The following is a 121,807-nucleotide window of genomic DNA, read 5'->3' as shown; positions in this document are numbered from 1 at the left end:
CTAAACTACAAATCCCAGGAGTCCAGAGGATGTTGCCATAGGCGTTAGCATAGAATATAGCACTCTAATATATCAATATTATATATATGGATGTTGCCATGGCAGGTAGTGTGGAATATAGCACTCTAATTGCTATTGCTACATATATATATATATATGTGTGTGTGTGTGTGTGTGTGTACACATAATTAATATAAGTATATGTTGCCGTGACAGTTAATGTGGAATATAGCACTTTTGTTTATATATATATATATATATATATATATATATATATATGCTCATGTTTGTGTCTGTGTGTGTGTGTGTGTGTATATGTACACATAACTGATATACATATATGTATATGTGGATGTTGCCATGGCAGTTAATGGAATAAACACTCTTCATATATATATATATATATATATATATATGTGCGTGCGTGCGTGCGTGCATGTGTGTGTGTATGTATGTATATGTGTGTGGGTGTATGGTTGTTGCCACATGTGTGTGTGTGCGCACTATTCGTCAGCTGTTGGGGGGAAACTGTCAATACCAGGGATCACAAATTTGGCAAAAAACGAGACATGTCCAAAGATGGAGGCAGGTTCTTTAATGGCTGAACCAGTCGACAGAGTCATTGAAGACCGACACAGATATGGAACGCAGTTCATCACTGCATTATATGATCTTGAACAGATGTCGGTTTAGATACCTCTTACACCCTCCTTTTATTGCAACCAGAACACTGTTAAAAGAGATGGTTGTTGGTGCTGCACAGGAGCCCTTTCACAAGAAATAAATGCCTACCATCTCCAATTTGGGGGATAGAAATGAGGGGAGGTCTAGTTCTCTGGAACCCTGTGCCTCATTCCCAAGCTGTGCCACATATGAGATTTCTACAACCTTGTTTCCCGTTCTGGAGGCAGGCGAGGTTGGCCTAAACCCTATTGCTAACTCTGTCCAATTAAATTGATTTATATTAATTGTCAATTCGCCAACAGTCCCTTGAATGAGTCTGTTTTGTCCAAGAAAGATTCAGACTGTTACCTGCTTTGCCACTTTCTATGACCAGTGAGCTTGCAGTAAAATATCACTCCAATTTGAGTTCCTTCGTCTCTATAAACTTTTAAGTGCTGGTCAGGCAAATCCATATTTTGGCCAAGAGATACCAGGCAGACAGGATTCTTATTTTTAGCCGTTAGAAGACGCGGAGAGATTTTCTCATGGCAGGTAGGCAGGAGTAGGAAAAGACAAGCAGCACTTCCCAAAATCCACCTTTGCAACCACCCAAACGAAGGCACACTCGATGCATCTATGTTACAATCTCTATGTAAATACTATTTCTATGTGCATATTTTAAAACTTAACCTGTATCGCCCCCTTGGTTTCCATCCATTCACTGCTGGAATGAGCAACAATAAATGTCTTGGGAAGCAAACCAAGGGTTTCAAAGAGCAAAACAAGGATGTAGTGCAATTATTTTTTTGAGTCTATACCTTGAGTTTCTGGCATCTTTGGTTGAAGTCCTGTACCATTCAGGAGGAAAGCAAACTCCCAGCGTTCAAAATGAAGCTACACAATGCAACACTTCTTGGATGTCCTGAGCGGCAGCACCTGGAAAAGTGACTTCTGAGATGGGGTGGGGGACTACATTCCCCAAAACAATCCCATTGGGGATTGTGGGAGCTGTAGTTCAAATGCTATTGCTACAAGACAGAGGAGTCTGAGTTATGGAGGGTGCTTTGTACGGTGCATACAGAATGCAACAACAACACACATACAGTGCACAGACCCAGACTATAGGCTAAGAGAGTAGGATAACCTTCCCTGTCTGCTGCACTTGCCCCCACTTCAACCGCTCCATGCCCAGGACCAGAAATGCCAGGCTGAGCACCGTGTTGGGTTTAAAACACCACAAAGAAAAGCCAAGGGTCAATAACACCCAGCCCAACCTTTGGCAGAGAGTTTCGTTTTGAGCTCGGGAAGTGTTTCTTTTTGTTTCTATTTATTTTGCAAAAAGAAGAAGAGGAGGAGGAGGAAAAGTATATTTCTGAGTAAAGAAAATTCTGGCACCCAGGGATGGGATAGCTGATGCCAGTCAGTTGTGAAAGATTCAGAAGCCAAATTGCATCAGACTTGCAGAGCTGCTGGGAGTGGGGTCTATCTCCAGGTTCCTCCTCTTGTCCATCTCCAATGTCCCAACTGTTCATCCACTCCATGCCAGCTTTCGCACCTGTGACCAACGATACTTCAGCCAACAAAGACAGACAAGAGCGAGGGGTGATTTTCTGACTTGCAACAGTGAGGACCCATATCATCCTCGCTTGTACCTTTGGTGTTTCTAAAAGGACAAGTGCCGTGAGGTCAGATGTTGAGAGCTGCAACGGTCTTCACCAGCGTCACCTGCGACTCAGGCTCCGGCTCGTTCTTGTTGTTGTCCTTGCCAGCCAGGACTTTTTGCCGGTGCCGGTCTTCCTGCCGCCGTTTCTTCTCCAGCCGCTGCTGCTCCTTCTTTTGCTTGCTGGACATCTGCTGAAGTTGGAAAGGAGGGGAGAGAAGGCAGGAAACCATGAATTTGGAAAAGTGGCTAGGAACATCCCAAGTACTGCATATACTCATGTAGAAGTCTAGAAATCTAGGTCAAAAAATTGATCCAAAAAATCTGAGTCGACTTATCCACGAGTCAAAGGAAGTACTGTACTTTAATTCTTATTTAAAAGAATGAACCATCCCCTGATGAAAAGCAAGAGTATAATCTGTCCTGAAAGCACTGAAACCCTCTAGTCTCTCATCCATCCAGCCTTAAGAGTGAGCACAAAAAGTTATGTCTGCTGGGATTTTGTAAGTTTTTTGACACTGCTTTGCTTCATCCTTTCCTATATGCCCCTAAGTTTTACCCTCGACTTATCCATAGGACATAGCAAAATCCATCAGTCTGGCCCCAAAACTTGCCCTCGATTTATACACGAGGCCGACTTATAGTCGTGTGTATAAGGTATCTCCGCAAACTACAAATCCCAGCCTTCTACATGGGATATACCCAAGAAGCAACAAAGAGCTAACAAAGAGAGAGGAATATTCACAAATTTGGGGTTTGCTAGACAATATCCAGACAGATTCCTCGGTGGAGGTCCACTCTCAAGGCCTAATATTCCAAATCGCTTTGCCTCCCCTTCCCTTTTACAAACCTTCTGGGCCTGCTGTTTTTTGCTGCCTTGGTTTCCTTCTACAGGGCTCCTTTGAGACTTGTTGTTTTCTACCTCCTGGCTCCCAAATATTCTGGCTCCGCTGCCGTTCTCTTCCCAAGCGGCTGGCCTGGGATGCTGTTTCTGCCTGTTTGCCTGGGTCGCTTGAACCTCCTCAGCATCTATAACAACAACAACAACAAACTTGTATTTATATCCTGCTGACTCCAATTAGCACCGAGGCGGCTTACAGTAAAACAGTCAAAACACAGTAAAATAACAATATGCAAGTCCCAAGTTCTTACCCCCCACTTTAAAATAACAATTAAATCAGTTATGTTAAAAATTCATACTAAAAAGATGAATTAAAACAAATAAACTGGAGGATCTAAGAGAAAGGAGAGCCACGTCTCAGAAACAAAACACTTTCCCTCCCCAGACTGTTACTGCCTGGAGAGAGACCCAGCGTTTCCCCGCTGCCCCCAATTGTTTTTATTTATTGCTATTTTGAACCACAAAACAAAACAAAAAAACCCAGAACCACATCGGTGAAAATGTAAACAGATGCGGCAGCTAACAAGGCCAATGCGATTTTAGGCTGCATCAATAGAAGTACAGTGTCTAGATCAAGAGAAGTAATAGTGCCACTCCATTCTGCTTTGGTCAGGCCCAGTTCTGGGCAAAACAATTCAAAAAGGACATTGAGAAACTGGAGCCATGGGTCCAAAGGAGGGCACCTAAAATGGTGAAGGGTCTGGAAACCATGGAGCCCTATGAGGAATGACTTAGGGAGCTGGGGATGTTTAGCCTGCAGAAGAGAAGGTTAAGAGGTGATATGAGAGCCCTGTTTAAATACTTGAAGGGAGTCATATTGAGGAGGGATCTAGCTTGTTTTCGGCTGCTCCAGAGAACAGGACCCAATGGAGCAATGGATGCAAACTGCAGGAAAAGAGATTCCACCTCAACCTTAGGAGGAACTTTTGTAAGAGCTGTTCGACAGTGGAACAAACTCCCTCGGAGCGTAGTGGAATCTCCTTCTTTCGGGGTCTTTAAACAGAGTCTGGATGGCCATCTGTCAGGGTGCTCTGATTTAGAGTTCCTGCATGGCAGAATGGGGTTGGACTGGATGGCCCTTGCGGTCTCTTCCAACTCCATGATTCTAAATATGTTTGTTGCATAAATCAGATACCAAAGGGATTATACTATACCAAGACTGGATACCGTTGCCCAGATGCAGACAGACCTTTGAAAAGATTTTGGTGAAAATATACCTCCCAGAATTAAGGTTCTGGGAGGGACTGTCCCAGACAAAAGTGAAAAAGGAAACTTTCTCAAGCTCTGTCTAAAGCAGGGATGAGGACGGCAAGTTAAGAATGTTCTGGTACTTACGCAGCCTTTGCACCTCGTTCACCTGAGAAACTGCAAATATCGCAGAGTCAATGTTATAGTCCTCCGTTTCAAGGATCTGGACAATTAAGTCAGAATCCTGCAAACAAAAATGAGACATTGTTGGACCTATTTTGAAGCATTCTCCTTTGACATGCAATGGCCAAAATTCTTCACAGGATATACCCTTAGATATCTCAATGGGAATGTAGGCCATTGATGCTTGTCCCCAAAGTTTAAGCCAAGCCAATGACGCCAAGGCACACCTGAAGCAAGTTTTCCTAGCAGTGCATCCTGCTGTTTTTTAGTGAGACTTGAGTAAACATACTCAAGGATGCAACCTTATGAACACTATACTATGGAAGGTTCTCAAATGTTAGATGGATGAAAAAAGTTCAGCAGCTATAAGGATCCAAATATACCTTAATGCTGATTCTGCTGCAATAATCATTCCTGGGAAATCTCCACAGGTAGCTCATTCATGGATAAACTGCCATTTTGGATCCCAGCCATGGAACTAGAATCCATGAGATCTAGACTGTGAACATGAGCATTTGAGATCCGGTCACGGCCGGAGAATTTAGAAGAGCTAACCAAAGGTCTGGGCCTTTGCCTGACAGTGAGAAAGAAAGCATAAAAGCTAACCATGCAGCCGGTTGCATTCCGGACTTTCTGGACCGCGTCTTCGATTTCATCTTGCATGTCCTCTTCGGGTTTTGCCTCCTTTCCCTTCAGCTGGATTTTCTCTTTTTTACTGGATTCCTTTCTGCTGAGCATCTGGAAGAATGAAGAAGGAAGAGGGGGACAAACAGAAGATGCGACTCTGATCAGAATCCCATTTTCCAATTACTTCTGTCTTCACAATGCTAAAGAAAGGAATGGAGGGGTATGCCAGCATTCGGCTAGGCATTGCTCAAGGTTCTCCTTTCATCCTACTCCCAACTCCATTCATGCAGTAGTAAAAAAAGCATGTTTCAAAGCAGAAAACAGTTAAGGAGAAAAGCTCCACAGGCTCTAAGACAGTCAACTGTTTATTCTTTTTAAAATAGCCCTATGCATTTCAGCCTGTACAAGATAAAGCCTTCTTCAGGGGATAAAAACAAACCAAAATACAAATATATTAAAATTATTATTATTTTCTTATATCCTGCCTTTCACTCAAGGAGGAGATATTAAAAGGCCAATACAAACTAAATTATCTATATATCCCATAAAACATTACAGGAATACAGTACAGTCGGCCCTTCTTATACACTGATTTTTATACACTGATTGAAGCTTCCATGGTTTGAAAATGTTCCAAAAAAGTATAAATTTCAAATATCAAACCTTGATTTTCCATTTTTTTTTATAAGGGACACCATTTTGCAATGTCATTATATTTAATGGGACTTGAGCATTCAAGGGTTTTGTTATCCAAGGGGCTCTTGGAACCAAACCCCAGCGTATATCAATGGTCCACTGTATTTTTCACATCTATCTGTGTGTTTTGATCATTGTAAACATATTTTCAAGCATTCTTTCCATCCCTACACAGAACCAACCTCTGTCTGTAGCCTGGCAGGAGCCTCCGCGTTGTCGTTTATCTTCCGGACGCTGTCGTAGTGCTCTCCGTACCGATATGCGATGTGCAGCTCTCTGGCGTTGCCTTTATCTGTCCCGCGAATCTGAGAAAGACGGCATGATGAACATCGCGGCGTTCAGAGCTATTCAAACAGCCTGCCTCAGAGAAGGATGGACTCTCCTTCGCGGGAGGTCTTTTAGGCAAGAGTTTGGATGGCCATCTCTCAGAAGCAGTGGCCATCATTGTTCCTCCAAACTGTATTAATTCTGTGAGACGCTGCATGAGTGGGATTACAATCAGGATGCTCTCAAGAGTATATTCAGTTGAGCACAGTTTGATCTTGATACCACTTCTCTGGAGGATTCACAAGATATATAATTTTTTTCTACAGCTTTGTGGAGAGGTCTATGAAACCTCAATAATTTTATGAGGGATTTCATCCCTTTGCCAGTTCTCTCACTTCATAGCAAGGATGTCTTTGCCTAAAATGGGAGGGAAACTATCTGGAGAGGATGGCTAGTTGCAAGAGGAACACCAGCACCAAGTCAGCCTAAATTCAGATGTCCTCAGGCTTCGGTTTGAGGAAGACACAAGTTTTTGAGCTGGGAAAATCCGCACTCTGGATCCTGTGGCCCTGAATCCTCCCTCATGTTACAGACTCATAGAATCATAGAGTTGGAAGAGACTGCAAGGGCCATCCAGTCCAACCCCTCGCCATGCAGGAACTCTCAATCAAAGCATCCACATTGACAGATGGCCATCCAGCCTCTGTTTAAAGACCTCCAAGGAGAGAGTTTCCACTACACTCCAAGGGAGTTTGTTCCACTGTCGAACAGCCCTCACTGTTAGGAAGTTCTTCCTAATGTTGAGGTGGAATCTCTTTTCGTGAGTGGAATCCTTCTTTGGGGGTATTTAAACAGAGTCTCCTTCTTTGGAGGTATTTAAACAGAAGCTGGATGGCCATCTGTCAGGGGTGCTTTGATTGTGTGTTCCTGCATGGCAAGGGGTTGGACTGGATGGCCCTTGGGGGTTCCTTCTAACTCTAGGATTCTATGTCTTCCTGCATGGCAGAATGGGGTTGGACTGGATAGCCCTTGGGGTCTCTCCTAATTCTCTTATTCTATGACAGGCTGCCCAAGACATTGCAGCCCTGTTCGTTTAACAAGGTCTGCCCAAGGTTGGCAAAGACATGTGGATACCAGAGCTTGGGAAAGTTACATGACTGGATGACAACTCCCAGGACTCCAGATTCTGGGAACAAAGGTGTTAGAAAGTCAATTTCCTCTTCCTGCAAGGGACAACGCAGCAAACGGACAACTCTGCGTCTCTTGGGGCTTGGAGCCTTACCTGCCACAGAGGGGCATTGAGCTGATGGATGACGACGTTCACTTGATTGTTCCTCGCAAAGGCCACAATAGCGTCGTTGCCGGCGAACGTCCCTGGCTGGGCCAAGTTGGCAACTAGAAGAAGGAGAGATAAAATGTATGCGAGGGAATGAAAACGTTGTACCTGGAATGATGCGCTACAGGCAAAACAGCAGAGACCAGCAGGAGAGGTGACAAGAGAGACCGAAGAAGCCCTACCTTTCGCTCTATCTAATACATTTCTTCCATGTTAACTCAATCATTATATTAATATTCTTACTGGATTCCTAGAAAGATGTGGATATCCCTGAAATGCAATAACAAAGATGTGTGTGTGTGTGTGTTAGCGCCTCTCAATGCTCTTTATGTTACTGGAAGTGTGCATGATTTAAAAAGAGGTTTATTTGGGAAGACAACGCTTTTGCAGTTGCAACAAAATCTCCCTGTGTGCAGGATTAGTGTGATGGGCTCACTATTATGTTAAGTTACAGCCATTTATTTATGCTCAGGAGCACAGGAGCAGGAAGTACAGAGGTCTGGAGACCGTAAAGCTCTGGGAGGAGAGACTGAGGGAGCTGGGGATGTTTTAGCCTGGAGAAGAGAAGGCTAAGAGGTGATATGATGGCTTTGTTTAAGTCTAGTGTCTAGATCAAGGGAAGTCATAGTGCCACTGTATTCTGCTTTGGTCAGGCCCCACCTGGAAAACTGTGCCCAGTTCTGGGCATCACAATTCAAAAAGGATGTTGAGAAACTGGAGCCATGTGTCCAAAGGAGGGAGACTAAAATGGTGAAGAGTCTGGAAACCATGAATCCCTATGAGGAGTGACTGAGGGAGCTGGGGGTGTTTAGCCTGGAGAAGAGAAGGTTAAGAGGTGATATGAGAGCCCTGTTTAAATACTTGGATGCCATATTGAGGAGGGAGCAAGCTTGTTTTCTGCTGCTCCAGAGAATAGGACCCAATGGAGCAATGGATGCAAGTTATAGGAAAAGAGATTCCATGGCGCGTTATAGACGGGCCTTTAATACGCCCCTGTCACGTGCTAGGGGTTGGCCGAGGACCTAGCATCCATACCGGCCTCACCCCTAGCACGTGACGAGGGCGTAAAGATGGCGGTGCCCTATACACATGGGCGCCGCCATCTTTACATGTCGGACGCATAGCGTCCGCACGTCATGCGGTGCTTATGACATCGCAAGTGCGCCATTGGCGCCTCACAGCGTCATAACTGCGCCGCAGGAAGAAGCTCCATTTTGGAGCTTCTTTTTTGCTCTGCGCGGGAGTCATGCGGTTTGGCTGCTGCGGCTCCCTCGCGGAGCAAACAGCAGCGCCGGCAGACCGCCACAGTGGCGGTCTGTAGCGCACCCATCTCAACATTCGGAGGAACGTCCTGAGAGTAAGGGCTGCTTGACAGTGGGTGATGCTGCCTTGGAAAATGGCGGAGTCTCCTTCCTTGGAGGCCTTTAAGCAGAGGCCGGATGGCCACCTGCCAATGGGGATGCTTTGATTGAGAGTTCCTGCACGGCAGAACGGACCAGGACTTGGGGGCCCTGGGGCTCCTGCCATGGCGGACCCACCGTGCTTCTCGAAGGGGACGTCGTCCTCCACGAAAGGCTCGAAGTCCTCCCGCCGCCTGATCATGTAGTCCACCGTTTCCTGGCGGTATTTGAGGTGGTTCCGGGAGTGGCCCTCCAGCTGGTCCCCAAGGGCCCGGAAGAGGCAGTTCCTGAGGGAGGGAAGGAAGGAAGGCAAGGCGGCAGATGAGCGTCACATGCAGCAACCCTGAAATCCTACTAACCATCCTATTCACTTTGCCGCTGTTGTTCTTCTGTGCCTTTGGGTCGCTTCTGGCGTACGGTGGCCCTAAGGCAAAGCTATGCTGGGGTTCCATTTGTCTCCAGCAACATTTTCACAGTCTGTTCAACCCATAAAAGCATCGCCTTTATTTTGGACTTTTGGAATCCCAGAAGCCCCGTTGTCTTAAGGCTGCATCCGCACTGCAGGAATAACCCAGTCTGGCGCTGCTTTAACTGCCATGGCTCAATGCTATGGGGATTCTGGGAATTGAAGTTTTGTAAGACGCAGCCGGAGAAGGCTAAATATCTCACAAAACTACAAATCCCAGAATTCCATGGAGGTTAAAGCAGCGCCAAAGTGGATTATTTCTGCAGTGCAGCAGACACAGCCTTGGAGACAGAGTTATGGGCGGGGCTTATCCAGAGGACCGCCTTTGGGGGCGTGTCTTGGGACGTCTCAGAGAACGTTGGGATGAGAGTGGGTGGGCGGAGCTTACACTGAGAGAATCTTTTGTAGGCGTGGCTTGGGCATCGGGGCGGAGCCTAGAACGCTAATAAGTGTGAGTGGGCGGGGCTTACACGGAGAGCAGCCTCTGTGGGCGTGGTTTGGGCATCGGGGCGGGGCATATAACGTTGGGATGAGAGTGGGCGGGTGGGGCTTACTCAGAGAGCAGTTGTTGTGGGCGTGGCTTGGGCATCGGGGCGTGACCAACTAAGTGGGCGTGGCTCTACTCACCCATCGCCCGGCACTTCCCGGAGCCGAAGCCCCAGCGCTTGGAGCTGCCCAGCTAAGCCGCCCTCCTCGCCCTCGGGCCGGTTTCGCTTCTCCTTGGCCAGGGCCCTCCGCGCCGCCCGCTCGTCCCGCTTCCGTTCGGCCTCCGCCTTCCCCGGCCGGGCTTTAACCGCCTGCTTCCGAGACATCGCTCCGCTCTAGTTACGGCGCTCGCTTCTGCGCCTGCGCACTTGTGCTTCCTACTTCCGGTCTCCTGACACCGCCTCCGTTGCGTCACGTGACACCAGCAACCCGGAAGCACGGGAACCATAGAGACACCGCCTCCGAAGCTTATGGAGAGCGCGGTCCTAGAGCGGCCCATTGCTCGGGGGTTCTGGGAGCTCTCTTTACAATGGCTTTTATTCCATTGATCCCATCCTCGCCCTGGACTCCGGACTCTATTTATGGCCTTGTTTTCTGATTATTAGGGCCTTATTAGAGTCAAGTGCATAGAATTTGCCCAATTGGCTCTTCTCCAGTCGCTTCAAGTCACACACAAAAGGAATCTTAATCACCCCATATATATATATATATATATATACACACACACACACACGATATATATATATAGGGAGTATAGCTAACTTGAATTTATATATATACATATATATGTATGTATAATTTTCTTTCTACCTATCTATAATGCTAATTATAGCCCCTTCCTGGTTTATATATATATATATATATATATGGGAATAATTAACATTTTGCATATATATATATATATATATATATATAATGTTTTTCTTTCTTTCTACCTATCTATAATGTTACTTAGAGCCCCTTCCTGGCGCTCATATATATGGGTATAATTAACATTTTGAATTATATATATGTGTGTGTGTATACACATACATATACATATAATTATCTAGCTTAACCACAGCCCCTTCCTGGTTCACTTCCTTTGAACCTCCTTCCACTTCTTCACACTTTTGCCTGGCTTCCTCCAAATGAAACCAAAAGACAGGATTCTCTGGCTTTTCACAGAGGAAAACATGGCTCAGCAACATCAAGAGGGAGGTCAAGGCGGCAAACGTTATTAATGCGGAAGGAAAACCGACAAGTTCGGAGCGGCTGCAGCAGTTGGCTTTTGCCTGAGCTGACTGGGAAAAAGGCAAGACTCCGCTCCTCCTCCGTCTTCCCAGAGTTCCCTAGCACTGAGCTGGGGCAGTTAAAGCGGTCTCAAACTGGGTTATTTCTGCAGTGCGTTTGGGACCTAAATTCGCAGCCATTCTTGCGAGCGAAGAACAAAAGAGGAAAGTGGGGAGAGAAAAGAAACGGAGGAAGTGTTGCCCACCTCAGTCCATGCAGAAATGATAGTAGTAATAACGACAATAATACTAATAACATTGATTCATTTATTATCTACTGCCTCTTTCTTCCAACATGGGATCCATGGCATTTTGCATTGGAGTCTCATCTGCCAGTGACGTTTTGCAAAGGCCCAAAGCATCCATGGTTAAAACTCCTAGGACAGGATATCCACCCATCCTTCCATTTATAACCCAGCTCTCTCAGACTAAGACTCCAGGCAGAAAATTACCATTGTTAAAAGCATGCAAAATTAAGATTCAAAATGGCATTAAGCAAAAGGAATCAGCCTGTTTAAAATCTTATTTTAAAGCCAAGATTAAAAACAATACAAGCCCCTTTCTTGTCCTTCCTCATCTTCGTCATGATCAGATAGAAGTTGCTGAGGCTTATGGCAACCCTATGGCTGGGCTTTCTTGGCCAGGTCAGTTCACATTTGCTTTTGCCTTCCTCCAAGGCAAATTTCTTTGGAGCTGGGACTAGCATCTTCTGAGGCTGAGAGAGTGTGGCTTTCCCAAAGTCACCCAATGGGTTTCCATGGCCAAGCGGGGATTCAAACCCTGGCTTCCAATGTCGTCATCGCAGTTGTTGTAGTGTCAAAGCACTACGTTGGTTCACAGAGTATGTTACAGCAATCCAGATGGGACGAATCAAGGCATGGGGAAATCTGGATCCAACCCTGGATTCCCACGGTCTTAGTCCGACGGTCAGACCACTGAAAATGTTGAATCTGAGAAGCGATGGCCCTCCACAACAGCAATGGTCAAGGTATTGACCGTCTCTGCCCTCCTGGATCCTCACGAGTTTTAGGCCACGGGTCCGGCGTGGCTTTCTATCTTTCTGGAAAGGTCCAAGCGGCAGCATTGCCACTTTGGGTTCCAGCAGAGCACCCCAGCCATGGCCAGGCCCCAAATGACCGCAATGCTGAGGGCCCACTTCAGCAGCCCTGCATACACAAAGGGAAGAGCGAGGACCACGAGAAGCACTAAGAGGAGGAGAAGGAAAAGGAGCCTCTTGGCGGCCTCTCTGTTGCCAGCGTCCTCTTCTTGGTCGATGGATTCTGGCCGGCGTCGAGAGTCTGGAAAGCGGGGTCCCTCTCCCCTTGGGTTCAGGTTGGCTGAGGTTCCCTGACAAAGCATCTCCTTGGTGCTCAGGCTGCAGATCAGGCCTCCAAAGACGGTGGTGGCTTTCCGGCAGACGGGGCAAATGATCTCCCAAGCGTCCTCTCGGTTCTGCAGGAGGAGCTTCAGGCAGACGGCGCAGAAGACATGCTGGCAAGCCAGGACTTTGGGCGGCCGGCAAAAACTGTACTGGTCAAAGCAGATGGGACAATCTGTGTCCGCGGCCAAACACTGGACACCCTCTTTCTCGGCAGAAGCATCTGAGTTTTTGAGGGAAACCGAAAATGTTGGCGTGGAGAAGGTGGGAGATTCAATCGCTGATAGAGATGGGAGATCTGAGCCCTGCCCTTCCATACATGTGGCACACCAAAATCTCCCTACCTCATCCGCTGTATTTTCGATTTGCTCTTTTGGGGCCTTTTCCATTGTCTCTTTTACAAGCTCACACGCATCCATTTCCTTCTTTCTTGGTGATTTCCAGAAGCACCTTCCCTTTCCAGAAAGCTTGCAAAGGAGAAGAAGAAGGAGACCCGGTCACAATCACTATATCTAGATCCACAGTAGCAGCGGCAGAGACCTTATCAGGGTCGTTTGTGATTATCACTGGGTTGACTTTGAGCCACTTCAGCCTCAAGAAGGACGTTAATGAGTAACTCTGGAGCCACGTGGGTCTCGACTTCTCTCCAGGAACTCTGAACTTGACTTTGCCCACTGATCCAACCGTGCCAGAGGCCTGCCAGCCATCAACGGCGCTTTTGTCAGGGGTGATTTCCACGTCGGAGGGGAAACAGATCGACCACTACTCTATATTTTAAAGGAATTCTCCAGATAGGTTCCAGATAGCTAGTACAGCTTGCCATTCCTTTCATTAAAGTGGTATGTACATCTGGAATGGACTCACTGCTCCACCAACGTGGGGAGAGACCAGCTGCTGAGACACACAAAGTCTGTACTATCACAGTAAAAAGTTATTCTCTGGGACTGAAACTCCCAGCATCCCCCAATGAGCCTGGCCAGTAACTTTCTTAGGGCCTTTAGATCTGTGCTGCTCAGCTCCTTGAACTGGGACCAGTCCATAACCTGCTGGCTGCCAGTCCACAGAGAGAAGGAAGGAGGGAAGGAAGGAAGGAAGGAAGGAAGGAAGGAAGGAAGAGTTGTAGCTAATGGGTACATCTATTCTGTTTAGAATTCCCAGCCAGGGAGTTCTAGTGCCTCCCTAAACTGCAAATCCCAGGGTCCTATAGGATATAGCCATGACATCTGAAGTGGAACCAAAGTGCTACAGTTGTATAGTGTGAAAGGAAATTTTCACTTTCTAGAAACTCGGGCCTGACAAATTCAGCATGAAATCTTCACTTCCAAGATGAAAAAAGGAGGCTTCTAACTGCTATACAAAGGAAGTGTTTCTCAGCACAAAGACTTCTGTTAATGGAAGACTGATTTGCTGCATGACCTCCTCAGTCGGATTCTTAAGATCCGTCTTGCCACTTAGAGGTCTCTGTCAGGATTACATGACAGTGACTGAAACAACAAGGACCTTTTGAAATGTCAACTGTTTTGTCTCTCCATCCTTCCTTCCAGGAAATGGGGCCAGAGGATTCCCTCCAACATTTCGGAGATCCCTTCCTATCTTTTTTCCTCCTACAGAATTAACTGAGTGCAAAGTAGTTTTGCAGTTTTAACTTAATTTGCAGCAGCGGAAGCAAGCTAAGGACAAAGGGGAGGACGAGAAACCGGGACATTTTAAAAGCAGCTGAAAAAGTGGGACGACAGAGGATTAATTGGGACTGTCCCTGCCCAATCCTCCCATGGCCTTTTATTATAGACTGCTTACTACCTTGTCATTTATTAAAGTCATATGCTGATGATGTCTATATTTGGAATTTATGTGGCTGGCACATTTTGACTTATATTTCTGGGATACCATGATGTGAACCGTGAAGAAAAAGGAGACAGCCTCCAAGGAGGCTCAAGACACAGTCTGACATCCTACATCACAGTTTACGTTTTGAATCTGTAGCTACAGTGAAGAAACATGGCAAAACCCTGACAGTGAATTGTGAAGGTATGCATCTGGGCACAAGCAAGGATGTGCATTGCACACTCCTGTTGCACATCAGGTGGTCCTGTTGTACTCTGTTATTTCCAGACATGCATGATGGCAGGACAGAAAGAAAGTCTTCCTGCGAAGATATTAAAAACTGAGTGGGCTCAGAGAGGGAAATATGGTCTTTCAGACAGTCTGGACCTAAGCCATGTAGGGCTTTAAAGGTCAGAAACCAGCACAGCGCTAAGATTTAAGAAATGTGTTGCCTCAGAGCCCATGCTCAAATCAAGGTTGTTGTGAGCGGTACAAGAACCCGAGTTCACAAGTCTTTCTGCGCAACCTGTATTCCTGGGTTTTGCTCCCAGCCTTCTTAAGAGATGCTCAAGTAGGTTCTCCAGTAACCTAATTCCAGGGAAAAGCTCTTTACTTGTTACTATTGTTAGACTTCCAAGAGCCAGAAATCCACACTGATTGCCTGGCAATCTATCGGAGATCCAGATCCCCCTTCTGCCCAGCCTGAGCATAACTTGTGCAATCTGGGCATCTGAGACGTCCTCGTCACTCTCTTTGGGCATTGTGCCAGGTTGTCAACATGGTGTCTTGGAAATGCTTCCAGCCATTGCTGACTAAAGGGATACGGTTACAGCCGAAAATGGCATCATCGGCCATGTGTGGCCCAACTTGGGAATGTTGAGTCATGTTCCATTTCTTCACAGAAGCAGTTCAACGGGATTTTGGAAAGAGGAACAGAGCAGCTTTGCAAGTGATAAACACCAGAGAGGAATACCACAACACTTTTCAATTCAGTGTGATATTGAAAGCCTTTAAGTCAGTGTTCCCTAGATCCCAAACCTGTTCTTCCCTGTTCCTCTGGATTCAAATAGGCTGACAACGCCATTACATAGAACCAACCACATGAAAACGAAGAGATTTGGAGCACCTTCCCATCTGCGTCAATGGGAGGCAGTTTCCGCAAGAGAGCTTGGCTTGCTGAGAATTAAGGGCATCTCCTGGCTTAATGGTAAGGGACACCTGGATAGAGAAAAGCCGCCTCTAAAGCTGGCAGCGGAGCAATTTAATTCATAAGCCGAGATGAGCGTAAGCGACCTGGGAGCACCTGGCCACAAGACGCTGGAATCCCATGACACATTTCAGGGCATTAGGGGCCCGTTTCTGGCACTTCTGATGCCTCGGGTCTTTCATATTTGTCCCTTCATCTCTGGTGCTCAATTTGATCTGTGATGACTATTTTCCAAATCATGACTTCCAACATCCTTTTCGTAACAAATCCCCGGCCAAACTGTCTCCCATCACTTAACTAACTGATTTGATGTTTGTAACCAGACTCCTGCTGTTGTTTGGATTCAGCTCTAATGAAGCCCAGAGCCGTTAACTAATCCTATTAGTCTGTTATCTCAGATTAATTTGAGCAGTACGCCCACTTTAAAATAACAAGGCACTAAGTTCTGAAGTTTGGGGGAAATGTTTTCCCCTCCAAATTTTTGGGATAAACTGTATTAAGGAATGGAAAATTACACATTATTACTCAACACTCAGTAGAATAAAAATCGTAAGCATACCACACCAGGCAATTCTTAAGACCTTTATTAAGAGATGCTTGCAGTTTGACTTGAAAAAATCAGGTGTATATTTCATACAAATTAAAAATGAGGTTCTTAAAAATCCCAACTTGACCAGATATGAAACAATTTAAAAACCTTTAAAGGTGTATTGAGAAAAAACAGGCCTTTAAAAAACATGTTTGTCGCTCCCAAAAGGAGCAGACTACTTTAGGTAAAAATAATAAAAATCCCATGCTGCATAGATAATGCAGAGAGTTCGAGTTATCTGGTCAACAGCAAAAAGCAAGCACTTAAGGTCTTCAGTTCCAATTCTTCCGTTCATTTCTTATTGCTGGAATTTCATATTCTCTTTATTTCAGATGCTCTCTTCTTTGATGACTAAACTGGAAAGAGAAAAAGTCAGAATGTTGCATTATCTTACCCAAACCCTATCAGAGTAAACGGCAGGATGGCCACCGATTTGTACATCCCATGTGAGACAATGACATAATTTTAAAACAGCTGACTAGTGCCTGGCCAAAGCGCATGACCTCAAAGACTCAGGATTTACAATCTCAACCAATAAAACCTGTTACTGCTTCTAGGGAAGCCTCACCTGCCTTGGCTTCTCAGCATCATTTAACCATATTGACTCAAAGCAAATCCTGTTGAAGCTTTTGCAAGCATGCACACTTGTACCTGGAGCCTTAAGAGAAAAGATGCACTCCACCAGACCAACATTTAAGTGAACGTTTGTGCACCGGGGCACCTTAAAAGCCTTCTTGAAAAGAATGCAACAACAAAGCCTTTAACTAGTGTCTCCTTTTCATGAAGATTACCCTACAGGTCTCTTGCTCCAGCTGAAAATTGAAATTCCATTGCTGCCATACAATGTCCTTTCCTAGTAGGTGTTTTTGTGGGTCTTTATTCTTAATGGCAATGTTCTACCTCTTGAGGTGAAAACTAGTGGGAAGAGAACTTAACCCTAAACTTATGGCCTGAGTCTGAGTATAGACAGGATCAAGTTTCCCTACTCTTCACAGAACTGAAATTTACCCTCCAGTCAGGTCAGATTTGAAGAAGGACCTTTGTTCACACTGAATAGCCTGAATTGCACAGATGCAGCATGACTTAATAAATTAAAGTACTCCTCAAAGATGCTTATGTACCCAACCTCTGCTTATGTTTTTACATTTTTCTGGAGGCATCAACTTTTCTGACCACCAAAGGTTCATCTGACACACTTCAAGCCCTTGGGCTAATGGCACATTAAGTATCCCTACGGACAGTCTTGTTTAACCGCCAACGCCTGCCCTGCCAGAGTCCCCGAGGGAAGCCATGAGGACACTCACCCGGATGATGGTAGAGATGGTAAGCCGGCATTTACTCAGCCCCGCCCTGCTCGGCCTCGGGAGCGGACGTGTTCTCAGCTGGTGTTTCGGCTGCCTTTGTCTCTTTGCCATCTTGTGGTTTAGGGTTCTCTGGGCGTCTGCGTCGGTAATTGAAGTTGCGACGGTACCGACGTTGAGGTGGCTGCTGACCCTGGGCCTCATCCCCCTGGTTCTCTTTGTCTTCTTCGTTGCCCTCCTCCCTGGGCTGTCGTTGGCGAGGAGGACCCCTGAAAGGCCCAACAAGGCTTTAAGCACCTCAGCCCAGCGTCGGAAGCACATCAAACAATACAGTGCTCAACCCGCTCTCGGTGGGAGCTCACCTGCGATAGCGTGGTCTGTAACCCCGGTACATGTTCTGCCTGACAGGTCTGCCTTGTTCTCCTGCACCCTGGTTGTCAGCACCCTGGAAGATGGCAAGAGGAGTGAGGAGCTGGCGACAGAGAGCGGCAGACAAAAATCCCACTTGTGTGAGGAGAACACACTCATTCACTTTCTATAAAGTTTGCCTGAGCCAGAATGTCAGTTTAAGGGAAGGAAACTGTGCATTGTCTGACACAATTGGAAGGAAGGCTGGGCTGGGTTTTGATTATTCCCAAGTAGCTTTCCAGAAATGCAGTAAGCATTTCACATAGATTTGCACACCTAAGGCATCAGACTACAACCAGGACTATTGTTGTTTGGATGTATCCAATTCTGGAAACAAGCTCCATGTCATTCAAGCTGGCTCTGTACTTAGCTGACTAAGCATTATGGGAACAGCATGCATATGACAAATATCCATGGCCAAAAATATACTTTCCCACAACCCCCTCCTTGCCCTGCAACGGTAAGCAGTCTTAGCAAACATTACCTCCACTATCTCTCCTTGGACAGGAGCATTGGAATACTGTGGCCGCCGGCCATAGGGCCGACGCATGTAGTAGGGTGGGTACCGCCTCCTGCGGTAGGGGCGGCGCTGTTGGGACTGGCCTTCCGGCAAGCTCTCCGACCCCTCGTTCTTCTCCCCACTCTCACTGTTTTGGTAATTCTGCTGGTAGTTGCGTGGAGGACCTCTACGCCGTGGATATCGTCTGTACTGGTTACGGTCTGCTGCATATTTGCTGCCTTGCACTGGAACACCACCAGGACCTGTAACGTTGGCTGCCTCTGCTCCCTGTAAAGAGCCGGAAGGAAAGAATGCAAAGAGGAGTGAGCCAAGCCAGGACAAGAACGTGGAAGAGTCAATCCTGCTTCGCTGCAGGCATTTACCAGATCCAACTACCCAGAAACCAAGTTCCCAAGAACAAAACAAGCCCTCCCCTGTTAATCCCAGCTTCGCCGCTCACCTTTTCTCCTTCAACCACGTCAAACTCCACAGTCTCTCCATCTCCTACACTGCGGAGGTATTTCCTGGGGTTATTCTTCTTTATAGCAGTCTAAGGAGAAACAGTTCAGATTTAGACTCAGTTGGCTGTGCTTTAACAAGTATGAATGGCTTCCTAGATGGGCCCATAAATGAAACATGTTTGAGAAGACGGTGGATGGAGCAGAATCTATTTGATGGGCTGGAATGTAAACACAGAAGGCATTGTCTATGGGGCAGCTTCCCTCCAAGCAAGGTGAGCCAGGCATGTAAGTGTGGGAGGTCTTCTAGCGCTCTGCAGCACATCCATTCTGGCCTCATTCGTGCCAGGAATGTACAGGGACCGTTAGATGGATAACATGGCTTCCTGGCTCCCCTTCCAGCCCTAATGCTCTATTTCCATATTAACCAGGAGAGAGAAATCAGAGCCATTCCTTTGCTTTCTCCCAGAAGCCCATACCATCCAGGGAAATCATTTGGGGGCTCACATGAGTGTCAGAAGTTAGTCTCCAACTGGCCCTGCAGAACAAAACTCAGTCTCTTGCAATGGCAGGGGCTTGGCTTCTCAGTGGCTCATGTGACCGGACTCAATTAAACTGACCTTCATGGTTTGCTTACCAAACATTTTTGGTGTCAATAGTAACAGCTGCACTTGGAGCACAGTTAAGAGTGCTGACAGCATTTTCCTGGTACCCAGCCTCTGAACAAGCCAGCACTGCTAGCCCCATTCGTGAAGGTACCAACAGGCACAAGCCTAATGCCCCAGCGCTCCAGAGAGAAACACATGCTGCCCCACACCTACCTCGGCCTCCCAGAAAGACAGCTGTCAGTCAACTTAGGAAAAGGAGGTTTGAGCAACACAAAGGAGCAGATAAAAACCTATCAAGACTTTCAAAACCCAACAAGCATGCATGGGAACTGCTAAAAACATTTAGAACCGTAGCTCTCTTGCTAGGTAAACTTTGGGCTGAATGTAACTACACATTCAGCCTTTTCCTTGATTTTTGCAATAAGCTGCATGGATGAGCAAGGAACTGTACCTTCTATGCCTTCACAATGATTTGTCTGCTTGCTTCAAATCTAAAAACCCTTTCCTAGTCACAAACACTAGAGTTGGGATTGGGCTGGAATCGTCAGGAGTCTATTAAAAATTCTTGGTGACAGCAATAGTTGTCACTTATAATTTAGCTGGTCATTTAGGCTGGGCTGCAGCAGAGCATTAGATGTTTAACTAATGCAGTCTAGGAATATAGAAGAGAACCATATTTAAGAAAAAGGGGCATGAAGTGGCAAGAAGCCATATCTTGGAAATGATATCCTTCCATACCTTTCAGCCACAGAACAAACTGCCCCATTTCATCAGAATCTAGCACATCTAGTAGCATAAACAAGCAATCTCACCTGGTGGACAAACACATCTTCCTTGGTGTCATTCCTGCAAAACAAGGCGTTTTCAGTTGAGAAAACCTGACACAAAGAATGAGCATTCTCCTGGAAGGAGTGGTACTACATTTTGGGTAGAGGACCGCCTGTGGCATTGGGGTACTGCCAAGGTAAGAACACATATCACTCCCATTACTTTCTTGTGCTAAAAATACAGGCAGCATTAACTTGGACGTTTCATGTTTCTTTTTGCCAACTCTGGCTACAATTGTCAAGCGGGATTAAGCTGAGAGCGAGCCAAAGTGCCCTTTTAAACACGCAACAGCTCTTTCCTGCAGAAAAAAGCATTAATATTTGATACACATAAATGCTCACAGAAACACACCAATTGAAGAGTATTCCAAGATGTACTGTATCACATTTCTCAGCAGATTCTAGAGTCGACTAAAATCAGATCCTCATTTAACTAAGAATTAAACATAAGAGAATCTGGGTCTATTGGGACTCAAAGCACCAAATTTATTCACCAGGGTTTCCTATATTGCGTTTGTTGTACAGCTCAAACAAAACCTGTGGGACCACCGCCTTCCAGAGGGAGGTTTTCCTACACTTGCTGCAAGGAGGGGGAAATATCTTTCGGCCCAAAGGCTAAATTCCAGATAGGTTTCTAGGGACCACATTCCTCTGGTGGGTGGGACTAAAAGCTGTGAAAAGGCATGGGGCAAGCATTCCAGCATATTTTAGATTCCAGCTCTTGCTACCCATCCTTAAGCTTTCTAAGTGTTTCAGCCTTTCAAACAGGGGGAGGGGGGTATGGTTCAGATTCAAAACTTGGAAACCACCAAACAGTGGGGTCATAGGGGGAAAAGGATGTAACCATTTGAGGAACCTCAGGGGACCAGATTCAGCCCCACAAGGGCTGAACTTACCCATTCCTGGTGCACAGCCATATATAATGGGCAAAGTTAACTACTACTGCCAAAAGCAAGATCCAAGTGTTGAAAACCTGCTGTTTTGAAAGACCAAGGTCTTTTGCAAAGAAAGCTGCATTTGATCAGGTGTTCCAGTTATCTAAAGAAGCCATCAATGTGAATGCAAGGAACTAGCTCATTCCTACTAGCATTGTGCATGAATCTACCCCTCTTAACATATTGTCCAAGTTGGCACCCTTAAGTCACAGACACACGATCAATGAGCCCACCCTTAGCACCCAACCATGCTCTTTGTAGTCATACCCATCAAGACCTTTCTTCAGTGTTTGGCCGGAGATCAACAAGCTCCATCTGTACACAGATTCAGATAGACTGGGTGCAGAAAGAGGAATATGTAGCACTCCCTTTCGATGCCCCCCTGAATTTGCATTTAACAGCAGCCATGGGGAAGGAAAAGGCAAGCGGAAAAGCACAAGTGATCCCAATTCCTGCATGCTAAAACCGTACAAAGACAGCTCAACCCCACCCTCAGATCAGCTCATGTGTGTCTGGCAGTTCAGAAGGAAATCTGCACATATCCCAGCAGAAAGTGCATGAGTGGAAGAGAGAGGAGCAACTGAGGCTCCAGTTAGTGGTTGTTTCACAGCATGTCTCTGAGAGATTAAAGAAAACCAAGTCCCTGGGGCCTTTCTCTGGGTTAGTCCTAATGACCTATAATCTAATTAACATCATACACTTGGCACTGCCTTTTAAAAACTTAACCCTATCACTCTGGGCTGTTTCTCTCTCTCTCTAGTTGAGGCTGTTTTGTTTTTAGTTAAAGCTGCTTCATTGTAATTTAATGCAGAAAGATATGTATTTGTAAATACGTAATAATTGTTTATGACCAAAGAAAGGTTGGTAAACTTTTTCTTTAAACAAAAACAAAAAAGATCAGTCTCTTTGCCTAATGTCCAACAACTACCAAAAGCTTATGTTAAACAAAGGATACCCATTATCAATAGGGAAGAAACCCCTCAGTTTGCTTCAATTCCCTTCACACTCTCCTTTCCAATCCCCTTCTTCATGGTTGATTTGAGCCACACTCAGTTTAGCCCTAAATCTCTTTGCAAAAACGATGCTTTCAGGACCGCATTCTCTCTTATTCTGTACTTCTACACTAACTGCCCCTTTACCCTTTATCTGAGGGAAGTGAAGCAATTGTCCAGGGAACTGGTGTCTCCACTAGAGGAATCAGAATTGCAAAAATAGTAAAGTATGCCCAAAACGGCATCTGTAAATAAAAACTGATGCGACTACAATCAAATCCTAGCTCAGCGATTCCCAGTGCTCCAGGTGTTTTGGACTTTTAGACTCCCAGAAGCCCCAGACAATTTGGTTGACAGTCAGGAATTCTGGGAAGCTAAGTCCAAAACAATCTGGAGGGCCAAAGTTTGGGAACCACTTCTGCCCTAGATCAACTCAATGAGACTTATGTGAAAAGATTAGGTGGAATGGGATGGGCAGCCCACAGTATATCTATAGAGACTGGGCAACACTGGGCAGATGGCAGCAGTGGTGTACTTTGCTTCAGTTAAAAGGACCAAAGAAAGGCACCAGGGCTCCCTGGCTCTCCTCACCTGTTGATGAAGCCATAGCCATTCCTTACGTTGAACCATTTCACTGTCCCCAAAACCTTCGTTGCTGCAGGAGAGAAAAGAGATGCAAGTTAAGACATGATAGGGAAGAGAGGAGCTCCAGCCATACGATGTTGTACTTTGCGTTCTTGAAACCAATTTCTATGCGCAAAACCCTTGCTCCACAGAGGCCTGCTGCTTTGGCCAGGAGCTCAAACTGGTTGCCTTGAGCAGCTCTCAGCCTCTGAAAGACAGACACATAATGCTCTTCCAACCCACTGCGTTGTTCTCAGCATTTGGGAGACAAGGCTGGAGGAACTCCCTGTCCACTTGGAATATTTCAAGTCTTCAAAGCGCAGCAGCCATATAGGCCCGCAGGAATTGACTTCTGGATACAGCTGCATGGGATCTGGTTGCATTATTTAAGGTTGTGCTAATAAAATATTAAGTGTGTATTAAAATATAATGTCGCTGGCCTACATGCTTCAATCCAACCGGGGGGGGGGGGGATAACCAGGAGTAAAAGAAGAGAGGATGCTGAGGAGATGGAGAATATTCTTTCCAAGGTTTTTGCAGCCTGATCCTATACTTGTTTCATTGGGAGAAAAGCCTAGTAAATATAGGGCTCCCCCCAAAATGGACCTACGGCTACAGTTTTAGGAGTTTAATTTTTCTCAAGGCTGCAAAGTGCCCAGTTTGGATCATAACCATCTTCAGTGGTGCGTTTGCATCCTAAAGAGATGAAGAGCAAATAACTAAGCATAGAATTATTATGTGCCTATACATCCAGGTTTCCCAAAGGCCAGGAAAATAGGCTCATCACAGAACACAGCCTGGGCTCATGTCATTTGATGCCTGCAAAAGCCAGGGACAGAAGCTCACAGCGGCTTTGGCTATTTGCAGTTTTGATCAATATGTCCTCTCTAGGAATCTCTAGGTGCTCCAGTGCAACTCTGCCAGAGGCTGACCATAGAGTTGTGCTGGAGAACATAGACGTTCTTAGAGAAGACACTCCTCTAGGCATCTCCAGCATGACTCTATGATCCACTCCTGGCAGATGCTGACCACAGAGTTGCCCTGGAGGACCTGGAGATTCCTAGAGAGGTCTTCTCTCAGGTAAAAAGGATAGTGTTTATTTACTTAACCCCAGCAAATGCGCAGGGACCATCCAAAATCCACCACAGTGATACCTTTCTGGACGACGAGGTGGGTTTCGGGGGATGCGTACGTTTCTATAGGCCACCGATGGATATGTTAAATGTACTGTGTAATCTGAATGTGCAGCACATGTAGATTTTTGTTTCTGTCTTGTTTATAATAATAATGATGATGAACTTATTATTATTATTTCCCTGGAAAATGTAGCTCAGCCCAAGTGTAACTTCAGCAGTGCCTTCCAGTGACTCCCAAAACTCTGGCCTTCAGCTCCCAAAATCCCAGACTATTGGCTAAGATGGCTGAGGCTTCTGGGAGCTGAAGTCCAAAACAGCCGGAGGGACGGAGTTTGGGAATCGTTCTGGCAAACCCCCAAAAGAGGCAGGTGGTGCGTGTGGGTACAAGACATACAACATATATATAGAGAGAGAGGGAGGGAGAGGGGAGTCATTGGCTTTCTAGTATATATATATATATATATATCAAGGCTACTGTCTCTCTAGGTTACATATGTATATATAGCGAAGGGGGAGAGATTACTGGCTTTCTGGCATTTAGAGAGAGGCTATTGGCTTTTTGGCTTATATATATATATGTACATACATACATACACACACTGTGAAGCTACTGGCTTCCTGGCATTTATATATACAGTATATATATTGAGATTATTGGCTTTTTGACATATATGTATATATTTATATATAGAGAGGGGGGGCTATTGGCTTTGTGGCATATATACATATATATGCATGTGTTTGTGCTAGTGTGTGTGTGTATACATATATATAAATTGCCTTCTTTATATATATTATGAGGCTATTGGCTTTCTCATATACTGTAAATACATATACATATCTATTGAGATTATTAGCTTTCTGACATACATATATCTAGAGAGGGGGGGCTATTGGCTTTGTGGCATATACAGTATATATGTGTGTGTGTTAGTGTATATATAGATTATTGGCTTCCTTGCTTATATAATACGAAGCTATTGGCTTTCTGGCTTACACACACACATATATACATATACATACTTATACATATATATATGAGGAGTCTTGGCCTCGAGGGCCCCGCCGCGCACGCGCAGACGGACACACAAAGGCAGGGCGCGCGCGCACGCCGGGCATCTTGCTCCGCCCCCTTGGCCACGCCCCTCCTCCCTCCCTGGCCCCACGTTCTCTCCAGCTCCCTCGTGCCTTTCCTTCGCGCAGGCGCGTTGCCTCCAACGGCGGAGGGAGGGAGAGGGAGGCAGTTTGGGGAGGGTGGGGGTAGAACACATCCGTCCAATGAGAAGGTTTCGAACGCAGCCCTTCAGCCAATGAGAGAGCGAGAGGGGGGAGAAGCAGAGAAACGTGAGTGAAAGGGTGGGGAGGGGAGTAAAAAGAGAGAAAGGAGTGGAGTGCGCGCACGCGCAGTGAGGAGGGGCGCCAGGAAAGCGCGTCAGTTAGTGGCGCGCTGGCCCCGCCCACCTGTGGTGGGCGTGGCTATCCCGCCACTGCCTCGCTTCCCTGGCGCCCCTCCTCACTGCGCGTGCGCGCCCTTTCTCTCCCTCACACATTCACAGAGCTGCTCTCTCGCGCACGCGCAGTGGGCACCTCACCGATGACCTTCTTGTCCCCGCCGGCGGGGGGCGCTGCCGCCGAGCCGTTGTTGTTGGTTCCGTTGCCGTTCCCGCCGCCTCCTCCTCCGTTGTTGCTGCCGCCGTTGCTGGGCTTGGCGTCCGGGACGACGACGGCGGAGGCGGCGGGGGCTTGGGCCGCTGCTGATGTCGCCGCCGGGGCCGCTGTGGCCTGCCCTGCCGCCGGCGCTGCCTGTGTTAAAGTGGCGGCGGAGGGGGGCGCCTGTGTCTCGGCCTCGCTGCTCATGGCGTCCTCGGCGGCGGTGGTGACTGGCTCTGGCGCCGCCTCCCGCTCGGTGTAGATGGTGACTCGGGGGCCGGCCGTTGGCGGGGGGCTGCTCCCTTGCTCCGGGCTCCGCTTGGGCTCCGCTCTCCGCTCCCGATACCGATCGAACTGGCCCACAATGGCGGCGCGCGCTCGGTAGCCACCCCGCAGGCGCCGCCCACCCGCACGCCCCCATTGGCCCGCAGGGGACGTCCGTCAGAAGCCGCGCGTTCCCATTGGTCCCCGAGCTCCGCCTCCCGCCTCGCTTTAAACGCCCGTCAAAATCCTCGCCCGCCCATTGGCTAGCCCTCGCCCCGCCCACTTTGTAGCCATCAGTTTCGTAGCTCCCTCCTCCCCAGGCTCGCTTGCGCCGCGCTGGGCTGTGATTGGACGAGAGTCCTGCTGCTTAGCTCCGCCCCGGAAGTTCCCTTTCCGCTCAGCCATGTGGCTGCTCTGGGCCAAGATCTTGGGAATGGTGCTTTTTTGGGACTACAAGCCCCAGAATCCCCAGCTGCTGAGGGATCCTGGACGCTGCAGTCCCCAAAAGGTAACTTTCCAGCAAAACCTGCCCATCAGTTTGAATTTTGTTCCCATTCAGGCTGCATCCGCATTGCAGAAATAATCCAGTTTGACACCGCTTTAACTGCCATGGCTCAATGCTAGGGAACCCTGGGAATTGTAGTCCGCTGGGCTCCAGAGCTCTCTCTGGCAAAGCTCTCAAAACTAGTTCCCTTGATTCCATAGCATTGAGCCAGGGCGCTTAAAGCGGTCTCAGTGTGGGTTATTTCTCCAGTGTGGATGCATTCTTAGCCTTGGATGGTGTCTGTCCCTTTGACTTTGGCTCCTAGGTAAGTAAATGTGGCTCTACTCTGAATGTTAATCCACACTGGAGAAATAACGCAGTTTGAGACTGCTTTAACTGCCTTGGCTCAATGCTTGGGGATCCTGGGAATTGTAGTTGTGGCATCAGAGCTCTGACAGAGGCTAAATGAGTCAAACTACAGTTCCCAGCATTCCCTAGCATTGAGCCGTGGCCACGAAAGCAGTCTCAAACTGCATTAATTAACGCAGCCTAGCTCTCCCAGGAAATCGCAGTTTTTGTTTAATCTTACTCACTTAAGGTGCGGCCGCACTGTAAGAGATAACACTCCCCTTTTAGTACCAGGAAATCCAGCAGAAAACATTATTACTTCAATAAAGCTTAATCCTAAGCGTTGAGAGCAGCCTTACGGTGCGTCCGCACTGTAGAAACAGTGCAGTTCAGCCCCATTTTAAGCGCTGTCGCTCCATCCTGTGGAGCCCTGCGATTTGTAAAGGAGAGCATCATGCAAACAATGGTGACAACAGAGGGCATTTGCCAAGTTATTGACAAATTACCAGCAAACCAGCAGAGTCCGATCAAGAAGCCTTAAGGAGGAAATCAAGGAAACATACCCAGGGGTGGTTTTCCGTGTGTTTTTCGGACTATGTGGCCATGTTCTAGAAGGGTTTATTCCTGACGTTTCACCAGCATCTCTGGCTGGCATCTTCAGAGACATGGAAAGCGCTTCGTGTGTGTGTGTATCCAACTCTCTTCCATGCCAGCACTCTCTGAAGATGCCAACCACAGATGCAGACGAAATGTCAGGAATAAACTCTTCTAGAACGTGGCCACAGAGCCTGAAAAACCCTTCGGCTTCACATACGCAAGGGCCACATAGCAAAGTACAGTATTTTGCCCCAATCCGCAAAACAGGGATGCTTTTATCGGGCCGAGCAAAATGCACAAAATACACGTTGCAAGCTTTCCAAGCCCCACCAGCTTCTTAATCTGGCAAAGGGGTTAAAAATTATACAGGAGTAAGAAAGAAATCTCGTGGCATTAGTCCCTCCCCGAACTACAAATCGCAAGGCTCCATGGGATGCAAGATTGATATCAAAAGGCTATAGCCGCACCATGTGTCTCTGTTCCTGAAAGGCCATGGATACTCTTGCCATGTCTTTGAGAATAGTGAATATTGGCCAGAGAGGAGGGGGAATGTATTAGTCGCCCCTCCGTTTTCACAGGTGATCCATTCCAGACCCCACCCCCGCAAAAACGGAAATCCGCCAATATTCAAGCTCTATTGGCCTGAATAGTGGTGCGTCCCTGTGGGCACAAGCCCCATTTTAAGTCCCTCCATTTGCCCCTCGCAAGTAAGCGAGGGATGCGGATTCAAAGTCTGCGCAAACAGAGGGACAACTGTATTGTGAGGCATTGGAAGACTCGAGTGCGTTTGTAGTTCATGCAAGACCTGACCTATAGGAGCAATGAACCAAGTTACTATGCCCAGGGTCAAAGGGGTCGATGGATGAGCTTGCTCTACTAGGCATGATGCCACATGGGCTCCAGGAACCACTGAATCGGGCACAAAACTGCAGCTCTGTCAGCAGCAGCTTGGGCAAACTCAAAGAGGCAAGTGGCATGTTAATGCCAGGTAAGGATCAGCCCCAGGTCAGGATGTTTATGAAGCCTGTTGAGGACTTGACTGCCTCTCACTACCCAGAGTCTGGCTAACTCTGTTGGCAAAATGCTGGGCACACAGGCTAGCGGAAATTATCCATGCACATTGTTTTTGCAGACGCAGCCCCAAGACGGCAATCCCACGTCCATTTCTAGGCCCCCAAATTCAAAAAGGACGTGGACAAGCTGGTGCGTGTCCAGAGGAGGGCAACTAAAATGGTGAAGGGTCTACAAATCGTGCCTTATGAGGAGAGGCTTAGAGAGCTGGGTGTGTTTAGCCTGGAGAAGAGAAGGTTAAGAGGTGATATGAAAGCCCTGTTTAAATACTTGAAGGGATGCCATATTGAGGAGGGAGCAAGCTTGTTTTCTGCTGCTCTAAAGTATAGGACCAGAAGCAATGGATTCAAACTACAGGAAAAGAGATTCCACCTCAACATTAGGAAGAACTACTTGATATTAAGATCTATTGAACAAGGGAAGATGCATTTGTCGGAGGGTGGTGGAGTTTCCTTCTTTGGGGGTCTTTAAACAGAGGCTCAATGGCCATCTGTTGGGGATGCTTTGACTGTGAATTCCTGCATGGCAAAAGGGGGTTGGAATGGGTGGCCCTTGGGATCTCTTCCAACTCTATGATTCTATGACTGCACTGTGTCCCTTGGGATGGGTGACTCAAGAGGGGAGACTTTCCCTCTTTGCCAATGGCAGGGTTCAAATGGATACTTCTCTATTCCTAGGCTTAGTTCCACTATTTTCCCCACAAGTGTCTACTCAAAAGTCAGTAATGAACACAATGAAAGACGAACAGAAAAACCAAAAAGGTACTTGGGGAAATATGGAGGACCAACTAGCTGCTGGTTGCACATAGGAAAAAGTGCTGACCCTAATTCTTTGAAACAAGTTCTCTAGATTCTGCACTTTTCTAACTTTGCAGTTGATTGCGTCAGAAGTAGCTGACAATACAATATGTTTTATTTTGGGGGGGGTGGGGTTGTGAAACCTTTCAGATGTTTTGCGGATTGAAAGGCAAGGCACATACACAGTAAGTCAATAAAAATATTTGTGCTATCCACACACAGAGAAAATTAATGACCGTATTCGAACACCAAAATCCTGGCCACCATAGGATCTCTGCATCCCTCCTCATTCTGTAGCAACTCCAAAGGGAAGAAAAGACAATTACACAAATCCCTTTATTTACAAGGAATCACAAGTTGGAATGTGGGATGGACAAGGCACCAGAGGAAGGAGGAGGTGCAGAAAAATCGGGAAGTGAGATGGTCCAAGATGAAGGAAGACTAACCTGAAATCAGGAGGAGGCAAAAGTCACTCATTTCATCATATCATAGACACACACTGAATTCCCCTTCACAGATGGTTTCTCTTTCTGGGGAATTTCTCCAGAGATGCAATAGCAGCCAGAGAATAGGATATTTTTAACCACCCCAAATGTAATCCGCTGAATATTGTAGTGAGCGACCCTGTCTGGAAGAGCCAGTGCTTCCTGCAACTTAAGACGAGGGTGAGAAGCATGCACTCCCTGGCCATAAAGCTATAAAGGACATGGTGGTCCTACTCCAGACCACTGGAAACCTCTCTTCAGCACTCCTGGCTTTCACATCCTATCAGACTTAGCCCACAAGGATGATTTCGAAGCCGCACGGGTTAGAAACTTGCTTACTTTTAATTCTGTGTAGTAAATGAAAGCTACGATTCATAAGACGCTGGTGTTCTACGTGGAGTGAGAAACTCAGGTCTGGCTAAAGAGTCAATCTTCCCTCTTTAATCTTCCCTCAAAACCAAATTACATACCCCTTCTGCCTATCTCTTTACCTCAGACACAAAGGTGGGCACTTACCTGAGGGTCTCTTCCACTACATCTCACCACACTGAGCAATCACCACAGGCAGTTTGGGTTTGTTATTTGGACCAGTGGGCACATTCTGAGGACGAAAAAACCCACAATTGCCAAGTGAGATCAACATCATACTTCCATGAAACGAATAAGTAAAACCCTGGTTCAGCACCACCAGAGTCAAAAATCCCAGAATGCCATAGGATGGAGCTACGGCACTTAAAAGTGGTGTCAAACTGCATTATTTCCACAGTGTAGATGCACCCTAGGTGACCTTGGGAAAGGCATACTTCCTTAGCCTTTAATGAAGGGAATGGCAAACCTCAATAAATCTGGCCAAGACAACCCCAGATAGCTCTGACCATAAGTCAGAGTCGACTTGAAGGCACACCACAACAGCCATTGGTGCTTGGACTTATTTGAACATTTGCTGCACAAACAGACACAGATTCAACTAAATACTTACTTCAATTTTTCTCATGACAAGCAATCCGTCAATTATTTTGCCTGCCAGGTTAGAAAAGAAAAGAAAAGGCGAAGGATCCTTTTAGCATGTCAAGAATTGCCAAATCATAAGCAAAAACAAAGCCCTGCTGAAGGCTTATTTTGGGGGGGGAGAAATAATTTATAAAGGAAGATGTGCCCTCCTTTTAGAAGGAAAGGAATATAGGAAAGCAGGAATGAGGAGGCTTGAAGACTGAAATGTCAAGTTTCAGGAGATACTGCCCAGAACTGGACACTGTATTATTACAGGCGTGGCCTGACCAAAGCAGAACGGAGTGGCACTATGACTTTACATTACATTACTTTATATTTACTCTGGACGTAGGTGGATTTCCTGCATAGAACAGGGCTTGGACTCAATGGCCTCTGGGGTCCCTTTCAACACAATGATTCCATGACTGCAGCTACTCACCAAAGACAACGTGTTTCCCATCCAGCCAGTCGCACTTGGAGCATGTGATGAAGAACTGGCACCCGTTTGTGCTGGGTCCACTGTTTGCCTAGTAAAAAGGTCACACAGGGGAGATCAGGGAAGGAAAGGACTTCTCACCTTGAAGGCATTCCCACACTCAAGGACAAGGGACAAAAAATTACCCAAACTGGTCCTCCAGATGTTTTGGACTTCAAAGCCCCAGCCAGCGGTCAGGAATTCTGGCAGTCCCAAACATCTGGAGGGCGAAAGCTAGAGAACAAGTGCCCAAGTGTACCCTAGTTGCCAAACAACAAAGAAGTCCACCCTAAAAGTGTAATAAATGTGTCATGGGGTGTGTGTGTGTGTGTCCCACTCTGTATGTAACACCATGTATATTTGTCAATCAGGACAATAAATACCAAAATAAATTCGTTTCCGCAAATAGTCTTTGTTAAGTCCTGCAGGAAATGAATCTGAATTTGCCTTTACTTCACTTTGAAATGGCTACAGATTTTCTAAATCCTTAAGAAAGCCATTAAGTGAGTGAAAAAAACTCAATCGTTCTGGACATCAGCTCCCTGAAGCCCCAAGTTTGTACTCCAAGATGATGATGATGATGACCATGCCCCCCACATGGATTGAGGCCAGGAACAACAGATCGAAATACAGCAAAAGATAAGACACATAACACAGTTAAAAGCCCAAACACCAATTAAAAACACACTGTCGGTTAAAAGAGCATAAGATCAGTTCAAAAAGCATACATACTAAAACCCATCAATTCATAATTGAATTTTAATTCAATTGACGGAAAGGGATGCAATGCCTCCCTGTGATAAAGGCCTTGTGGAAGGGGGGAGTTTGCAGTTCTCCCCAACCGCAGGCCATCTGCATCCCAGTCCCAAGAGTAATCAAATTCCTTCCCCTCCATAGAAGCTTATGTTCAGAATAATTGCTTCTGAGCCTAGCTGACGAGGCAGCCTTGCCGCACGGGTTTTACCAAGCTAATGCCAAGGATTAAGGCCCTGCTCCCCAACTGGTAGGCTTCAGGGACTCCCTCATCACCTCTGAGCTGCCCTTTGCAAGGGAAGCCCTCTTTCAGCCCAAAAAGAGGAGAAGAGGCCTTCATGCTCTGATCCTCATAGAAATCCTCCTTTCACAGAAAGAACACTCCACTGCACCACCTTTATCCCTTTCTTCTAATAATCTTGGGAGGAGAGTGCTTTCCTTCAGGCTTCAGCTGAGACCATGGGAATGGACCAAGGCATGTCCAAACTGGGGACATATTATTATAGTTTTCCCAATCCCTAACTACTTCTTGGGGAACCCTAGAAGTAAGAAATTCCGGTGTAAACACTGGCAGGAAGAGCTTGAATCTCAAACAGGCTAGTCTTTTGGACCTCACTCACCCCTGAGACCCTCCCAGAAATCTCATTCAGCTTTTGGTCTGAAAGAAGTTGCCCACCTTTGCTCTGAAAAAGCCCAGCCCTTTCTGCCCAGTTACTAACCATAGAGAGCAAGCCAGGCGCTGAGTGTTTCAACTTGAAGTTTTCATCTGCAAATGGGCCCCGGTATATGCTGGCCACTCCAGTGCCGTCTCCCTGTTTAAGGAAGGAGAAAAGGCAGCATTAGGTTTTGTCCATTCCTTCCTAGTGTCCAAATTTGGCAAGGACAGTCTCAATTAATCCTCTCCCTCCCCACTTTCCCAGCTGCTTTTAAAGTGTCCTGGTTTCTCCCGCATTCTCCCAATTTGCCTCTTCTCCCCAGCACACTTCGATCGTGGCAAAGTGAATTCAAAGTGAAAAAGGAGTTTGCACTCAGTGGACTCAGCATCCATAAATTACAGGAAGCACACATTTCTGCCTTCTGGAGAGCTAACACCCCAAAATGTGGGATTTTGTGACTGCATTCAGATTTATATAAAAGGGGAAAAATTCCAATCCTCAGATGAGAACATTCTTTATAATAAGTGACACCCTTTATAATAATAAGGGAAGCCTGGCAACCCTTGAGCCATGGAAAGTGGGATCAAGCTGCTAAAATTATGTATCGCAGATACACTTCAAGAGACAGAGACAGAGGAGAGAAAGAGACAGGGAAACCTTTCTACTCTGTCCCTCTGAAGTTACTAATTCAGGACTGAGGGGAGAAAATCTACTAAGTTGCTCCAACCAAAAGCGTGAATAGCTGCCCTCCAATATTTCACAGAAGAAAACTAGGACATATTCAGTCCAGCAATGCCAGAGTGTGGTCAACGTTGCAAAGGCTACGGATGAGGCTATGGTAGGAAAGGCTGCAGCCGTTTGCTTTTGCCTGAGCCAATTGAGATACCGCTCTTCATTCTCTCTTTTGCATTCTGAACTCAGTTTGCAGCAAGAGAAGTCAGCTGAGGAGAAAGGGGGGAAAGTGGGAGGAGAAGAGAGAAACCGGGACAGTTTAGAAGCAGATGAAAATGTGGGATGACAAACAGGATTAACTAGACTCTTCCCTGCCAAAATCGGGACATTGGGAGACTATTCAGTCATGCACCAATGCTAAAGCCAAGTCCTGGAGGCCGCAGCACAGACCCAGACAGTGGAGAGCTCTGCTTAGAAAGTAAATGCATAGGCTTAGCTTTCAACATCTCCCGTGTAGGCTCAGTTTGTAAGTCTTTTTGTGTACCCACAGGAGCCCAATGACACCCTCTCCCCCTGAGCAACTTTCCCACCGCCGAGGGGAGCTGAAATCACAGCCGCCTCTTAATCCCCGGCCTGCCCTCCTCTCCCGATAGGAATATCTCCATTCTCAGGGGGGGCTTGGCTGACCTAGTTTCCTTTCTACTCCTCACTGGGGGCTCAGGCAGACTGGCAGTGCTGCTTTTTTCAATGAGACCGCTTAATCTAATTGGCCGTCACCACTGCCGCCACCGCCGCAGCAGCTGGGGAAAGCCAGTCAGGGATATAAAAGTAGGGCAGGCGCATAAGGGAACCCAGCTCAATGAGCCAGAGGAAGGCTCTGAGTGGGAATGACGCCAGGTAGGAAAAGGAGGGAGGCAACCATGGCCGTTCAGCAACAAGGCAAGGGGTGTCAGACCTGTTCCAACCACATCTTTTGCTCGTAATCGTCACTGCAAAGGTGTAGCCATAGGTATAAAATGAGGACGCTTCTCCCCAAATAAAAATTCTGACCCACTCCCCTTCCTTCCTTCTTCCAGCATCTGAGTGTGCCACCATCTTGCCAGAGAAACTATAGCACACTAGCAGATGGGGCTGCGGAGAAAGGGGCTTCATTCCTCCTTTGTTGTCTCTTGCTGTCCTGGCAAAGCAGACTTGCGACATCACTGCTGATGTTTAAAAGGAGAAGTCTGAAAAGCCTTCACTCTTCCGGGATGGAGGGTTAACAAAAATATTTTCCAGGGAAGCTTGTGGTTTCTACCTTCCAACCCATCCCACCAGGCCCAGTAGAAAATTTTCCTGGGGAAAAAATCACCATGTTTAACTTGGGAAGTGCCCCACATTTGGGTGGCTGTGCTTCTGGCAATTCTTTCCATTTGTCCACAGCAAATAATGAGGGCCAATAGGACCGGCAAGCCCTCTATGAGGGCTACCTGTGCTGCGTGCCTTCAAATACCCCGCAGAATCCTTTACATGCGAAAGAGGACAGGACCATGTGGAAAGCATTCCCAGGAAGTCTGGAAAGAAGTGGCTCTTTCCAGCGCTCCATCTAGCCAAGCTCCCAAGCTGTAAGCTCCGATGTGAAAAAAGCAAATAACACATTTTTTGCAATTCTGGGACAACTGAAAGGCTGGTGCAAGATGGAACAGCTTTATCAGCCTTGAGAGATCGGTGCCATGCATGCTGTGTCACCCAATACACTTTGCTTGTGGAATCTTGTGCAATGTGCTTCAAAACTGATTTGAGCCACGCCGCGGAAGTCAAACAAACCTTTCACAACTCAGTTTGCAGCCACAGAAGCAAGCTGAGGACAATGGAAAGAAATGGGGAAGAGAGAGAAACTAGGACATTTTCAATGGAGCTAAACAAGTGGGATGGCAGAGCATTAATTGGGACCGTTGGAAGGTATTATGCCAGAGCTTGGCAGTATATGGCTCATGGATCACATGTGGCCTCACCGTTATTTTTCTGGGGTCCCAGGTGGGGGAAATGGGGTGGGGGTTGGTTTAAAATGGGATCAATCATGATCTCTGAAGTCTCTAAGAGTGCTACTTCTTCTCCAAAGCAAGACATTAGCCCTTCTTTCAGTGAAAAAGCACTGTTCCTATGGTTTCTTCAACTCCAAAAGTGAATTTCTGGCCACTTTGGGTTTTGAAAACACACACACACACACACACACACACACACACACACACACACACCATACAAAACATCCACCCCATTTTAGGTAGCCAGCCCAAAGCTGGGGGTCAAAATTGGCCACTAGGCCAATTTGTTCATTTCTTCCATCTCCAGCGTCGAAACTGTGAATGATTTTACCACTCCCACCAAAAAAGGATGACCAACACCTCACCCACACAGGAAGTATTGGCCAATTTGGAAGACATACCAGTTTTACAAAATTACAAAATAGCCTTTAAAGGGAAGGATATCCCCCCTCTACCTCAGGGAAATGGCTACTGAGGCTTCTCAGTGGCAACTGAATACTGACAACTGAGGAGAAACCAAAGAAAAGGAGAAGGAACGGCATAAAGTGACTGTAAATCCTGCCCAGCTGCACTTCACAATGCAATATTTTGTTGTTGTTCCCTCTGGTAATAAATAAATGGCAGTTGCAGGGACTGTCTCTTGGTTTGTTGGATGCAGGCTGGGGAGGGCTGAGGGCACTGCAGAATGCTAATTCATTTTACATCCAAGACATATTTTTCTACACTGAGCCTTGCATATTGATGCACCAGTTTAAGTGTGTCCTCCAAAGAAGTCTAGATTGTTTTTCTGTCTTATGGGGAGGCAGCACAAAGCTATCTACAGGATCCAATACAGACCTACTAGCTTACAGAGATGAGATAGCATCTCATAGTGAGCCAAGTGCCATTTCCTGTACTCTGACAGATGCTAAAAAGGGTTGGAAGCTGAAAAGAATTGCAAGTAAATTCCAGAAAAGAACACCGCAGCTTCAGTTCCCAAAATATAACAAAACATAATGCAGAGGGGGGAAACGAGGGTACCTACGTTTACAAAATCACCTCCTTGGATCATGAAATCTTTTATAACCCTTAAAAAGAAGGAAAAAGAAAAAGACATTGTGAGATAAGCACACAGAACAATTACTATCTAACACGCTGTAGGTTAATTAGCTGACTTCCATTCAAAGGTATTGTAACTAGCCACACTACCTCTGTTGGCTACCTATGGCTAACTGGGTCCTTAATATGCATGAAAGCTCCAGGTTGGTTCTTCTGTCCTTAGATAGCCATATAAACTGTTTCTGCCGTTCCTCTACAAGCAAAGTCTAATTTCCCCACAATAACAATGGGTTACTCAACAAGAACCCCAACAGAATGTCTTGGCAAATCTTAAAGACTATCAGGCATAAGGTTTCACAGACTCCAGCCCATAATTTCCAAACACTATGCCAGACACTAGTCCAAATTCAGTAGCTTTTCTGGGCTATGCTTTAAACCTGGGAGGAGACAGGGCGTCTCCACGGGTTTTGCTTCAAGGACCCAACCAGCAACGTACCTGTGAAACGTGCTTCCTTTGTAACCAATTGGAACACCGTCTTTCCTATAAGACAAGGAAACAGACACTCCAAAATGGGCAGGAGTCTTGGATGAGAGGAACAGTCATCTTTATGGGCCTCAAAGCATTCAGGTTTTGAACTGGCAACCCAATATAACTATGTCTCAATGGTTGGCTTAGGACAAAAAAAGGTGACTAAGGGTATTGTGTTTCTAGGTCAGGTGCTGCTTCCTGTCAGCAACAGAAATTGCCAGGTTGGTTAGATTAGTTGATAAACATGGATGGAGGGATATGTACAAATACCAGTGACACTGAGATCAAGAAAACTTGGTAGGTATCCAGGACCTGAATTAATGAGATCCATACATAAAGGATGAACCTTCTGCAAAGCTAGGTCACTTCTTGGTGGCAATACAGCCCTATCTCAGTTAACAAGGCCTCTGATAGTGAAGCTCCTTGGTACAAAGTCTTTTTATGTCCCCTTTTCTTTGCTTATACAGGAATTGCCTGCTCTGGTTTTCCAGTTCACATATTCATATAATTAATACTACCTTGAATCCCATCTTGGGAAAAAGGCGGGATATAAATTCAGTAATAAATAAATTTGGTGCAGAAGGGTTTTTGCTGACAAATGTTGACCTGCTCTTCTACTTTGTAACGTAGGAACCCATCCCTATTTGTCCCATGTTATTTCTTCCTCTGGTACCGAGTATTTCTGTCAAAGAAATAATGGTCAGGAATACATCTGAGATATAGCTGTATCGATGTTTGGTTGCCAAAGGCACGGACCATGATTTAGTTTTCCAGGTGGCTCGCCCCATCAACAGCGAACAATGTTGCAATAAAAGAAAAGGGAAATACAACTTCCAAGCTATACATATTAGTCCTTCAGAACCCAACCTGGGCTTCTGGTTTTCTGGCTGGTTAGGATTTATTTTTCAGAGCGAGAGATGAACAGAACCAACGTACCTGAACTCTCCTGTGCAAAACTGCCTGGAAAAAGGGAAAGGAAAAGGAACACAAGTGCAGTTAGGCAAAGGCAACTCTTAAAAGCAAACAAATGACACCTGCTCTCCTGTGTGTCCCAATAGCACAGGAATAAAACTAGACCCTCAAGACACCAGATCTCATCCTGTTAGTTCTTGGATGGGAGACCGCCAACAAATAGTAAGTGCTGTGGGCTCTATTTCAGAGAAAGGGACCGGCAAAACCACCTCCGAGGATCCCTTGCAAGTGAAAAACCCAATGAAATTTATGGGGCTGCCATAAGTCAATAGCCAACCTAAAGGAACATACACACAGAGCAATGTTGTTGTTGTTGTTGTATGTCTTGCAAGTTGTTTCTGAATTATGGTGACCCTTGGAGGCCTAAATACCCTCACAGACACCAGATTCTGACCTGGGAAGCTAAGCAGGGCCAGCCCTGGTCAGTCCTTGGATGGGAGGCTGCAAAGGAAGACCAGGCAATATTTCAGAGGAAGGGACTGGCAAGATCCACCTCTGAGGACCCCTTGCCTAACTATACAACATGAAATTCATGGCATCACCATAAGTATCTTCAAGGCACCAGGTCCAGTCTGATCTTGGAAGCTAAGCAAAGCCAGCCCTGGTCAGTAATTGGATGGGAGACCACAAAGGAAGACCAAGTGATCATTCAGAGAAAAGGCCTGGCAAGAACCACCTCTGAGGAACCCCTGCGAAATCCATGGGGTCACTATATGCAGACGGGCGACTGGAATCCCCTCAAGGCACCAGATCTCTCTCTGATCTTGGAAGCTAAGCAGGGCCAGCTGTGGTCAGTCCTTGGATGGGAGCCCACTGCAATATTTCAGAGGAAGGGACTAGCAGAAACCAGCTCTGAGTCTTCCTCGCCTAAGAAAACAACGTGGAATCCATGGAGTCTCCATAAGTCATCAGGTGACTTGAAGGCACAGATATACCTGGGAGCTAAGCAGGGCCAGCCCTGGCCAGCCCTTGGATGGGAGACCGCAGAGGACGACCAGGCACTAAGCCCAGAGGAGAGGACTCTGAGGGTTCCTGGCCTAAGAAAAGCCTCTCAATTCAGAGGGACTTGAAGAGACAGAAAGGGAAAGATAGAGGCGACGCTCTAGCCGCAGAACTCTATTCCCTCCAATAGAGACAATGGAGCGCGCCCAAACCGGAAGTGCTGAGGAGGCGAAGCGGAAGTGACGCCGAGGCCTCACCTGAAGTTCTCCGCCGTCTTGGGCACGACGTCGGCGAAGAGCTCCACCTTCATGCGGCCGACTTCCTGCGGGAGAAGCGGGAGCGTCAGCGGCCTCCCTTTCCCCTTCCTTCCCGCTTCCCTCCCGGCTCGAGGCCTACCTGGCCGCCGATGGTCACGTCGAAGAAGACCACCGGGTTGTTAGGGTTGGAAGCCAGCACCGCCATGGCGACCACCTTTCAGCCGGAAGCGGAAGCCCCTAGGCGCACCAATCACCGCAGGCCAGGGAATGCTGGCCTTGCGTCACTTCCTGTCTCGGCCACAGAGAACTCTGGGAGTTGTAGTCCAAAACAAAAACGCTCAGTGTAGCCCTTTCCTAAGTAATGAAACACCGGTTCTTGGTCCCAAACGGGAATGGGGTGTTTTTTTTTGCCATGCTCTCTTCAGGGAACAAAAGTTTTTCCTCAGATATGGAAAATTAAAACGGCTTTTGAAAGGAAATTGGCCGTTGCAATGGATAAGAGCCAATTTCCTTTCAAAAAGTTACTTTTGATTTTTGTGTCCTGAGATAAAATGAAAATAAAACATATTTTAAAAAGGAACTTTTGCTGGGATTCATAGTTATGTGACTCTCCCCAGAGCTCAGAAGTTACTTTTTTTTTACAACCACTGCTTAGAAAATGTTTTAAAATGTTCTCTTGAGGAAAAATGTTTTCCTCAGGTATGCAAATAAAAGTATATTTTCTAAAAGGAAATTGGCTGGAATCCATTATGTGTCTCTCTCCAGCGCTTAGAAGTTACTTTTGCTTTCTTTATCCTGAGGTAAAATGAAAATAATATATATATATATATATATATAGAGAGAGAGAGAGAGAGAGAGAGATTAAAAGGGATTTTGCTGGAATACATTGCATCTCCCTCTCCAGAGCTTAGAAATTACTTTTGCTTTTTTGTCCTGAGGTAAAATGAAAATAAAATTCATTTCTCAAAAGGAAATTGGCTGAAATATATGGTTAGGTCTCTGTGCAGAGCTTAGAAGTTACTTTTGCTTTTTGTCCTGAGGTAAAATGATTTATATATATATATATATATATATATATATATATAATTTTTATTGGAAAAAAGATGTACACAATAGATGGTATAATATATGAAACGTACATTAAAAAACGTCTTTCCCCGTCCCCCTTTTTTCCTGTTCCACTTATCTGTTATCATATTTTCCAATAATACCTAATCATTAAACCAGCTCTTCTTGGTTTCTTCCTCTCTTTCTACCTTTTTCCTTTCTCTTATCTCACTATCCTTTATGCTACTTTATTCTTTCAAAGATTGTCTAATAATCTTAAATGTTTTCTATCCCTATCTCTCCTTCTATTAAAACACATTCCAATGATATATATCACGTATCTTTTTACTTTCTTGTCGTTGGAACCATCCATTATCTTAACAACTGGTGAAGGCCCTTATTTCCTTACAGTCTTAATATTTAAATAACTATAATAACTATCTTTATTTAACCATCCTCTATATTTTTAAAAGGAAAATTTGCTGGGACACATGGTTAGGTCCTTGTGTCCAGAGCTCAGAAGTTACTTTTGCTTTCTTTATCCTGAGGCGACATGAAAATAAAATACATATTTTAAAAAGGAACTTTTGCTGGGATTCATAGTTATGTGACTCTCCCCAGAGCTTAGAAGTTACTTTTTTTTTTTACAACCACTGCTTAGAAAATGTTTTTAATTGTTTTCTTGAGGAATTTTTTTCCCCTCGGATATGAAAATAAAGTATATTTTCTAGAGTTTAGAAGTTTTGTTTTTTTAAACAGACATTGTGCTGGAAATGTTTTAAAATCTTCTCAGATGTGAAAATTAATTATAATTTCTAACAGGGAATTTGCCGGAATACATTGTATGTCCCTCTCCGGAGCTTAGAAGTTACTTTTGTTTTTTGTCCTGAGGTAAAATTAAAATAAAATGTGTTTTCTAAAAGGAAATTTTGCTGGGATAGATGGTTAGGTCCCTCTCCAGAGCTCAGAAGTTACTTTTTTAAGAACCACTGCTTAGAAAATGTTTTAAAATGTTCCCTTGAGGAAAAATGTTTTCCTCAGGTATGAAAATAAAAGTATATTTTCCAAAAGCAAATTGGCTGGAATCCATTGTCTGTCCCTCTCCAGCGTTTGAAAGTTACTTTTTTCAACAACCGCTGCTCAGGAAACGTTTTAAAAACGTTTCGATAAGAAAATTAATGCAACTCTGGAGGGACCCACAATGTATTCCTTTTAGAGAATACATTTTATTTTCTAAAAGGAATACATTTTGGGTCCCTCCAGAGTTGCTTTGCAAGCTTCTCCTTTGACAGACACTGCTTAGGGAATGTTTTAAAATGTCCTTTTGAGGAAAGATGACTTCCCCCCCTCAGATATGAAAGCATTTTCTAAAATGGAATTTGTGTCCCTCCAAGGGCTTGGAAGGAGGAAAACACAAATGGCGCTTGGACCTTCACAAAGTCAATAGCCACTGCAGTGTATTTCTGTGTATCTTTATTAATCCCAATACAAGTTAAAAAGACTAACCGCTACAACTACGTATGTCCAAAAACAATACTCTTTTCAGTAAGGCATTTGGAAGATACTGGTGTGTTTTCTCATTGCAGAGTCTGAGAAACAGGGCTAACAGGACCTTGGAGCAATGGCTTTGCTCTTCGCTTTCGCCTCCTTACAAGTGACCAGAGGAGAAGATCTCTCTCAGTTGATCCTTGGGATCAACCGGATCCGCTGCGGAGGAGGCCATGTTCAAGTAGCTGATCTCTGAAGATGGGAAAAGCATGGAGGAGAGCTGGGCCTTTCCTGCGCTGTCCCCTTGGATGGCTTTCAGGGGGCTGCGAGACTCCGAAAGGTCTGCCAGCGAAAAGCTGGAAGAGAAACGGTAAACTCTCTGTTTTTACGGTGATCTTGGCTGCATCTGCACTGCAGAAATAACCCAGTTTGACACCCCTTTAATGACCATGACTCCCTGCTATGGAATCCGGGTATTTGCAAAGCGGAGATGTCTAGGGTGAGACACTGCAGAAATGACACATTTTGACACCACTTTAACTGCTGTGGAATTCAAGTACACTTGTCCCTCCGTATTCGCTAGGGTTAGGGGAACAAGACCTCCGTGAATCTGGAGAAACCGCAAATAACAAAAGCACTGTTTTTACTTGAAGGACACCTCTCTAGGAATCTCTAGGTCCTCCAGTGCAACTCTGTGGTCAATGTCCAACATACACTGACCCTAGAATGGCACTGGAGTAGCTACAAATGGCCTTTCAGTGCAACTTTTAGTTAAAGTTGACCATAGAGTTGCACTGGAGGACCTCGATATTCCTAGAGAGAACATATTAATCAAATCCGTGAATAATCAAATCTGCAAATATCAAAGCCGCAAATATGGAGGGATGACTGTATTTGCAGTTTGTTGTGGCACCAGAGCTCCCTGACAAGAGGCGGCTAAACATTTCACAAAACGACAGCTCCAGAATTCCAAAGCATTGAGCCATAGCAGTTAAAGTGGTGTCGAAAGGCATTATTTCTGCAGTGCAGATTTGGGTCCTTGTCTCACACTAAACATCTCTGCTTTGCTTGGCCACCCTACGCTGGAATCAGACTACAATGCAGTTGCACTTTGTTCCTTGCAGTAAGACTTTGAAGCTGAAATCTACCAGTGTATGTTGCCTTCCCCTTTTGCCTTTGGCTCACCTGCACCCACCTGTTTCTCCCCCAAGAACTTATTCCAATGTCATTGCAAAAGAGTTGCCTCCAGTAAATGCGGCCAGAAAAGGGTGAAAGGAAAGCTGTCTCCTACGCTTGCTCTTTGGTAACCAGGATAACAAGTAAACCCAAAAAGGTAGGTAAACTCATAAAGTTAACCCATAAAGGGAGGCTTGAAGGGAGAAGCTGTCTCCTATGGTTGAACTCCAGTTACCAGATCATTGGTGGTTCATAGTGCCTTTGAATATGGATGCTACGTTTACCCTCAGAAGACCTGTGGAACCCCATTTTAAAGCTATGTTTAAGCCTGGAACTGTTATTGTCTGGTTACAGGGAAGGGAGTGTGTTGTTTCTGCATGCAGATCCTGGCTCCCTCACAACACTCCTCAGCACATACACAGAGCACATTGATATAGTACCTTGCGTTGGAAAGGGGTAAAATCTTGTTTTGCAGCTGGCACTCGGCGAAGCCAATGCTTTTCATCTCCTGGAAGAAGAAAAGACTGTTTTTTAAAAAGGGAAGTCATGATCTCAACTCAAACTCATTGGAGGACCACTCTTAAGCTTTGAGCAATGCACTTGGCGGTGTATGCAAATAAAGGAGAGTTGCCAGGGGCTGCAATTCTCCAGATAATAAATACATTAATGTGTTGCCCCCCCCCCCCCTCTGGTGGTAGCAGCCCTATTCTATCTCTCATGGTGGCTAGATCAAAAGATGAAGAAAGTCTCTATTTCCAAGCTCTGGTGGCAACATCTTGGATCCCATGTCCGTGGGCCAGTGATGCGGGTTTTAACCCAGGTTTCATACGAACCAAACTCTCTTTCTAAATAGCCTCAGCACCTTGGAAAGCGCCATCAAAGACTGCCAAAGCCTGGAATGGTTTTGCCACACCACTGACATGAGACTCAACCACCAGCGCAAGGTTCTGTAACCTAAGCAATGATTGTCAAGCCTGTGTTTCTCCGCCTTCAATATGCGCTGATGTTCAACCCTGATCTGTTACCAGTGATGAGCCTCCCCAGTATCTGCGATTTCAGGTGCCCTATTTCATCTCCCAATGCTGCACATTGTTAGATTGGTGTACTTCTCCGTAGAACTCCCTGCCACATTGTTAGCCATTTGGAAGGAAAAGTGGGCTGCAAGTAGTGAAAATGGCTGAAGACACAAACAAACCCCAGAGCCCAGAAGGGCTACAAAGACATCTACTGGACCCTAGAGGACCTCATCCCTCACAGCAAGTGATAGTGGGCACCTAGGGATAGTATGGGTAGGGACCTGGCCTCCCTGTTCTGCCCCAGATAAAACCAAAGGGCTTTCTCACTTCCAAGTCCTGCCTGTGGATCTTCCTCAAGGCCCGCTTCAGATCTCCAACTTGAGTAGCCAGCTGGAGGCGCCGTTCGTGATGCTGCTTGTTTTCTTCATCCAAAAACTGCACTCTGGGAAATTCCACAATGGAGAAAAAAGGGTCAGTGCCCTCATTTGCCCCACTCAACAGGGAGTGTTGCAGTGGAAGAAGGGTCAGCCGAAGAAGAACACTCAACCCTGGATCCAGCTGGGGAGACCCAATGCAAGCACAAGGTTCAACTGTGGAACTCACTGACCCAAGGTATTAGCCTACTTCGAGCACTTTAAAAGGGAGGACTGTTGAAGGCTACTAGTCAGGAAGGCTGGGTGCCTATTCTCCAACATTTTACAGATCAAAACAGGTACATGTGGCTGAGCCACAACGTCAGAGTGCACAACTGTCCTGATTTGGCCGGGATAGTCCCAGTTAAACATCTTTCATGCCACTTTTTCAGCTGCTCTTTAAATGCCCCAGTTTCTCCCTCTCCCTACCACATACCTCTCTGTCCTCAGCAAGTAGGCCTTGTTTTTACATTACCTGCTCTGGATTGTGCCGAGAAGCTCTTTGTTGCTCCGCTCGGCCTCTTGCAGGTCGTGGAGCTGCTCCCGAAGTTTGCTTCTCTCCTGCACCAATTCTCCATTCACGGTGGACATCTGTTGGATCAGCGCACAGTTGTTTGCAGGGCAGAAATAACTCCATGGACTAAATGTCTTCATTCTTTCTAACATTCTTCCTAATTCAACATCCCCTTTCTGCTGCGTAAACTCCAAAAACTATGGCGGAAACACCCTGCGCAGGGAGCAGGAATGGGACTGCCATTCCCATTCAGCCCTCGTCAGCATGGCCAGTGGTGGGGGATGCTGGGAGCTGTAGTCCAATGCCATCTGAAAGGGTTACATGTTTTCCTTGAGAACAGACAACAGACACTAAAAATTCCTGTGCCATTTCGTTTTGCACACTATGATGCAACAAAGGAGAAAGAGCATGCTCTGGATGGGAATATGAAAGAAGCTGCCTTGGATCTCATCCTGGGAGAAATTCACTAAATATATTTCCTCCATTGAGAGGAAGTCAGAGGACACTCCTCTATACAGAAAGTAAAAACTATCTGATTTTATTTTACTTTCATTCAGCCTTTCACTCCCAGAGTTCTGGCTCTGTGTGTTTGGGTAGATTTTGAATATGCAAACTCTCCATTGGAGTCAGGGTGTTTTTGGGCTCATTCTCACGTACCAGTTTAACCTGATACCCGATTCGAGTTCGCTGCTGTTGTTATTCGATTCCAAAAGGTCCCTCGTTCCCACTATAAAGCAGATCATTTAATTATGCCAGTGGAATCTCTTGTGCTTTTTCCCCCCACGATTGGTGTCCCCATTAGTTTGCGCCACTTCAAAATAGATGTCAATCATTTGTCAATTTGGAGGACATGGAAAGAAGGAAGGAAGGAACCCTGGAGGATGAAGAAAGAAGGGACCGTGGAGGAGAAGGAAAGAAGGAAGCGACCATGGAGGACAAGGAAGGGACCCTGGAGGATAAGGAAGGAAGGAATGGATCGTGGAGGAGAAGGAAAGAGGGAAGCAACCATGGAGGATGAGGAAGGAAGGCAGGAACTGTGTAGGAGAATGAAAGAAGGAAGCGACCATGGAGGACAAGGAAGGGACCCTGGAGGATGAGAAAGAAAGGAAGGGACCGTGGAGGAGAAGGAATCATAGAATCATAGAGTTGGAAGAGACCCCAAGTGCCATCCAGTCCAACCCCATTCTGCCATGCAGGAACTCTCAATCAAAGCATCCCTGACAGATGGCCATCCAGCCTCTGTTTAAAGACCTCCAAGGAAGGAGACTCCACTACACTCCGAGGGAGTTTGTTCCTATGTCAAACAGCCCTTACTGTCAGGATGTTCCTCCTAATGTTGAGGTGGAATATCTTTTCCTGGAGCTTGCATCCATTGTTCTGGGTCCTAGTCTCTGGAGCAGCAGAAAACAAGCTTGTTCCCTCCTCAATATGACATCCCTTCAAATATTTAAACAGGGCTATCATATCAACCTTCTCTTCTATAGGCTAAACATCCCCAACTCCCTCAATTGCTCCTCATAGGCCAGGGTTTCCAGACCCTTCACCATTTTAGTCGCCCTCCTTTGGACCCATGGCTCCAGTTTCTCAATGTCCTTTTTGAATTGTTTTGCCCAGAACTGGACACTATTCCAGATGGGGCCTGACCAAAGCAGAATAGCATGGCACTATTACTTCCCTTGATCTAGACACTAGACTTCTATTGATGCAGCCTAAAATTGCATCGGCCTTGTTAGCTGCCGCATCACACTGTTGACTCATGTTCAACTTGTGATCTATTTGGACTCCTAGATCCCTCTCACATGTATAAATCTCATTCAGCCAGATGTCACACATCGTATATCTGTTCATTTTATTTTTCCGCCCTACATTTCTCCGTGTTGAATTTCATTTTGTTAGCTTTGGCCCAGCTTTTGAGTTTATTCAAGTCATTTTGAATTTTGATCCTGTCCTCTGGGGTATTAGCCATTCCTCTTAATTTGGTGGCATCTGAAAATTTGATAAATATGCCCCCAATTCTGTCATCCAAGTCATTGATAAAGATGTTAAATAGCACTGGGCCTAGGACAGAGCGACCATGGAAGACAAGAAAGGGACCCTGGAAGATGAGGAAGGAAGGAAGGAACCGTAGAGGAGAAGGAAAGAAGGGAGCGGCCATGAAGGACAAGCAAGCAACCCTGGAGGATGAGGAAGGAAGGAAGGAAGGCACCGTGGAGGAGATGGAAAGAAAGAAGCGACCATGGAGGACAAGGAAGGGACCCTGGAGGATGAAGAAGGAAGGCAGGAACCATGGAGGAGAAGGAAGTGACCGTGGAGGATAAGAAAGGGAGCCTGGTGGATGAGGAAAGAAGGAAGGGACCGTGGAGGAGAAGGAAGCGACCATGAAGGACAAGGAAGGGACCCTGGAGGATGAGGAAGGAAGGAAGGAAGGAAGGAAGGAAGGAAGGAAGGAACCGTGGAGGAGAAGGAAAGAAGGGAATGACCATGAAGGACAAGCAAGCGACCCTGGAGGATGAGGAAGGAAGGAAGGGACCGTGGAGGAGATGGAAAGGAGGAAGTGACCATGGAGGAGAATGAAGGGACCCTGGTGGATGAGGAAAAAAGGAAGCAACCATGGAGTACAAGGAAGGGACCCTTGAAGATGAGGAAGGAAGGTAGCAACCATGGAGGAGAAGGAAAGAAGGAAGCTACCATGCAGGACAAGGAAGGGACCCTGGAGGATGAGGAAGGCACTGTGGAGGAGATGGAAAGAAAGAAGCAACCATGGAGAACAAAGAAGGGACCCTGGAGGATGAGGAAAGAAGGGAGGGACCATGGAGGAGAAGGAAAGAAAGAAGCGACCATGGAGGACAAGTAAGGGACCCTGGAGGAAGGAAGGCAGGAACCATGGAGGAGAAGGAAGTGACCGTAGAGGATAAGAAAGGGAGCCTGGCGGATGAGGAAAGAAGGAAGGAACCATTGAGGAGAAGGAAAGAAGGAAGCAACCGTGGTGGACAAGAAAAGGACCCTGGAGGATGAAGAAGGAAGGAAGGAAACGTGGAGGAGAAGGAAAAAAGGAAGCGACCATGGAGGACAAGTAAGGGACCCTGGAGGATGAGGGAGGGAGGAAGGGACCGTGGAAAGAAGGAAAGAAGGAAGCGACCATGGAGGACAAGGAAGGGACCCTGGAGGATGCGGAAAGAAGGAAGGAAGGGACAGGACCCTGGAGGATGAGGACCCTGTGGGACATGCTTTCTTCACCCCAACTGTGGGCTCTCACCTTCTCCATTTGGCGCTTCGATAAGCGAAGCTTGTTCTCAAGATGCCTGATGCTGACATCGCGCTGTTTCAGTTCCGAAATGAAGATCTCCTTTGCCCGCCGGAGCTTTGCCTTGTGCTGGAGTCTCTGCTCATGGTGCTTTCTGAGAAAGAGAGGGGGGCAAGCCAAGGGCACCTTCAGAAACAGCGCTGCCTGCGAAGCTTGTACAAAACAGATCTTCTAAGCTGTGGCACATCACTGCCAGGGGTCTCTGCCTCTCCTCCATTACCACCATTAATGGTCTACTCACCATCCCCATCCTCATTCCCACCACCTGTTCCATCCATTCAAGGACCATCTATGGATTTTTGTCACGGTAGTACTTCTGAGGCAAAAATCCTGCTGGTCTTCAGGGACCCATGTGACACAGACATAGAAGTGATACTGTCTGTTTGTTAGGAGGCTGGTCCCATTCTTGGAGGGGACGAATGCTGAAAACTTCACTGGGCTGAGGAAATACAAGAAGTGGATGCTATTGCTAAAACTTGCCACTATCCTAATTGTGACCTTAACCCTTATGACATACTACCGCTGTCTTGATTTGTCAGGGACAGTCCTAGTTAATCCTCTGAAGTTCCATTTTTCCAGAGGGTGTGCCTCACTGGCCTCAGAAAATACTACCCCACAATTCCCGTAATGCAAAGGATTTTAAAAAGGAAAAAAAGCAAAAACAATCCGGTTGCCTGAGGAATAATCAATATTGTGCCTGCCTTCACCTGACTGCTATGTCCACCCGCTTGAGGATGTGCACAAGCTCCTTGAAGAGGGCCTCCTTCTCCTGTTGCAAGGTGATGATCTGCTCCAAGAGCTTCTGGCTGTGTGTTTGGCAGTGGAGATGCTAGAAGAGAGATTTGGGCTCTGGGTCAGTTTTCCAGCCGATTAGAAGCCCAACACAGAATAAATTTTGCCAAAGTGAGAAGGCAGTACGGATATTTCAACACTACAGGCCAGTTGTGGATTTTAGCCTTTCTTGGTTCAGGAAAAAGAATGACACTGGAAAATAAGGTTATCCAAAGATTTTTCTGTACTTATATCATTCTCTCTCTCTGTCTTGTTTCTTCATCTCAGGGCTCAGAAAAGCATCCCCTTCAACTGTCCTGATCTGGCAAAGACAGTCTTAATTAATCCTCTACTTTTTCCAGCTTCTTTTAAAACGTCTCTTCTCTTTCTTCCTGTCATCTTCCCTCTCGCTCCTCAACTTATGCAAACTTGAGTTCAAAATACTGAACTCATTTACACTCCATTAACTCAGAGAGGGCGAAAGGAGAAGAGAAGAGGAGGCAGATTCTTGCCCTTCTTGCTGCAGCCTATCCTTGCTTTTGTGTTCTCCCTTATTAATAGCATTGGACATCGGGAACACAGTCCCCTGTTGCTGGGCCACATATGTCCTGGTTTTCATCTGTGGAAGGTATGGAAAAGGTGATGGGGAGACTACAACTTCCAGAATCTCCCAACCATGCTGATTGGGGACCTAGGAAGGTTGTAGTTCCAAACATCAGCTTTCCCAAGCGGTGACTATATTTCGAAGGCATTGTGGCTTTGCTCACCTCATTCAAGAGGGTCTTCTTTTCTTCTTCCAAGACCCGCAACCGGTCTTCCTGCTGCTGCCCTTGAGCTTGCAGCTCCACACATGTCTTCACCAACTGCACCTCTTTCTCCTGCTGGAGCCTGAGCTGCTGGTGGAGTTCTTCCGATCGCTGATCCAGGAGTTTTCTGGTGGACAACATCTCATCCGTAAGAAGAAAAACAACTTGGGGAAGAGTTAAGAAGGTGCCAGCACCCACATTCCTGTGCTTGGAAAGGTACGCTTAAAAAGCAATCCACTCTCATTGCTTGTTAAGGCCTTTTAAAAGCAATGTCCCTCCTTGCTGTTATTCCTTGCAACCCATTGCCTTTATCAATCCTTTACTACAGGTTTTGGTTTAATTTTAACCATACATTAGAATACTGTTTCAAATGGTGTACTCTATTCTTTTTTGTTTTTCAAATACAGTATGTTTTTGTATTTGTGTTTTCAAATGGTTGTAACTGTGGCTTTTTAACATAACTGACATTTAATTGTTTTTTAGCTTTGGTATTATACTTTAAAAAAACCTTAACTGTTATTTTAAGCCTGTGACTGGGTGATACCTTTTCTGCTGCTCCTCTTCAAGGTGCCGCTGAGCCTTCGTTTCCTTTTCTCGGAGCTCTTTCACCTCCTCTTCCAGTTGTTTCCTCTCCAAGATGTGGGTCTCACTGAGTTGCATCTGGTGGTGAGATTCCTTCAGCTTTTGCTGCAGCTCTGCAATCTGGGAAAGCGAACAATATATTACATTAGAGAGACACTAACCAAGGCTAGTGAGAGGTAATCAGAGCTTTAAACATTCATGAAACTGTCTGAAAGTCCTAGGTTTTGTTCCTGTACAAACCAATTTTATTTTGGAGATCCACATAACATTTTCTTCATCCCAACGTATTTCCTGGGAACTCCTGGCATTGCCAAGGACTTTTCATTCCAACTTATCTGGTCAGTTTAAATCAACCCACTGTTTTTCAAATGGAAATGATGGCTACTGCCAGTAAACACAGCTTTGTTTCCAGGAGACAGATTCAACAGGGAACAAGCAAGGGAAAGAGGACCATTTACACCAAAACAAAATGATGCTAATGTTTATGTAGTCTGATATTGCTAAAGCGCTTAGTCCTTTGACTATATCTCCAAGAATTATAATAAAAAGCATTGGTTTTCTTCTAAAATTCTTTGGTGCACTCACTCCATTAGCCAACGTATGTTTGCAATGTAATCCTTTGTGCCTCTTCCCTTCCTGAACCCCGCTTGGACATCTGGCATGGAAGTTTAGCATTGACAGCAAAGGACTGTACTGGGCAAGGACCCGAAGGTGGCCACTGACCTTTTCCTCGGCTTCGGCCAGCCTGGCTTTCTCCTGGGCGAGCTTCTCCTGGAGGCCGCTCTGGTCTTGTATCTCTTGGGACTGCCTGAGCAGCTCTAGCTCCAGTTCCAGCTCCTCCGTCTTCTGATCACTGAGCTCGGATTGCGAGGTAAGAGACGAACAGGCCTCAGAGGTATCCAAGAGCTTCTGCTCCACCTGTCTCAACTCGTCTACAGTCTGAGAAGAAAAAGAAGAAGGGGCCATTTTTAACAGAGCTTTGAAGGAGTGAGTTATAAGTAACATCCTCCTCCTCATAATGTAACATCTTCCTCCTCATCATGATGTTACTGTTACTATCTGCTTTCAGGCTGCTTCCAACTTATGGCGACTCTAAGGTGAACCTATCAAGGGGTTTTCTTTGCAGAGTTTGCTCGGGGGGGGGGGGTTGCCTTTCTTTTTGCCTTCCTCTGAGGGTGAGAGAGTGTGACTTCGTCACCCAGCATGGTGTACAGGCTTGAGTGTTGGACTATGTCTCTGGAGACCAGGGTTTGCGACATCATAGCCCCCTTACATTTGAACCGGGATAGGGACAACTGTGGACTGCCACTCCCATCAGCCCTAGCCAATGGTGAGGAATCCTTGGAGCTGTGACCCCACCACCATCACAAACATCATCCCAGTTCCTTGGTTCCCCAAACTTTAGTAATCAAGACTTACCTGCTCCTGGCAGCCAGGTAACAAAGATAAGTCAAGCAAGCGGATTCTGTTGCTTAACGCCAGGATTTCTTGGTCCAGCTGAATGTTACGCACCCTCACCCTCTGTAGCTCCGAGATTTCTAAAGGTGATAAAGGACCATAACCAAAGCATCCAGGGAGTCTCTGCTCTTGGAAGGGTACATACATCTTGTGATATTCCCTCCCTGGAGGACTGGTTCCCACAACTGATTCACTACTGCAAGGGAAAGACCCCAAATGTGCTATTTTGCTACTGATTATGGTACACAAAATGCACACCTTCATGTTTTGGGGTTTTACTTTCATCCTGTGTTGTAACCCTGGCAATGAGCCTAAATACCCCAAAGATGCCAGACCCTGTCTGATCTTGGAAGCTAAGCAAGCTCAGCTCTGATTAGTACTTGGATGGGAGACTGACCATGAATAACTGAACAGACTCACAAAGGTAGCAAATCTGGTTCCTTCTTTGCATACCTTCCAAATGTACCAAGCTGCTAAAGGAATGAGCAGGTATGCAACTTACCACTGTTTTCCACTTCATCTGCCTGTTCTTCCATATTTTCAGCCATGGATGACGCTGACTGGAAAAAAGATCAAGACAATGAAGTCATTATATGGGTCAGATGGGGAGAGAGGGTAGCAGATGACTGCTTTTTCTAAAGATTTACCTCTTGGGTGAACAGTTGTCTGATGGGAACACATCAGTTCCAGTTTTGCTTTTCAGCCAAAAGCCTGCTATGTTTTCAAGTTTTCTTGTGGGAAAAACCCCAAACTGCCACTTTGTTTAATGGCTTTGCAGCAATTTGGAAGATTTGTGAGCCATTTTTCATGATTTGGGGATTCGGGTACAAATATGGTTTGGAGTCCACATTCAATCCACAGCCGACACTGTCCCATCCCTATTCTTGATAAGCATAGTAAGTGGCAACAGGGTTCTAGTAGAACTGTTCCAGCAGCCCTTGGTTTGAAGCAACAGAGTTGACAACGGTTTTCAAAGAGAAAGTCATTTTTAGTCTGTTTCAGTGTGAAAAGGAGGAATCAAGTGCCACCTTTAAGATGAACTGATTTATTTTAGAGTGAGCTTTTGTGGCACTGAAATCCACTTTTTCCGATGCACTGTTGGAACGCCATGTTCAAGCTACAGGGATTTAAGCACTGACACAGTTATGCCTCAGTGAAAGCAAATGGGAAAGGAATCATGCTGGAGCAATTGCCCTGAAACTTACAATAGCTGGATGCTCTCTGCTGGCTTTGTGATACTATCTGCTTGGAAGAAAGGAGGCAACAGCCAAATGCTCCAGAAGGAAACCCTTCAAAATAAGAAGATGATCCCAGATGGATCAGCCCCAAGGCCTCATCCTGTTTCCTAGAATGGATACCCAAAGAGAAGTCCACAGTCAGGACAAGAGGGCAAGAGCTCTCTCCTGCTACTCATGAGCAACAGAAATTCCCCTGGATCCTCAAGGGCGAAAACCACCCACCCTGCCTTTCCGTGACTTGACAGTCTTTTCTGTGAATATATCTAATGCCTTTGAAAAGTGTGGAAACTGGTGGCTGCCATTCTATCTTTGTACCAGTAAATCCCATCTTCCATATTTAAAGCCGCAAATGGTAGAGGACCAAAGTGTTTTCAATTGTATTGAAACTACTGATGACTTACTTGTCAGGATACAAGATCCTTCCAAAAAGCACAACTCTTGATTCCTGCAAAATGCAACTGTCAGAGTTTGAATCGGAGTGCAGAGCTCAAATCCTATGGCTCTGATTGTAAAAACAGCCCAAAATAACATACGCTGTAAAAACTGAAATACACACTCTTCCCACGTGGGTTCTGTTAAGAATTAAACTGCATTTCTCAGCAACCCTTCAGTTCATCCCTCCTTCCTTCCAACTGCCCAACTGAACTGTCTCAACTCCCCAGTTCTGCTGCATTCTCTTGTCTCCCTAGTAACTTCTCCCACCGTCTCTGTTCTATATTCCTTCCCACCGGACACTACCTACATCAGGTCCACTACAGAGCCATCTGCCCTGGCGAGTCATTGGTTTCTGGCCCCAATTCAGTGTGTCCTTCCCTCTCCATAGTTCATAGGACCAGCTTGATGAACTCTCTAGGAAGTCTTTTGAAATTCACCTTTGAAATAGGTTTCAGGTTTCCATGCATGCTTTAAAAACCCATTTTATAAACCCAGCAGTGTCCTAACGGCAATGTATAAAAAAATTCAGGCTCAAGGCTTTTAGGGCCCAGAGAAGGAAAACACAATAGAAACCTGGAACTTCCGAGCTGTCCTAGTTCAGAAAGTCAGTTCCAACTGCGGTGTATTTCAAAAATATATACGTTTATTACATTCAGTACAAGATAAAGACTAATGACTACACCTATATGTGTCCAAAACCAGTATCTTTTGAGTTAGGTACTTGGAAGATGTTGATGTTTCTTCTTCATCACAGAGTCTGAGAAATAATACTGACATGACCTGGGAGCAATGGGGTGCCCCCACGGAGGGCAGTTGTGCCATGTTTGTCCTGCAAGCCTCTTCATGTCCATCCTCTTACACGTCGTCGCAGGAGAAGGGTTCGCTCGGCTGCCCCTTGTGAAAGTCTGCCGGCTCCCCTGGGGAGGCTACGTTCAAGTAGCCAATTTCTGAAGACTGGAAAGGCATCGGGGACAGCGGGGTCCTTTCCATGGGGTCCTCAGATTTGCCAGCCTGGATGGCTTTCAGGGGGCCACTAGACTCCAAAAGGTCTGTCACTGAAAATCTGGAAGAGAAATGGATAGCTTTGGATGGGTCTTTTGTTTCATGGTGTCCTTGTCTCACCCTAAATATCTCTGGCCTTTCCTTTGCTTCCCTACCAGCCATGGAAAGAAAGTGGAGCCTAACAAAAAGAGTTCAATTCAAGGAAATCACACAGTCCCAGCGCCATCCAGAAAATGAAAAGAAGGAAGGTTTTGAATGACACCTCCCAGCATCCCTGACCATGCCAAGGTTAACCCTGACAACTGGAGTTTCTGAGAGTTAGAGTCCAAAATATTTTCAGGGCTAAAGGCTGAGAAGCACTGCCTTATCCAAGCACTAAAGAAGATGGACCTTTACCCAAAGCCTTTCACCTCTCTGGATTCCCCTTCATGTTGGAAACTATGGCCTATTCCTTTGTCCCACAGAGATGCCTCCAATAAATGCAACCAGCAAAGTGTAAAAACTGTCTCCTATGGTTGGTCTTTAGAAACCAGATAATCAGCAGTACAGTGCCTCTGAGTATGGAGGCTCCATCGGAAAACTTGTGGTATCCCATTTTAATGCCATGCCTGAGACATTTGTTGCTTGTCTCCTGCAGGGAAGGGAGTGCATGGTATCTGCAAGCGAATCCTCGCCTTCTCAAAGCACTACCCAACTTGTAGACAAAGCAAACTGGTACAGTACCTGATGTTGGGAAGGGGTAGAATCTTGCTTTGCAGGTGGCACTCAGAGAAGCCAATGCTTTTCAGCTCCTGTGGAAAGAGGAAATCAAACAAAGTCAAACAAATTGGGAAGTTACCTGTAAAAACATTTGCTTCCTAAATCAGCCCTAACCAAGATGGAAAACAAAGTTGTCAAAGCAAGATCAACGAAGGGCAATTTTGAGTATTCAGAAACCAAGATCCACTGCACATCAGCATCCCAGAGAAAACTAGAACTGGCTGGAGATTCATTTTTAAGTTTTGTTGTGACAAAGACACTTTTGGGGCAAAACAAGGCATCTGCATGGCCAGGGTGAATAGTGAATGGATTTTGAGAATGTACTCGCAGGGAATGGCTAGTTTGACCTCTTACCAAATTTGAGACCTCTCAGGCTGTGATCCTATGCATACTGGCGTGGGAGTAAATCCAGATGAATTGACTGAGGGTTACTCCTAAGTAGACATGCATGGGATGACATAGTTAGTCCGTAAATATTAGATGTGCTTGATGAATCCATTATTTAAGCTGCCAGAAATTTGAACAAGAAAATACGATGGTGGGGACAGAGGCCGGCCCACACCACACTACTACCCAGATAAAACAAAGCAACATCTTCTTACTTCCAAGCTGTGGTTGTGGATATTCCTCAGGGTCCGTTCCAGGATTCCAACCTGAGCAGTCAGCTGGGAGATCTGTTCCTGAAGCTGCTTGTTTTCTTCATCCAAAAACTGCACTCTAGAAAATTGCAGAAAACAAAACACTGGATCCATCTGGGAAGCGCTAGTGCAAGTGCATGGTTCAACTGTGGAACTCACTGCCCCAAGATGACTGCCACAACTTAGAGGACTTTGAAGAGAGATTTAGGGAGTATTTAGAGGTTGGATAAAGCAGTGAGGGCCCTCAATGGCTACTGCTCAGGAAGGTTGTATATCTCCCCACATATCAAAGCCAGGAAGTCTCTGGATATCAGCTGCTGGGAAATAGAAGATGGAGGATGCTGTTCTCATACCCCCTTTACAGATGACAGACGTCACTACATCTTGTGACAAGGAATTTCACAGTTTAACTCTGTGCTCCATAAAGAAGGCATTCCTTTGACGCCTCCCAAATCCCCCACCATTCAGCTTCATGGGATGATGCACTGGGTCATAGTATTATGAATGAGACAGATAGATAAGCTCCTCCTTTATCCTTTATAAACCTCTATCATGTCATCTGTTAGTTGATGAAGATGTATAAAAGGGATGTACAAAATTACGCATTTTGGCTGGGGAATTCTGGGAAATGTGGTACAAAAAAGAAAAGGCAGCTATTCCAAGGTCTGTGACAGAATGGTAGGTTGGATCCTACATTTCAAAGAAGTTGTCATCTTACCTGTTCTGGATTGTGCATAGGACCTGTTTGCTGCTCCGCTCTGCTTCCTGGAGGTCATGGGCCTGTTGCAGGAGCTTCCTTTTCTCTTGCAACAGCCTTTCGTTCTCAGTAGACATCTGTTGGATCAGCGCATGATCCTGTGTGGAAGGACAGCCAGGCAGAAAATAAACAAAACCCTGTGTGACAGGATCCCATTTCCAGGCTTCCAGGTGACCCGAAACATTCCTGCCACATAAATCCATTATACTGTGAATGGAACACTCCCAGCAGAAGGGAGGAATGTGAAGCCCTCCTGATCTGCAACTCCTATTCAGCACTTGTCAGGATGACCAACAGCGCTGGGTACTGCAGTCCAATGCTATTTGGAGGGTCAGGCGTTTCCCTCAAGAACAGACCCACTGAAGTTTTAACCCTCATGCATCAGACAGGAATCTTTGGTGGCAGGTGAAGACTTATCTGTTTCGACAGACCTTTGGAGAACTGGCTGGTTTGGGGGACACAAACATATATTGTCCATATTTCTTGCTTCTTATTGGTTTATTTAATTACCTCACCAAGCTTCAAATACCAGGCTTCCACAGGGATGCCCTTTCTTATCCCTGCTGTGGGCTCTCACCTTTTCTGTGTGGCTCTTTGATAGCTTGAGTTCATCTTCAAGATGCCTGATTCGAAGGTTGCGCTGTTTCACTTCGCAGATGAACGTTTCTTTGGCCCGCCGGAGCTTTGCTTTGTGCCGCAGCTGCCGCTCATTGTGTTTCCTGAGAAGAGAGGTGAGATGAAGAGAGCTTCAAAAACAGCTCAGTCCCACCTGAGACATGTGCTCAAATCAACACACCAAGCTCACACAGAATACATCTTTCAAGCTACAGATCTTCTCTGCCGGGGCTGTCATTGTGCGACTTCAAGTCATTTCCGTTTGATGGTGACCCTAAGGTAAAATTATTTGGGTTTTGCCACTGCAGTATCCTTTGGAGGACACAAAGTGTTGCTTTCCGTTTTTCACTGACTCACGGTGCACAGAAATTGAAGTGATACGTCAAAATTGTGCCCTAGTTACCTGATAGAGATGTCCACTTGTTTCAGGATGTGCCCATACTCTTCATGGAGGGTTTCTTTCTCCTGTTGCAACGTTAAAAGCTGCTCCGAAAGTTTCTGGCTGTATTTTTGGCAACGAAGATGCTAAAGAAACAAACATGGGGTTGTTCCCATTCAATTTTCCAGCACATACAGTTGGAGCTGAGTTCTAGTTACTCTTGACTGCTTCCAGCCAACCAGATCATCAACCCATGCTGGCTGGGGGATTCTGGGAGCTATAGTCCCCTCACCTTTGCCAAGTTCTGCTCTGTCTGCAAAATGGGAGCAATGACTATGCTCCATAGGCACTGTGGCTTAGCTCACCTCATTTGAGAGAGTTTTCTTTTCTTCTTCCAAGACCCGCAACCGGGCTTCCTGTTGCTGCCCTTGAACTTGTAGCTCTGCACACGTTCTCACCAGCTGCGCCTCTTTCTCCCGTTGGAGTCTTAGCTGCTGCTGGAGCTCCTCTGTCCGCTGATCCAGGAGCTTCCTGGTGGGCAACATCACACCCATTGAAGAAAAACAACCTGGGAAGGGTTAAGATGGTGCCAACCCCAACATTCCTGTGCTTGGAAATGGACATTGGAAAAGTCCCCCATATGCGTGCGGGACACGTTCCTGGATTTACTGTGGAAATGGGAAACCACAGATAATAGCAAACTCTATGGAAATGAATGGCTTCTGGCGGAGGTTCTGGCGGACCACAGACTCAAACTGAAAGACCTAAGAATTCCTAGAGAGAACACCTCTCTAGGCATTTCTAGGTCCTCCAGCACAACTCTATGGTCAACTTCTGAAGGAAGCATGCCATAGAATGACACTGGAGAACCTAGAAAATGCCTAGAGTGAACATGTTTCCCGGCACTGAGACTGGGTCTACCTTTTCCGTTGCTCCTCTTGAAGCTGCCGCTGAGCATTCGTTTCCTTTTCCCGGAACTCCTTCACCTCCTCTTCCAATCGTTTCCTCCCCAAGATGTGGGTCTCACAGAGTCGCAGCTGATGGTGAGATTCCTTCAGCTTCTGCTGCAGCTCCACAATCTGGGAAATGGAAAAAAATTAAGGTATCACCTGTTTATATATGCTTGCCCAAGAACTGAGATCTGCTGGAGAAGCCTTCCTTTGTTTTCCACAGTGAGAACCATATACTTTTGGAGGACATGAGAACAGGGTTGTCTTCTTGGGGTGGCATCCTGATTTTGGAACATTCTCCCATTGGAGGCCAGATGGACACCAACAAAGGCTCCATTTTGGCACTAAGGAAAAATATGGCTATTTATCGAAGCCTACAAAAATCCGGAAACAGATAGAGAAGAAAACATAACCTCTCTGCTAACAACATGGCTGGCTGCATTATTCTTGCATTGAAAAAGCATACAGATATTTTAATGCATAAACCACCACCACAAGCTACAATTCACAATCCTACAAGATCTGCATGCTATACCATGAAGGAATCCATTCTAGCAGAAGTGAGTACACAAAATTTAAATCCATTCCTGTGGATCTTCGCCAGTCATGACCTTACAGGACTGCGGCTGAGAAACATTTCAAAGGAGGCCCCAGCTTTGTCTGTACATGGATCTGCTCTGAACTACAAGTGTAAGTGTACAAGTTTTCCTGTCCCTATCATTTCCACTGCCAAAATGAAACCTTCCTTGGAATTATTTGTCCAGTTTTTTGAACCAAATGTAGCCCCTGACCTTCTTCTCAGCTTTAGCCACCCGGGCTTTCTCCTGGGCAAGCTTCTCTTGCAGGCCGCTCTGCTGCTTGGCTGCTTGGGACTGCCTCAACAGCTCCAGCTCCAGCTCTTTGACCTTCTGATGACTGACCTCCCACTGCGAGGTGAGAGACGAACAGGTCTTGGAGGAATCGGAAAGCTTCTGCTGCACCTGCTTGAGCTCAGCTTTGGTCTGAAGAGAAAAGGAAGGCAGGTCACAGTTTTAGCAGGGCTCGGAAGGAGAGAGTTGTAAGTAACGTAAGTAACGTATCTATTTTATTTGCAGCCCCCCTTTCTCCCTGTATAGGATCTAAGGCAGCTTACAAGTAACGAAGAACAGGGTAGAGCTAAAAATGTGTCTTTATATCTCTATCTCTATCTCTATCCATCTATCTATCTACGAAAGTTTAAAAGCACAATGTTGGATGAACATCTTTTGTTGGTTGAAGGGTGCCCTCAAGGATTATGCTCAACATGAATTGTGACTGGCCAGCTGGCAGGACCAGAGTTGGCCAATCTGAGTGATGATCAGACATGCTCAAACAATGCCATAAGGCTTGAGCCAGGAGCTGTCCTAGAGAGGACTGGCTATGTAAACATGGCTCATCTCAGTGACCAACAGCTGCACTGCTGACCTCATTCCCTTTGCCTGCCCCTAATATAAATCATTCCAAGACAGAACCATCTTTTTGGAAGTGGTCATATATCCCTGTCTCTCCTGACTGTGCCTGAGGTTTTGCTAGGCTTCCCTGAAACTGCAAGGGTAGTCCCTACCTTGATGTTTTCCTGCTGGAGTAAAATGTTGTGCTTCTGCAGCTCTAGGTTCTTGTCCCTTTCATAGCGCAGTTCCTTCTCAGCGGAGCCACACAAATTCTGGACGCGCCGGAGGTCGTGCCGGAGCTGGTGGAGCTCCTCTTGCTGGTGAAGGAGTTTCTCTTCTGGTGCACCCTGCATGAGGGGGACAGGACAGGAGAAAAGCAACTAGAATGGCCACAGAAGGCACCCCAAGAGCCTCTAGGGCCAAATTTTCCTAGGGCAGAGCTGTTTCAGCCTATTGCAACAAAACCAACAGACATCTTACAGGTGAACAAAACTGACCTGGGCACGTTTTCAGTAATCCCTCATCCCTTAACTTCTCTACCTTCCAGACTCAAACAAGACTGGCATGCCAGCGTGTGTTTGCAATGCTACATTTCCTGGAGGACTCACCTTTGTTTGAAGCAGTGAGTTCTCATGCTGCAGCTTCTCATGGGTCATGTGCAGAAAATCCCTCCCCTCTGCAGCTCCACGGAGCACCTGGATCTCACTGTAAAGCCGCAGAAGTTCTGATTTAGAATTGTGCAGCTCCTGGAAAAAGAACCATGGAAGTTATTGAGCAGGAAGCCCACTAAAGAGCCTTTAGCTGGAAAGAAAACTTACACTTCAGCCCTGTACAAGACACTTACCAGGGCATGGAGCTAGAAGACCTTAGGAAAAGCTCCTGGTTTAGACCACAGGTTCCCCTGTAGACATGCTGGCTAGAGGATTCTGGGAGTTATAGTCCAAAATTGGAACATGTTTCCAAGTTCTGTAGAGAACTTATTGAACACAGTGGTGCTTAATTGTGAGAAGCATATGTAAGATATTCTTGTCAGCAGCTCATTGCTCTAGGTAAGGATAGTCATTCTCTTTCAGCCTGGCCTACCTGCCAAGTCTGTTGTGAAGGGAGAGCAGGAGGGCCGTGTATAGTGCCTTTGGCTTGTGGGTAATAGGAGCGATACGTTGTGGCATGACAAACAAACCATTTTGGAACAGCGCACCTTCTGCTCATCTTTCAGAGCTTTCTGTGTCACTTCGAGGTCACACGCCAGCTGCTTCCTCCATTCCCTCTCCTCCAAAAGTTTACTTTCTAGTACTTCAACTTTCTCCTGGTGAGTTTTTGGCATCTACAACCAATGAAATCATAACCCTTCAGCAGTGGAAAAGGCAGGGGACGGGGTGGGAAGAAGAGGACCCCCCAGTTGACACCCAGCACCCCCTCCCCATTGCTTCTTACCTCTTGGCAACTGGCCACTTCTTTTGTTGTGTCTTGAATAGCTCCGTCCGATTTAACCTTCTGTGCTTGACATAACTCTGCCTCTAAATGTGAGATCTTGAACAAACCAATGAGAAAGAGAGAGAGAATGAGATTGAGATTCTGTGGATCCTCTTGTTAAAAGGAAGGAAGGAAGGAAGGAAGGAAGGAAGGAAGGAAGGAAGGAAGGAAGGGGCATTTTAGTCTGTTGCAGCAAAGTCAACAAAGACTCTCTTAAACTTTATTTGGCCCAGATTATCAATAGTTCCATTTGTACAATTATTCCAGTATCTTAGAATTATTCCAGTATCTTAGAAGTTAGAGCAAAGATGGGACAGCCTTGCAGGATCACACAATTCCTGAAACCTGCTTTTGAGTCCCATGAAGCTCTCCACCAGTCCCTGAAGCCAACACCTATCCTCACATTTTTTTAAAAAATGATGCAATTTGGGGACTTAAAAACTTGAGCATGTATCAGCTTTAGACTCTTATCACAAGTAACTAAGCCTCAGAAATAAAATCTCAGGAAAGGCACTGCAGTCTTTTCAAACTGGAGGTAGAAAAAGCGTACAAAAGCTGGGAAACCACCAAATTATGGGGGAAAGCATGGAAGCCCAGAAAGCTGTATTATGGAAACCATAGGAGGGCCAGTTTGAACCCTACAGCCTGACATTCCCCATCTCTGCTCTGAACAGCTTTTTAGAGTGGCTCAAACCATAGAAACTATCTTCCATCCCTGCAAAGATTTTCTCCAGCTCATGGACTGACTGCTGACGCGTTCACCTGACCATGCATAAAAGCCTGGTACCAAAACACCAAGCAAACTGTCCTCACAGGGCAAATTCAGCTCCACTTGTAATGATGTGAATGAGTTTCAACAGGTCTTACTGACTGCAAGATCAGGAGGAGGGAAATAGGACACTGAAAGAGGTAGGAAGGAAGAGGTGAAAAAGATGGCAGCCGCCTGGCCGTCCCTGGTTACCTTCCTCTGCAGCCCATCCACCTCGCACTCAAAGAGCTCCCGCTCATCTCTGGTTTGGTTCTGCGTCTCTCCCAGGAGCGACTCCAGCTCTTCGTTCCGCTCTACTAGGTCTTCGTGTTCCCTCTCCAGCTTCTGCAGCTTGTGCAAGAGCTGCGAGTTTTGACATTCAATGCCTTCAATCACTTGTCGGCATCTGCATGCAAGGAGAACAGGACTGAGCAGAAGGTTCCAGAAACGGTCAGCATTTGGACATGGGGCTATCAGCTTAAGGGCCTGTACTGGCCTGAGGGCCTACATTCAAATCCCAGTTCAACTGTGATGCTGACTGGGTGACTCTTCACCAATTTTCTTCCCAGAGATTAGAAAAGGGCTGGGTAACTACAAAGGGAAGGGGCGCCATTTGCCCCCCATGATCCCCCACAAGCTGGAAGTGATGTTGTGTCACTTCAGATCCTGGGCTTTGGCTGAAAATGGAAGAGCGCATTAAAGGAAAAGAAACATTTGTGCTATTTAAGAAGAGGAGGGGGGGGGGGGAATTGCCTGCTTTTTAGTACATTTGCTTAGTTTCATAAGCTTTAGGTTTAGGCCATTCACCTTTTATGAAGGGTCTGGGTATTTTCAAGATTTGAGACAGCTTCGTCCAAAACCTCTCTGGCCTCCAACATTCCTTTTTCGCCCTGCAATGAAAAGGCATTTGGGAGCTCTGGAAGCTGCCTTATACCTGGATGAACCACTTGGCTCATTATTGCGTACGTAATTTGGGTCAACTCTGCAGGTATTCAGGTCAGGGTACTTCCTAGCCCAACCTGGAAATACCAGGGGCTGAATCTTCTGAGCATTAGATTATGACTCTGGAGACCAGGGTTTGAATCTTCACTCGACCCTAGAAACCCATGGGCCAGCCCCACTATCTCTGTCTCAGAGGAAGGCAATGACAAACCCCCCTGAACAAAAATTGCCAAAACAACAACAACAACAACAACAACAACCCTGTCACAGGTTGCCATAGGGCCACCATACGTCAGAAATGGCTTGAAGGCACACAACCATGATGAACCTGAGTCCTTCTGCAGGCAAAATATGAGCTATATATTGCTCTTTAGTGCTGTTGAAGCATCACTTCCCTATCTGGAAGCAAGATAGGGAAGTACATCATTGAGTGTTGGCCAAAGTTTTAATTTTTGCAGTACAACTGAACTGAACTGACTTGAGTTCCCACAGTCCCTTCCTACTGACTGTGCAAGGAGAGGCTGATGAGAGTGAAGGTGAAAACATCTGAAGGAAGGAAGGTTCACAAATCCTACCATAACAGGAAAATGTCAAGCAAACAGCCTACAAACAGTGGGGTTATGAGACTGCTTTCAGGTGAAGAAGCCAAGAAAATGGAAGCAGCACTATTTATTGCTTCCAGAGGATGGTGAGAACTCACTGTTGACAAGGAACATGCTGAAGGTATTGTCCCATTTCATCTTCCCTCTTCGTGGAAGAGAGGGGTCACACCGCCAACATGGGGTGCTAGACACCGTTGAAATTTCTTACTCAACTACGGAGTGGTTGAACTGAGTTGGTGATTCTGAGCCAGTGAGTCTCTCTCAGCTTCACCCACCGACATATGAGGATGAAAGGAAGGACTCTGTGCCACCCCTGGAGAAACCAGAATATAACCCATAAATCAAACAGTTTTAAAAAAATCTACAGTACCTCTTCAGCTTCAACCGTTTCAGCAAGTAAGTATCTTGGCCCCTCCTCAGTCACCTCAGGAATCTCATTGTCAAGCTTTTCAGCCTTAAAGAGCCAAGAGAGAGAGAGAGAGAGATCCAAGTTAAGACCTCCATCAACTAAGGCAGGGTGCGGAAAGTGCAAACACCAATACAGTACAATCCATTGTTTATTTTTAGTTTCCAATGCCACCTGAGTTTTCCAAAAAAGGACTACTTTAAAACAGCTCATAATGGGGGAATGAAATAGTCTCCAGAAGCATCCATGGCGACCCTGTGAATTTCACAAGGTGTTCTTAGGCAAGGAATCCTCAGAGATGTTTTTGCCAGTTCCTGACTCTGAGTCTCTGGTACAAAGTCCCCCATCCAAGCACTAAACAGGGCTGACCCTGCTTGGTTTCCAAGATGTGGCTAAATTTCATCAGGAACAAGAATTAAATGCTGGTAGGTGGTTTCGGATGTGATGCATCCATATTAACATTCCATTATCAGTGAATCACAGCTTTTGCAAATATGCATGGTTGCTTATTTTTGGATCAGAATTAACTCTATCTTACTTTAAAAAAAAATAATGCCAAAGTATGAGGACAAGGCTACTTCAAGTGACTTGTGACTTCCCTGTTGCTTCCAGTGATGAGCAACAGAATTCATCCATCACAACAATGCTGGTTCCAAAGCCAAAATCAGAGTATGTCCAGACCTCATCAGAAGGTTTCCCAGGCTTTGTAAAACCCAGACTTACCCGGTCCAGGTAGCCAGGTAAGAAAGACATGTTGAGCAATTGGACTCTGTTGCGTATTGCAGAGATGTCTTGGTCCAGCTGGAGACTGTGGTCAGGAATTTCTAAAGGAGACATCAAGACCAAAGGACATCCAGAGAGTCATCATTTCTTGGGAGCTTCTTAGAAGATGGGGGTTCTCAGTGGCCCCAACATGGTGCAAAGTGTTGTCATTTGACAACATAACACTTTGTTTTTCCAGTACATCCAGGTAAAGATGCACCGCTCTCATTAACTACAAACTCAACAAATGAAAGCTGACAGAACTGCTAGCTTTTCAAAAGGCTGAAGGAGAAACAAAAGGAAGATATCAGCATGCTCAGGGCAACATTAAGATTTGGGAGCATTCTCAGTACAATTTAATGCTCTTTGGTGGATTCCCTTTTTTAAGAGGGAGACAGAAAAATGGAAAAGTGGAATGGCTGGCAGAACCATTGAATTGGACAACACATAGCCCTCAGGCTTGCATATGTTCCTTTTCAACTACTCTTTCCAGCATTCCCAGCCACCATGGTCACTGGAGGCTTCTGGGAGTTGTAATACAAAAATATAACTTTTTAAAGCTCTGCATATAGATGCTTAGACATACTAATAAGCAATCTGTTACAAAATATTCAACACATTATTAATAACTGCATGATGTGTCAAATAATCCTGAAGTCAAACTAACCAAGATACAAAATCTCAAAAACTACCCTTAAAAATAGGAGACACTTAAAATACTATAGTTAGGAACCTGTGCGCACTTACCTGAGAGTCAGCCCTAATGAACTCAATGGAACTCATTTCAGAGTAGGCCCTCAAAGCATTGTGCTGCAAAGGCCAGTGCTCCACAGAAAGGTGCCAGATGCATGACTTGTAAGTCACAATACAATTTCTCCCTGGCTCAGTGCACCAAAGGGTCACTCAGAGGACGAAAGCGGTGGCAGTTTTGTCTGGAGGCAGAAGCACATTGTTGGGAATGTGCCCCCTGATGAAAAAGCTTCCCTAAGTGTGTGTGTGTGTGTGTGTGAATATATATACATACATATATTGATCAAAACAGGAGAGGAGGCTGGTTGATGCCAAGTGGAGCAACCGCTCTGAAACTTACAATAGCTGGATGCTCTCTGGTGGCTTTGCAAGATTATCCGCCCAGATGAAAAGGGGTCAACCGCCAAAGGCTCTGGAAAGAAACCCCTAGAAATAAGAAGAAAAGAGGAGCCTGGCTGGATCAGCCCTAGAATGGATGCCCAAAGAGAAGTCCATAGTCAGGGCAAGAGCTCTCTCCTGCTGCTCATGAGCCACCGAAATTCTCCTGGCGTCCTGAAAAGAACAAGCCAGCCTTCGTGCCTTTCAGTGACTGTCTTTCTCTTGTGGATGGATTTGTCTGAACTTCTTTGAAAACCATGGAAACAAGAGGCTGCCACCCCATCTCTGTGCCAACAAATTCCATCCAGTTAATAAGTGATTTTTGAAGCATATTAAAACCACTGATGTCTTCCCTTTCAGGATACAAGATCCTTCCAAAACAGAAGAACCCTGACCCATGCAAAATGCAACTGTCAGAGGTGAAATGGAGTGGGCAGCATGAATTGTATTGCAATGACCGGACACTAAAAAAAACCATAAATGAGATAAACTTCAAAAGAATCCAAACCCTTCTCGCAAAAGTGTTTTACCAACACTTTTGGTATGGCTTGGAATTTTGAAACTGCATTCCTCTCAAAAACAGTTTTCTTTTTTTACCAAATAGCAGACTCAAAATGTTCACAGCAAATACAAGATTCTACAGAGTTTGAAACATTATTTAGCCTCCTTAATCACTTGGAAGCCACTTTTGGTCCGGAAAAAATGGCAGCGAAGCACTTAGCAAGTGGTCCATCTAGTCCAAACCTGTTGTGTAAGTAGACACAGCTACAGCCCTTCCAAAATATGACCATCCGATTTTGCCTTAAAATAGCATTGCCATTCCTTGAGGCTACCAGAAGTGGCAATTCTCCTCCTTCTTGAAGGAAATTAAAAACCAGCGGAGGCATCAGGGTTCTCCAAGAATGCCCACAGAATGCAAAAACAGCCTGGGTGCCCACAAGGGGGACTCAAGGTACATGATTCCCAACCTCTCTTAGGTTTCATCCACATTGCAGAATTAACACAGTTTGACACTGCTTTAACTGCTATGGCTCAATGTTATGGAATAGTTTTGTGGGATGTTTTACCTTTTCAGTCAGAGAGCTCTGGTGCTGAAATAAGCTACAAATTCGAGGATTGCCCAGGATGGAGCCATGGCAGTTGAAGAGGTGTTGAACTGCATTAATTCTGCAGTGTGGCAGCAGCCCTAGAGGCTTAATTGGCGGCATGTGCCTGGTTAACATCCATGGTTTGTTGTGTCCTGGAGCAAAAGACAAGAATCCAGCCAAAGATAAACCAGAGCAATGGAGCTGAACTCACCCAGTTGACTCTCCTCCTCCTTCTGTGCATCTAGTTCCTCCGTCAGTCTCTGGATCTCGCCATGGGCCCCTTGCAGCCTCTGTGCAGCTTCATCCAGGTCTTCCTCAGCTTCTTTCACCAAGGCTTCAGTGTGAGACTGAAAGGCAAACCACACTTCAAGAGCTGAAGGGGAATCCTCTCTGCATTACTATTTAGAAACTCGGTCCAGGGAGGGATGGACAAGGAAATCTGTCTTGTTATGTGCTTTTGACTCAATGCTAATCATCAAGTTTTCCTGCCAAGGTTGATTTATTGAATTTATATACCACCTTTCTCCCAAGATGACCAGTTTTGCACCCCAAGATGGAAAGAGAACATGGTAATATTCTGATAAACAGAAATAAAATTTTCAGCTTTTCAAGTCTTTAACTGTGGGAAGCGCCACTGGACTCAGATGTACACAGTGAGAATCAGCCTTGAAAATTACATTGCTTCTCAACCAGCTCTTTCATTGGCAGAACCACCTACTTTGCCTGGAGCTGTTTTCCATCAGTGACACTGTGTTTTATTCAATCTACTTTGTAAATTGTATTATCCCAAAACTTGTTTTTAAGTTCATTTATTTGATAATGGACTCTACTGTGTTATATTGCAACCACAGTTTTGAAAGGCAGCAGGGAAATAAATAACTATAGTATTTTGTGAGAAGATGCTAGCCACATATGCCGGCAAAACATCAGGAATAAACTCTTCAACATGGCCACACAGCCTGAAAACCCCACAAAAAACTATGGATGCCGGCCATGAAAGCCTTCAACTTCAAACAACTAGGTTTTTTGCCTCTCTTTCTTTGGTTATTACTTATGCTGGTTTGTAATCTGTGGCTACTATTTCTTGAGGGATAATGATACTTTTCTTTTTAAAAAACAAAGGAACAAACCAAAAAACAGTATTTAAAATTCCAGTCCACCCTCTGTCCAATTGTCACATTATACTAGATGTGCCCAACATACACCTCTTTCTTCTAAGAATCATAGAATCGTAGAGTTGGAAGAGACCCCAAGGGCCATCCAGTCCAACCCCATTCTGCCATGCAGGAAATCACAATCAAAGCATCCCTGACAGATGGCCATCCAGCCTCTGTTTGAAGACCTCTAAGGAAGGAGACTCCACTACACTCCAATGAGGGAGTTTGTTCCACTGTTGAACGGCCCTTACTGTCAGGAGCTTCCTCCTAATGTTGAGCTGGAATCTCTTTTCCTGGAGCTTGCATCCATTGTTCTGCATTCTAGTCTCTGGAGCAGCAGAAAACAAGCTTGCTTCCTCCTCAATATGACATCCCTTCAAGTATTTAAACAGGGCTATCATATCACCTCTTAACCTTCTCTTCTCCAGGCTAAACATACCCAGCTCCCTCAGTCGTTCCTCATAGGGCTTCATGGTTTCCAGACCATTCACCATTTTAGTCACCCTCCTTTGGACACATGGCTCCAGTTTCTCAATGTCCTTTTTTTTTATTCTAAGGGGCCGCACTATGTGAGATGTGAAAGAAAATACAGTTGGCCCTCCTTATCCACGGATTTTTTATCCACGGATTCAAGCAAATATTTTTTAAAATACATAAATTCCAATAAGCAAATATTGATTTTGCCTTTTTTTATATATGGGACACCACTTTACTATGCCATTGTATTTAATGGGACTTGAGCATCCATGGATTTTGTTATCCACGGCGGGGGGGGGGGGGTCCTGGAAGCAAACCCCAGTGGATACCAAGGGCCCACTGTAGAACCGTTTTTCCAGTTTTGATGTTTTGTTTTTACTTTATTCATCAGTATGGATTCCTGTTGCTCTTGAAGCTCATCTTCCAGAGTCTGACGGATCTGGTCCAGTCCATCCTTGCACACACACAAAAAGAAGTGGTAAGAATAGTTTTACTTTGGTTTTATGTGCTGCGTTGTTTTTACTGCTCTCAGGGGTGCTGGGCAAGCTCCAAGACTTCACTTCTGTTGGCAGTTTTTAAAATTCATATCAATACTGTTGTGTTTGTTTTGTAAAATACATTTAATAAAGATTATAAAAAAAAATTCACATCTCTAGCTGTGGTGGCCAATTCAATTCAAGGTAAGGACACAGTGGATGGAGGGCTGTGCCCCTCTGAAGTCCTGTGGCCCCAAACACCTGGGAATTGCCCATCCATGCTTTATAAGATTAAAACATTACACATTGTTGGTATTAGGATATATATGTTTATGTGTTCTGGATCCCAGTTTTTTTTGTGGCAGGCTTATTTAAATTCCTGTACTTTTATTGAATCTCTACTTAAGATTTTTTTAACCAAATTTGTTTTGAATGATTTTTTAAATTAAATGTTTATTAAATTTAAAACATACACGTTAAAACTATTAAAAAAACAAATACAAGTGTTAATTGTAAACAAATACAACAAATATACAACCAAAATACAATCTTCTGTATTTATAACTCAATTTCTTCTTCCTTTATCAGTTATTACCTTCCACCTTCTTTTGGCTCTTTCCTTCTTCATCTCTCTGCTTATTCCTTCCCTTTTATCCTTTTACTTTTCTTTTACTCTCTTTCCTTTCCTTCCCTTCCCCTTCCTCCTCCTTTCTTCTATAAACCCTTCTTACTTCTTCCACATCTACCATCATCCTCCTTCCCTCCTTTTCCCTCTCAGTCATTCCTCTCTCCCAACCTCTCACCTTCTCTCACATACTCTAACCTTCTTTTCACATTCCTTTCTTACTACTATTCAAACCAACTTCCTTTCCCATTGATCACTGATTAAGATTTGTTTTGAATGTTTTAAGCCTGGTGCATAATCTTGAGCGGGCGTAAAGAAAACTGATAGGCTATAAAAGAATTTCAAATCAATACTACACACCTGAGGCTGAGCAGCACAGAGGCTTTCCAAAGAGTTGGGGAATCCCAGATTTTGCTCTAGGGCCTCAATTTTCTCCAGAAGGGTGCTTCTTTCTACTAGTAAGTAAGCCACCTGTTCACTGGGGCTACTATGGGCAATATCCAGCAGGCCCTCTTGCTCCAGCATGTCTTGCACTTCTTGCTGCTGGGATTCTGGAAGGAGATGGAGGGACAACACAAGCACACAGTTATGTCCTTCAGCAGAAGTTCTTTTGGAGAAAGAGAGTTGCTCTGATTCATAATCATTTTCTAAAAAGTTTTTGTGGTATAGTAGTTAGTTAGTTAGTGGTCCACCAGGAACAATCTCTTGCAATATCACAAGGAGAAAATTTGGGTGATGTGACACAAGATAGCCGTTGGTGAGGTCATTTAGTATGATATGTTGAGTACCAATCATATGGAGTAAAAAACACCAAGTTCAACAAGTGAGGAAAGTATAGACACAGACACTTTTCAAGACAGAAATGGAGAAGAGGGGATAGTCACCTAAATCTGAGAATCCCAGTTGAGCCTAGAAAGGTGGAACGGAAATTTGTCAATTTCTCAACTGGGCTCGAATTTGGAGTTCCCAACCCACTTACACACAGGAATTACAAAGGCATCCTGAAAAATATGGGATTCGACAATGTGGCTGCAGCTTTTGCCAGTTTGCATAATGCACAACCAGTTTGTCTGCCACTCTCTCCATAATGTTCTATTGAATACAGTTGTCTCTTTTTAGTGTACTGAGACTGAACAAGGGCAAATGAAAAGCAATATACAAATGGAACAAATTAATGGATAAAATAAAAATACTTCACAACTCTAAGATGTCAACAAAAGCATGTTCCCCCAGCTGTACTAAATTGCTGTGTGTTTTCATGCGTCCGGTTTGTGCTCATGTTGTTTTGCAACCAAATGACCCCTCTGACAAAAGCTGTTGATCCTACCCCATGTGACATATTGATTTACCCACAAACTACAAAGTAAGTTCTCCATCAAGGTCAGTTATGTGGACGCAGCTCAGGGACCGAAAGAGAACCAACAAGGGCAGTGACCGGAAGAAAATCAGACTGTATTTTTGCCATACTGTAAGCAATTTGGGGAGGGGGGGGGGAAGCCATCTGATGCAACATGCTTGCATGGTCTTTTGCAGCCACAATTGTGGAGATACAGTAAGATACAAATCTAGGCATGCACAACGTTCTGAAAGGAGACTCCTGCCACCGCAAATGACCTCCAAGCAACTGAGTCCCACATCACAACCTGCCTCCTCATATCCCAGGGCTTTTGAAATCTTTCGAGAAGTCAATGTTCCACATACCAATGTATTTTAAAAAAACACTGAAAGTTAGAGTGATTAAAAGAACCACAAAAAAAGGAGAGGAAACAGAAAATCACTGTTAAAAAAAAAAAAAGACGTATGAGCATATCCCATAAAGCTGGAAAGGAAGCATGCAGCTGTTGGATGGTATGTGGCCTGCCAAGACCCAAAGTGCGACCCCCAAAACTTCCTCATCTATGGAAAAAGGCTGGATCCCAGTGCTAAAAAATCATTTTTCCATTCAACAGGCTACAGAGAAGAGAAGAAAGCTCTCCAGACTAATGAAGGTGCCGGGATACAAATGCAGAGGGAGAAGTTGATGCTTTCTGTGCTGCTTGCCTTTGATTTCTCTGGAACACCAAGCCTTCCTGAAGCTCCCAGACCCTTCATGCTCAGCACAATAAGGGAAAGGAGAGGCATATACCATGCTCCAGCTGCAGTTGCGTGACTTCTATCCTGAGCTGTTCATTCTCCCTTTCGTATTTGGTCACCAGAGCATCCCGTGCTTCTGTCAGGGTACGGACGTGGCCCACGTAGTTTTCTACCTACCAAGAGAACAACAACGTAAACTCAAAAAGAGTGTCCAAGAAGAATGCAAGAAGATTCCTTATGTGAAGAGAACCTCTTTCACCAAGACACCAAGAGGGGTAAATTCAATTTCGGATACGTTGTCAGGGGCCGCACTCCAGTGGTAAGGCAAGACCAAAAGCAAAAACTGGTAGGGTTGAAGATACCAGCGTGTTTTAGCTTAAAGCTCTTACTGACAGTAACTGAACCACAGGAGAGGTATCTCAACCTTTGGAAGAAAATATTTTAACAAACCAAACAAACCACTAAACAGTCGTGTCACGGGGATGGAGTCATAGGTGAGGTTCTCGGAGAACACTCTTTATCCAGATAGCCCAGCACCATTTATCTGGAGTAATCACAATGTGCAACTGCAAGGCACAACATAGCATTGAGGATTCACGGTGTCGCAACTCATCAACATCTGGGAGGACTACAAATCCCTCAGTCCAGCCTTATAGGGTCATTGTAAGAATTACAACCCACAACCACGATGCTAAATCCTATGTTCCTCTGCCAGTCACAGCAGGACTTTCCCCCCTTGCCCTCTGCTTCCCCCTTCAGCCTCCTGTTCTGCCTGAAAACCAGCTCCAGAAGGTTTTGTCAGGCTTCCAGGGCTGGTTTTGGGGTGTGCAGGGGGACACAATGGGGAGGAAGGTGTTACACCTTTGTGTTACTGGACCCCACTGTTCCACCAGCAGAATTCCACTCTCAGACATTGACCAGTATTATCAGTTCTCATATAGCACCACCACTGATAATATTGGAGGCTGGCCCAAATATCAGTGAAAAGCTTGGATGGTTTTAAAAATCCATTGGGCTCTCTTTATCTGTCAGCAGATGGAGCCATTGCTTTGCCTAACTCTTGGCGCAAGGAATGCTCTGCTTGTAACCATGAGGGCCCCAGTCTGCTTACAGGTTAACCCTTCTTGGGGATCTTCAGACTTCCGGGAATTTCTCAGCACAGCAATTCTTATCTGCCCAGAGGCAGGCAAAGGCCAGGACAGTCCAGTGCTGTCTGCGCAGAAGATGCCAAGAGCATGTAGACTTTGGACTTTCAGACTTTGCGTTCCGCTAGACCTTTGCAGTTTAATAGAACACTGAGATCCACTGACCTGCACTTGGAACAAAGGGAAATAACTTGGAAATAACTTAGAAATAGCTTAGAAATAACAAATTTAGAGCCTGAATAAAAATCCGCTTCTAGGTACCTTAAGAGAAACAGACAGGTCAATCAGAAATATCATTTTGGGTGGAAGGAGAGCCGTTTTATTGCTGCTACTGTCAAACTTGGAGTCGGAAATTGTTACTGATCGACAGCTGATCAGAAATGCTGAACTTCAGCTGGTCAGTGTGCCAGTTTTCTTACCCCGGGATCCTCCAAGGCCCCCAAAATGTGGCTGAGGTGATCAGAAGTCTACTTATGGTTTGAAAAATTGGTCCTTTTGATGTTCAACAGTGCAAAGTGGGCCTGCAACCTATTTGAAAGGTAAAGCACCCCTTCTGCACATCTCCAAGAAAGAGAGTTCCTCACGTTTTCCCCAAAAAGGGCAATTCAAAGAGATTGGAGAGTGGGGGGGCCACAGAACACCATTGGGAGCCATATGCTGCCTCAAGGAGATTGCCCAACCTCCAATAGATCTTGATCTAACTCCTGCCCACCTTGCAAGACACTGAAGATCTACCTAGCTGAGTTTCAAATAATCCTGCAACAAGCACGGATTACTAGCTCAGTGCTGGTCACCGTTGTTTGCTGCTTGTTCACTGACAAGTACTAAAGAGACTCCCAAGGATCTGGATAGAAATCATGGTCTTGGTATGTTCATCCATTCTGGGACCCATTAATACCAGAAAGTTCCAAAACTGAAACATGCTTTAGCTATCCTTTAAGGTCCTCCTAAGGCCAAAACATCCTAAAGGCACCAAATCCCATCTGATCTTGGAAACTGAGAAGGCTCAACCTGGTTAGTACTGAGATGGGAGACTGTGGGTGAGTACCAAATGCTGTAGACTATATTCCAGAGGAAGGAACTGGCAAAACCACCTCTGAGGATTCCTTGTCTAAGAAAAACCTATGAAATTCATGGGGTCACCATAAGCCGACAAGTGACCTGAAGGTACACACACACAGACACACAAGTCCTCCCACATTCCAAGCCTTAAGGAAGCATGGAAAATCATGTCCCAAGGAAGCATGGAAAATCATCCTATCTCCAAGAGCAGGGAGATAAAAGTAGGTGTCTGTGAGAAACAGGATGCCAAATGCCACAGACCTTCTTGCCTTATCTAGAAGGACCGGGGGCTCTTTTGGTCTCTGAATCTGTTGTCCAAAGGCCAGAACAAAATGTATATTGAAGTGTGCCCTTCATACATCCTTTGCTCAAAGAGGGACCTCGCTGGCTTACGTATTATGTTCTTTGCTGACAGCAGGGAAGACGTGGGACAGGGCAGAAGCCTTTGCAAGCATGAAACCCAAGTGGAAAAGCAACCTTTGGGGACTTGAGACACCCTGGAAAAGATCTAGCTGTCACCTGCCAAGACAACAGTGGAGGAAGGAAATCAATCATCACTGGAGAAAGGAAATTGATAGCTGAGGTCAAGATATGAGACATCTCTCACCCCTGCTGTTTCTATTGTCTTGTTTCCCCGCTTTAAAGGCTGCAGGGAAACAACCCACCCAGAATGGCTCCTACCCCCAGCCATGTTGAATCGATTAGCCCTTGCCCAACACAGGATCTTGCGCAAACCCCGTTCCGTTCAGAGGGGGACTGTCTCGGAGAGCTCCCCATGGGCTGCACATACCAGATTTTCTATTGACGACATACCAGATTCCTACAATGTAAATTCTGACACATATAAAATACCAGACCCATGAAGTCAGGGAGGAAAAAACATGGACTCTGGCCACGCCGAAATAAGCAGGATATAAAATGTGACAAAAAGATAAAGCCCTGTTTATTTCAACCTTTGGTATGCCTTACAAGATCATAGTGACAAGGCAAAACTCTGAAACAAATGCGTTCACACACACCACTCTGGTTTAGATAAAAGTTAACACTATCGAGAGAAGCGATCCTGATTTCCCAAATGGCTAATACAGCATGCTTTGGAAGTTAAAATCAAGATTGAAATGTACAGATCAAATCCTCCATGTCCTCATGAGAAGATTCATGCTCAGAGGGAGGCAAACTAAATACAGCTTCAGCCACTATGTTACCCCAAATGGTAGTTGAACTAAAGACAGAAAATAAAGCATGAACAAGTCCGATCTCATCTCGCACGTCATCCACTTTCCTGTCTTTTCCCCCAATATTTTGTCACTCTCTAGCCAAAGTTACTTATGCACACCAACACAGCTTTTAGCACTGAACAGACCATGCTTTTCAGCAAATAGATAAAAGGAGGCCTAAAAAGCACTATTAAAAAATTACTTAGCGGTATTGCAGCATTATTTCATGTTCATGCCCTGCTCAAAATCTTATTTCTTTTGGTTTGTGGTTCTGACTTTTGTGGTTCTGACTTACGGATTTGACTATTCACACGTTTGAGTAATATGTTATCTCTGGGAATCTCTATGTCTTTCAGTGCGACTTTATGGCCAGTGTCCACCATTTTAGGAGAAAGGCAGGACATAAATCCAATAAATAAAGAAAAGTAAAATGAGAACTTGCACTGGAGGACCTTCAGATTCTAGAGAGAACCCTTCTCTAGGCATTTATGGGTCCTTCAACACAATTCTATGCTCAATCTCTGGCAGATGCTGACCACAGAGTTATGCTGGAGAACCTAGAGATTGAATGGCTTTTTTATATGCATTGTTTCCACTTTCATGAGGGTCCTGTGCCCCTAACCCCAGTGAATGTGGAGGGCCCACTTTTTTCGGCTATGGACCTCAGTCTTCAACAAACAAAGGAGCCTGCTCCTTTACAAGCATCTATTCCAGCAAAGTCCTTTAGAAGCCTATGGGGCTCCTCCAGAGTACATTTGAGACCTTACCTCTCTCATCTCTTCCGCTTGCTGTTGTCGCAGCTTCTCCAACTCGCCGGCCGCAGAACGCAGCTCCTCTTGACCTCGCAGGAACAAGTTCCAGACGTAGCAAAGCTGATCGTCGGCAGGAGCTGCGGGGTCGACTCCTTCTTCCTTGAGCTGCTGCCTGATGTCTTCTATGTGAGATCGCGCCTATGGAAGAAACAAGAAAAGGTATTTATTTATCTTTTTTTTAATATACTGGATATACTGTCAGGAAACCTTTTGTGATCTCAAACTACTATGACATCCTGGCTCTCATTCTGAGCACAGAGAGCATACCGTAGTGGTTTGAGTGTTGGACTAGGACTCTGGGAGACCAGGGTTCAAATCCTTGCTCAGCCGTGGAAATCCACTGAATGATTGAGCCAGTCATATTCTCTCAGCCTCGAAGGAAGGCATAGGCAAACCCCCTTTGAAGAAATCTTGCCAAGAAAACTCCAAGATAGGTTCACCTTAGGGTCACCATAAGTCAGGAACGACTTGACATCACAGGGTTTTCTTGGCAAGAGTTTCTTCAGCAGGGGTTTGCCATTTCCTTCCCGAAGCTGAGAGAGTGTGGCTTGCCCAAGGTCACGCAGTGGGTTTCCACAGCCCAGCTGACAATCTCATCCTGGTCTTTGGAGTCATAGTCCAGTGCCCAAAGCACTTCACCGCGCTGGCTCTGGGTACATTTACACTGTAGAAATAATGTAGCTTGACGCGACTTTGTAGCTCCATCCTATGAAATCCTGGGGTTGGTAGTTTTACAGCATCTTTAGCCTTTTCTGTCAAGGAGTGCTGGTGCCTCACCAAACTATACAACCCAGGATTCAGTAGGAGGGGGCTAAGGCAGCTAAAGCGGTGTCAGACTGCATTAATTCCACAATGTAGATGCACCCTAAATTGCATTGTTTCATTGCCTTTGTGCATAAGGAGGGCTCGTTTTTCAACACTTCTCGGGTGTGTGCTTGAAGTAACTTACCAGAGAGGGACGCTTGGAGGAACGCTCGGTGGTTTTGCCCCCCTAAAAATAACTGATTATCCCCCCCCTTTCATTACACGGAGGCAGAACCACTTTGCCTTTGTACTCACCGGCTGGGCTCCCTCCATGCGGCCTTAGCGGCGGCTGGACTAACAAAACGGGATGGGATTACGCGAGGCTGCGGAGTAGGCCGCGGAAACCATGGCAACACGGCCTACTCCGTAAGGCTTCACCAGGCCTCGGCTCAGGAAGGCCCCCGGGGTGCCGTCATGGCAACAAGGCCATACACACAAAAACACATGAAAGAATTAGAAAACATCCTAAAATGTAAAGATATGCAACTGAGCACCAAAGTTATGGATCGCCCAAGGCATTGTATTTCCCATCACTGTGTGCGGATGCGAGAGCTGGACAGTGAAGAAAGCAGATAGGAAGAAAATACATTCATTTGAGTTGTGGTGCTGGAAAGAGTGCTAAGGATCCCATGGACGGGCAAGAAGACAGACAAGTGGATCCTGGAAGAGATTAATCCCAAACTCTACCTGGAAGCCAAGGTGGTCCAACTGAGGCTGTTGTCCTTTGGACACATCACGGGAAGACACAACTCACTGGAAAAGACAATAATGCTAGGGAAGATAGAAGGCAATAGAGATGAAGGCCACATACTAAACGGATGGACTCAATTGAGAAGGCCACGGGTATGAATTTGGAGGATCTGAGATCAGTGGAGGACAAGGGCGTCTTGGAGACGTCTCATCCACAGGGTCGCCATGAGTCAAAGTCAACTCAAGGGCAGTTAACAATAACAAAACTGCAAATCCCATGTTATCGACAGCCCTGCTCAGGTCTTGCAGACTCAGTGCAGCAACCGGGGCTTCCTTGATGGGAGTATACACTTGTGGTCTGCCAAGCGCAATGTGTGTTTTGTACTGTACAATATAAACTGGGTTTTATTACAGAAAGTGTGGCCACATGCAAGTGGGCAGGGAATCCTGCGTCTGCCACACTGTCTGCGTGGATCTCATATAACACAACTGTGTGATGCCAGGAACGTGTATTTCCGCCAGGGCAAAATGGTATTTAAGTGATCCCTGAGTTGTGTTTTAAAACATCTCTCGAATACTTGAGATTTTTTCATATTGTAGCATAAATGTGATTTACATGGAGGCCATCAGCATAGCCCAGCTGACCTTGCGAACAAGTAAAGCCACCAACATTTGACACATGGAAACTGGGGCTTATGTGGCCAAGCAACATCAGTGTGGTCAACATGACAAAGCTTATTAAAGAGGAAGAACATATAAGCTAGGAGAGGATAATAGAGGATTAATTGGGACGGTCCCTGACAAATCAGGATAGTTAGAGGGTATGTTGTTCAACCAGCATTCAGATAACCCTTCTGACTTGAAAAGATATTGCATTCAAGAGGTAGGGAGGATCCTTTGTTCCTAGACAGGAGTTCAGAAACCTGGGTAATTTTTCCTTTTAGCTGTCATTGGTGATTGGTGTCACCAAAAACAGGGCAAGCCACGGGGAATAATTTTAATGCAGGCTGCCATTCAACAAGCTCCCCAAAAGAAAACAGAAAAGAAAAAAGATCCAAGCAGCACATTGGAAAGTTCTTATTATTTATGTACGTATTTTTTTCTCCAGCGAGCAGCAAAGTTGTGCAAATAAAAAAACTTGTCCAGTTGTACCGCCGTTTCACCCTACACAAAGTTTGAGTTCAGCAGCCTCCAATTCTGGAGAAGATGCCCAGTCCCACCACCACGAAACCGTTTCTTAGTTAAGCTTTGAGGATTCAAAGGAGCCCCCCGTTTGCTCAGAGAGTCACTTCTCCATGAAAGCCGTGTGCTGCGACTCAAGGTGGCTGATGATCTTTTCCTCAATCTCCATGCCCTGAGCAATTTCGTCCTCGGAGAGGGCCAACCGGGTCTCCGTATCCCTAGTGACCACGATCACCAAGGTCCTACGTGTGTCGAGCATGTTGGCAACCACCACCTGGTGCCGGTATTTCTCCAAGGCCTGCCGGGCTTTGTAGAGCAAGATGGAAGGGTCCGTTTCCAGTTTGAAGGAGACCACAAACGCCTCCGGAGCCCACTCCTTCACCAGAGGAGAGAGCATCTTTGGTACCATCTTCATCGTGATCTGTGCAAGAAAGAAAGAAAGAACACTACATTCAAGAGAAAAGAGAAATCTCTTCAAGATCAGCGTCTGAGAAGGAAGCAGGATGACAAAAGTGGGAGTGGGCAACCCTCCTTCTTTCACATTTCTCCCCAAAGCCTCAAATCACCCCAAATGCACCAGCCTTGAGAGATTTGCTAGGTTTGGTCTGGTTAGTACCCATGTGGAGGACTGCTAGGGAACACTAGAGATCTCCAAGAAAGAACCCTGTCTCAAACCCTGGACAGGTTGCAAATGTTCAAATGTCGGCTTTGATGGGGTGGGCACAGCGCAGCCCTCGAGTCATTTTTGTGTCCTCGGGCAGATAAAAAATGTCCCCAAATGGCCTCCCCCCATTTTAGGGTCAAGAATGACCTTTTCTAAAAAGTGGTAAACCTAAGGCATAGTGCCCAGTTGCAGCTCAGACAGCATCTCCTCTGTCATTGGATATCCTAGAGATGGAAGAGACCTCAAAGGCCATCCAGTTCAACCCCATTCTGCCATGCAGGAATACACAATCAAACCATTCCTGACAAATGGCCATCCGGCTTCTGTTTAAAGACCTCCAAAGAAGGAGACTCCACCAGACTCTGAGGGAACATGTGCCACTGTGGAACAGCTCTTACTGTCAGGAACTTCCTCCTAATCTTTAAGTGGACTCTTTGGTGGAATGAGGTTTACCTTGTTCCAACACAGGAGATTTCTGTTACAGGCCTAACTAACCAGGTGCTGCTCCAAAGTCCCAACAGCGGTTCAGCCTCACCTGGAGGGGTCCATCGCTCGACTGGATCTTGTGTTCAGGCAACTCGGAAGGAGGGATGTAGAAATCGGACACAGCGGCTGCCAAGTAGAACATGGCACTGGAACCTAATGGGGAGAAGTGAGGGAAGTTGAGAGATACATATGGGCTAACATCCATATCATTTGTTTTGGTTGCTTTCTACCCGTCTCATGCTGTCAGAAATGCAAACTAGTATGAGCCCCTTTTAAGGCGCTTTTGCTGTGAGCTTGCCAAGGCTCCCTTTTAGAGCAATATACAAGAAGTCTCTGATTATTTGTGGAAATGACTGCAGCGCCAATGGCTGCTCTGAAACTGTTGTTGTTGTGTGCCTTTACGTTGTTTCTGACTTATGGCGACTCTAGTGCGCACCTATTGTGGGGTTTTCTTGGCAAGGTTTGTCCAGAGGAGGTTTGCCGAGAGGCTGAGACTTGCCCACTGGGTTTCGTGGCCAAAGTTGGGAATTGACCCGCGTGTCTCCAGAGTCCTAGTCTAGGCTGAGAGTGTGTGACAGGGCCAAGCTCGCCAAGTGGGCTTCTACCGCTGAGCAAAGGGGATTCAAACCCTGGTCTCCACCAAGCTATGGCTCAGTAGTGCCTGGGATTTCTAGCTCTGTGAGACAAGGCGCCTTCTCTGTTAGGTGCCACAACAAAAAAAAAAAACCCTACAAATCCCAGCATACCAGAGCAAGGAGGGGTGGCCGTTAAAGCAGTGAGGTGCCTTAACACACTGAAACAATCCAGCCTGAGATTGATTTAACGGCCCTGGCTCGGTGCTAGGGAATCCTGGGAACTGTAGTTCCCTGTAGAATCCAAAGATATAACTGTGTCAGTCTTCAGAATCAGCCTGTAGAGAGATCTTGTAGCACCTCTGAGACTCACTGAAAGAAATGAGTTGGCAGCAGGAGCATTCCTAGGTTTAAGTCACCTTCCTGAGATGATTTTGGTTACTACTACCACACTACTATTATTATTATTCAAAGATCATCACAGAATCATAGAATTGTAGAGTTGGAAGAGACCCCAAGAAGGGCCCTGATCCAGTCCAACCCCATTCTTCTGCCATGCAGGAACTCCATCAAAGCATCCCTGACAGATGGCCATCTAGCCTCTGCTTAAAGACCTCCAAGGGAGGAGACTCCAGCACAATCTCCGAGGAAGGACTGTGTTCCACTGTCAGACAGCCCTTACTCCCAGGAAGTTCCTCCTAATGTTAAGCTGGAATCTCTTTTCCTGCAGCTTGCATCCATTGCTCCATTGGGTCCTAGTCTCTGGAGAAGCAGAAAATAAGCTTGCTCCCTCCTCAATATGATGCCCCTTCAAGTATTTAAACAGGGCTATCTTAGCAACTCTTAACCAGATAGAACACAGATATAGCTGTGTTAAGTCTGTAGAATCAGTATCTAGAGAGATCTTGTAGTGCCTTTGAGCAGTTGGCAGCATGGCTTTCCTAGACTTAAGTCTGCTTTCTCAGATGTGTTTAGATCCAATAATAATAATAATAATAATCGAGATCTTGTAGTTCTTTGAGGCTCACTGCAAGAAAGAAGCTGGCAGTGTGAGCTTTCCTGGAGTTCACTCTACTTCCTCAGATGCTTTTGGTTACTGTGATTATTATTAAAAGATATAGCCATGTTAGTCTGTGGGATGAGTGAGTAGAGAGATCTTGTAGCACTTTTGAGACTCACTGCAGGAAAGAAGTTGGCAGCATGGCTTTCCTAGACTTAAGTCTGCTTTCTCAGATGCATTTAGATCCAATAATACTAATACTAAATATGCGAAGGGGCATGCTGGGCTTCCTTAGACTCAGGGCGCCCTTCCTTGGCGCTTGTGGCACTAGACAGAGAGGCTCACGGTCTCCCAGGATCCCTGGCGCCACTTGGTCGGAAGGGGCTGGGTCGGGATCAGGGCCCTTGTGTTGTTGTGGCTGTTGCTGCTTCGTACCGAGGGGGGCGAGGGCCCTGGCGGCGGCGCGGAGGAGCTGGAGGTACTCCTGGAGGCCGGTGAACTCCAGGGCCAGGAGGGCGCCCTCTTCCTTGGCCCGGCGGTAGGCGCGCAGGGCGGGCACCAGCCCCGGGAGCGCGCCCGGGGCCACGCGCACCGCCGGCTCCCCTCCTTCCCCTTCTTCTCCTTCTTCTTCTTCGCGGAGGAGCTGGAGGAGGGCGGCGGGGGAGCTGGGCAGGGCCCTCCTGGCCCAGGGGAAGGCGGAGCGGGCGCGGTGCAGGAAGCAGACGGCGTAACCCGAGGCCACCAGCCGCTCGGCCGAAGCCGCCCCGCGGCGCCCGCTGCTGAAGTTCTCCAGGAAGCGGACCGGGCGCGCCTCCAGAGGCACCTGCGTCCCGCCGGAGGTCACCAGCGCCACGCGGAGGCGGCCCCGGGAACGCTGCGCCCGGGCCCACGAAGACACCACCCGCTCCGCCTCCAGGGAAGAGGGAGAAGGCGGCTCCGAGGACGATGCTTCGGCCATGGCCTCCTGGTCCTTCGCCGCCGCCGCCTCCTCCACGCGCACGAGGCACTTCCGCTTCCGGGGTGGGAGGGGGCTCGCCGGACGCCCCGCCCACCACGGAAGGACCGGCCCCGCCCACCGTTGCCTAGCAACCGGTGGCCTTTGCTTTGGGTTCAAATAGATAATGGAGAGAGATGGATAGATAGATTATTGAGATACATGCATAGATTATTGACATAGATGGAGAGATACATAGATTATTGAGATAGATGGACTATTTAGATAGATGCATAGATTGAGATAGATAGATGGATAGATACATAGATTGAGATAGATTATTGAGATACATGCATACATTATTGACATAGATGGAGAAGTACATAGATTATTGAGATAGATAATTGAGATATATAGATGGATAGACAGATACATAGATTATTGAGATAGCTAGACTAGATAGATGGATAGATTGAGATAGTTTATTGAGATAGATGCATAATTACTTTGATAGATGCATAGATTATTGAGAGAGAGAAAGAGATAGATAGATAGATAGATAGGTTATTGAGATAGATTATTTAGATAGATTGATAGATTATTGGGATAGATAGATACATAGATTGAGATAGATTTTGAGATAGATAGCCATAGATGGATGGATAGGTACATAGATTGAGATAGACATGGATGGATAGGTAATTTAGATGGATGGATAGATTATTGAGATAGATGCATAGATAAGATAGAGAGATAGATTCTTGTTTTACATATAGTCTTGTTTGACATTCTTTATTGACATATATAGATATAGATATATATAGCCTGGCCTATATATTTTCCTCCAGCGCAAGCCCTGCCTTTAAAGCCTCTCAGGGGCTGGGGCCTTTGGCTCGGGGAAGTGGCTTCAGCGCCTGGGTCTGGGTCCCCTTTGCCTGCCTTTGCGCTGCGGAAACGGTGCGCTTTGTCCGGCTTTAACCGCCCGGGCGCCTGGGGTTCGTCCTTCTGTCTGTGAAGAAGGCTTAAGTATCTCTAGGATGGAGCCGGGGCAGTTCAAGCATCGCAGAGGTATGTATCCATTGTTCTACTTGGCAAAGGGAGGACTTCCGGGGGAGATGGAGTCGCTCTACATCCTCCCTCTCTATGGTCGCTCCTTCAAGACGGTCTAGCCGCTGAACGACAAGTAGCTATATGGCAACTCTATGGCGCGAGCGCGCTGTGACGCGCCGGAAGTTCCTGGGCGCCGCGGCCCTAGCAACGGCGTCCCTAGCAACCGCAGGCCCGAGCCTGCGAGGAGGATGCAGACGGAGCGCGTGGAGCCGCTGTCTCTGCCTCGCGGGCGGAGGCTCTTCTGCGAGCTCTGCCTCGGCCCAGCCACCGTCCGCTGCGGCGCCTGCGGTGTCACCTACTACTGGTGAGGGGCTGGGGGGCATCCGCACTGGAGAAATAACGCAGCTTGGTACCGCTTTGACTGTTCTAGCTTCATCCTAGAGGATCCTGGGATTTGTAGTTTCATAAAAGTCTTAAGGTGCATTTCCACTGAAGAAATAATGCAGTTTGACACCACCATTTTGGCAGCCATAGCTTCATCCTACGGAATCCTGGGATTTGTAGTTTCACAAGAGGCTTAGGGTGCTTCTCCACTGAAAATATGAAGCAGTTTGCTTTAACCGTCATAGCTCCATCCTAGAGGACCCTGGGATTTGTAGTCTGGTGAGGGACATAGGGTGCATCTCTACTGCAGAAGTAATACAGTTTTGTACCATTTGAATTGAACCACCATGGACTCCTGGGATTTGTAGTTTTTCATGAGGGTCTTAGGATGCGTTTCCACTGAAGAAATAATGCATTTTGACAGCCATAACTTCATCCTAGGGAATCCTGGGATTTGCAGTTTGATGAGGGTCTTTAACCGCCAGGGCTACCATTCGACGGAGTCCCAGGATTTGTAGTTTGGCGAAAGACTTAGGGTCTGTCTCCACTGCAGAAGTAATGCAGTTTTGTACAAACCGTCTAAGCAGTGTCTAAGCGGTTTACAACTGTAAGCTAATTTGGGTACTCATTTTAGCAACCTCCTCGGAAGAATGCAAGCCTGAGTCAAGCTTGAGCCCTTTTTCTGGTCTTGAACTCGCAACCTGATGGTTTTGAGTGAGTGGCTGCAGTACAGGCATTTAACCACTGTGCCACCATTTGAACTGAACCACCATGGAATCCTGGGATTTGTACTTTGGTGAGGCACTAGCACTCTTTGGCAGTGAAGGCGGAAGACCTTGGATTCCATTGGATGGAGCCACGTCAAACTACGTTGGACTACAATTCCAGACCAGGGTTCAGATCCCGGTTCAGCCATGAAAACCCTGCTGGGTGACTTTGGGCAAGTCACAGTCTCTCAGTCTCAGAGGAGAGCCATGGCAAACCTCCACTGAACAAACCTTGCCAAGAAAACAGCCCACGCTAAGTTTGCCTTAGACTTGAAGACACACCAGAAGAAGCAACAGGCTTTCAGGTGCTATTACTAACCGCATTTCTTGTCTCCCCTCAGTGAGGTGGAGCACCAGAGCGCCGACTGGATCAGCGTCCATGAGAAGATCTGCCAGCTGCTCCTTCCGCTGCGGACAGCATCACCTTTTTACAATTCGGTGAAGGAGAGAAAACACGGCCAGGAGCAAAAGATAAGCAGAGAGGTAACTCAGGCGATGCAGGTGGAATAGGGGATAGTTGATGGTTTAACTCTTTTAAACTGCTGTGCTTAAAGTATAGAGTTTGGGTCAGAGTTGGAAGAGACCTTGAGGGCCATCCAGTCCAGCCCCATTCTGCCATGCAGGAACTCTCAATCAAAACATCCCCATTGACAGATGGCCATCCAGCCTCTGTTTAAAGACCCCCAGAGAAGGAGACTCCACCAGCCTCCAAGGAAGCAATGTATTTCCTTGTTGAACAGCTCCTACCATCAGGACATTCTTCCTAACGTTTAAGTGGGATCTCTTTTCCTATAGCTTGAACTCATTGCTCTGTGTCCCAAGTCTCTGGGTCGACGGAATACAAGCTTGCTCCATCTTCAATGAGATACCCTTCCAAATATTTAAACGTGGCTGTCATGCCCCCTCTTAACTGTCTCTAAATATACCCAGCTCCTTCACAGGGCATGGTATCTAGACCTTTACATATGGGTCTTTAGGCAATATCTTTCCTAGAATCATAGAACCATAGAATTGTAGAGTTGGAAGAGACCCCAAGGGCCAACCAGTCCAACCCCATTCTGCCATGCAGGAAGTCTCAATGAAAGCATCCCCATTGACAGATGGCCATCCAGCCTCTGTTTAAAGACCTCCACCACACTCCTGACCATTGTTAGAACGGAACTTCCATCTCATCTCCATGCCCATTGTACTTTGGCCACATAATAAGAAGGCAAGACTTATTAGAAAAGGCCCAAAAGGTGCCTAGGAAAAGGTGGAGGAGAGTAGAAAGAGAGGGAGACTGCATTGCAGATGGATACACTCAAGCAGAGAGGTCACAGGCTTGAAATTACAGAACCTAAGTGGAGGACAAGGGGGTCTTGGAGATGTCTTATCCACAGAGTCTCCATGAACCGAGGGAGCATGTTCCACTGTCATGCAGCTCTTACCCTCAGGAAATTCTTCCATATGTTTTCATTTAACAAAAGCCAACCCTTTGGAACCATTTGATTTTTGTTTTTTTCCTTATGGCCCAGAGAAACTGAGGAAGAAAGGAAGGAAATACAACTTAGTAGTGTGAGCTGGCATGCTGCAGCAATACCAAAAACTGGCTGTTGAAACTTAGAGAGTACAAACTGCAGCCAGGGGCAAGTGGGCTTGATCGTTCGTTCTTGTTTTCCCGCAGAGGTTTCTGGCAGAGTTGACATACACCATCGCCCAGAATTACCTGTTTGAAGGCAAACATGAAGAGGCCATCCCAGCCTCTCTGCACTCTCTCAAGTTCAGCATCAGCGTTTATGGCTCAGATTCTGTGGAATTGGTGCCGGCGTACCTCATCTTGGCCGAGGCAAGCCTAGGTGAGTTGGGCAAGAGTTGCATTGAAGGAGTTCCGTGTTGTTTTCTGGATGAAGAAGACCACCTTTAAGGCACTGTGATGTGTTAGTTGGTGGCAGTGAACCAGCTCTTTGTCATCTGGTACTCCCATGCCCATCACTCCTGCTAGGAAGTGTTGGATGTGGCAGGAAGGTAGCCACCAGAACAGGACTGCAGAGACACAAAAGGAAGGTGTCAGCATGTCCAAGGTTTGCAGAAGTCATTGCGTTCAGTAAGGTATAGGAGGGAGCCATTTCTGTTGTGCATTTTGTGGGCAACAGAAGCATTTCTGCTCCTAACTTGAAGCTATGTGTGTAAATTAGCTCTCCTTACTTTACAAAGTGACAAGCCTGCCTGTTAGAGCTTTTTGCTAGTGGGATTTTGTGACAATGGCCAACACATCCACACTCATGGCAGGGTACCAAATTTCAGCAGAAAGACACAGGCTAACGTTAAGATGAATGTCCAGGATCTTACATTCAGGAGGAGGTCTTAAGAGAAGTGTGTCCATGATGTATCAGTGTTCGTGTCTAAGGCCTTGTGAGTGTTTTGCTGTCAGTTAACTGAGAGTGTGGCTTTCAGCGACAGTTCAGAAGGTTAACCAGTTCTAAAGTCCATACTGCGATAATACCTTTGTTTGACCAACCCCAAAAGTACATGTCTCTGTCAGCTTTCCAAGCCAGTTTCTTCATCATGTTTTTAAAAAGCACACAGTGAATACATGGGAGAGGGAGTGATAGTGTTATTATCCCATCATCAGCATGTTGTATTTCAATGGATTTGGAGGAAGGGGCTAAAGAGGATCAAATTGAGTTCGTCAGGCCACACTGCCAGCAGCAATAAAAATACAGAGTAATTCAAAATACAGAGGACTTCCTTACAACCTCAAACCAGTCCAAAACTCACAAACTTCCTCTATCCCTTCCTATGCTGTTGAATTTTATCCCTGTTGGGTGGAATGATACTAAATACACACTCATTGTTTTTCTTTCCTGCCAGGCCTTGGTCATGTCTCCCAAGGAGAGGAATACCTTTCACAAGCTCTCTGGATTGTCCTCAAGAACCCTAACTGCAGCAGTGCCATTCAGTCAAAGCTCCATCGTAACATGGGTCTCCTCCATGCTGCCAGGGGGAACTTTGACGAGTCTCTGTACCATCTGGCTAATGATGTACGGCTCAGTTGTACTTTGGCATAGGCCAAGCTGCCCCCCTTATAATAGTCCCATCCTAGCACTGTCTCCTGTTGTGTATTCTTGCTGTTTATTGTGGAGGGGGAAAATAAACAGAGGAAGTGTTTCTGTTTGTTGCTTGCATTCTCGGGTTTGGTCAAATAACCTATATCCTCTTCCCTGGTTCCATATCTCAATGATTTCTTTTTCGTTTGAAAGCTTTTTATTTAATTACAGATATACTTTGCCTCCTGTGCTTTTGGGACAAACAACGTCGCTACATCAGGAGGTTATTTCCACATGGCCAACGTTTTCCTCCGTAAGAACGTAGTGGACGTTGCAAATTCCCTCTATGCTGAGGTTGGTAGAGCCAAACTGACCAGGTTTCAATTACGGTCAACGGTGGATGCAGCACGGTCTTGTCCAAGCGCTACTCAGGCCCAATCCTGCTTAACCTCCGAGAACAGACAAGATCGGACATGTTCAGGGTGGTGTGCTGTGTTTACTGTTAAAGTATACAAAGGCTATACCTTTTGGGAGCCTTCTGAACTTAGTATTTATCACAGGGTTGAACTTAGAAGCTTCCTATTGGAAAGTATCCTGACATTCCAAGTCAATTCCAAAGAAGTTCACAGGGCCACGTTTCACAGGTGGACAGGGCCAAAGGCAGAAGGGATAGGACTGAAAATATTGGTGTGTTTTAGCTTAAAGCGTTTACTACCTATCATTAAATCAGAAATCAGTGAATACTGATGTGCCTTCAAGTGACTTAGCTACCCTGCTGAAGTTAAAGTGAGATGCCAGCTAGGTACCATCGCATTGCATTTCTTGGAATTTTGTGTTGGAAGCCCCATTTACAGTAGCCTAGCCCAGATGCTAAAAGAGCCAGGGAGATAACACTGACCCTTCTTTTCACAAGCCTATGGCTCTTTTTCTGACCAGGTTGTTGATATTTGGCACAAGCACTTCAGCCACTTGATCGACCTGCGCTATCAGGCGATGACGACCCCGGCTCAGCTTGACATATTTGCTACTGAAGAACAGGAGCCCGCTGAAAAGACCCTGGGTAACTCTGCGTTTCTCGAGATGCCTTTGCTTCCTTTCCTCCCTCACATTTCCAGGACTCAAGGTAGGTCACAGCTGTCTTAGAAGCGGCATCCCTTACGATGTGAGAGGAAGAAGTGGGGATGCCTCTCTTAGGGTGGAATGCACCACCTGAAAACAATGCTACTTTACTCCTCAGAGTTTTTGTTTTGCTAGTATGCAAGGCTATGCAGACCTACTCTATTGCTCTAAACTAGGGATGAGGAAAGTGCCCCTCAAGCTCCTTTTCGGCAGACTGCCCCAGTCCTGCTCCCCCCTTCAAGTTATTCTAGACAAAAGAAGCCAATAGATAACCAAAGTTTTAACTTAATACAATTATTGAAAGTCTTCTTATGGCTGACACAACTACCCTTGATTTTTGCATCCTGAAAATTGGGCATGTCCTCTTAGCTAAATTTGGTCTGGAGAAATTTTGTCTAGTGTTGTGTTGACAAAGTTTAGTGTACAGTATTCAGCCGTACAAACAGACTGCTTTAAAGACATCATCTTACACGACTCTTTTCTTCAAGATTTATGGACAGGATTACAGTTTGTTTTCTGCTATCCTGCTATATTCTGTTACAACCCCACGACTGCGTAACTATGCTTAGAAACCTGTGGCTTTAATATCACTTTTATCACTGCATCTCAAGGAGTGGGTTAATATTTACAAGAGGTCACAGTAGAACAAGTCAGTCCTAAACATTCTGCTCGCTTTCTCTTTCTCTCTCTTCCCTTGTCTCTCTCAGCTAAGGCTGGCCACCTTCACCAAGTTACCTTACTCTATTGCAGATGAGCAGGAACAATCTGAAGCGACTCAGATGTTAAACGCCATCTTAGAAATCGAAGAGCAGTCCTCAAAACCACAGCTGGCCAGGATAGTCAAAGTGGTCCATGCTCTGGCTATGCTTCACTACTTGATCCTGGATCTGCCAAAGGTAACTTCTGCCTGCAGTGAAATCCCTCAATACCATCTTAACTGATAATAGAGTAACATCTCTGATAGAATGTAAGCCTTGGGACTCTTAACTTCATTCCTATTTTTCTCCTGTATGGTTTTTTAATGTCTTTGCCTCAGGAAGAAGCCAGTCAAGTTTTGAAAGCTTGCATAGTGTATTTGAAACTTTGGAGTTGGTCCAAGAAAGGCATTGCTGCCTTGTGGATTTTGTTATATTTTGCTGCACACCCAACACAACAACCTCTGAATATGTTTCCTTCTTTTGATGATACTTTGTGTGGGACCCCCTCTCCCTGTACATACTTGTATAGATCTGCTGTGGGACCCTCTTCTGTGTCCCACCATAGAAAGTAAGTCACAGTGGGTCTTCTCAGCTGTGGCACTCCAGCTGTGGAATGCCTTCAGAGATCTAATTGGCATCAATGCTGGCTTCATTCAGATGCCACATAAAAGCATGGATGCTCATTAAAGCTTTTGGGCCTAACTGGTTTACTTCAAAATGCTTTGCGCGTGATTTTAAAAAGTTTTAACCTTTTAAACCTATTTTAACATGTTAACATGTTTAATACATTCCGGCTCAAGACAGGGAGTCCCTCTCTCCTTTTGGAGCTTGGGTGGTTCTGGGAGAATGCTAGAGCTCTGCAAACTTTTTCTCCAGCTCCTACTTGTTCTGTTTTTCAAGGATTGCTAATCATCCAGCTATATCTTATATCATTCAGCTAATGTCAAGAAGGCCACTCTTCTGCCAACCTTCTGCTTGAGTTTTGTTTCTTTTCTTTCTCCTGCTTTGCAACCCCTGAGTGACTTTTATCTTTGCATCTCTCCATGTCATGTTTCATGACAGGCTCAGGAACTTGTGGCGAGAGTTCAACGAATGATGAAGCAACTGCCCAAAGTAGCACCCAATGAGTCCCTTCGACACTTGGTCAAACTGCTGAAAGCCAAACCCATTTATGCCAAATAGGAGCCCTCTGCAACTACTTCATTCGCATGTGGAGACGCATCAGCTGGAAAAGTCCAAATCCTGACGTTTATGCCACACTGAAAGACTGGGTCGGCCACATGGTGCAAAACCAGTAACTCTAAAAAGGTTATGCAAGCAAGCCAAGTTGCATAGTGAAAGACGACAGACAAGGACTGCGACTGCTGCTGCATTGTAAAGGTTTGGACAGAAGTGAGAGAGATCTGTCATTTATGTATCCAGCGTTCTTAGCTCCACAGTTGTGGTATAGGGTTATCCAGTGAAGAAATGTACAGCTATAAAAATTAAATGACACTTTCTTAGTTTTCACCGTGCTTGTGACTGTGCTGTTGGATAGGGGTATATGTGGAAAGGGCTGTCGCGCTCCCATAAAAATACTATTTTGGAGCATCTGTCCCAAAATGAGCTGCTCCCTTCCATGTCTGGTACTTCTGTGTCCCAGCAAAGTAGACAATTTCCTGCAAAGACTAGAAAGAAAACAATACAACACCATCCAGGATTCTCAACCGCTCATTTCATTTATTCTCTCCATACAAGCGCCTCCTTTCTGTATGTGTTTTCTTTTCTTGTTGGCACTTCAGAAAGGAGTCCAGTCTGACATCACACCAAACACAGCAAATACAAAGTCCACAGCTTTTTTGTTTTAAAATTCCTAAAAACATCATTGTCTTTTTTTCAAGTGTGGCTGTGTCTTCACTTTAAAAACAGACAAATAAATAAAAAATAGACTATTAAATAGCTGTGCATTTTTTCTCCTTTTTTTGCAAACCTGCCCAAGAGCTTCTACCAAAAAAACCTTAATCTTTTTCAGGGAGCCAGGGGTTCTTTTAAGGTCAAGGGTGAATTGAGTTGAATATACCAAGGAAATTCTAAAATGTCAGTGCAACAGATGCAACTACAGTGCAGGTGAGTTTATCTATACAAAAACAAAAATATATGTCATTATAGTCATATACAAGTTTTGCATTACAGTTGCTACAGAAACTAGATCTGTTTTATCATACAGTGTGGGTCGAATTCAAGAAATATTTACAGTTAAATTGCTTGTCCGTCTGAAACCACACTATAACTTAGTGTACTATTAACATGTTTGAACAACAACAACAAAATACAATATATATATAATATAAATATTTTTTCCAGTCTATACACAGTAAGCAGGAAATGTGTGCAGCCATTTTCACTGATTTGTTTTTAAAATGTTAAAATCTTTCTTTCTTTTTTTGGTTCAGTGAGTCCAAAGGTTTGTCGAGGGCAATGGGGAGAGGATGCCAAAGGCCCACTGTGATTGGCACAATAGAACTGTGTCTTTTATGGGTCCTTTGGGGAGAAGGAAGGGAGGAAAGGAGACTCTGGGGGGAGAGGCACGCGATATGTACGGCTCTGGCCGCGTTGTTCTCTGGGGCTCGCCTTTCGAATATCGGAAAGGCTGGGAGGGATGGAAGATGGCTTGGATTTGTTGTAGTGGCGGCTGCTCCAAAGGGTAAGAACCAAACCAGTAGAGAAGGAGATTCCAACTCAACATGAGGGAAGACTTCCCTTCTTTTACCAGTAGAGCCTCTGCTAAAGAAGGAAATTCTCTGAAGGCCGTGGATTCTCCTTCATTGGAAGTTTTGAAACAGAGGTTGGATGGCCACCTGTCAAAATGGTTTCAGTTCAGTGTTAGGAGGGTCTGGACAGGAGAAGAGATTCCACCTAAACCTTAGGAAGAACGTCCTGACAGTAAGGGCTGTTCAACAGTGGAAGACGCTGCCATGGTCTCCAATGAAGTCTCCTCCTTTGGAGGTTTTTAAGCAGAGGCTGGATGGCCTTCTGTCGGGGGCAATTTGTGAGTTCCTGCATGGAAGGATGGGGTGGGAGTGGATGGCCCTTGAGGTCTCTTCCAACTCTAGGATTCTGTGGGTTGCATGACCCTAGGAGTCCCTAAGGTTCTAACATCCTTCTTCCCCCCGAGAAGTTTTCTACCCATGTGGCATTGGCTGCCACAAAGGGGTAGAAATGGCCACTCATTTTGATGGCTTGGAAGGAAGGTGAAGAAAAGGCTGTCCAAAGCTAACAGGAACCTCCAGTTTCAGAGGCACTCTGCCTCCAGGTGCAAACCTGTTAGAAACCAGAGGCTGGTGGACCTTTTGATCTGACCCCTTGGGAGGAGGAAGAGCGGTGAGACCTACACACAGAACCTTGGGTTGTGTTTGCTTTTCTGAAGACAGAAGGCGGATAGCAGACTCATTCTTGGGATGGGGGACTTGTCTTCTCTCATTCATTCCCTCCAGGGTTAATTTGCTCAATGCAAATGAGCGGTGGGCAGGAGCAGAGCCAAAATGGAGGGGGAGAAACCCTTCTTTTTCTCTCCTCACTCTTTCTGCACCTTCTCTTTCCAGCACATTCCTGCAGAACCGCAAATCTTTCTGGGCAGGGCTCTGAATTTCCAAAAGACTTTGGAAATCTGGCCAGAGGTGACCCAAATCTTCTTTAAACCATTTAGAAGCCATAGACAACATGGCACAAGATTCCATATCTGAGGGGCATTGAATCCATCCCTTAACAAAACGGAATATCCTCCGCGACCTGTGTCATCTGACTCTAATTCCCATCATCCCTCACCAACATGGCCAATAGCGAGGGATGCTGTGAGTTGCAGACGGATCTCAACTAGTGGGCCATGGATTTTCCCATTCCTGCTTTAGAGCATGATACAGTTTGCAAATCTTGCCAAGAGACAACCCAAATCAATGCAGAATATTTTTCTTTCCTTCTGAAACTGACTTTGCTCCATTAATGCCCCACTTTCAATCTCCCCCCAGTTTACGTGACACGGATTTTGGGGTGCTGAAGGATTTTGGCAAGTGAACCCCCTGAAAACAGAGCAAGGGATATTACTTTTTATACAAATAATCCATTGCTCTTTAGGGTTTTCTTTTTCCTTTAGAAAGTAACTGAGCGTTACTTGTTACTAAAAGTGGTTCAATTTCATTGCTGATGAGTTAATTTTTGTTTTTAAGAAACACCTAAACACATAAAAATGGCTCCAAATTCCCCATAAGGACACCCTCCAAACCAACGTTGGAAGCAATGAGTTGATTCTGCAGGATTAACTCTGCTTGCAATGCCTTATGTCTAGAGTAACTCTGTCGCCACTGTCACTTTTCAAAATTAATGATGAATGATAAAATTGTTCTGACCTCAAAAGTGGCACATTGCATGTAGCATCGATACTTCTAATGCGTCATTTTAATGTGTCAAACGTCTTGATCTCTATTGACCTATTAAAAAACTTCAGGGTAGGGATGAGAGAAGCAGCCATTTTGCCCAAAGTGGGGTCAGACCTCAGTTTTGCAACGCAGTCAAGATGGTGGAGATCTTGGGGAAGGCTCTGGTGCGGACCCCATCGCCGTTTTCATAAAAAGCCAATCAGTTTGTTTAAAAATGCTGGTGAAGCTTGACCTGAAAATCAAAGCCATCTCTGTTAACTTAACCTTTTTTAAAAAAATGGCCTTTAGAAGAAGTTGATCTTCTAAAACCAATTTCTTTCTGGCCCTGTGTTTTTAAAATGGTTTGCTTCCAGTCTTGCAAACATGGGATGTGCGCAATGGAAGGGAGGAAGCTGTTCGGTCACCCCAAAAGAGGAGACTTGGCCCAAATGTAGCCATTGCTTCTGAATCTCGTCAGTATTGAAATCCTGGACATGAAACCGGCTAACCATTCCTAGCAAGGCGGGCGTCACGTTCGTCACCAGGCGGGCGGGGCCCAGAAATGGCACCGGGACATACCTACTTCACCTTGGACCCGGCGTCTGCAAACAAGCGTCATGAACAGGCAGGAAAAAGGGAAGCAAAGGAGAAGCCCCCACCAGTCTTTTTGCAGCTTACACCTGGGAGTCAGCGCCCAGGCTGTGGAACTCGTCTGGCGTCTTGTTGTCGCTTTGCCCGGCGCCCCCCTGGCGGAAGCCGGAGGCGATTTCGTCGAAGGTTCGGCCCTTCGTCTCGGGCACCTTGAAGTACGTGAAGATGAAGAAGAGGATTAGCAGCACCATGAAGATGATGAAGACGTAGGCACCACAGAGTTCCTGTGAGGAAAGAAAGAGGGAAAATGGATCAATTCACAGTAGCCGTGCCAGTTCAGTGGGCATTTTCCAGCTAGACTACCCCAACTTCAGTTGCAAGATGGCATTTCAGGAGGTGCAACAAAGATACTGGTATAAATCTGGATTCAGTTATCTTTTGTCAATCAAGACAAAATCTAGAAAATGCCTGGATCCACAGGCAGATCTGTGGATCGTAGTCAATAAGATCACAGTCAACAAGAAAAGTCCACCTTCTTGACCAAATAACGAATGAGAAGCAGAAGAAGTAATTGGACTTCATGTTCCCAATTAGATTGATTTGTTTACTGTTTGCACCTTGTTCTGAGTAAACTACAGTCTCTCGCTGCTCAATTTAGATGTGCATTTTATGCACTGAGTTAAAAGTTTTAAAGTTCGGTTTGTTTGCCCACAATATTTAGGCAGTTCAAAAATTAGAAATTAAGACTCCTCCGTCTTCAAATGTGACACTGCTTGAAGGCACGGGTTATTAGCTCTCCACTCGGTCGCCAGACCTTTGCATGCATGGAGTCCCAGATTCTTACAAACAACCACGTGGTTAAGCTCGACATAAACCTACTCAGAACTAAACTTTGTCAAGCTCATGCATCAAACTACAGTGTCCCCTTTCTTCTTGTTGTGCACTTCTGCTTGGTTGAAAAGGGTCCAAACTGAGCCAACTTCATTTTGGTCCTGCCTACTGTCCCTAACAGTGTCCTCCTTCCCTCCCCCCAAGCGGTTACTGAAATGTAGGACTGTGTCTCTTTCCAAACTGGTGTTCATCTCTCCCAGGCAAAAATAATCTCCTAACTCAAGTGGCTGAGCTTCAGTTCTTCATCCACCATGTCCCCATCCAACAAGGGTAACTGGTGGCTTTCTGTTGTGAGAAGAAAAGGGGAATCTGCTCCATGTTTCAGTCTGAAACCAGTTGCTTTCCCCTTTTCCCAGTTGACCCTTCCCAGTTACATCCACTCCCTAAGGTTGATGCTCCCCAACCAGTTTTCTCCTTCCTTCAAGAAGAAAATGGAGCAGTAAAGAGGGGAACATACTGAGTCTACCCCAAGGGACTGAGCTCACAAAGGAAGGCGAATTGATCTCAAACTGAGCATTCTTGGCATGATCAGAAACTGACCTCAATGTACTGGAATCCCATCCCTACGATGAAATTCGACGTCCAGTTAGAGAGGCCAGCCACAGCGAAGGCAGCCGGACGTGGGCCTTGACTGAAGAGCTCCGCCACGATGAACCATGGGATGGGCCCTGGGCCAATCTCAAAGAATGCCACGAAGCCAAAGATAGCGATGATGCTGATGTAGGACATCCAAGCCATTTGGTCCTAAGCATGGGAAGAGAAAATGGGAAGGGTTACATGCACAGAGGCCATGGTTTTCATAGACTCTCCGTATTTTATCCAGTAAGCAATCTATAGTTGCTTAACCTGAGAGAGACTTAAACTTAAATAGTGAGCTCAAGTCAATATTTCGGCTATCCCTTCCCACGGCTAAGGCTGTTTTTCACTGTCTACAGCAGTAATTCCTAAACTTTTGGACTTCAGCTCCCAGATGCCCCAGCCAGCTTGTCCAACAGTCAACAATTCTGGGACCCAAAATCCAAAGTATCTGGAGGACCAAAGTTTAAGAACCACTGATTTACAGTATAGTTTGCTACTAATGGGTGGCATTCTTGCATCGATGGCTGCATATTAATCCCCCCTCCCATCCTAGCACCCTCCAGACATTTCAACCTAAAAGACACCCCTTTGCCCAACCCCTGGTATAGCGAAATTTAGCCATCCGCCACTCACCAGAAGCGCCAAGGCGATGGTCATCAGGACGGCACAGCCGGCCATGCCAGCCAGCCCCACGAGGTGGAGAGTCCTTCGTCCTGCCCTCTCCACCACAAACAGCTGTCGGAGGGGAAAGAGAATAGGAAAGAGTTGGACTACTCATCTAAGCGTGAGTGTTAAACAGAGGTCCAAGTGAACTTTTATGGACCACAACTCCCTGGGAAATGTCGTGCAAAAAAAGTTTACTTTAAAAGTATTAAAATAGCCTGTGGCATGAGATTCTCCACATGGCCACAACCACCCCATTTTACCCAGGAGGAAACAAAAGCAAGACACCCACCGAGACAACTGTGAAGGCTGTATTGACAACCCCAGACCCAATGGTGGCATAGACTGGCTGCTGGACCCCAGATTTTTCGAAGATGCTGGTTGAATAGTAGAATACCTAGAAAAAGAAGAAGAAATAGAACAGGTGAGTACAAGAAATAAGATTCCAAGGCAGATATTCCCCCTGCAAAAAGCCCTCTTCCCAGTTTTTACCCTCAAATGCCCAACTGAGGTCCAAGTGAGGTCTTTGGTTGAAGCAGGAGGTGACCAGATGTCAATTCCAGTTTAGTTCTGGTTTTACCAAAGGGCCTTCCCTGAATCTAAAATGGTCTGGGCAGAACATATGGTCAGCATGCCACCATACCTCCTAGAGGGCACTTGGGAGCATTTTAGGGCAAAATAAAAATGGTCCTAGTGGGATGCATGCAACTCACCAGCTGAATTTTGCACACCTCTTGTCTACAACATTGCATTTTGGGGGAACTGAAACATCCTCTGGGATTGTAGATTAGGGGGTCTTTCTTGGCAGTTGCAAAAAATATGTCAGTTTTAGGGAGGGTTGGAAACTGACATGCACAGTGTTAAGATGGAGGAAGGCTTCCTCAAGGTCCCAGATCTAGTTTCCATAGCCATGTCCCACCTTCTCAGCAACCTAACTAACCAATGCTCATGGCTGCAGCCCGTGACTTACTGCATTGATCCCCGAAAGCTGCTGGGAGAGTTGTAGGACCACGGCAATGAGGATGGGCTGGCGGTACATGGGTGAGCGGAAGAGCTCTGGGATGGTCACTTTCTTCTCCCGCATCATTTGCCGGCTCTCCTCCTTCATCTCCTGGAGGTCACTGCTGACGTCTGTCGTCCCTCGGAGCTTCTTCAGAACTGGGAAAGGGGCAAGCAGGGTATAAGAAGCTGGCTGGATTGGACAGAGCTACCCTAGGATTATCTTCACAGTCTAGAAGACCATTGGGTTAGGATAGTGATTCCCAACCTTTGGTCCTCCGGGATTTTTGGACTTGGGACTCCCATAATCGCTTTGATCTTTTGGAAAAGCAGTATATAAATAAAATTTATTATTATTATTATAATCCCCAGCCAGATTGGCCAACAGTCAAGAATCTTGGGAACTCCTTTGGCCCTCCTGGGTCTTTGGACCTCATCACCCACAATCCCCAGAAAGCTTGGCCAAGAGTCAAGAATTCTAGTAACTGGAGTCCAAAACAATGGAGGACCAAAGGTTGGGAAGCACTAGGTTAGGGAACAGCCTACATTACCAGTGTTGGTTTGAGTTTATTTTCTCTGATTTTATTTTCTTATCTTCCCTGCTTGTATTTTCTGAACACGCCTGATTCTCCCTCGATAAGCCGTGTTGAGTATGAAGACCTTTAGGGAAAGGCTTTCTCTTGGTCCCATCTTATTGAAACAGGCTTTCAGCTTTTTACTGGTGCAATGGGTGTGCTGTGTCTTAGATATTAAGTGATTTTAATGTGCTTTTAGCTGTTCTAAATTAATGTTTTTTAGGTGGATTGTTGTTTAATGCTTTTAAAACTTTTGCATTACCGGTCATGCTAGCTATATTTAATGCACAATGGGAGAAAAGCGGGATATGAAGAAAATAAAGAATATAATTCCGTGTGCCCATATACCCACTGCTTTGGGCATGGAACATTTCTGAACCCTAGGAAATGTCCGCTGGGGTTTGAAAACACTCTGCTGTTCACGCCATGCAAGCTGCTTGGAAAATCTGGGCATGTCACATTTAAATAGGAAAGGGTTGCTCCCCTCCAAAAAAAAAAAAAAAAAAAAAAGGGTGCTTAGATGTATTGGGACTGCAACTCCCATCACTCTCAGGATCCTGGAGCTTACCGCTCTTGGCTTTGTTCTCTTCATTGCGGTTAATGAGGAGGAAGCGGGGGCTCTCCGGCGCAAAAGGCAGCAGAACGCATTGGATCAAGGCAAAGATGAAAACAAAGCCCAGCAAGAGTGGCCAAAGATTCTTGTTCCCCATAAGCAAATCCATGCCGAAAACCTACGGAGGTGGAAAAAGCACAGCGAACAGGCTTAGCCGAAGTTGGCAGAGGCTGGAAGCAAAGCACCATCAGGAGGGGTCAGACATACCCCAAGGTCTTATAGGACCCCATTTTGTACCCACGCTACCAGAAGCCATTGAAACCCAACTCACCTGTGCTATGAGGATGCCCACAACAATGCCAAGCTGATGGAGCGTCCCCAGGGCTCCCCGAAGGGCCGTTGGTGAGACTTCGCCAACATACATGGGCACGAAACCTGTGGTGAGGCCGGAATACGCCCCGATGATGAAGCGTCCGAGAATCAGCATCTCGAAAGAGCTGCCCATTTTGGAGAAGCCCATGAGGATGGCAGCGAGGAAGGCCAAGCTGTTGGACATGAGCATGGAGTTCCGCCTAGAAAGGAAAAGATTGGATCAGGATTCAAAGGAACGATGCAGCCATGTGGCAGGGCTCAAGGTTTCCTTGGCTGGCACAGGAGCATGAGGTCGTTTTTGCCATGGTCAGATGAGAACCCAAATTGTGGCTTTCTCTGAGGCGCAGTCTGGGCAGCAGATCAGGAAGAAGTCACACTTTGCTCAAGCTTCTCTGAGGTTCCATGACTGCAACCCAACACAGCAACATACATCTAACCAATGATAGAGGCCAAACCATTGTGATCACAGCTCAGAAAAGTTAGGTTCATTTTTTAATTTGGTTTACAATTGGCAGAATCCCCAAAACTAGCACTGGTCCTTGTTGGGTGAGAGGATTCTGGATGCTGTAGTCCAAAGAAGTAATGTTCTCAAACTCTGGGCCCTTTGCAACGTTCTGCATTGTGGCCTCCATCTTTTCCAATCTTTAAACAAGAGGGTGGATGGGCATCTTTCAGGATTGCTTGGGTTGTGGATTCCTGCATGGCAGAATGGGGCTGGACTATATGACCCTTGAGGACCCTTCCAGCTGTAAAATTCTGTAATGCTTTTTGTCCTGGGCATCTTGGTGATATGCACACCATGAACCTATTCTGGAGGTTTAGCAAGGAGCTATCCAAGATGGTGAACATTTGGGGGAACAGAAGCGAGCAGAATAGACAATTCCTTCAAAGCAATGGTTCCCAAACTTTGGTTCTCTGTGCGTTTCAGCTCCCAGAATGCTGGACAAGTTGGCTAGGAATTCTGGGATTTGACCTCCAAAACATCTAGAGGACCAAAGTGTGGCACCACTGCTTTAAAGTTTGCACTAAAAACCTGAAGCAGATTCAGTGCGACTGGCGTGAAAGCCATGATCTGGCACCACAGGCAAGAGATTGTGATACTCACCGTCCAAAGCGGTTGACGAACAGCCCGACTGAAAAGGACCCGATCATCCCGCCGACAGAGAAGATAGACACGGAGAGGGACCACAACGTGGTCAGGGTCCCACGGCTGATATACTCCCCATAGCGGTTGTACCACGTTTCATTGTAAAACTCTTCTATCACCTGCAGAGGGACGGCAAACAGGAACCTGTTGGATTGAATCTGGAAAGGGATCTTTTCTTAAAGGGCATTTCCAGCTCGCTCTTCAGGTTGAAAATACAGTATGACCCCTGTATCTGTGGGACTGGTACCCACGGTTTCACCTACCCACTGTCAACATAAATGGAGCAGTGAAATATTTTCAGGCTTAAAAGGACCCATTCAAGGCAATGAAGCCATGGTGGAGTTTAGCACTTTGGGAAGATGTACATCGTATTGTGCATCTCGGTTGGCAAGCTTGCATCATGAATTTTGTGCATTTCGGTTGTGCAACTGATTCAAGGTGACCCTTCTTTGTGGATTTGGGATGTTGTTGTACTTTGATAGATAGTCAACACGGCTATGAATATATTTCCTGGACACAAGATGGTTTGAGACTTCAAGACCAGGACTTGGTTTCTCCACCAGACGTGGCAGAGAAAGGTGGCACCCATCTAACCTGGTGAAAGAGGAGACCAAAGAGGAAATGGAAGATAGCTGGATTCTTCCTTGTCAACTGTTGCCGATTAAACACATAAACACACAGAGAGACACACACAAACAGAAGGCGAGCTCTCTCCAGAAGCCTGGTTGCTTGCTGAGTCACGATGGGAATGCAAGAATGGAGAAAGGAGACACCCGGAGGGCAAAGCAACAACCGGACGGCCATCCAGTTTCTCCCCTGTATCTAATTCAGAATTTCTGCAGGGAAGAGATCGAGTGCTGTTGTCTTAGGCTAACAAAGGGCTCTCTCTGCTGTTTTTGTTTTTCCCTCTCCCTGTGTGTATTTCAAGTAGTTTAGCAAACACTTTTTGAAAAGTGAAGGCAGGGTTCCAAGAATAATTCACAAGCCATGAAGCTCTGAATCATGTTGCATGTTCAGAGTGACCAATGGGCCTTCCTTTCGCTACGTTCTCGGTCCAAGGAAAAGGCTAAGCCCAAAGTTTTTGGACAGTTTTATTATATTTATGATTTTCATGTAAAGAAATGGGAGTGTGTTAAGGACACGCAGGTCTAATATTAGTATTCGTCCCAAAACGGTGTAGGTATTTGAGTGTTGGACTGCATCTCTGGAGAAGAGGGTTCGATTCCCTGTTTGGCCACGGAAACCCATTGGGTGACCTTAGGCAAGTCGCACTCTCTCAGCCTCAGAGGATAGCAATGGCAATCTCTGAAGAAACTTGCCAAGAAAACCCCATGATAGCATTGCTTGGAAATGACTTGTAGGCGCACAACAGAACCCCGTGGATTTCCTAGTTTTTTTTTTAAAGCAAGGAATACTCAAGAGATGGTTTTGCTAGTTCTGCCACCTTCTACTATGGTTTTGCCACAACAACGGCAAAGTAGAGACCTGGTGCAAGAAGGAGAAAATATTCTACACCTGCCATTTCATGCCTAGCTTCCACAACCATGCATAGAAATTGAAAATGCTATGGCATGAATAATCCTGACTTTGTCATTTATTTAGATAACCTTCCAAATGCTCCTGGAGACATTGCCTGAGAGTCTTAAAATGCAAAGCTCCGCCAGTGCCAATGCCAGTCATGGGTTTACCTCCCCACTTTTGCAGAAAACTATTTCAGACGTTAACAGTAAAAAAGGAGATTATTGCATCCTCTTAATTAGCCGTGGAGGAAGGAAAAGGAAAAAAATCTCTTTTCAGCTCAAATTAATATTTTAAGCACCAAGAGCAGAGCTTAGGATGTATTTACAGGAAGCTTTTGAGGGCATTCCTGAGCCATAAGCAATTGGCTGTGGCATGTCATTTTCATTGCTCACAACAACAAAACCTAGCGGGTTTATTTCAAGCACTTAATGAGGACCTTCAGGTCATTCTAATCCATCTACAGTTCGTGGCCATGCGCAAAGTGGAATGGTTATGATGTGGGCTGGCAAAGGAAACTCGGCACATCTTCGGCAGAAGATTCTCTTATTCTGGAATGATACAGGAGGGTTGGGGAAAACATCTGGGGCTAAAAGTTTGTGGCTGGGTTTCTATAGCTGAGCAGGGATTTGAACCTTGGTCTTCCAGAGTCCTAATCCAACTTTCAGACCACTGTGCCATACTGTTTCTCTCACTCTGGTTTCTTGTTGCTGTAAGGGTGTGCCATGGCTTTCCTCTGAGGCTGAGAGAGTGTGATTTGTCCAAAGGCATTCAGTGGGTTGCCATGGCTGTGTGAGGATTTGAACCTAGCTCTCCCAGAGTCTAACATTCAAACCACTACTGACTCAACGAAGCCTTAAAAGAGGTAATTTAGTCTTTTTTTACATATAAAGAGGAAGGAAACCAATGGGAATGATGAGAAATGACCCAATAATGGTTTTAGGGGGAAGGTAGAATAACCACCTGAGGAACCCCAGAGGGAACAATTCAGCCTTGAATTTAAATTATTGTAAGCTGCCATCTTGAATCCCATCTTGGGAGAAAGGCAGGAGATCCACTCATAAATAAAATAAATACAGACAGACATTCATACCCCTGTTCTATTACATCTACCAATGCTTACATCTCCTTCTCCCCCCTTAAAAAACCCCACTCTCTTCTTTAGGCTTTCCAGATCATTTTTAATGCCCTTTCCAGCAACTTTTGCTGCCAAACAAGGTCCAAAGTTTGGAGCAATCCGGCCTTAGATTTGAAAATCACCCCAGCCAGGCGCAAATCCCGTTCCAAAGTCCATCACAAGGGTTTCGAGTATTAACCAAACAGGGATGGCATTGATGCAAAAAGATCCCACATTCCCCAATGTTTTCAAAGCAGAGGAAAAAGTTTTAATTCTCCTGGGAACCAACTTAGAAAGAAATCCCATTAGAGCCAACAGTAAGCTGACTAACTGGACGTGCCATTTGGGCAGGGTTGGCTATCGGGGTGGGAGGTTGGGAAAGAAAGAATGTGGGAAGGGAACATTTATTGCCATCTTTGTTATTTCAGGATCTGATGCCTTTGGGGTACTGAGAGTGGACTCCCCTCCATCAAGGTTTGAATGCTGAAGCAACAAGAGGTAAATCCCAATTTTTTGTGGGTTTTTCAGACTATGTAGCCATGTTCTAGAAGAGTTTATTCCTGACGTTTCTGATGATCCCAGTGATCTGATGGGTCTACTCTGATCGTTCCCAACCTCTGGTCTTCCAGATGTTTTGGACTTTAGCTCCCATAGAGTTCACTGATATAAGCAGTATAGAAATGCACATTCAAGTTCTAGTGCTATGATTCCTGGCTTGTCCATGTTGCCCGGGGCTTCTATAGAAGCAGACGTCCAAAACAAATGGAGGACCAAAGTTTGGGAACCATTGGTCAGCTCTAACCAGGATAGTCAATATTCCGTATCCCTGGATTCAACCATTCATGGTTTGAAAATATTCCAAAAAGCAAAACCTTGATTTTTGTTTTATAGAAAGGATACCATTTTCCTATGCCATTGTATTTAACAAGACCTGACCATCCATGGATTTTGTTATCCATGGAGGCTCCTGGAACAAAAACCCACTGTAATACACTGATTCCTCCATATTTGCTAGGGTTAGGGGCACAAGACCCCCAAGGATATGGGAAAACCGCAAATAACAAAAACACCAAGTTTTTAGCTGAGAGGACACCTCTCTAGGAATCTCTAGGTCCAGTGCAACTCTGTGGTCAACATCTGACACACACTGACCATAGAACTGCATTGGAGGAGCTATAAAGGCCTAGTAGAGTATTCTCTCTAGGTCTTTCAGTGCAACTTTTAGTTAAAGTTGACCAGAAAGTTGCACTGGAGAACCTAGAGAGAACATACTAATTAAATCCATGAATAATCAAATCCGCAATATCAAAGCCACAAATATGAAGGGATGAGTGTAAAATTATTTTAGGCCAGTGTGTATGAAACCCACTGAAGAGGACGAGGAGGTGGAAATCGTTGGTAAAGCAGAGCAGGAGAATGGGGACCCCCTCCAAGCCCCATCCACGTCTCCTTAAGAAAGCTGAGATGCCTTATTTCAAAGGGTCTTACTTTCTGCGGGGCGTTGATGACTCCAGTGTTGTAGCCGAACTGCAACGAACCCATTACTGCTCCTCCAACCGCTAGCATCAGCCGAGCTGTCATCTGCTGAAAGGAAGAAAAGGACCCAAAAAGAGAGAAAGAGAATTCAGTCAGAAATTTCGAAGCTAAGAAACAAAAGCCAAAACAAAAACCCACGGCAAAAGTTACACTTTGAGCGCATGTTGCAATGGGCCTTCCAGCCAACTCTTGACTCAAGGCGGTCCTATCCTAGACTTTTCTTGGCACGCCTTGTTTACAGAGTGGGTCTGCCCCCATTCCCTTCCTCTGAGGCTGAGAGAGTGGCACGCACTTAAGATCACCCAAGTGGCGATTCAAACCCTGGTCTCTCGGAGTCCTGGTCCAACGTCAAACCACTACATATTGAAAGAAGCTTACTTGCTAATTAGCTTACTTGCTGTTCACCGCTATGATCTTTGGAATAGCGGTATATAAATAAAACATATTATTATTATTATTATATACTTGGGAGTGTAAACTCTGGTTATAGCCATTTGGTGCTACTTTAGCTTGCCAAGGCTCCATCCTTTGCAATCCTGGGATCTGTGGGTTGCTACAAAATGTGTAAAATGTGCTACCATTTTGCAATGAGGGACAGTGCAGTATAGAAGTCTGAGCAGTGGTCAGCATAAGCCAACTCTCTTTCCAGAAAGGTTTCTTTCAAGGTCCTGGGAAAAAGAATAACATCATTGCCTCTAGTTAAGTCCCCCCCCCCCCCCACAAGTTGTCCAACTCCTTTTGTTGAGATTTAAAAAAAAACGTATTGGAAATTATGCTTCTTTCAATTAATATCATCATTTGGGCTTCGCTGGGATATTACTCCTTTAACGCTGACCGCCTCACATGCTTCCTTTCGAGGAGAGAAAGGTGAGGCTAATAGGTTTGCTTTGCTGGTTTTAAAAAGAAGCAAATTAATTAAGAACAGTTTGCTAAGGACATCCGTTCCAATACAAAAATGCCCACGTCATTATCCATGGCGAACAAAAGGGGCAGAACTGGGCTCCGGTTTAACTGGGAAGGCCAAAGAGCTTTGGCCAAGTCCCTTTTCCCAGACCACCTAAGCCAAAGCAACAATCCGGCCCTTGTTTCGGACAGAGATCAACAAGGGCAGCCCAGTTTGGGATATTTGCCCAATGCTCATCATCATCCATAGACTCTCTGGAGTTATGCTTCATCCCCTGCACAAGCGAGCGAGCAAGCAAAGGGGGATCTGATTTTCGTGGCCCAGCATAAGCTGCTTTCGATCCTTCCCATGAACCTCCCTGCGTCGCACACACTCACTCATTGTTTTGGGAAAAAGGACACAATGGCCCTGGTGCCGGCCTAATCCCAGACGGTGTATCTTGGTTTAGAAAGAGAAGGATTGCAGGACTACCAACCCACATGAATCAGATTGAGACATCAGCGCAATCGGGTTATGCTATTGTCATGAGATTCTGCAGCAATCTTTCCTTCCTTCCTTCCTTCCTTCCTTCCTTCCTTCCTTCCTTCCTTCCTTCCTATCTCCCTTCTTTCCTTCCTTCCAACCTATTTGTGGAGGTTTCTCAGAATAAAATTAGTTCAGAAAGGGTTTGCCATTGCCTTCCACTGAAGCTGTGACTTGCCCAAAGACACCCAGTGGGTTTCATGGCTGGTCTGGAAATCAAACCCTGGTCTCCATATGTAGAGAGACTTTGTAGCACCTTTGAGACTCACTGAAAGGAAAAAGTTGGCAGCAGGAGCTTTCCTAGACTTCAGTCTGCTTCCTCAAATGCATCTGATGAAGTAGGCATAAGTGTACGAAAGCCCACGCTGCCAACTTATTTCTTTAGTTAGTCTCAAAGATGCTACAAGATCTCTCTGCATACTGATTCTACAGACTAACATGGCTATATCTTGAATTCGAGCACCTGATCTCCATAGTTCAACGCTCCAACCACTATGCCATGCTGGCTCTCCTATCCAGAAATTAGGCCCAGTAAACCTCAAGGGATAAAGCTACAAAGGAGGTTGTCGGAACAAGGGACCAAGGCGGAGATCTAGGGTGACCTTTCTCTTTCCTGGCCAACCTTCCAGGTAAGCAAGGAGGAAGCATCTCCCGCAGTCTTGTTTTCTCTTAATCTCAAAGACACACTCGAAGCCAGAGGAGGTTGGCAGCCCTTCACAGAAAAGTGGAGTACAACGGAAACCGGAGACATTGTCCGACACATTTCAATTCAAATGGATCTTGTTGCATACACTGCAAAAAGCTATTTTTTAAACAAAACATACGAGTGATTTTGAGTAGATTTGGAAAATGTGGATGGCTTTGGAGATGTGAACGCACAAGACTGTGTGTAAGAGAAATGCTTTGTGCCGCTTCCTCCTTCCAAGCCGGGCCTGTCCCAAGAAGCTGATACAGATGGCACATTGGCTTTGTTTATTTTTCTGACTCACCTGGCACATTGCAACGTAAGAAAAGGACGGGACACACTGACACAAACACCGATGACCTCACCTTAGCATTCCCTGCTGTTTCATGAGAAATGTTTTGCATCAAAGCATCATAAAACAAAATCATTCCACCGATGCAAAGGTTGTGGCAAGGATGCGCCCTTTTCTGGGCAAAGGGTACAAGAAATTGTCATGCAGGATTAAACTGGTTCCCAACCGTAAAGGGAAGCGCTTGGCACAGTTGGCTTCCTCCCAACCAGACTTTGAACACTGCATTGCAACTCTGGCATGGGTGCAAGAACCTCACCTGATCCAACAGGCAGTGGTGATCTTTATACCCCTAAATGTCCTATGCCATTGATACATGAGGGACATCTACTCGCCAGAACTTCAATAACCTCACAATCCAAAGCAATGTAGAGAAGCAAGACGGGACCTGCTTTGCTGTGGCTCCCCATTTGCAAAATGCCCTCTCTTTGGTGGCACTCACGTTGGTCTCCTTTTGGCACCAAAAGGAGATTGCTCAACATCCTTTTGGGACCACCAAGGCTTGCCTAGTCCCCAATCCCTTGGTTATGATGCATTATTTTCCAAGCTTTTCCATTGTCTGTATTCCTCTCCAAGCTTTTTTGACACAGGGACCTGAAGAGTATATTTTAATAACAAACACAACTCTGCAGTAAAGTGAATACATCTACTAAATCTAACATCAATACATTTACTACAACAGATCATACTCTCCTCAAATCCTGACTCTTAGGAGAAGATGTCTGTTGCATCCCTTTGCTGCACAGAATGTACCTGCTTCCAAGTAAGAGGCACATTGAAAACAAGGGCTTGGTGGCCAGACTAAGAGTTGTTGTTGTTGTAAGAACATATATGCAAGTACAGTACATAAAATTCATAATGGCCTGCCTGCTAGTCAAAACCCATAAGCAGACTGAACAACCCTTGCAACATATTCAGGGACGTTCCTAAGAGAATGTCAACACTTTGGTGAGGCGGACATGGCTTGTCTGCTGAGTAACAGAAGCTGCCAGCTGAGTGGCTAGAGAAAACCCGTCAAGGTGTAGCGTGGGACGGGGCATGCCAACCATCTGTCTGTTTCGCCGTTGCGTAATAGCTATTCATCACCATCACATGCCCTGGCTCAGCGAAGGACGGAAGGAGACACACACACACAGCCAGCCTCTCCTGACACAGCTTACAATGCGCCTCTGAGCTGGCAACACAGAGGAAGAAGCACGCAGCTGAACAAAGGCCCCAGATTCAAATCTCAATTCTTCCAAATGGTTTTACAGCGCTGTATTCTAGCTGTGGGTTTAGGTGTTATTAAGTGTGTTTTGTATTTTTAAACATGCTGTGCCCTCTGCAAAGAGGAAAGGCAGGAAAAGACATAAAATTTATCATCATCATCATTCCAGGAGCTGAAATGAGCACTCAGCAAACTGAGTGATGGCAGATTTTCTCCCACAGAGATGATAGATAGATAGATAGATAGATAGATAGATAGATAGATAGATAGATAGATAGACAGACCGACCGACCATGGATTACAATTCCCTCTCTCTGTATACTGTTATATACTATATACCAGTGATGGCGAACCTATGGCACGAGTGCCAGAGGTGGCACTCAGAGCCCTCTCTGTGGGCACATGTGGCATCGCCCCAGCACAGAGTTTGCCAGAGTTTGTTACTAGAAAGCCAGAGAGACATGGCAATTTGCAATAAACAAGTGGGTTTGGAGTTGCACTTTGGGCACTCGGCCTCTAAAAGGTTCATATATACTCTCTATATACTCTATATAGAATATATATTGTTTATATAAAGGTCATATACTATATACTGTTCCTCTGCAGCTAATACTCAAAGTTCAGGTTGTCCTTAAACATTTTTTAAAGTTATCAACCAGCAAAATGACTGGTCTGGAAGAATGCGCTCTTTATGCCCTGTGGCAGGATGGAAAGAGGCAGGGAGAGATGGAAAGCTGAGAAAGAAGATCTGAAAGGGGGCCTGGTTTTCCTGAGCCTTCTTCCTTGGAAATTAACCCCTTCGAGGGGCCAAGCATCACCCACTAAACTGGCCTCCCACATCTCGCTTCCAGACATGACTCATGCGGCTTTGCACAGGGTTTATGGCTCTGCGCTGATCCACACACCCGTCTGCCTTTTTGCTCAAGAAGCCTCCAGCCCTTGACCTCAGATCTCAAGCCTTCTTTTTGGAGGGGCCTGTCCTCTGACAGCCTATCAGCTCCAAAATCCATGGCGGCAACTCCCTCTTCTCTGAGCATGGAGCATCATGCTCCCCTTTCCCCTACATCCCTTCACATTTGCAAGACTCATACATGCGGCAACTCCCTTTGCAGACTGGGAGGGAAGTCTTGCCTTGCAGATGTTTGGACACAACCAATGCTGGAAGGAGCAGCAGTGTGTTTTGTGTGCAGCTGCCAACTGGGACACAGTGAGCATCTTCTGGACTCCCCTTTTGAAACTCTGCCCTGATGCAGACTCACGCTCAATTCTCGCTCCCCTCCTTTAAAAGAAAAACAATAATCCAAGGCTACAGAGAGAGAAAATAAGCAACTCACTGCCAGACAAAATGTGAGCAGATAGCGGCTAAAGACTGGCCGCAGAGCGTATCAAAGTGAAATACCAACGCTTCCAATTAAACCTTTGCCATCCTACTTTTTCAGCTGCTTTCTAAAATGTCCCGGTTCCCCTCTTTTCCTTCTTGCTTTGTCCTCAGCTTCCTTCAATCGCTGCAAACTGAATCCAACTAGTGTTGCATTCAACTGAGACTGCATCTGAGCAGCAAAAATAATCCAGTTTGGCTGCAAAAATAACCTAGTTTGATAGTACTTTTAAACTCTCATGGCTCCATCCTGTGAAATCCTGGGGGTTATAGTTTTCTTGTGGCATCAGAGCTCTCTGACATAGGAAGCTAAATATCTCACAGAACACCAAATCCCAGATTTCCATAGCATTGAGCCATGGCAGCTAAAGCAGTGTCAAACTGCGTTAATTCCGCAGTGTAGATGCAGCCCAGTTCATCAGAGAGGAGGAGGAGGTGGTGGTGGAATCTTATTGATATTGTATTTTATTGGTTTATTTTAATGTAAGCTGCTTCGATCGTTCGGAAGAGTGAGATATAAATAAATATTATTATTATTATTATTATTCCCTGCAGACTCAAGCAAAAGCAAGTTGCTTGGCAAATTGTGTCCTGGTTTCCATCTGTGAAACGTTGGAGGATAAAAAATAACATAGCAGTAGTAGTTTGAGTATTGGATTAGGAGTCTGGAGACCAGGGTTCAAATCTCAACTCAGTCACAAAACCCGCTGGGTGGCCTTGGGCAAGTCACACACTCTCAGCCTCAGAGGATGGCAATGGCAAACCCCCTCTGAACAAAACGTGCCAAGAAAACCCCACGACAGGTCCACCTTAGGGTTGCCATAAGTCGGGAAAAGACTTCAAGGCACACAACGACAACCAAGTAACACAGTGAAGATCCAGCTCTTAAAAATGGACTTTTGAGTCACACAGAATTGTTTGCCTGCTGCATTTAAGCAAGTAAGCTTTTGAATTATCCTGAATTCTTCACACACCAGGCTTAACCAAGCAAACTTTTTAAAATGTGAAATCAAAGGCTTTCATGGCCAGCATCCATTGGTTTTTTTGTGGGTTTTTCGGGCTCTGTGGCCATGTTCTGGAAGAGTTTATTCCTGATGTTTCGCCAGCATCTCTGGCTGGCATCTGCAGAGAAATGAAGACGCCAGCCACAGATGCTGGCAAAACGTCTGGAATAAACTCTTCCAGAACATGGCCACAGAGCCCAAAAAACCCACCAAAACCCTTTTTGAGTTATAGAAAAGTCTTCAACCGAGACACACAGCCTTGTAAGAGCAAGCTTTTTTGGGTGGCAATGAATTTGCTTTCCCTTTGCACACAATATAGCAGCCGAGGCATTTGCAAATGCAGGCTCAGTCTCTGCAAACTCTGTGTTTGAAATAAGAAAGCCAAAACATGACCCTGGTGGCAAACTTCAGATAATCTCCTGCGCCATATTAAGCCTGCAGCCCTATATATGCATGCATTTGTGAGGGAGCCTCAATGGGACACAGGTAGGAATATGTTGCTAGGGGGCAATCCTATACATAGGATCCAGAATACTCCTGAATACTCTTGGTTGCACTGTAAATTACCATTAAAAGGAGCATGTCTGTGATCATTCATGCTTTCTCTATCCTATTTGCTTTTTAAATGAACAGTTCCATGTGCGCATGTTTTGCTTTTGCATCAATGTATATACCTCCAATATTTCACACCCAATAAACAAATTACCTATTTAAGCCAGAACTAGTCAACACAGTCTGTTAGTTTTAGTACATTAGCATATGCCAAACCCTTTGAGGAAAGCAGTTCTTACACAGTTGCTAAATATATAACAATCACATTTTGGAATAGCGGTATATAAATAAAACAAATTATTAAATTATTAATTATTATTTTCACTTTTAATTCCCAGCAGTAAAAGAAGTTGGCAACCTTAGCTTAGCCACTACCATGAAGCTAGAAAAGGGGAAACTATCATTATGTTTTTAAATGATCGCAATCCATGGTGAGAGAAAGGCGGCATAGACATGGTTGTTGTGTGCCTTCAAGTTGTTTCTGGTGACCCTAAGTGGAACCTATCATAGGGTTTTCTTGGCAAGATTTGTCCAAAGGAGGTTTGCCATGGCTTTCCCCTGAGGCTGAGAGAGTGTGGCTTGAGTTTCATGGCTGAGCTGGGAATCAAACCCTGGACTCCAGGACTGTAGTTCAATGCTCAAGCCACTATGGCTTGCTTGGATAGCAATTACATTAATTCAATTAATAGCAGGCTGAAAGATGCACAATGTTCCGGAGTGGAAAAACCCCAGAGAAACAAACCTGCCTCTTAAGAGCAATTGTTTTCATACAGAGACAAGGTCTGCGGAGCCTGCGGCCCTCCTGGGGATCAGCAAAGCAGATTGCAATTTTGTCAAACAAGCTCAAAAATCTCTACAATATTTATTATTATCGCCTTGCAAAACAATGATTCGGGGCAACTCCCAACTGACCCCGGACTGGTCCTGAGAGGGGATCAAAGACAGCTCCATTGTACCTCTGAGGAAGGAGCGCAACGCAACACACCCACAAAGCACACACCCCTGCACCGCCCTCCCTTGCGAAGTGTTGATTTTAGTCCTATCGGTTTCCGAAATTGTGGCCTCTTGGAGTAAAGAAGGAAACCCGAGACCAGGGGCCACGCTTTCCGTTCCCCGCAGGGAGCTCCTAGCGGTGTGCGCCCGGTTGTCACGTCTCCGGTCCTTGTTCCAAACCCACACCTTCCCAAGGACTGAATGCAGCCAACACTGGCAAGAAGCCGGCCTTGCTCTTAACCGCAGGCAGCCTTCCAGAAAAAGAGAAGCGCGCAAGAGAGCGCATGCATGCACCATCTCTCTTTAGATTTGCAACCTGGATGTTGCAGCCTTCACAAAAACCTGGGACCATCACCCAAGCCATCACACAGACAGAGAGGGACACAGAAAGGGTTTAAGGACACGGTCGCACCATTTCAAAAGCATCTTGACCCAGAAATGCGCATGGACACACCAAAGCACACACAAGAGATGTGGCCTCAACTGCCCTCAGCTGTGGGCTGGGCCTTCTCAGGCAAAGAAGCCATTGCATTTTTCGCTTGCCGGAATCACAGAAGGAACATAAAAAACACAGGAGGGCTTGCAAAATGATGAATATTCAGCCAGGGAGGGAAGCCGTTGCATTTTTGATGCCAGAATCACAGAAGGAACTAAAGATAGAGAGTTTCCAAAACTATGGATATTGAGATGGGGAGGGAAGCCATTGCATTTTCCAATGCTGGAATCACAGAAGGAACTTATAAAACAGAAGGCTTGCAAAATGATTAATATTCAGCCAGGGAGGAAAACTGTTGCATTTTTTTGATACCAGAGTCACAGAAGGAACTAAAGATTGCAAAATTGTTCAACCAGAGAGGGAAGCCATTGCATTTTTCGATAACGGAGTCACCGAAGGAATTAAAGATAGTTTCCAAAAGTATTAATGTTCAACCAGAGAGGGAAGCCGTTGCGTTTTTTGATGCCAGAATCGCAGATGGAACTAAAGTATAGAGAGCAATCTTGTAGCCCCTTTGAGACCAACTGAAAGAAAGAAGTTGGCAGCATGAGCTTTCCTAGACTTAAAAGTCTACTTCCTCAGATGCATTTTAGAAGGAACTAAAGGTAGAAGGCTTGCAAAATTATGAATATTCAGCCAGGGAGGAAAAACGTCACATTTTTCAATGCCAGAATCACAGAAGGAACGGAAGATAGAGATTTTCCAAAGATTATTAATGTTCTTACCATTCAAAGACACCGACAAACAGATCCATGTTTTGTGCATGGCAAGTGGATTTAGGAACAGAGCTGCCAGGGGTAGTTAGCTGATGCTGGAATTTAAAAAGCACCAAGAGGGTGTTGTTGTGTGCCTTCAAGTCATTTCTGACTTATGGCAACCCTAAGGGCTTTTCTTGGCAAGATTTGTTCAGAGGGAGTTTGCCATTGCCTTCTCCTGACTCTGTAAGAGTGTGACTAAGCAGGGATTCGAACCCTGGTCTCCAGAGTCACAGTCCATTGCTCATCACTGTGGCTCTCTTTACCACGGATCAATTTAGAACGTATTGGAAGTAGCCAAGGGAGAATCGCCCGCAAAAAATAATGTGGTCTACCCCGAAAGAAGGAGTTTGAGGCCATAGTTTTCAGCCTGGCAGAGGAAAGAGAGGGCAGCGCATCTGCTCTCAGCATTTCATAAAAAATTCAATTCAATTCATTAATGCAGTCCTCAGGGAGAGAAAGAGAGAGAGGCATGCGTCGCACTGAAAGGCACTGCAGAGTTGCTTTTCTAAATGGGCTTTCCTTTTAAAATGCTAAACGCAGAAACATAGGGAAGGAGAAAACTGGAAAGGGTTAGGAGTAGCGGGAAAGACAGCATACAGAAGTGTGGGGTAGGCATATTTATTGTTGGTATGTGTCTTCAAGTCTTTGTTGTGCGCCTTCCATCCCTACTTATGGTGACCCTAAGGCAAACCTATCCTGGGGTTTTCATGGGAAGAGGGGTTCAGAGGGGTTTGCCGTTGCCTTCCCTTGAGGCTGAGAGAGTGTGACCATCCCAATGCAATCTGTGGCTGAGCGGGAATCGAACCTTGGCCTCCAGAGTCGTAGTCTAAAACTATGGTAAATCAACATTTATGTTATCCTATTGATGTTATCAATCAGTCTATTCTAGTTATCAATTCTGTTATCAACCAGTCTGTTGTAGTTATCAATCCTGTTATCATTCAGTCTATTCTAGTTATCAATTCTATTATCAACCAGTCTATTCATTTATCCATTCTGGTATCAGTCTATTCTAGTTATCAATTCTGTTATCAACCAGTCTATTCTAGTTATCAGTGCTGTTATCAACCAGTCTATTCATTTATCAATTCTGTTATCAATCTAGCAGACTAATAATCGGATCTAGGCCTCTCCTCACAACAGACGGAGGCTGTAAAGCTTCTAAAAGGGAGCCAAACCATCCAAAGTTACTCTAAAGTTAGAAATTAAGGCAGGCCATTACAAGAATGTGTTGAAAAATACACAGAGAGAGAGAGATCTTGTCTTTGCTGGAAGCTGATAAAGATGATGATAATAATAATAGTAAGATCTGACAGTAGATTAACTTCAGGGAGGGAGGAATATTGGGATCTTGGATTTAATTTTTAAGACCTCCAAAGATAATCTCCCCAGATGCTCTTAAAGGTTGTACATTTTTTGGTAGAGGACATCCATGAACACGCAACATTGATGGTGTTTTGCGTCCAAACAGGGAAAAAATTCCTGAGACACTGAAACCAAAGCAAAAAAAGAGCCAAAAACTGAACATCATGCGCCTTTTCTCTCTTCCGCTCTCTCTCTCTCTCTCTCTCTCTCTCACACACACACACACACACACAAAATTTTCCATTCTGACCCGGATCTGAGCAACCTTTGGCAGCCAGCGATTCAAAAACGCATCTGTGTTTTGCGTCTGTGTAATTTTGTGCACATGGCAATGGGGAGGAGGGGATGCCTATTAAATCCGCAAAGTCTGTACATGAGCCATAACAAGACATGCTCCTGTTTGTTTTAATTCCGGCCGCACATTTCCGCCTCTGTTTATTATGCACAACTTCATTGCGATCTGCACACACCCCTCTTTTAAACACAAGGCTCTAAGGCCGAAACCAATAAATGACACAAAATTAGAAATGTAGCACTGCGCTCCAAAACTATCGTCCCAACAATCCTCAACATGCAACCATTCATTTCATTTAAAACCTCCAGCGAAGCATAAACACAATTGTGCGCATCTGGGTGCCTTTACGTTGGCTGTCAACCGATGGAGACCCCATAAATTTCATAGGGTTTTCTTAGGTAAGGAATGCTCATTCCTTTGAAATTGTATATAGGCACACAGAGGAATGGATGGATATAGCTATATATGAATGATTAAAAAAGCAAACCAGCAGCGCTTCGCTCTGGTCCTGGAAAGATGTGGTCAATCATTAATCTATACAGCCAGCCCTCCGTCTCCAGACTCAACCATCCATAGCTGACTTTAATCTCCCTGTATCTCATATATAGATATATATGTATCTCATATATACAGTATATGAGATACGCACACACATATGTATATCTCATATCTATTTACCTATTTATCTCATATAGCTGTCTGTCTATCTATCTAATATACCCACACACACACACACACACACACACACACACACATTTAATAGTCCAGTGCTCCAACCACTACACCATTCTGGCTTATACACACACACAGGTATATCTCATATCTATCTACCTATCTAATATATATGAGATGCACACACATATGTATATCTCATATCTACCTATTTATCTCATCTATCCATCCACCCATCTACCTACCTACCATATATGTATATATATATATACACACACACACACACCATATATGAGATACACATGCACATATGTATAGCTCATATCTACTTATTTATCTCATATAGCGGTCTATCTCTCTCTCTCTCTCTCTCTCTCTCTCTATATATATATATATATATATATATATATATGAGATAGATGAGATAAATAGGTAGATGAGATATATGTGTGTGTGTGTGTATGTATATATGTATATGTGTGTGTGTGTGTGTGTGTATGGGGCACCATTTTACTATGCATTTACTAAGTATTTAATGGGACTCCACAAAACCCATGGGGATATTGAGGGCCCACTGTATCCCTGTGTATGTGAGATATATATATATATATAGATAGATAGAGATATATATGTGCACACTCTCTGTATCTGTACAGAAATATATATATATATAGATAGATAGATAGATATAGATATATATTGTGTGTGAGAGAGATAGAGAGATATTAACAAACAGAGCTTTTATATATCTATATGAGCTCTGTTAAGATCTCTGTATCTCTCTCACACACAAAAATATACATATATATTTCACACACACACATAATGAGCAAGAGGTTGCAGCTTCCCCCTTCTTCAGCTGCTCCAGAGGCAACATTTGTTTCACCTAAAACCAATACGTTTCCTATACAGATGAACCCTGTTAAGTTTGCAATCCTTCCCAAGGCAGCAGCAGCAGCAGCAAGGCCAGGAGCCCTCCCCTTCTGCCTTTCTGTATCCAGAACTCCTTCGGCCTCAGGTTCCTTCCTTCCTCTGCAAATAAAGGTCCCACTAAAAACCAAGAGACATTGATTTGGGGATTGCAGAGAAGGAACACAAGACCCCCTTCGTTCGTTCAGAGAGATCTGGGCTCAGAAAGGGAATCACATTCCACTAGGAAAGGATAGGGATCGATCCACTCCCTCCGTTTCTGAATGGCAAACCAACCAGACCCACTGGATCCCACTTGAGGAATGGCAGGGAAACCCTCTGGATTCCACTGGATCTCCCTCTCCTGCCTCTTCTCCATGTCCTCCTATTTCCCTTTCCCCTTCTCCCGCTCCTCCTTTTCTTTCTAGTTCCCCTTCTCCATTCCTCCTTCTCCTTCCCTTTCCCCTTCTCCCTCTCCTCCTTTTCTTTCTCGTTTCCCTTCTCCTCATTCTCCATCCCTCCATCTCCCTCTCCTTCTCCATTCACCTCCTTCTCCCTCTTCCCCTTCCCTTTATTCTTCCTCTCTTCCTTCTCCCCCTTCCTTCTTTTCATTCCCCTCCTTTCTCCTTCTTCTTCTCCTCCTCTTTCTCTCCCTCCCTCCCTCCCCTTCTCCTCCATTCTCCTTCTTCTCTTTCCCCTTCTCCTCCATTCTCCCTCTTCCCCTTCCCTTTCTCCTCCTCTTTCTCCCTCTCTTACTCCTTCCCTCTCTCTTCCTTCCCCTCCTCCTCCTCTTTTTTGGGTACCTTGCCTCCTCCTCCTCCGGCCTCCATGGCTGCGATCTCTCCTTTCTCGTCCTCCTTCTTCTCTTCCTCCTTCTCTTCTTCCTGGGCGCCGTCTCTCCTGGGGGGATCCTTGGGGGGGGCTTGAAGGGGCTTTTCCCAAGGAAACTGGGGGAGCCTTTCTTTCTTTCTGGTGGGCTTCCTCCTCCTTCTCTTACTGCTGCTCCTTTCCTCCTCCTCCTTCTCTTTCTTTTCCTCTTTCTTTCTCTCTCCCTTCTTTCTTCCCTTCCTCCTGATGGTGCTCTTTCTGAGTCTGGGTCCTGAGTGGCGCGTGGCTTAAGTGGCGGCGTGTGTGTCCTGCGGCGCGGCTCCTGATTGGCTGAGCGGGGCCGGGGGTGTGTCGGGGGTGTGAGGGGGGGCCCTGCGCCTGCGCAGAAAGGACAGAGGGGGAGGAGAGGGAGGGGAAGGGACCGGGCTGCGTGAGAGGAAGCTTCGCTCACATGGCGAAGCCAGGAAAGGAATGGCAAGGAGCTCCGTTCTCTCTCTCTCTCTCTCATACACACACATATACATTATGTATACACACACACAAATGTGGCTGTATACACAAAGACACACACACACACATATATGCACACACATGCATCTATATACACACATGTATGTATAGCCACACAAACACACACACAAATATGGATGTATACACAAAGACACACACACATATATATATGCATACACATACATGTATCTATTACACACACACATGTATGTATAGCCTGACAAACACACACACACATACATACATATACATTATGTGTGTGAGTATGTGTGTATATATATATATATATATATATATATATATATAATATATACACAGACAAATATGGATGTATACACAAAGACACACACATATATATGCACACACATACATGCATCTACACACACATATATGTATAGCCTCACATATATATGCATACATATAAATTATATATATACACACACATAAACACTATGTATATACACACAAAAAATGTGGATGTATACACAAAGACACACACAGATATATATGCACATACATACATGCATCTATACACACACATGTATGTATAGCCTCAAAAACACACACACATATACACACACACAAATATGGATGTATACACAAAGACATTTTATACACACACACACACACACACACATACATAATATACACACACATATGTATGTACAGCCACACAAATACATATATATATATATATATATATATATACATACACATATTATGTTTACACATTCACACAGTGCAGATAAAAAAGTCTTGGACACATATTAACATGCATCTTTAATGCATTCAGAGACTTAAGCTATTTAGGCTTTTTAAAAGCTTTTCCTGGGTTGGAAAGTCATTCACTCTTATATTTATTCTCCTCTTATTGTATACCAGACTTTTTTCCCTTCTAGATGTATAATAAATTAAAGGGAGAGATTGAAACCCTCTTCTCCCCAAAATATGCATGATTTCCCTCTTATCTATGCAGATGGCGGTCAGAATAATATTTGAGAGCGGCTGGAAATCAGTCATGGGAGCCCTAACAAAACAGAGAGGGACGAAGGAGGGTTTCGGGACTTATTTAATCTGGACAAACGGACTGCATCCCAAGACAAACAAAGACAAATAACCCAAGTATGGATTACCTAATAGCCTATGCAATTGGTTTCACAATATGTCAAAGAAACCCTTCCAATGAATTCATGAATTTGCAGCAGAACTCTATCCGCATTCCTTTTGGAGTAAGTTCAAGAGATCACATTCTCTATAGAGTTTATCACACTGGGGCTAATTTCGGCATTAAAAAAAGAATTTAAAGCACATTGAAAGCCTCTCGCAAATAAAGCGAAAATGGCGGGTAATTGCGCGAAGGATTCTCACACACAATTGCGCCAGTAAAACAATATCGGAAATGAATTGTCACTGAAATCCTGAAAGCAGAAAAGATGCACATCAGTGCTTCTTTGTGACCGCTTCAATGGTGGGTTTTGTGTGATCTTGTGCGAAATCGTTACACGTAATGACATGATTTTTCTGGGATATTCACGGGATGATAATAATTATTATTATTATCCTGTGAATATCCCAGAAAAATTGCGTCATTACGTATAATAATTTCACATGACGTCGCACATTATTATTATTATTATTATTTATATCATGCTCCTCCAAATGATCAAAGTGGCTTAACAAGAAAATCCAACATCAATACAATCTCATATAAAACGTTATAACTCTACCCCTTCCTAACCCTCGCATCAATAATAATAATAAAGTACAATTAAATTATCAATGATTAAAACAACCGTTAATAAATTAAATAATTAAATAATTAACAATTATCATAAACTCCCGATCTCTTTCATGTCATAAATGTGTGATCGTACCCAGGGTTTCCTTTCAAGATATTTAAAGACTGCTGAAAGGAGAAGAGGAAAGTAGCCAAAATAGTTTGCCTGGATGATGATGATGATGATGATAATAATAATAATAACAATAATGACATCAACATGTTAAAAGTGCTTCTCAAACTTTGGGCTTCCAGAAGCTTTGGACTCCGGCTCCCAGAGTTCCTAATTGTTGGCCGAAGTGGTGAGGGATTCTGGGAGTTGAAGTCCAAAACTGCCAGGGCTTTGCAGTCTTTGATGCTCTAATGCTAATGCAATGCAGCTGGAGGCACAGCCATTTTAGGGCAACATTGGTTTCGCAAGCCTTGCAATGCCAACGTGTTGGGTTTCTGTGCTTCCTGCAGCTTTTCTGGTAGCATTTTGCTCTGTCTTGCCATATTTGAACCCTTGGTCTGCTTCCTGACTCTGGCCCATTGGACTCTTGGACCTCTGCCTTGCTGTGCCTCGGTCTCAGTCTTTTTCCTGGCCTTTCCTCCTACCTCTGGTCCATTGGACTCTCTTAATGCACCTGAGGAAGTCGAGTCAAGTCTGCAAAAGCTCCTGCTGCCAACTTCTTTCTTCCAGTGAATCTCAAAGGGGCTGCAGGATCTCTCTGCCTACTGATCCTACAGACTGACATGGCTATGTCTTTGGATTCTCTTAGGTTCACCATCTATGATTTTGAACTCTGCAGCCTGCCTTGGACCACCCTTCATGGTCAGTTTTGGAAGCCTGCATACAGGCATGGGTATCTGTGCGCTATGTCTTTTTGGTAGATAGTTTGGAGGAAATAGCCCCCTGGGCATGTGCAAAGTGCTTTTCTCTTGCCAGTGATAACACAGCCAGCTTTGGTGCAGCCAGGTTTAGCAGCAACAGTGTGCTTTTGGGCACCACATTTGTCTGGAGACAATGGAGTTTATCAAGCAAAGGAGATCGGGAGTTTATGCCGTGAATATTTTGGACAAATTGCATAATTATGCGTAACGATTTCATGATGTTGCACAAAACCTGCCATTAAAGTGGTCATGAAGAAGCATTGGTGCACCTCATTTTACTTTCGGGGTTTCAGTGACAATGCATTTCCGATATCGTTTTATGGGCACAATTGCGTGTGATGATCATTGCGCAATTCCTCACCATTTTCGCTTTATTTGCGGGATGCTTGAAATGCGCTTCTTCTCTTTAATGCCGAAATCAGCCCCAATGAACTGAAAAGGCATCCAATTGCATTAATGATACAGTATTAAAACCAGCTTGAACTCAAGTAATTTCTAAATTGCAACCTTAAATTTAAAAGACAACAACCCTATGTTGTATTTGTTTTAATTTGTAAGCCATTGGAAATCCCAGTCTTGGATGGAGCGGTAGCAGGAATTATAAGGATAATATTGACGGAGAATAGATAATAGATCATAATATGCACATGGACTGAAATCAATGGTCTTCTGTGCAAGCATGTGTTGCATTCAGAGCTTGGGTTGCATCCAGAACTGGGCCAAATGACAATTTTTGGACTCTGTAGTTGTTGCATCCAGATCTTGGCATGTGTTGGAAATGTTGTGTTTGGCGTCTGTATTGGATTCAGAGCTGGTTGTATTCGGTAAGCTTGCATTGTACTCAAAGCTTGGCAATGGGACAATTTTGTACTTCAGCTCCCAGAATCCCCCAGACAGTTGGCCAGGGGATTTTGGGAGCTGCCGTCTGAAACGGTTGCTTTGCCAAGTTCTGGTTTTCAAAGCCGGAAGGAGAGATTCGCACTCCCAGTTTCTCTCTGTTACACTGTGTGTGTGTGTGTGTGTGTGTGTGTGTGTGTGTGTGTGTGTCTAAAATACAGAAAATATCCTTGTGGTTTTTTCCCATGAAATATTGTGCAAAAACCAAAACAACCCACAAGATTTTGCACAGTAAAAAAGTGCATTTTGTGCAGCAGAAGAGCTCTGCCATTCAGGATAAGTGCATTTCCCTCTACCAAAAAGTTGTTCTTGATCCAAAAACCAACAGATTAGGTTGCACAAACATTTTTGGTTTATACCGTCCCAAGTTACGAAAACTCTCATAGTGGTTGCTTGTTTTCTGAATGGGGTATCAGTGTGTTAAAACACCTTTTCTTCTTATTTTTGAGCCCATTTTTATTTTGCATCCCTACCTGTGAGTTTCAGACTTGGCTAAAAACGGGACAATAGTCCCACAACCTCTGACTGCTATGGGCTTATCTGCTGCAAGACATTAACACAGCTTGTTGTGTGCCTTCAAGTTGTTTCTGACTTATGGCAACCGTATCAGGGTTTTATGGGGCTGAGAGTGTGTGACTTGC

At 45.4% G+C, this 121,807-nt stretch overlaps 9 protein-coding genes across 14 annotated transcripts; 1 reads left to right on the top strand and 8 right to left on the bottom strand.

Annotated features, from left to right (window-relative positions):
- Positions 1–605: 605 nt before the first annotated feature.
- Positions 606–10,229, bottom strand: OTUD3 (OTU deubiquitinase 3). 3 transcript variants are annotated; one of them, XM_089534433.1, is made up of 9 exons: positions 10,015–10,229; positions 9,060–9,208; positions 7,468–7,580; positions 6,101–6,223; positions 5,202–5,333; positions 4,560–4,656; positions 3,174–3,352; positions 2,316–2,517; positions 606–2,218 (listed from the first exon to the last, which is right to left on the bottom strand). In XM_089534433.1, exons 1-8 carry the CDS (start codon positions 10,197–10,199, stop codon positions 2,350–2,352), a joined length of 1,146 nt encoding a protein of 381 aa, XP_089390559.1. In that variant the 5' UTR covers positions 10,200–10,229; the 3' UTR covers positions 606–2,218; positions 2,316–2,349. The 3 variants fall into 3 exon arrangements, with proteins under 3 accessions (XP_089390559.1, XP_089390558.1, XP_089390560.1); XM_089534432.1 differs by having other exon boundaries at positions 606–2,517; XM_089534434.1 differs by having other exon boundaries at positions 606–2,514.
- A 1,941-nt stretch (positions 10,230–12,170) lies between these two features.
- LOC149307790 (E3 ubiquitin-protein ligase RNF186-like) lies at positions 12,171–12,911 on the bottom strand. The gene has a single exon (XM_089536811.1). The coding sequence runs from the start codon at positions 12,909–12,911 to the stop codon at positions 12,171–12,173; it is 741 nt and encodes a 246-aa protein (XP_089392937.1).
- A 3,209-nt stretch (positions 12,912–16,120) lies between these two features.
- LOC149307789 (Y-box-binding protein 1-like) lies at positions 16,121–25,885 on the bottom strand. Of its 2 annotated transcripts, none has more exons than XM_089534430.1 (8): positions 25,523–25,885; positions 22,762–22,825; positions 20,229–20,262; positions 18,811–18,900; positions 18,336–18,638; positions 17,806–17,888; positions 17,447–17,712; positions 16,121–16,498 (listed from the first exon to the last, which is right to left on the bottom strand). In XM_089534430.1, exons 1-7 carry the CDS (start codon positions 25,785–25,787, stop codon positions 17,478–17,480), a joined length of 1,074 nt encoding a protein of 357 aa, XP_089390556.1. In that variant the 5' UTR covers positions 25,788–25,885; the 3' UTR covers positions 16,121–16,498; positions 17,447–17,477. The 2 variants fall into 2 exon arrangements, with proteins under 2 accessions (XP_089390556.1, XP_089390557.1); XM_089534431.1 differs by having other exon boundaries at positions 16,121–16,493.
- A 3,578-nt stretch (positions 25,886–29,463) lies between these two features.
- Positions 29,464–39,182, bottom strand: LOC149307788 (peptidyl-prolyl cis-trans isomerase H). Of its 2 annotated transcripts, XM_089534428.1 has the most exons (10): positions 39,074–39,182; positions 38,935–38,999; positions 37,700–37,723; positions 36,731–36,775; positions 36,221–36,263; positions 32,564–32,656; positions 31,056–31,143; positions 30,606–30,646; positions 30,143–30,227; positions 29,464–29,587 (listed from the first exon to the last, which is right to left on the bottom strand). In XM_089534428.1, exons 1-9 carry the CDS (start codon positions 39,137–39,139, stop codon positions 30,159–30,161), a joined length of 534 nt encoding a protein of 177 aa, XP_089390554.1. In that variant the 5' UTR covers positions 39,140–39,182; the 3' UTR covers positions 29,464–29,587; positions 30,143–30,158. The 2 variants fall into 2 exon arrangements, with proteins under 2 accessions (XP_089390554.1, XP_089390555.1); XM_089534429.1 differs by lacking the exon at positions 36,731–36,775.
- Positions 39,183–41,629: 2,447 nt separating this feature from the next.
- Positions 41,630–53,551, bottom strand: LOC149307787 (coiled-coil domain-containing protein 30-like). Its single transcript, XM_089536810.1, has 12 exons — positions 52,157–53,551; positions 52,012–52,069; positions 51,471–51,589; positions 50,775–50,990; positions 50,014–50,171; positions 49,431–49,596; positions 48,600–48,721; positions 47,845–47,986; positions 44,550–44,665; positions 43,989–44,103; positions 43,086–43,153; positions 41,630–41,825 (listed from the first exon to the last, which is right to left on the bottom strand). Exons 2-12 carry the CDS (start codon positions 52,055–52,057, stop codon positions 41,630–41,632), a joined length of 1,464 nt encoding a protein of 487 aa, XP_089392936.1. The 5' UTR covers positions 52,058–52,069; positions 52,157–53,551.
- A 251-nt stretch (positions 53,552–53,802) lies between these two features.
- LOC149307786 (coiled-coil domain-containing protein 30-like) lies at positions 53,803–77,035 on the bottom strand. Its single transcript, XM_089534422.1, has 23 exons — positions 76,944–77,035; positions 75,840–76,022; positions 71,701–71,821; positions 69,936–70,126; positions 68,854–68,928; positions 67,052–67,187; positions 64,586–64,686; positions 63,827–63,910; positions 62,720–62,802; positions 62,126–62,318; positions 61,126–61,221; positions 60,890–61,015; positions 60,300–60,437; positions 59,865–60,038; positions 59,074–59,283; positions 58,254–58,411; positions 57,698–57,863; positions 57,357–57,478; positions 56,916–57,057; positions 56,300–56,436; positions 55,546–55,660; positions 54,908–54,975; positions 53,803–54,245 (listed from the first exon to the last, which is right to left on the bottom strand). The coding sequence occupies exons 1-23, from the start codon at positions 76,959–76,961 to the stop codon at positions 54,038–54,040; spliced, it is 3,045 nt and encodes a 1,014-aa protein (XP_089390548.1). The 5' UTR covers positions 76,962–77,035; the 3' UTR covers positions 53,803–54,037.
- A 1,413-nt stretch (positions 77,036–78,448) lies between these two features.
- On the bottom strand, positions 78,449–82,265 carry LOC149307785 (phosphopantothenate--cysteine ligase-like). The gene is made up of 3 exons (XM_089534427.1): positions 81,718–82,265; positions 79,760–79,863; positions 78,449–78,981 (listed from the first exon to the last, which is right to left on the bottom strand). Exons 1-3 carry the CDS (start codon positions 82,238–82,240, stop codon positions 78,664–78,666), a joined length of 945 nt encoding a protein of 314 aa, XP_089390553.1. The 5' UTR covers positions 82,241–82,265; the 3' UTR covers positions 78,449–78,663.
- Positions 82,266–82,840: 575 nt separating this feature from the next.
- LOC149307784 (zinc finger MYND domain-containing protein 12-like) lies at positions 82,841–90,953 on the top strand. Its single transcript, XM_089534425.1, has 8 exons — positions 82,841–83,630; positions 84,759–84,900; positions 86,081–86,252; positions 87,268–87,437; positions 87,675–87,797; positions 88,380–88,503; positions 89,313–89,458; positions 90,323–90,953. The coding sequence occupies exons 1-8, from the start codon at positions 83,419–83,421 to the stop codon at positions 90,440–90,442; spliced, it is 1,209 nt and encodes a 402-aa protein (XP_089390551.1). The 5' UTR covers positions 82,841–83,418; the 3' UTR covers positions 90,443–90,953.
- LOC149307783 (solute carrier family 2, facilitated glucose transporter member 1) lies at positions 90,953–117,378 on the bottom strand. Of its 2 annotated transcripts, none has more exons than XM_089534423.1 (10): positions 117,085–117,378; positions 104,145–104,240; positions 99,980–100,140; positions 98,834–99,074; positions 98,518–98,680; positions 97,346–97,533; positions 96,668–96,772; positions 96,346–96,447; positions 95,674–95,877; positions 90,953–94,526 (listed from the first exon to the last, which is right to left on the bottom strand). In XM_089534423.1, exons 1-10 carry the CDS (start codon positions 117,109–117,111, stop codon positions 94,326–94,328), a joined length of 1,488 nt encoding a protein of 495 aa, XP_089390549.1. In that variant the 5' UTR covers positions 117,112–117,378; the 3' UTR covers positions 90,953–94,325. The 2 variants fall into 2 exon arrangements, with proteins under 2 accessions (XP_089390549.1, XP_089390550.1); XM_089534424.1 differs by having other exon boundaries at positions 104,145–104,237.
- Positions 117,379–121,807: the final 4,429 nt, after the last annotated feature.

Source organism: Sceloporus occidentalis, unplaced genomic scaffold (genome assembly GCF_023333645.1).
Source record: "Sceloporus occidentalis isolate IW3139 unplaced genomic scaffold, rSceOcc1.0.p SCAF_8, whole genome shotgun sequence".
Taxonomy (NCBI): Eukaryota; Metazoa; Chordata; class Lepidosauria; order Squamata; family Phrynosomatidae; genus Sceloporus; species Sceloporus occidentalis.
This window is presented reverse-complemented; position numbering and strand designations above follow the sequence as displayed.

Coding starts and splice junctions, on each gene's coding strand:
- LOC149307786 (XM_089534422.1), bottom strand. Junction 64,687..67,051: donor GGAGGAGGAGAGTCAACTGG/GTGAGTTCAGCT, acceptor TGTCTCCTTTAG/AAATTCCTGACCACAGTCTC. Junction 62,803..63,826: donor AAACGGTTGAAGCTGAAGAG/GTACTGTAGATT, acceptor TTTTCATTGCAG/GGCGAAAAAGGAATGTTGGA.
- LOC149307788 (XM_089534428.1), bottom strand. CDS start 39,139: ATGGCGGTGCTGGCTTCCAACCCTAACAACCCGGTGGTCTTCTTCGAC. Junction 36,264..36,730: donor AAAGGAAGCACGTTTCACAG/GTACGTTGCTGG, acceptor CTTCTTTTTAAG/GGTTATAAAAGATTTCATGA. Junction 31,144..32,563: donor CGCCTGGCTTGCTCTCTATG/GTTAGTAACTGG, acceptor CCTTTTTACTAG/GCAAACAGTGGACCCAGCAC.
- LOC149307790 (XM_089536811.1), bottom strand. CDS start 12,911: ATGGAAAAGGCCCCAAAAGAGCAAATCGAAAATACAGCGGATGAGGTA.
- OTUD3 (XM_089534432.1), bottom strand. CDS start 10,199: ATGTCTCGGAAGCAGGCGGTTAAAGCCCGGCCGGGGAAGGCGGAGGCC. Junction 9,209..10,014: donor CGGGAAGTGCCGGGCGATGG/GTGAGTAGAGCC, acceptor TCCCTCCCTCAG/GAACTGCCTCTTCCGGGCCC. Junction 2,518..3,173: donor AAAAACAGCAGGCCCAGAAG/GTTTGTAAAAGG, acceptor TTCCAACTTCAG/CAGATGTCCAGCAAGCAAAA.
- LOC149307789 (XM_089534430.1), bottom strand. CDS start 25,787: ATGAGCAGCGAGGCCGAGACACAGGCGCCCCCCTCCGCCGCCACTTTA. Junction 20,263..22,761: donor GGCTATGGCTTCATCAACAG/GTGAGGAGAGCC, acceptor CTTGTTTTGCAG/GAATGACACCAAGGAAGATG. Junction 17,889..18,335: donor TCCAAGGAGAGATAGTGGAG/GTAATGTTTGCT, acceptor GCCATCTTCCAG/GGTGCTGACAACCAGGGTGC.
- LOC149307785 (XM_089534427.1), bottom strand. CDS start 82,240: ATGGCCGAAGCATCGTCCTCGGAGCCGCCTTCTCCCTCTTCCCTGGAG. Junction 79,864..81,717: donor CAGGGCCCTCGCCCCCCTCG/GTACGAAGCAGC, acceptor TCTCCCCATTAG/GTTCCAGTGCCATGTTCTAC. Junction 78,982..79,759: donor CGAGCGATGGACCCCTCCAG/GTGAGGCTGAAC, acceptor TTTCTTGCACAG/ATCACGATGAAGATGGTACC.
- LOC149307783 (XM_089534423.1), bottom strand. CDS start 117,111: ATGGAGGCCGGAGGAGGAGGAGGCAAG. Junction 104,241..117,084: donor CCGGAGGAGGAGGAGGCAAG/GTACCCAAAAAA, acceptor TCTTCCTTTCAG/CAGATGACAGCTCGGCTGAT. Junction 100,141..104,144: donor TCATCAACGCCCCGCAGAAA/GTAAGACCCTTT, acceptor GTCCCTCTGCAG/GTGATAGAAGAGTTTTACAA.
- LOC149307784 (XM_089534425.1), top strand. CDS start 83,419: ATGGCGCGAGCGCGCTGTGACGCGCCGGAAGTTCCTGGGCGCCGCGGC. Junction 87,798..88,379: donor CAAATTCCCTCTATGCTGAG/GTTGGTAGAGCC, acceptor TTTTCTGACCAG/GTTGTTGATATTTGGCACAA. Junction 88,504..89,312: donor GCCCGCTGAAAAGACCCTGG/GTAACTCTGCGT, acceptor ACTCTATTGCAG/ATGAGCAGGAACAATCTGAA.
- LOC149307787 (XM_089536810.1), bottom strand. CDS start 52,057: ATGGCTGAAAATATGGAAGAACAGGCAGATGAAGTGGAAAACAGTG. Junction 51,590..52,011: donor AGATGAAGTGGAAAACAGTG/GTAAGTTGCATA, acceptor TATCACCTTTAG/AAATCTCGGAGCTACAGAGG. Junction 44,666..47,844: donor CGAAGCGCCAAATGGAGAAG/GTGAGAGCCCAC, acceptor CTGATCCAACAG/ATGTCCACCGTGAATGGAGA.